Source organism: Brassica napus, chromosome C3 (assembly GCF_020379485.1).
Source record: "Brassica napus cultivar Da-Ae chromosome C3, Da-Ae, whole genome shotgun sequence".
Classification (NCBI taxonomy): domain Eukaryota; kingdom Viridiplantae; phylum Streptophyta; class Magnoliopsida; order Brassicales; family Brassicaceae; genus Brassica; species Brassica napus.
Genome location: NC_063446.1, coordinates 58,157,712 through 58,273,543, shown reverse-complemented (window position 1 = coordinate 58,273,543; position 115,832 = coordinate 58,157,712). Strand labels below are relative to the sequence as shown.

Below are 115,832 nucleotides of genomic sequence, written 5' to 3'. Positions count from 1 at the left end.
AAAATATGTCTTCGCGCGTGTCTAAGTTTCACTTAAATATTGGCGGTTTTAGTGATTTTCCCTTTCCGCTTACTGATTTTACACAACAGCATTAATTAACTGCTATTAATATAAATTCCTCAAAAAAAATAATTTTTCATAGCAGTTCGGAAAACAACGCTATCATAATGTGCTATCAATACCACTTTTTTTTTGTAGTGATTAAATGATTTTATTATAATTAGGATAAAAGTGATTCATAAACGTGTGTTGTTCCTTCTATCTTTTCTCCTCATCTTTTTGAGTAGTTCTCTCTCTATTTGTTTCTTCTCTTCTTGGCTTAAAAATCCAATCAATGTTGTGGAGCTGAATCTTTAATGTTGGAAATGAGATTAGCAAAATTTATTTGGTTTCGTCCAAATTAAAATAAGTGTTATAAATCATGAAGTGGATTTCTATTAACCAAGACAAGAGTAGAAAGCCCGTCGGCCACATCAAGCCCAGCCGCGGCCGCAAGGAGGAGAGAAAGACGGTCAATGACCTAGCCGACTTAGAACTTAGGATGTTTTCCTTTTCTATGTTTTAGTAGTTTTCATATTTCCTGTTGGATTATGATATGTACTCTTTCCATTTATCTTTTCTTGTAATTCTTATATAAAGGAACCCCCTTGATCATTAATAAGAACACAAAAATATTCAGTCTCTAAACTCTCTAATTACAACACGTTATCAGCACGATAGACTCCAAAACCCTGAGACAAAACCTAACCTAAAATCCGTCACACATAAACCCTAAATCAGGCGCAACTTAAAATCGATCTATCTCTCAAACCCTGAGGAACCAGACGACGAGCCACATATCAAATTGAAGCTCTTGACGAGAAAAATCCATCAGCGCAAACTGTTTGTCGATCCGATCTCAGACGCGCCCACACTCGCAGAAACAATACGCTGCGCCGTCTTGATCTTTTGGAACCCGAATCCCGAAGAATCCTAAATTGTTCTTGCTTGCGTTCCAGCAAGCTTTGCCGTCTCAGCCTGATACGATCTTAGCTCAGACGATCTATTACGTCCATCTCAGTCTCCGATCTCGATCCCGATCAGACGTTCAACCTCAGCCCGATTCGCGAGAGGCGCTCACCATCCGACGAACCCTAACCCTAGGTGTTCCCCGTTCGCGTCTGACGCTCTCAGGCTCAGCTCGTGTCCTCGTCTCAGCATCAGCTTGCGCTCAGCCCCAGTTCGCGTCCCGTCCTAGATTGCGACCCCGACTGCAAGCGTCCGTCTCGACTCGAGACCCGATAGGAACAAGACAGCTCGAGTCCGCGTCGCAGCTCACATCCGAGGTTCATCCGTTCATCTTGGAGGTCCGGTTCAACCCTACAAAATAAAGGTAATTCGAAATCTAAAAACAAGAATCAAATTTGGTTGTTTTGTAAAGATTGAAACCTTAAAAGATAATCTCTAAAACTAAAAGCCATAGGTTAAATAGATTAATCCCCTATGAGTAAATCGAAGCTCTATAAGTTCGATCTAAACCATAATTCGAGATTGATTCATTGATCAATTAAAATCAAAGTCTTAATGATTTTGAATCTCAAATCAAATTCTCTTGATCAAAGATCAAAGTTTCAAAAACCCTAAAACCCTAAATTGGAAAATCGGTTTTAATTGTTTGATTTGAAACTTGATTGTTTTATTTGATCACCTAGAAAGATTGCTAGGATTGTTTAAACTCGAACCTGAATTGCTTGAATGTTTAAATGTTTAAAAACACTTAATCTCGATTTATAAAGGCTTTGAAACCTTAATCTTAAAATCGAATCCTACTAATGTTTAAACCGAAACCCTAGAATTGATTTAGATTATTTGCATACATTTGAATCTGAATATGGATTGCATTCATACTGTTTAAAAGGAATCGACCAGCATGTAGTTTATAAAATCTTGAAACCGTTTGCATTAAGTAGAACTACATGGCCGTGTGGCTTGATGATTGTTTCGCACCATGGTCGATTAGATTGCTCGATTTTCATAAATGCGTAAGACATGTTTGTGGCCTAGCTTGTTGATTATCTTGCGGCCACATGATCACATTGTGAGACTTAATTTTGAATGATGATGTGATTCAGATGTCGAAAATCTCAAACAGAGACTATGCAGCCCTTAATCTCTCTGGAGATAACTACTTGCAGTAGGCGCTAGATACAAAGATCAGTCTAAGGTCAAAGGGACTTGGTGATACTATCATCAAGGGCAACAATGAGACCGATAAGAATCGGTACATGGCTATAAGTATTATATGCCATCACCTCATTGAAGGTCTAAAAGATCAGTACATCACGATGGAAAATCCACTAGAACTTTGGGATGCTTTATAGCATAGATATGATCACCAGAAAACGGTGTTACTTCCAAAGGCTAGAAACGACTGGAAGAATCTTAGATTCTTGGATTATAAGTTGGTGGATGAGTACAATTCAGTCTTATTTAAGACGGTCTCGATGCTGAAACTTTGTGGTGAAGTAGTAATCGAAGAAGAGTTACTTGAGAAGACTTACTCTACATTCCATTCATCGAATGTGATACTGCAACAACAGTACAGAATGAAAGGCTTCGCCACATATACCGATCTGATCTCGTGCCTGCTTCTGGCCGAGGCAAACAATGAGCTCCTGATGAAGAACAGTGAAGCTAGACCTGTTGGAACAGCACCATTACCGGAAGCTAATGAGATTGAAAAGAAAGAACCCAACGACTGCAATTACGTCCAAAACAATAAGAGATCACACGGCAATGGCCGTGGTGGTTACAAGGGGCGTGGCAGTGACAATTACTCGAACAGCCGAGACAACTACTCGACCGGCCGGAAAGGAAACCACAATAACCGTGGTCGTGGTTCCAATTATGGCCGTGGCCGAGGTAGTTATGGCCGTGGTCGAGGCGGAATATCCAAACCGTCTTACTCGACCAAATTCGTTTGTCACAGATGTGGAATGGGAAACCATTGGGCCAAGAACTGTAGAACTCCTAAGCACTTATGTGAGCTCTACCAAGAAAGTCTGAAGAACAAGAACCCAGAAGCTCACATGGTTCACGATTCCGGATATGACGCCGATAATGATTCCGACATTGCTAAAGATGACCAAATGGATTTTGAGACTTCTGATTGTCTCAAAGACTAAGTTTTCGATACGACTTGTTTGATTGCTTTATGATTTGCTTTGATGTTTCACGATTTTATATATATATAATAAGAATTGATTTTAAAATCATTATCTTGCCTGATCTTACTTGAACATATAAATGATTTTAAAGAGTTGCCTAAAGGGCATAATACCCAAGTAAGAAATCGTGAAAGAAGTATAGTAAGCCTAGTAAAGAAACTATGGCTAAAGGGATTATACACACCCAATAAAATGTGACCCATTGAGTTATGATAATATGGTTTCTAAATCGAAACAATGGGCAAACAGAAGGAAACAAGTTCCATCGGATTCAAAGAAAGAAAAATAAACGCTTAAGACCTTGAAAGAAAGTGGTGAAGACTATACCTATGATCTCTACTGATCAAAACTATGCTACAGATCAGTATGATAAAGAGACAAGAGATGTGGTAACCATATTGAGATAACACCACGAAATTTTACACTATATGGCATGATAGGATTAGCCATCCTAAAGTCTAAACTTGATACAAAGATTAGAAAGGCACAGAGCTATCCCGTAAAAGATCTCACGTTGTGAAACATGTACACAAAGGGAAACTCATTAGGCTTAATTGTCCCAAGCACCACGACCTTATAGTATGGTCATGAGGGGGAGAGAGGATAAACGCATGATCAATACTACAAGTTCGTTGTTGGGGTCAAAAACGGTTACGACGAAGTTAACGTCCAAATCCCCGAAGAAGAAAAACGTAGAAAACTTCTTCGACAAATACTTTTTTGAAAGAGATTCTTCTCTACGAAAAGCATTACGGAGGAAACGCGACTCATCGGACAAAAGCCCGAGAAGGATCGTTATGCAGCGACCGAACACGAGCTCCACTCGGTCGCTACATAGCGTCCGAGTTCGAGCCAAGGCTTAGTCGCTACATAGCGACCGAACGTCTATTCCGTTCGGTCGCTACGTAGCGACCAAGCGCTCGCTCGGTCGCTACGTAGCGACCGAGCTCGAGCCAAAGCTCAGTCGCTACGTAGCGACCGAGCAATCGTTCGGTCGCTACGTAGCGACCGGGATCGAGCCAAAGCTCCGTCGCTATGTAGCGACCGAGCTCGAGCGTTCGCTAGGTCGCTACGTAGCGAGCGAGCTCGAACCAAAGTTCGGTCACTACGTAGCGATCGAGCTCTTCCGAAACATCGATACGACATTAGTCCATGTGTTCTCGTCTACCCTTTGATGCTATCTCCTGAAGACCGTAGTGAACCCATTTCACGATTCCCCGCCATTCCAAGTTATCGATCAAACTTTACCGTAAAAACCACGAAAAGTTCGTTCTTTATCGAAAGAAGCCGTAACAAACGCTTCGAGTCATAAGACGGCCCAAAGGGACCTAAGACATGACTCAAAGTCCAACTTACGATTTCTTAACCAACATCCCGTAAGCCGCATGACGGTTTACGCCTGGTTTGCAAAGAAAGATAAATGTCAAGTTTCCGCGGATAAATACAAAATTTTGAAGATAATTACGAATATCGGAAAAAATGGAATATCTCCATTTTTATGCTATGGCGGCTTAAGGGCAGAAGGGGAAAAGCGTAAACCGACCTTGGAGCCAGTATATAAGGAGTCCTAGGCGAGAGGCATGAGGGGAGAACTTTTTCACAGAAAACTTAGCACTTAGAGCAATTAGGCATATTTCCGTTTTTGTTATTCGAGCTGCGACTCAACTAGGCTATTGTCGTCTTAGGGTTTTAGAACTAGGAATCTCGCCGACAGCTCTCGTAGCCCAGGCTCTTACCTTGTTGTAACGCTCAAACGCGAATACGGAATAAGATCCACTTTTCTCTCTTTTCGATTTCTTATACTTTATCGTTGTTATTCTTGTGTTCTGATTGCTTGGCGTGTGGTATTAGCAGATATCCGGGACTTCTAGAAAATTAGGGTTTTCCTAGTTTTCTTATTTAAACGGAAATCGACAGTGCGAATTTCGGTTCCCATAGTTTGGCGCTAGAAGGAGGGGGAGGGGGTACGGATCAGTCTAACTCTCAACCACATCACGCTCAACCAGACATGTCAACTGACGACACGGATAACGTGCAGACTCCTCTTAACGGAGGCAGCGGCACTGATCTCCACACTCCCGCAGCGGACGTATCCACGGCCAACGAACCAGCCAATGCCGCGGCGCTCGAGGAGTTTAAAAAGATGTTCGCAACCTACGAAAAAAGGTCGGAAGAACAGGATAAGCTCGTGAGCACCTTGACCAAACAAGTTGAAACTTTAACGGCAAGGACTCGAGCAATCCGCCCCCGCGGAACCACTAAAGTCCTCAGGAAAAGACTCGACTTTGCAACCCCACTCAACAGGCCTGGAGCTGCGCAGGAACGACTTTCGGGTCGAAACCCTAGCGAGAAATCTCCCGTCGAAAAGGAAAACACCGAAAGCCCTCCGCCTCCCGCGAAGGTTTCGGAGGACAACGGAGTCGAGCAAGTCGACCTGGACCCTAACGATGTCTCCAACAATACTGATGAGGACGTCGACAGACATCCAAGGAGGACTAGAAGCCGATTCACTCGGGAAAGCTCTCCGTTCGATAAATCAATGACAGAAGAGGAGGAAATCCTCTATTGGAACAAAGAAGAAGAGCTGGCTGAAAAACAAACCGAGCTCACTTGCAGTAAACACCGACAAGTGCGGAAATCTGCTGACGAGACGTCAGATATACGCGATCTTCGCGACTATATCACCAAGACTGCGGCAGAAATAAGAGCCGTAAAATTCCAAATCCATCACACTACTAGCACGGCCCCCGAGATCGACAGGCTGCTGGAAGGGGCTCGGAAGACCCCTTTCACCGCTCATATCTCATATACGAGGGTATCCAATCCAGGAAAAATCAAAGTACCAAAGTATGATGGTACGACCGATCCGGGAGCGCACCTTCAGGCTTTCCACATCACGATGGGAAAAGCGAGGCTGAAGGACGGCGTGAGAGACGCCGGCTACTGCCGCCTGTTCGTCGAGAATCTAGAAGGAGCAGCCCTCGAATGGCTTGCGCGCCTTAAGCGAAACTCTATCGGGAGTTTCCGACAGCTCGCATCGGAATTTCTCAAGCAATACTCTATGTTCATAGATAGAGAAACTTCGGATGTCAACCTCTGGAGTCTGTCCCAGAGGGAAGAGGAACCCCTCCGCGAGTTCATCAGCCGATCCAAGTTGGTAATGTCGGTGAGCGGGATAAGCGACAAAGTTGCCATCGATGCGCTCAGAAAAGGCGCTCTGGTACAAGTCAAAATTCAAAAAATGGATATCCCTCGAAAAACCGCGGATGATCCAAGACGCCCTCCACAAGGCGACGGACTACATCATGATCGAGGAAGAAACAAAAATCTTATCGCAAAAACATAAGTCGGCGAGATCGTCCTCAAAAGATGTAGCCCAAAAAGGAGGAAGAAGAACCCTCGTAACGACAAGCTCAGACCAGGGCCGAACCACGGGTAATACGTGGACTCGCAATCAAGGATATGATGAAAATACCCTCTGCGAGTTCCACCAGTCCCGAGGACACTTCACGACTAACTGCAAGGTCTTGGGAGCAAGGTTGGCCGCGAAGCTACTAGCCGGAGAATTATCGGAAGTCACCAGCGTGAAAGATCTCATCCTCGAGACCGATCGCCCCCCGAAGCCGGACAGAAATCTTCCCGCGGAGAGATCTCCCCAAAGAAACCAATCTGGGGATAAACGCGGCAGGAGGCCAGACGACAGGGGGAACGATAACAATTGTCGTAGAGTCAACATGATCATCGGAGGATCGCAATTCAGCAACGATACGGTTTCAGCCATCAAGGCTTACCAGCGGAAGGCGGAGTCAAGCGCAAACTGGCCTACATGGTCTCCTACCCAAGATGATCAGAACTGCTCAATCACCTTCACAAAGGAGGAAGCCAGCGGGATTTATCGGCCTCACTGCGATCCGCTCGTCGTAGACCTCATCATACGAGATCGGGAAGTCGGAAGAGTACTCATTGACACGGGAAGCATGGTCAATGTAATCTTCTGCGACACTCTCAATCGGATGAGCATAAAACTCGGAGAAGTAACTCCAACTCCGAAACCGCTCACAGGCTTTTCGGGCGAAGTATCGATGACCCTCGGATCGATTCAACTACCAGTCATGGCCAAGGAGATCACAAAAATCGCCGAGTTCGCGGTAGTCGATCATCCTGCCATCTACAACGTGATCATGGGAACCCCATGGCTCAACGCTATGCAAGCCGTTCCGTCGACGTACCACCTGGGCGTCAAATTCTCGACCCCAAACGGAGTCGCAGCTATCTGGGGATGTCAGAAACAGTCGCGACTGTGCTTCTTCACGGAACACAAGTTAAGGCAGATGACGACCTCTGCAACGGCAAATCGCAAACGCCCGAAGATTGATAAATCTTTGACTAAACGCGTTCCAAGAAAAAACAATTTAACATCGTCTGCCGACGCAGGCGCTTCGGGTGTCGAAACTCAACATGAATCCGAAGCCGACACTACAACTCAACCGGAACATCCGGAAGAGAACACTGACCCAGCCACGATCATCACGATCAAGGCGGTCAGCACGGCAACAACCGCCGAGTGAAAACACTCGCGGCATAAAACAGAACTAAAATGGCTTGATCCTTGAAAGGGGTACGTAGGCAGCTCGTCGAAGGACGAGTTCAGCTATCCCCCTCTCTACAAAGGGGGGGGGAGTGGGTGCGTATACTCGTATACTCCCACATAGGAAAAGATGTGTTATTGTAATCGAATTCTATAGAGATTTCGAAAATTTTTACGAAATATGCGTCGCTCTTTTTAAGACAAAATCGCAAAACAATCTCACTTCAGCACCAAAAATATACGTATAATCTTCGAAATAACTGTGAGATGTCGCCAAGTTAAAAATCGAGATGATACGACCAAATTGTCCGAACGCGACCACTACAAATCTTACATTTCGTTCGTCGATTGGCCCCGACGAACACATCAGCCATCTTAAACAAACGCAACTTGATCACTCTTTTGATCTTCAAACGTCCAACACAAGGACGAAAGCGCGCTACAAAAAAATCCAAAATTTTGGTCTAGCACTTCCAGTTGGCTTAAATATTGTCTCTGGAAAGATACTCGATTCATACCATACAAGTCGTATCAGCCGAGAACCTATTGCGGACTTTAAATCGGTACGAATCAGGTAGAAATCGGAACAGGAAAACCGATAGCCGGCTAGTCACCGCACAAACCTTAAAACCGAGAGTAAACCTAGGTCTTGCCCTAAACCATCGCATTGGTCTCAGACATGATATCTAAACGATACGAGATCCTAAAACATGTCTCTTCGTTCATATCTTAACGTTCCCGAAAAGATCGTAAATAATTTTTACGAAAACTCACGTCTCGAACAAACTAACAGATTGAACGCTTCAACGAAGATAAATATGAGACGACAACTCATGTTTACTTCAAAACCCACTCTAAAACAAAGTAACTCAAACAAACATCCATTATATAAACCGCATAGCGGTAGGGGTTTAAAGCCACCAACGGCCAGTCCCGATAAAAACGGCCAAAAAAAGGCCCATACAAAGTTCGAAAGCCACACTCGGCCGACATATATGAACAAAGGCCACACTCGGCCGCTAAATACTAGATAAAGAGAAAATCTCCTTCCCGTCAAAACGATCACAGATCAAAGTTAAAACTCCCGGACAAGGAAGCTCCGAATCCATCCGCGGAAAAGTTCACTTCCTCATCGTCACCGGCAAAATCAGTCCTAGTTTCTACGGTATCAGGGGAAACCGGGATGGGATCCCAGAATCCCTGGATCTTCCCATCGATCGGAGGAATGGTCGCCTCAGCGTGAGCATGATCCTTCATGCCACCATTCATTAACTCCATCTCCCCCTCGAAAACGTAGTCATCTTCCTGCGTCTTCCAAAGGCTCCCGACGGAGCCGCGACACTCACGGAAGTCGCCCAGCGAGTTGAAAGCGCCCTTAATATTCCCGTACTTAACCTGGAATTGAGAAGCGCGAGTCTTCATCACCTCGATGATTTTCCTCTTGCCCTTCCGTTCCGCCCAACGAACAGCCCTGGCATGATCACAAGCGAGTTGAGCGTCTCGCGCCAGCATCTCATCTCGCATGCGAGCAAGATCCTTTTCCGCCTTCTCCGCTTTAAAGTGATAGATCATGGCCTCTCTATGGCTCGCCTCAATGGCCGATCCAAGCAAGTTAAAACCCTATAAAACCGATTGACACGTTATAAGCAAAAAATAAAAATAACGATCGTCAGAATTCTTAAAGTTTATACCCCGTTAATGATACAAGATCCTTCCGCACCAAATTTTGGCCTCCCTGACTCGCTCGTGGCCTGAGGTGCGTCAAAGCCGAACGGAAGACCAGCGAAGAAATCATCGAAGTCCGGAATAGGGACCTCGCTCGTACGACTTCCATCGCCGAAAGCAAGGTTCGGATCCCATCCTGGAAGCATGCAATCGTTCACCAAAAACTCCAGGTCGCCGAGATCAATATCTTTCCCCTTCGAAGAATTCGACCCCATCACAATCGTGGTAGCGGCGTTGGGACCTTGGTCTTCAGGTTCGGAATCACTCTTTGTTTCTCCGCCCAAAGAAGGACCAGTATGCAGAAACCTCAGCGCCTTTTGAACTCTCTTCGGCGTAAAGGAAGTCCAGAAAAAAGGACCATTCCTGAGCAGATCCCTCATCGCAATAATGTCCTCAGGAAACGGAGCAAGAGGGTTGATAAGGGGATGATCGTTCGGCAACCTCCGAAACAGTGGGATACAACTCTCCTCAACGGACACTACGTCTACACGAACGAAGAAGAAAAACTTCCTCCACGAGTTGTAGTTAGAAGTGAACCCCATTACCACTGACATGAAGTTCCGAGGAACCAGCCTGTACGTGTCCGTTCCCCTGATGATCTGTAATCGAAGAAGCGCTTCGAAGTGATCAACGGTGAGAGAAATACCATCCTCGTAGCTCAGGACCAGGATCCCTATGAGGTGCTGGATGCCAAGAGGATTCAGTTGGCTTATCGCCACCCCGAAACGACCCAACACACGGACGATGATCTCGGGGATCGGGAACCATAAACGGCAACGCACTACGAATGCCTCGTAACAAGTAAAGAAGCCCTCCGGGGGATTACTAGCGCATTCTCCTTGACGAGGAACCCTGAATTCCACCGCGTCCGAAATATGGTAGAACGACTGCATGACCTCGAGGAATCCACTAGTACTCCTTCTCGGCGCACCTGCCTCCACCTGGCGATGGTCATGACCGGGAACGATTTTTCTATGGGAGGCGTGATCTAACCGTAACACGCCACCCACCATGCCTCGTTCTCGGCTGGGTCTACCGAATGAGGAACGAATTCCATCTTCGGCACTCGAATCTCTTCAGAAACGTACGCGGGCAAGGACCCTTTCTTCGAACTCCTCTTCTTACTCGACATCTCGTGTTTTTCTTTTTTAAATCAAGAAGGAAATGATAGAGAGAAAGAGAAAGAACTTTTCAAGAAAAACCTCTCTATGAGAATGAGTAAGTGTGAAGATTGTAAAGAAGTTACCTCCCTTCTTATAGGCATGAGAAATTACTATTTACTTGCGGATTTTTGGACACGAACTTCGCCCAAATACACCAATCTCGTCCAAACTTGCCATACCGCGCATTGGGACCTCGCTAGAAATCCACGCTCCCAACGAGCTGAGGGGCTAACTGTTGGGGTCAAAAACGGTTACGACGAAGTTAACGTCCAAATCTCCGAAGAAGAAAAACGTAGAAAACTTCTTTGACAAATACTTTTTTGAAATAGATTCTTCTCTACGAAAAGCTTTACGGAGGAAATGTGAGTCATCAGACAAAAGCCCGAGAAGGATCGTTACGCAGCGACCGAACACGAGCTCCACTCGGTCGCTACGTAGCGTCCGAGTTCGAGCCAAGGTTCAGTCGTTACATAGCGACCAAACGTCCATTCCGCTCGGTCGCTACATAGCGACCGGGCTCGAGCCAAAGCTTGGTCGCTACGTAGCGACCGAGCTCGAGCCGGAGCTTGGTCGCTACGTAGCGACCGAGCGTTTGTAGCGACCGAGCTCGAACCAAAGTTCGGTCGCTACGTAGCGATCGAGCTCTTCTGAAATATCGATACGACATTAGTCCATGCGTTCTCGTCTACCCTTCGATACTATCTCCCGAAGACCGTAGCGAACCCATTTCACGATTCCCCGCCATTCTAAGTTATCGATCAAACTTTACCGTAAAAACCGCGGAAAGTTCATTCTTTATCGAAAGAAGCCGTAACAAACGCTTCGAGTCGGAAGACGGCCCAAAGGGACCTAAGACATGACTCGAAGCCCAACTTACGATTTCTTAACCAACATCCCGTAAGCCGCATGACGGTTTACGCCTGATTCGCAAAGAAAGATAAATGTCAAGTTTCCGCGGATAAATACGAAATTTTGAAGATAATTATGAAGATCGGAAAAATGGAATATCTCCATTTTTATGCTATGGCGGCTTAAGGGCAGAAGGGGAAAAGCGTAAACCGACCTTGGAGCCAGTATATAAGGAGTCCTAGGCGAGAGGCATGAGGGGAGAACTTTTTCTCAGAAAACTTAGCACTTAGAGCAATTAGGCATATTTCCGTTTTTGTTATTCGAGCTGCGACTCAACTAGGTTATTGCCGTCTTTGGGTTTTAGAACTAGGAATCTCGCCGACAGCCCTGGTAGCTCAGGCTCTTACCTTGTTGTAACGCTCAAACGCGAATACGGAATAAGATCTACTTTGCTCTCTTTTCGATTTCTTATACTTTATCGTTGTTATTCTTGTGTTCTGATTGTTTGGCGTGTGGTATTAGCAGATATCCGGGACCTCTGGGAAATTAGGATTTTCCTAGTTTCCTTATTTAAACGGAAATCGACAGTGCGAATTTCGGTTCCCACATTCGTGTACCACTATGGTCTAAAGACCATGTTAAAAATGGCTCGGCCATAAAAGGCCATTCCTCGGCCGTAGAGGCCATGTTTTAAAACGGCCAAACCATAAGGCCATTACTCGGCCAAAGAGACCATGTTATGAACAGGTCGGCCGCAAGGGACATAACCGGCCAAAGTGGCCATTACCTATAAAAGGTTTGGTCATGTAAGCCATTATCTATAAGACTAAGATTCTAAAGTCTATAAGCTTGGGGACATTATGAATTTACATGTATAGAATGATAATATGCATCAGGCCATATAAGTGAGCATAGATATTCCCATCTCAGATTATATACGGGTCATAAAACCAGACATACACCATCTTAAGAGATTTTGAATAAACCACCACATACATATATTTGCCGTCTAAGATGGAACCTCAGAAGAGGATTGGGAATATATAAGAATAAGATCTTCTCCACGAAATAAAAAGGACCGAGAGCCAAAACATGGGTGATCAAATAGTGGCCAGGTACGGATTGCATGAAACAAATGAATCCGAATATTAAAGGAGAAAGATTATAAGCTGGATAAAGAATGTTAAAAGTACGAATGGTTTTAACCATCATTGTCTTGGCAAAGATCCTCGGACTAGAGATTATTATTTAAGACGTCCAAAGAAAGATTATATAAAGCTAGCTAATTGAGAAGCTAATCGAAATGCCAGACACTGACCCGAGAAATGACTAACGAGCTTAGCACCAAATGAATGTCCTAGAAGAGACATAATCAAGTTGCTATAGAGTCTATACAAGATAGACCAAGTGTTCCATAAGATAAAGGAATCTCGGATAGAAAAGAATGGTGCATAGAATACAGATCCGAGATAATAAGAGAAACCATACCAGACATTGAGAAAAGGCTGCGCAGCTACACATCTAAGGTACTAAACCATGTAGTCTTGGGACGCCAAGCTACTAGGTAATAAAGGTCCTGGATAATAAGATCTCAAATCTATAGATCATGTCTGGAACATAATGGAACCACATGAAAGTGTCGACACACACACACACATTTGTATAAAGATACATAAAATTATAGCACTTGAACATAAAGAGATAAACGCGGATCATGAACCCACAAATGAGTACTCATACAATCATAAATATCATAAAAGATTATATTGAAAGATAAACGTGGAGGTTCAAAGTATCTAAAGGAGAGATGAGCGTATTGGCCATATACATATATAGAAACGCCATCTGATCAACCAGTGAAATAGATGGATCTTGTGAGAAGTAAAGAAACCGTGAGAGATGTACATGATGCATGTAAAGGTGTTCTTGTTTTCCTACTAACAGCATTTGATTATAGCTTGTTATACAAGGTACTCACAGAGATCAAAGGAACAGATTATAAGGAGATAAACTCCTATGTGGTGGATGCTGGTACAGATTTTCGAAATTGAAAATGGCCTGGTCATAAGAAAGAAATTAGATACAATGATGTAGTAAGCAGCATATGGATCACTGGATAAGATGAAAGAACAACTTCGTTCCTAAGCTGATTCATGGACTGAAACATAAAGCAGCTGCATATAGTATGTAAAAGAAATTGATCACGCATGATCATTGATTTTGGAGTTGTATAAAAGACAATCCAATACAGTCCATATATTTGAAATTCCTTGTGATTATAATAAACCTTGAGATTTCTCACCATAATTTAAACTACATGATATATATTAATATTTAATAATAACAATTATCTAAAATTTTATTAATTCAATTTTTTTAACAAAACTGAAAAAAAAAACCGTGCATTTGCACGGATCCGAACTCCGAATCTAGTGTATACTAATATACATATATACTAAAGCTTTTGAAACATTTGAGTCGCATATTATATCACAGGGGTGGGCATTTACCCGAATCTGAATCCGAACCCGACCCAAAAAACCCGTACCCGATCCGAACCGAAGTAGTAAAATACTCGAACGGGTTTTGTATTGAACAAGTTTTGATATCCGAATCCGATTGGGTATATCCAAAACCCAAAATAATACCCGAAGTCATCCCGAACACATGCTTACTTAAACCCAAATCTACATCTTTCATCCAATATGCAATAACTGGTTTTTCTTAACCGATTTTGGTTTAATTAATATTATATAAAATCAATACTAAATCACTATTTTTCTTAACCTAAACGTGTGCACATGTATATATATATATATATAAATATATATGTATCTTCTTCTTAAACGTGAGAGATTAAGGCACCATCTGCATCTTTCGTCTCTTATCATCTCTCCATATAAGATCTTCTTTCTTAAAATATTGTTCTTCTCACGAGTCATGTTAAGTTTTACGGAGACATAGTAGTTGGCGTCATCAACAATAAACACCATAAACGTCACTGTAACAACCGAAGACATCTCAAACCATCTTGACATTCTTCATACGGAGGGGTAGTTTCCATCTACGGAGCTTTCTTTGTTACTATCGATCGTGTTACATAACGAAAGCAAGAGAATGAGCAGTTTTTTTTGCAAGAATTATGTGGTTTTAAATTTTTTTTATCAGTAGTTCAAAAAAAAAACTATCAAATGCTTTGGAATTTTCGGTTATATCCGAAATACCCGAACTAAAAATACCCGAAGCCGACCCAAAATGTAGGAATACCCTAACGAGTTTTATACTACTATACCGAAATACCCTGGCATCCGAAATATACGATCCGAACTCGAATGAGTATCCAAACGCCCACCCTATTACATCGTCTCATTTATTCGGACTTGAGAAAGACAATGTTTTAAAGGCTATTTTGTGACTTTTGACACTCTTCTACCGTTCTACGTTTTTGTTTCTTCTTCTTTGGGGAGCAAATAGTCTTGTACGATTATTACAATATTTTAAGAGAAATCGCTATTACTACATAGCAACACAACTAGTGGACTTATACTTTCATATATCTTGAGATTGAGATGATTACTTTCTGAGTCACCTCCTACATTTTTTGCTTTGAATGTTCATCAGGAAAACTCAACACTAACGAATAACGATGCTTTTCTGCATTATTTCGTTGTCCTACAAATACTTGGGCTCATCCTTTTTCTTTATCAAAATAGAAAGCCCAATACGGATACATACAATTTACAACGATGCCATGGTAAACAGCGTAAAAACGCAAATGGGCCAAAAACCCAAGACACCAGACATGATCTTTTTTTTTGTCGCCTGGCGCCACTATAACACTTAAAATAAAATAATTTAAAACATGGTGATGTTTTTATTTTAAATAACAGCCACTATTCACTATATTTTGATAAATTTTAATGACAATTTAAAAAAAAAATATTATTTTAAAACAATGTATTGCTTATTTTATAAAAAACTAACTAAGAATAAAGCAAAACCAAAATCTAAAAACTAAAAACCAAAACCAAAAGCTGAAAATCAAAAACCAAAATCTAAAAGTTAAAAACTAAAAATCAAAATCTAAAACCAAAATTTAAAAACCAAAAACTAAAACCAAAAACTAATGAAAACAATCATCACCGTAATATTTTGGTAGCTTACTTGGCAAGAGCGATGAATAGTAATATTGGCAAAAATAAATGTGTATATGTTATTATTCTTCATATCACATGTCCAAGTTGACAAGATTCTGGAAACTGTTTGGGCACTCAAAGTGTCTATAAACAAACAAAAATTGACATATACTGCTCTTTTTTATTAGAACTGACGACGGTAGTGACCACTGTAGCTTCATAAACCAAAAAACACCAAAGTGGAAACAAGAAAAAGAAGGTTGGTGGTCAAGCCTATTGGTAATAAAAAGAGAAATAGAATTGATGTTCTCAATAAATCTTATGATTTATTTCTTAGTTAAACTTCACATGTATTCTGCCAACAAAAGACGATTGCCATGATACCATGTGATGGGCAAGTAAATTACTTTATTTTATGAAGTGTAAAATAAAACCTGTTATCAAATGATTTCTATTAAATTTAAACTCCAAAGAGAGGAAGGAAATAATTACGAAAGTATTTTACCAATTAAAAAACTTTTAACAATGGTTTAGCCGTTTATCAAGGATGTTTTTCTTCAACCTATAACGGTTAAGTTTTTTTTTTTTTTTGGTCAATACGGTTAAGTTATGTATTCTTTATCGATGCCTTTCTGCTATTGTTTCGTGGTCCTACAGATACTTGGGTTCATCTTTTTCTTTATCAAAATGGAGAGCCCATTACGGAAAAATACAATTTACAATGATGCTAAGATAAACATTAAACATAGTGTAAAAAACGTAAATGGGCCAAACGTAAATGGGTCGAACAGATACTTGGATTTGTCCTCTGACGCCACTAAACATATTATAAATTTATAATGTTTTGGCAACTTACCTTGACAAGAGTGATGAATAATAATAGTATAGGTAAAAATAAATCATTGACCTGAAAGTGGAGTTGGGGTCGATAAAGTTTTGCTAGACAACACGAAGTGTGAGAACGCCTCATTGATATCGGTCTGGTTAGGGATGAGGCTTGGATCTTAACTGGTGATTTCAATGAACTCATGTCGAATGAGGAAAAGGTGGGAGGTGCTATCCGCTGTGACGCCAGCTTCTGGAACTTCAGGAACATGGCAGAGAACTGCAAGATAAAAGAACTCCGCTATACAGGAAACTGCCTCTCCTAGACTGGAGTTAGGGACCACGTTTGGGTCCAATGCAGATTGGATCGGAGCTTTGGGAATAGTGAGTGATTTTCTTTATTTCCACGATATAATATGGAATATATGGAGTTGTGGGCTTCTGATCATCGGCCGATCAGAATTTGTTTTGCTCTAGAAAAAGATGATCCAAGTCGCAACCAGTTTTTCTTTGATAAACGCTTGATTAATAAGCCATGTTTCGAAGAAGTGGTGAAAAAAAGTTGGGGATCTACAGAGCATGATACAAGCAGTACAATGGACCGCATTGGTCGTTGCAGAAGTAGTATCTTGAAGTGGAAGAGGAAAGCTGATACTAACACGAGGACCAAGATCATACGTTTGCAAGGAGAGTTTGAGAAAGAAGTATCAATACGCAACCCTTCTTTCTACTTCATGAAAAAGTTGAAGATCGAGTTAGCAGAGGCTATTCGTGAGGAGGAGCTTTACCGGAGACAGAAATGCCGTGAGGACTGTCTACGCTCGGGTGATCTCAACACAAAGTTTTTCCATAACTGCGTAAAAGGAAAACGCCTTCAGAATCGTATCCTTATGCTATTGGATGACTTGGGACAGGAACACTTCACGGAAGGCTCGAAAGGAAACATTGCCGTTGAGTACTACCGTGATCTCTTTAGAAGTTCCAACCCCTTTGACCTGGAATCTGTATTTCAGGGCCTTAATAATCGGGTGTCTGAGGAGATGAATGCTCGGCTTACAGCACCTATATCTCCCGAGGAAATCAGAAAAGCTGCTTTCAATGTCAAAGGAAGTAGCGCCTCTGGAGAAGATGGTCTTACTGGAGTTTTTTATCAGAAATTTTGGCATATTGTGGGTCCTCAACTTACTGCAGAGATCAGCCATGTCTCCAGTACTGCAGTCATGCCTGATGGTTGGAACCATACTCAACTGAGCCTTCTTCCGAAAATCACTAAGCCGACTAAGATGCAGGATCTCCGCCCCATCAGTTTGTGTTCAGTTCAGTATAAAATCATCTCAAAGATTTTATGCAATCGATTGAAACATATTTTGCCAAATATCATATCGGAAACACAGGGTGCCTTCGTGTCTGGTAGACTGATCTCCGACAACATCCTCATTGCCCATGAAATAGTCCATGGGTTGCGTACCAATCCTAAAGTTTCTGAGGAATGTATGGCCATCAAAACCGACAGGTCTAAGGCTTATGATTGTGTCGAATGGAATTTTCTAGAGGTTCTCATGGAGAAGCTGGGATTTGATAGAGTCTGGATAAGATGGATCATGGCCTGCGTCAGCTCAGTATCCTTCTCGGTACTACTCAATGGCACTTCTCATGGTTTCATCAGACCTGAAAGAGGTATCCGTCAAGGAGACCCTCTCTCGCCATTCTTATTTATAATCTGCGCCGAGGCACTTGTCTCGTGTCTTAACTCTGCAGAGGCAATCGATCGTATAAAAGGTATCAAGCTCTCTTCCTCAGGGCCATCAGGGCACCATCTTCTGTTCGCAGATGATAGTCTCCTTCTGTGCCATGCGAATAGAAGTGAGGCTTCAGAGATTATGGCTTGTCTGAAGGCGTATGAGGAAGCGTCGGGTCAGATCATCAATCTACAGAAATCTTCTATTATCTTTGGTTCCAGGGTTCCTGAGGAATCAAAAATTGAGATCAAAGAAGTTTTGGGTATTGATTAGGAAGGGGGAGAAGGTTCTTACCTTGGATTACCAGAGTGCTTTAGTGGTTCTAAGATCAAATTCCTAAGTTTTATTAAAGAAAAACTCCAGCGAAGGCTGCAGGGTTGGTTCGTGAAATCACTCTCCCAAGGCGGGAAAGAAGTCTTGTTGAAATCAGTGGCCTTAGCACTACCTATCTATGCGATGTCTTGTTTTAAACTTCCGAAGGAAGTGTGTGCGAAGTTAACAAGCGCAATGATGGAATTCTGGTGGAGTTCTTGAACCAACAAGAAGAAGATCCCGTGGGTGGCTTGGAAAAAGTTGTGTAAAGCCAAAGAACTTGGTGGTTTGGACTTTCGAGACATAGAAAAATTCAATGAGTCATTACTTGCCAAACAAGCATGGCGCATTTGGTCAAACCCTACCTCATTAGTTGCTCGGATTTTGGAGCAACGCTACTTTGCTCGCTCTTCCTTTATGGAATGTGGGGTTGGAACTCGTCCTTCTTATGTTTGGAGGAGTATACTCCATGGAAGATAGCTGCTGTCACAAGGATTGCTTCAAAAGATCGGTGATGGGACAAACTCCCGTGTCTGGATTGATAACTGGCTAATATGCGATACTCTGAGGCCTCCTCGCTACCGACAAGAGGCGATTGTTGAACTTACATTGACAGTCAATGACTTGTTTGATGGGTAAGGAGGTGGCTGGGACATACAGAGAATTAGAGACGTCATTCATGAGGAAGATGTGGAGTTGGTACTGAACACAAGTTTCAACTTATCGGAACAAGACCGTAGGATATGGGGTTTCTCCAGGAATGGGGTTTATAACTCGAAATCTGGTTACAAACTTGCGGAAACCTTGGAGCTTCAACAGAATCCGCCAGGCCCGTCTCTTCCTCCCATAGAAAAGAAGCTTTGGCAAGACCTCTGGAAAACGAAGACTACTCCTAAGATCCGTCGCTTCATGTGGAGAGCACTCTCGGGGGCTTTAGCTGTGAAACAAGGCCTTAGATCATGGGGTATCTTACTGGATACAACGTGCCCCCAATGTGGTCTACAGCCAGAAACAATTTGTCATGTTCTTTTCCACTGCGAAGCGGCAAAAGAAGCTTGGGAGATGGCTCAGATTCCTCTGCCTCCGGGTGGTTTCTCTCCTAACTCTGTTTGGTTAAACTTTTACCATCTGTTGTCTCTTAGTAAGAAACCCTCTGCGGAAAATGCTGCCTTCGTCTCACTCCCATGGATCTTATGGAAAATTTGGAAGGCTCGGAATTCTTGTGTCTTTGAACAGGTGCAGTCCTCTGGTTCCTCTATCTTATCTCTGGCATCTGAGGAAGCAGCGACCTGGTTGAACCTCCAGCTTATACCACCTGAATCTTCTCTGGTGATTACACTGATAGCGCCTCAAACCCGAAAATGGATGAAGCCACCAATGGGGACCGTAAAATGCAATGTAGCATCTTCATGGGTTGACTCTTTCCAAAATTCGGGTTCTACTTGGATACTACGAGACTCTTCTGGTGTACCTCTTGCACATAGCAGACGGGCTTTCGCTCCTATAACGTCTGCGCTGGAAGCTGAACTACAGACGCTTTGGTGGGCATTGGAAGCGCTCCATGACATTCATGTCAAGAGAGTAATCTTTGAGGTATCCTCTGATGCATTAATGGAAGCAATGTTCTCTCCTACGAGTCCCTCTCCACTATCATATGGCATTTCAAGAATTTTACGATCCTTGCATCTCTTTGACCACTGTCAAGTGGTATCAAGTCACAGAGAGACCAACTTCATTGCTTTGCAAGTTGCAGAGAGTGTTACTAGAGACCAAAGACTTCAACCTTACATGGCGACGGGTGGTCTTAGTTGGCTCTCGTCCTCCGTTACAACTGAAGCGCTGAATGATGGACCTTACTAGTTGGTTCCTACGGATGTTCAGGAGGTTGTGCCAGTTAAAGGCCTGATTATCCTTCTCTTCTACGTTCTGGAATTTTCATTTTTGGTGGCATCTATTGATGTTGTTGTTGCTTTTTTTTTTTTTTTATCATAATACTCTGTTGTCTATTTTTCTAGTCTTTTGGCTACAACTTTATTGAATGAATTAATCATTGACAAAAAAAAATAAAAAAAATAAATGTGTATGTGTAATTATTTTTAATCACTCATCACCTGTCCAAGACATCAAGTTGTAAAGATTCTGGAAACTTGTTGGGCACTTAAATTTCTCTATAAACAAGTAAATTGACATCTACTGTTCTCTCTATTAGAACTGACCACGGTAGCTTCATAAACCCCAAAAACACCAATGAGGAAACAAGGAAAAGAAGGTTGGTGCTCATGCCTATTGGTAATAAAAAGAGAAATATAATTGACATACGAAGTTACAAAAAAAATATATATAATTGATATTATCAATAAATCATAAGATTTATTTCTTGTAGTAAGTAGTCTGCCAACAAAAGACGATTGTAATGATACCACGTGATGGGTAAATAACTAGTCATTACTTTATTTTATAAAATGTGAAATAAAACCAGTTATCAAATGAGCTGTATTAAATTTGAACTCCAAAAAGAGGAAGGAAAGATTTACCAAAGCATTTTACAAAATAAAAACCCCTTTAACAATTGTTTAGCCGTTTATCAAGGATGTTTTTTTTTTTTTTTGAACAAAATCAAGGATGTTTTCTCCTACCTATAACTGTAAGTTGTGTATTCTTGATTGATACTATGAGCGAACTTTCTTATTCAAAATTACAAATTACAAGCGATCAATATATTTATTTTGTAAGGTGTTTTCTACGAGCAAATCTAACAACTACTATTTACTAAACCACTATCCATATATAGCTGATCACTTGATTGAGTTGTGTACAAAATTTTTTTGTTGAAGGCTCGTAAATGTTTTTTTATTATGTAAAAGACTTATCGTGTGTCAGTGTCATATATTATTTATCTGCAGTAATATGATTTCTTTCAATTTATATTTCATGCGTTATATAGTTAACCAAAAATGGAGTATGGTATACCGTGGGAGACAAGGTAAACAAATTACAAAATGTAACATAAATAATCTCATTACAAAAAATAAGATAATTATGAAATACAATAATATATCTCGATGCATGCAATAATATAATTATGTGTGCATGCATGCACATAACCACTATCCATATATATATATTTGATGAAGTTTTGTAATTACAAAGAAAGTCGCTTCTTGTTTATGATTTTAAGTCCCATATATTTTCTTTGTAGTAAATTAATTTCTTCAAAAAAAAAAAAAAAAAAATAATAATAATTTCTTTCAGTTTCTAGTCCGCATTTTAAGAGCACCATTATCCGTGGTATTTAAGGGGTGTCTTATCTAAATTGTGCATTAAAAATAAATCAAAAACACAAATAAAAATAAGAGGCGTCGCTTATTTTGGGTAAGGAAGAAACCGTATTTGAGGACACATGTAGGCAAAATGAGAGGAGAGAGGAAGAGCGTCTTCGGTTTGCTTTGGTTCTGTTCTCTCTTTCTCTCGAAACCTCTCCATCTTCCTTTCCGAGAAGGCGATTCTCTCTTCCTCCGTGGCTCCTCGACTTTCCGGCGATAATCCCTCTCTCCGTGGCTCGTCAGACGAAACGGAATCGTCTCTCTCCGTGGCTCGTAGACGAAAGGACGATTCTCTCTCTCTTCGTGGCTCCTCGAGGAAACGAAGCCAGACCTCTCTCTCTCTCTCTCTTTGGCTGACGGCGAGGAAGGAAATCGTCAATTATCTCCCTCTCTATGGGTCTCCTCGTCGGCGAAGGACCGCTCTCTCTCTCTGGGTGGATATACTGGAATCGGAAGGTAAATCTAAATCGTTTGTTGTGTTCTTCAAACATGCATGTCTTATTCTAGACTGATTCTTGTTCTGATTGCAATTTTTTTTGTTTGTATGTTCGATTCTTTCTCGCAGTGGCTCTCGTCGATGGCGATATATGGCTCTCTGTCGGTGGCTCTCCTCCACGGCGACGGAGCTCTCTGTCGATGCCTCTCCTCGATTCGTACAGGTAAAGCTTCTGTTTCATGTTATTCAATGATGCATGTCTCAGATTGTGCTTTGGTAAGTTGTGATTTGTTTGTTGGAAGTTAATATATTTTGATAATTTTTCTGTCCTTTGATTCTGTTCGGTTTAGCTGTAAAATGTTTTGTTTCAATCTCTTTTTGTTTGCTGCAAGTACATCAATTTTTATTTGGCTTTTTTCTGTTGATTAATTTTTTTTGTTTATGCCTTTGTGTGGTGAGATGAAGAGATCAACGTGAGATGAAGGGATCAGCTTGCGTTTCATATGTTCTGTGGAATGAGAGGTTAGGAAGGTTCATCAATACAGGTGAGTGTTACTCTCCAACTTCTGGTCCGAAATGAAATGAAGTGAATTGAATTAGAAGTGATGTGGTTAGCTTCTGTGATGAATCGAAGCTCTGGTAATTAAAATGTAGTTAAGTGTAAGATTTATGGTTGTGTATGGTAATAAATAGAACTGATGGGTAGATAGAAAAGCATTGTTTGTTGTTTGTTGTTAGATAAATGTCAATTCTTTACGCATTCAAATCTGGTTGTAGTTGAAACAAAAATTTAAAAAAGCTTCTGTGATGAATTGTTTGGTTGGGTCTTTTGAATGCTACTTCTCTTCCTTGAATTATTTATAACCACTGCCTTTCTCTTCAATCTCCAACATCTGAATGCGCTTGCTCGCTCTTCCTCCTCTTTCTCCTATGTCTCCTCTTTCTCCTCAGCCTCCTTTGTCTCCTCTTTCTCCTCCATCTTTGACGTCGCATATGGATTTCAATCCATTTGAGGATTCTGCCAATTTTGTTGAACTACTTAATAGTCAACAAAATGTTGTCTTTGGCAGTCAAGGAAGTGTTCCACTCTCTTCATCGCAAGTGCCCTCCTTAGGCAGTCAAGCTGCGGAGCTTCGAGCAGAGCGTAAGGAAAGAAGGACGTGGACAGTCACAGAGGATATAGTGCTTATTAGCTCGTGGTTGAACACGAGCAAAGACCCCGTTGTAGGGAATGAACATAAGTCAGTGGCTTTCTGGACAAGAGTTGCAGCATACTTCTCGGCTAGTCCTAAACATGCTGGCTGTGAAAGACGAGAGGGTAGTCAATGCAAGCAACGTTGGCACAAGCTGAATGAAGCAGTTTGCAAGTTCTCTGGAGCGTATGAAGCAGCCACAAGAGAGAAAACCAATGGCATGAATGACAATGACGTTCTAAAACTGGCCCACGAAATCTTTTTCAATAGCCAAAAAAAGAAGTTCAGCCTTGAACATGCGTGGAACGAGCTTCGCTACGACCAGAAGTGGTGTGAGCTCGCTACAGCTAAAACTGAAAGCAGCTCGAAGAGGAGGAAGTTCGCGGATGGTTCACATTCAGGAGTAAGCTCTCAAGTCAATGAAAGATGTGTCCGATTTCCAGCTTATGTGGAGCATCAAGAAGGATGACTTGGCAATGAAGCAACAGCTCTCCAAGATGAGGCTACTTGAGAGTCTTGTTGCAAAGGAAAAGCTAGCTGATTATGAAGATGATCCGAAGAGAAAAAACATAAATGAGTTAATGTAACTCGGTCATGTTCTTTGTTTGTTGTGACATTTTATGTTCTTTGTTTGTTGTTTCATTTTATGTCTACTCGTTATGTTTCATGTTCTCTGCTAATGTTTAATTAAAATTCTCCTTATGTATCAAGTTCTCTGCTAATGTTTAATTAAAATTATGGTTATGTTTCATGTTCTCTGCTTATGTTTGCAGGATCACAAACTTGTTGTGAGAAGGATCACAAACTTGTTGTAGAGTCACGGAGAGAGATGAGAAGGATCACGGTCACCATCAAAGTCGTAGAGTGAAGAGTGAAAGAATAGGCTGCATACTGGTATAAGGTAATGGGACCACTCATTACCATCAAAGCCACGTACCATGTTCCGTTTGAAACGAATATAAAACGTGGCATTGGTAGTAATGGGTGTTCCTGCTACCATATTGACTTGAAGATTCACGGGACTTTCTGGTGTTGGCTTGTCTTGTAGTCATGTCTTGTGTGGTGACGTCTTTTGTATCAGTGTGTCACGGACTAGATTCACGGGACTTGGCTTGTCTTTTGTATCAATGTATCAGTGTATCAGTGTGTCACGGGGCTTGTCTTGTATGTCTTGTGTTGTATCATTGTGTCACGGACTTGTAGTGTCATGTGCAATATGTTTTGTACTCTTATTATTTCAAGTAGTATAAAGTAATCGACCTTGTATCTCTCATTCTTTGTATCGAACTTTCCAATGAAACAAATCAAAAACTCATTTCCTCTCTTCTTACCAAAGCAATATCAAACGCCATATCACAAACTCATATTCTCTCATCTTACCATATCACAAAATCATTTCCAAACCAAACCAAGATCTCATGCCAAAAGAAAAACTCATTTCCACTCTTCTTACCAAATTCCCTCTTTTTACCAAACCAAGACTATAATTTGGAAGAAAAAAAAAATCTTCTTCTCTCTATTTTCACCATATATGGCTTCTTCTTCTCAAAACACTTTCGATGAATCTTTTGATGACACATTTGATGAGTTCTTTTATCAACATTTTGATCAAGCCTTTGAGAATTTGGCCATTCGCATTGATCAAGAAGAGAGAAGAAAAAAAAGAAAAAAACGAGCTTATATCGAAAGAAATCGTGAAGAATGGCATATTCGTTTATGGAATGATTATTTCAGTGAAACTCCAACGTATCCTGATAATATCTTCCGACAACGTTTTAGAATGAACAATTCATTGTTCATGCCAATTGTTGATCGACTCTCTAACGAAGTTCAGTATTTTTGGGAAAAGAAAGATGGTCTCGAAAGGAATAGTCTCTCTCCCCTTCAAAAGTGTACCGCAGCCATTCGTGTCTTGGCGTATGGTTCTGCAGCTGATACGGTCGACGAATACCTCTGGCTCGGTGAAATAACCACTCGGTTATGTGTGGAAAATTTTGTGGACAGAATAATATATTTGTTCGGCGATGAGTATTTAAGAAGACCAACACCGGCTGATCTTCAACGTTTACTTGATGTTGGAGAGCATCGTGGATTTCCCGGGATGATAGGAAGCATCGATTGTATGCATTGGGAGTGGAAGAATTGTCCCACCACTGGGAAATGGCAATATTCTCGTGGTTTGGGTAAACCAACAATCGTGTTAGAGGTTGTTGCTTTATACGATCTCTGGATATGACATGCATTTTTTGGACCTCCAGGTACATTAAATGATATCAATGTTCTTGATCGCTCACCTGTTTTTGATGACATAATAAAAGGTCATGCTCCGCAAGTCACTTACTATGTCAATGGAATAGAGTATAATTTGGCTTACTATCTCACCGACGGTATTTATCTGAAATGAACAACTTTTATCCATTCTATTCCACTACCACAAGGGCCGAAAACAGTTTTATTTGCTCAACTTCAAGAAGCTGTCCGAAAAGATGTCGAGCGTGCTTTTGGAGTCGTGTTAAAAATCCAGCGCTGTTTTGGGATAAAGTCAAAATTGGGAAGATTACTCCATAATATGATAGTAGAAGACGAACGAGATGGATACACTCAATATGATATTTCAGAGTTCCAACAAGGAGAAGACACCAGAACTTCACATGTGGATCTCACGTATTCTACAGATCTCCCTACAAATGTCGTCAATATGATGGGTGTTCGGACTAGAATTCGTGATAGGCAAATGCATCAACAACTCAAAGATGATTTGGTTGAATATATATGGCTTAAATTTGGACGTGATGAAAACAACAACTGATCTCAGATGTATCTTTCAATTTGTTATCGTTTTTTTTATTTATCTTTGTTTTGAAGTTTTATATTTCAATCTATGTTTAAAATGTTTTTTTTTTATAATGTTGCAATTTAATAAATAAAATCTTAAAGAAAAAAAAATCTTTTTTTAAAGAACCCATAAATAAGAAACTTGCAATGGAGGCGCTAATTGTACGGGTTTCGTAGTTAGGTCTCTAACCTCACTTTAACTAATTAAAAATATTAAAAAATTATTTAGAGACCCAAATAGGGGCTTTAGACCATGTTTAACGGCGCCTCTCGCGTGGACTCTAAATCCCAAACCCATTAAAAAAAATGAAAAGGGGTAAGAGGCGGGTGTCGTGAAACCCTACGGGAGATGCGCCTCTTCGATTCATCGATTTCGTCTCTCTCTCTCTCTCTTCCCACCCAAAATCTCTTCTTCTCAGACGAAATTCACCGGAAATCAAGTTCTACAGAGAGAGATCTTCTTCTTCTTCGCCTCTGTGGCCGTGTTTGCGCAGCCGGCGAAGCAAAGCTACCATCAGACCACATCGATGGAGGTATTTTCTTCTTCCATCGTCTTCTGTTCTTCATCGATCCTCTTCCTATATTGTCATCAAACCGTCGGATTGAAACCCTAATAAAAACCGATATGATGATTTTTTTGTTTCAGGTGAGCCAAATAGCTGAGAAAAAAAACAGAGGTTAGAGCTTTTCTGTTTTGGTGTATCTCTGAGTTGAAGAAGAGAAGGTAATTTGTGGTCTTTTCATAGATATGCATGTGTGCTGAGTTGGTTATAGATTCATGGTATAACACAATCATGATGTTTGGTACGTTTTTCAGATTCTCAAGTGTGTTATCGTAAATCATAGATGGAGCCACAGCAGGATTCATCATACAGAAGAAGATTCAGGTAAGCTTTTGGTCTATTTGAATTCATAGAGGTTGAATGAGGAACATGGTTAAAAGGATGTTTTTTGTGTATATTTTGAGGTTGCGGCGAGTGTTCTACTGGATCACAGACGGAGCGGCAGGAAGATTCATTGAACTCCAAAACATCTGGTAAGCTTTTTGGCCTTTTTGTAAAGATTAAGATGTTTGATGCTTGCGACAGGTAGATAGACATAGGAATAGACATGATTAATTTGCAGCCATTGAATTGCTTGATTGCTTCTTATAGTTTGTTTGGTTGCTTTCTTGTGAAACAAAACTTGTGAAACAAAAATGTTAGTATGGGTGTTGCTTGATCGCTTCATTCTTATTATTATCTATAATCGTTTCTGTACTATCCACTTGTGACATAGGAATAAACATGAATTGCTTGATCGGTTCTTATGGTGTTGTCTGTTTCTGTTTTGGTCATCAATTCAAAATTGAAAAGTCCTCATTTTTTATGTCTGTCATTTATGTCTACGTCCTTTGTTAGATAGAAACATTAAAAATCTTGGAATTAAAAAACTTAACTAAAACATTTCTACAACACACAACTACTTCCTAATCCAATTAAAAGCAATTAAAAGCAACCGTAAAACTTCATCTACTTTCCTCTATTAAAGCTTCAGTGTTATCTTTGTTCTCATCTACTTCATCTCCTTCATCTTTGTTTTCTACTTCTTCTCGGTTATGGATTCTCATCAAAGCCACTCCTCTAGCTTTGTACACTTACTAAACAGTCAACTTCCTAACATCGAATCCCCAACTCAGCTAATGAGTTTTTCACCAACTCCAGACCTTGGAGGTTCTGGTTCCCGTGCACAAGGTGGTGAGGACCGTAAGCAAAGGTCAAGTGGTCAACAGCTGAAGACCTGGTCCTCATCAATGCATGGTTGAACACCTCCAAGGATCCATTAGTTGGGAATGAGAAAAGAGCAGGAACATTTTGGAAGAGGATTGCCGCTTATTATAATGCAAGTCCGAAGGTGGTTGGGTTGCCTAAGAGAGAGCAAACCCACTGTAAGCAAAGGTGGGGGAAGATAAATGAAGGTGTCTGCAAGTTTGTGGGGTCATATGACGCTGCAACAAAACAGAGGACCAGTGGCCAGAGTGAAGATGATGTTTTGAAAGCAGCCCATGAAATATTCTTCAACGATTACAAGGTGAAGTTCTCGTTGGAGCATGGGTGGAGGGAGCTTAGGATTGATCAGAAATGGTGTGGGACTTATGGAAGTACTCAACAAAGCTCTGGTTCAAAAAGAAAGAGGGTGGGGGGGAGAACAATCTTTTCAGGCATCAGCATCTATGCCCAGTGTGAATGGAGAAGATGAAGCAATGGCTAGGCCTACGGGAGTTAAGGCAGCAAAGGCGCAGGCTAAAAGGCTAGTGGGAAAAGAAGCGAAGAAGGTGCAACAGTTTCAGCAAATGTGGGAGATCAGGGAGAGGGACTTAGCTTTTAAGGATAAGCTTACAAACAAAAAGCTCCTAGAGAGTTTGCTTACAAGAAGAGAGCCACTTACTGATTTAGAAGTGGCGCTTAAGAACAAGCTGATAAGTGAAATGCTATCAATGTAATCTTGCTTTGAATATTAATATAACTAGTCTTTCTGATCAATGTTGTCTTGCTTGATGTGTAATATAACTTGTTTTAGTCTTTCTCATCAATGTAATATTAATAGCCTCTCTTTGTGATCAATGTTATCAACTCTAATGCGTTTCTGTTTTCATATTTTGCTTTTCAGGGGAACAAGTCAGACACATCCACAAATGGCTTCAAGAAAACCGATTGTTTGTGGCCTCTCAGCAAGAGGAATCATGCCACCTCTCCAACCAGAAGTTACCGATGAGGATGTTGCGGATAACACACCAACTGAAGTAGAAGTGGTGGAGATATCAGATGAAGAAGAAGACAATATGGTGGAGTTATCATGCGAAGGATACAGGAGGAATATGGGCTATTTGATTAGGGTAGAGGAATCAGAAGGTGACACTGAACCTGAGTTCAGAAGGATGTTGTAAAGGATGCATGAAGAAGAGAAGAAGCTGAGACAGGGTATCAAGGTAGAAGAAGGACAATCCTCTAAGAAGAAGAGAAGAAGCTGAGAGTCACGGGTTTGTGTGTTGTCATCAAACTGTTGTCCATTTGTGTAGTCATGAGACTACTTTTGTATTGGAGTCTGTCATGAGTCACGAGACTCTTGTTTGTGTCTGTCATGTTGTGTCTGAATAGAGTCACGAGACTCATGTTTATTTGTGTCTGGGTGTGTAGTCATGAGACTACTCTTGTCTGTTTCTGTATTCACGAGACTTGGTTGTATTGTTAGTACTATTTTTATAAATTTAGGTGAAGCTCTCATTCTACAACATACAACGCTTTTTCTATGCTTCTCTCATTAGAGAAACTCAACGCTTTTCATCACACCACAACGCTTCTTCATCAGACCACAACGCTTCTCCTCTTATTCTAAAACACAACACTTCTCTCATTCTAAAACACAAAGCTTTTTCTTATCTTCTTTTACTCGATATGGGATCTTCTTCTCAAAATCCTTTTGAGGGATTGGATAGTCAATATGTTGAAGAAACATTTGATCAATATTTTGATCAAAATGTTGATGATCAATATGTTGAAGAAACCTTTGATCAACATTTTGATCAATATGTTGAAGAAACATTTGACCAGTCCTTTGAGAATTTTACCATTAATCAAGAAAAAGAAAAGAAAAAAAGAAAAAAACGAGTTTACATCGAAAGAAATCGTGAAGAAGGCGATCAACGTTTATGGAATGACTATTTCAGTGAAACTCCAACATATCCTCATAGTCTATTCCGACGACGTTTTAGGATGAACAAGTCTTTGTTCGTGCATATTGTTGATCGACTCTCCAATGAAGTTGAATTCTTTCGACAAAAGAAAGATTATCGGGGAAGGCTTAGTCTCTCTCCTCTTCAGAAGTGTACGGCAGCGATTCGTTGCTTGGCATATGGTACTGCGGCTGATACGGTTGACGAATACCTCCGACTCGGTTCAACTTCAACTCGGTCATGTTTGGAAAATTTTGTGGATGGAATAATATATTTATTCAGCGAGGAGTACCTAAGAAGATCTACACCGGCTGATCTTCAACGTCTACTTGATATTGGTGAATATCGTGGATTTCCCGGGATGATAGGAAGCATCGATTGTATGCATTGGGAGTGGAAGAATTGTCCCACCGCTTAGAAAGGTCAATATTCTCGTGGTTCGGGAAAACCCACAATCGTTTTAGAGGCGGTTGCATCGTATGATCTATGGATATGGCATGCATTTTTTGGACCTCCAGATACCTTAAATGATATCAATGTTCTTGATCGCTCACCTGTTTTTGATGACATAATAAAAGGTGAAGCTCCGCAAGTGACCTTCCATGTCAATGGAAGAGAGTATCATATGACTTACTATCTCACCGACGGTATTTACCCGAAATGGGCAAATTTTATCCAATCAATTTCAATGCCACAAGGGCCAAAAGCGGTTTTATTTTCTCAACAACAAGAAGCTGTCCGAAAAGATGTGGAACGTGCTTTTGGAGTCTTGCAAGCTCGTTTTGCCGTTGTTAAAAATCCGGCACTTTTTTGGGATAAAGTCAAAATTGGGAAGATTATGAGAGCATGTATCATACTCCATAACATGATAGTGGAAGACGAACAAGATGGCTACACTCTATATAATGTTACAGAGTTTCAACAAGGAGAAGACTCCGGAAGTTCACATGTGGATCTCGATTTTGATATGGGTATGCCTACAAATATCGCCAATATGATGGATGCTCGAACTAGAATTCGTGATAAACCAATGCATGAACAACTGAAAGCTGATTTGGTTGAACATCTATGGGGTAAATTCGGACGTGATGAAGACAACAATTGAGCTCGGATGTTTCTTTTAAATTATTCTCGTTTATTTTACTAATCTTTGTTTTATTGATTTTTTTAATTAATGTTTAAAATGTTTTCTTTTAATATGTTTAATTAAAAAAATATATTAAATCTTTATAAAATTTTAGTTTAATAAAAAATATTTCTTAAGAACCCAACATTAAGAACTTTACCATTGGAGCCAATAAATTCAGTGTCTCTTTAACTACAACCTCTTAACTATCATTAACTATTAAAAAATTGTTAAGACCCCAATAACAACTCTTAGGTTAATCATGCTCTTAGGAAAAAAAATGCTACAGCATTGCTTTTATTGCCTTTAAGCAAATGTTACGTAGATTAATATTCGTCCTACCAGTTTCTCTTCGTCTATATGTATGCGTCCTACAACAGTCACAAACCACTCTTATCATCTCCCTCTCTATTTATATTTCTCTATCACAAAATGTTTAATGCATCTCGGAAGTCGGTTATGGATAGGGTTAGACCCCAGTTCCTAACTCGATTCGAGAATATGGTGAGGGAGATGCTCTCACACCATCCTTTTTACAAAGGGGACTGCATCCCTACCATCATTGCTGAGAGGGTTTCTACTGAAATGAATGGTGGAGCGGTGGTGAAAGATATTATAAGAAATCATTGGACTCAAGTCTGCTTTGAGCACAAGATCTCCACACCCATTCCTTCAAAACCAAGATATGGCATGCCTAGAGATGAAGACGTCGTCACAACCACACGCTTCCAAGTCACTGTGAAAAAGCGCATTCATAGAGGCCTCATATGTCGAAGTTGATGAAGACGGTAGAAACATGGGGAGTAAGGTTAGGCTGTTCTCAGTGCAACGTCCGAAGCTCAGCAACGAAGATGATGATGATGATGAAGGCACCTCTTGATCTTGATCCCTTCCAAACGGCAAGAAATGCGGTGGCAAAGGTAAGAAATGGATACTCCTTTGTTTTTCTTTTCTTTAAAAAAAGTCTATTAAGATTTTATCTTAATGTGACGAATCTATCTATGTTTGTTGTTTCTTAATTGCAGTTCTTATGTTTTATGTATCCGTTCTTCCTTTGTTCTAAAAAAATGTATCCGTTCTTCCATTGCTATCTAGCTATATATATAATCCTTCATTTAGAAATGAACGACTAAACTAGTATCTCCGCTTAAAGTTGTAAATGACGAAGATTCTCCTATCATACTAGAATACTGTTATGTATCGTTTGATGATTCGTTTTTGTGCTGCGCGTTTGAAATTAATCATCCCAAGACTAAAATGACGACGCACGGTTTTGTATCATAAACTAGCTAGTAGTCTGATATGTATCGGTAGATGATTCGTTTTTGTGCTGCAAGTTTAAAATTATTTTTAGCAAAAAAAAAAAAAAAAAAAAAGTTTAAAATTATTTATCCCAAGACGAAAAGGTCACCCAAGATTTTGTAACATAAACCAGTAGTTTGTTATGTATCGTTCAATAATCTTTGTATATTCGCTCCTATCTGTGTTAAAGATGTTGGAATTTGTGTTGTTTGTACATACAAAGTCTCTCACAGTTCATATTGAGAAATTATAAGGCTGTTTTACCCATAATAAACCGAACATACGTACATTGATTAACAAAGATAAAAGAGATCAAAAAATTTCCAAGTAATGTATCTACACAAACTATAACAAGTAATGCATACCATCCGATTGTCAGTTTGTCACAGAAGGTTGCATTCAAGTAACTTTCTCCTGGTCTTTGCCACAATTTTCCAGCCTACCCATTCACTAATTAACATCATCACTGTCCTTTGCATCTTTCAAAGTACCAAGTTTTTTTTTTTTTTTTTTCAAAGTACCAAGTTAGTTAATTAATTTATTGAATATCAATGGATTTAGAAAGATACCATACTATCTTTTTTTTTTATCAACAAAAAAAGATACCATACTATCTTGCATGGAAAAATACCATATCAACTAAGATACGACGTAAGCATGCTGAATGGGCTTGCGAATAATAGTTTAATGAGCTCTAAGGCCCAATTTAAAAAATAACAGCAGTTTCCCAAAGAAAATTACTTTCCTCCATTTGGTTAATACGAATTTCCAGTGTGAAATGATTTGCTAAACATGTATGATGTATCAAAAGAGAATACAGAATTGAGAGATAGTGGTTTAATGGGATATCTTACCGATATAATAATTTTAATTTTCAGTACCGTACAAATATAAAATGGGTGAAATAGACGATGAAGACAATGAACCATTTTCAGTTCTGTAGAAATATGTGATGGGCTACATTAATGTATATCTTAAGAGCTCCATTGACCGATTTGGGTCAGGACTGGTTCAAACGCAAATGTTATAGTTGCGGTTACGGGAGTTTACGGATGTGGGTGGTTGCGATTTCTAGCGGTTTTAAGAGATTTGTACGACTGGATCTGCGATTAGAAATTAGTGCGTTTGCGGAATACTTATGACTGGTTAACTACCAGATGCAGTAGCGGTTAAATAATAAATAAACAATATTTATATTTTATATAATTATAAAAATATCAAAAATCATAATCTAATAATAAATATAAAAATTATATTTAAAAATGTATAGTTTTAATTTTTTTAAAAATTATAGAAAATATTTTTATTTTAAAATTTATAATATTAATTAAAATATAATAGATATATTTTAGTATTTTCATAATTCCAATTTAAAATTTTTATTGAATATTTTTATTTTTGTATTTATATTGTTTATAAAAAAATTATCTTCCCGCAACCGCAAACGCTAGCTGGAACCAGCTTTTTAATTTTTGAGGTTTAGAGCGGTTTGAAGTGGTTTAGAGCAGTTTGAGTGATTGTTGCAAAACACCAACAACCGCTACCAACCGCAAAAGCTACGTTTGCGGGTGGTAACGGGAAAACCAGTCATACCCTTAATATACAAGCTAGACGTTGAACCATTTTCAGTTCCGTAGAAATATACGACGGGGTTCCATTTAAATATCAGAATCATTTCATCAAGTCTGAATCATGAAGGGCTAGAGCAAATATTTGAAAAAAATAATTTAAATTTAATTGAAAAAAAATAATAGGTGAATAATAATATAATCATAAGAAACTAAGTTTTTACTTTTTCAGATTTTTATTGGTAAATGATTTTATATTTTATACTATTTTATTTATTTTTATAAAAAAAATTGGGTTGTTATAGAATAGGAGAGCATGATTATTGGGAGTTTTTAGGGTGAGGTTTTTATCGGAATATAAGAACACGTCTCTTAATTTTTAACTAAAAAAGCTAAGAACCGGTTTTTAAATATCTTATTTAAGAACCGGTTCTTAGCTTTTTTAGTTAAAAATTAAGAGACAGATTCTTATATTCCGATAGGAATCCCACCCTAAAGACCCCCGATAACCTAGGCTCCTCGCATAATCTTGCAAACAAATAAAGACATGTCAGTCACAGAGACGTTATATCAATTTATAATTTACTTTAGTAAGGATGAAGAAATGAATGTGGATATAACTATTCCAACTTGGAAACCAAAAACGTGTATAATATAATTGTGTATTAAAATTAAGAATATAGTTCAGAGAAAACTAATAACAATAATAAGATGGCAACCTGAAACACTACAAGAAAACACACCGAATTCCGACGGAGGTTCCGACGGACACCAAGGTCGTCGGACATTTGTGACGGAATACTGACAAATTTCCGACCAAATCCAAAAAAATTAAGTCGTCGGAATTCCGTCGGCTATTTCCGACGGAATTCTGACGAAATATGGTTCGTCGGAATTTTCCGACGACTTTTCGACGACATTCCGATAAAAAATGTAACCGTTGTAGTCGTCGGAAGTTCGTCGGTATATTCCGACGAATTTCCGACGACATTCCGATTAATAGCAAAGTCGTCGGAATTCCGTCGGTATTTTCCGACGGAATTTCGACGAACCATGTGACCGTTGCCGACAAATATATATGACCGTTGTATAGCCGTTTGAGATTGGACAATACCGACGGAATTCCGACGGACTGCTTTACATCCGTCGGAATTTCGTCGGAAAGTCGTCGGAGGTCCGTAAGCAATTTCCTATAAATACAACCCCTCCTCATTCAACTCATTCACACTTCATTCTCTCTTCATTCTCTTTAGTCATAACAATTCCGTGAAAATCATGTCTTCAGAAGTTTATTATCGTTCGTGGATGGATAAACCTCATTTGGATCCGAACACCAATTTGCTTACGGAAGAATACGTTCAAGGGATTGGAGAATTCATGAGGCTTGTTCAACAGCAACCGGATGCAAAAAGTGGTATGTTAAGATGTCCCTGCTCTTCTTGCAATAATAATAAGGTTATAAAAGAATTTGATGTTTGGACTCATTTGTATATGAAAGGGTTTTCACGTAATTATAAAGTTTGGTACCTTCATGGGGAAACTGGTTATGAATATGGTAGTACTAGCGAACCTCAGCCTGTTAGTGAACCTCAGCCTGATATTAGGTTAGAAGAATCTAGAACGGATATAGATTATGGTGTAGGTACTGAGCAGATGGTACATGATCATTATAGAGGGGAAGAACCAAACCCCGAATCTAGGAGATTTTTTGACATGTTGGATGCAGGAAAACAACCTTTGTATCAAAATTGTAGAGATGGTCATTCAGTCTTATCATCTGCAACTAGATTAATGGGTATTAAGACAGACTATAATTTGGCTGAAGAATGTATGGATGCGATTACTGATTTTGTCAAAGGTATTCTACCTGAGGATAACCTTGCACCGGGTTCATACTACGAGGTTCAGAAACTTGTTGCAGGTCTTCAACTACCGTATGAAGTGATAGATGTATGTATTGACAACTGCATGATCTACTGGAGAGCGGATGAGACACGGAATGTATGCAAATTTTGTGGGAAACCTCGTTATCAGGAGACGAGGGGAAGAGTTCCGATCCCATTCAAAAGAATGTGGTATTTGCCTTTGACGGAAAGATTGAAGAGGTTGTATCAGTGTGAGCGCACAGCAAAAGCAATGAGATGGCATGCAGAGCATTCCACAAATGGTGAGATTAGACATCCTTCAGATGCAAAGGCTTGGAAACATTTCCAGTCAACATATCCAGAATTTGCGGAAGAGAGAAGAAATGTTTATCTTGGATTATCTACTGATGGTTTCAGCCCATTTGGAAAGCATGGAAGGCAGTATTCTCTATGGCCAGTTATTGTGACACCGTACAACTTACGGCCGAGCTTGTGCATGCGACGAGAGTTTTTGTTTCTCTCAATTCTCGTCCCCGGGCCAGATCATCCTAAAAGATCACTAGATGTGTTTCTTCAACCACTAATATATAAGTTGCAACAACTATGGGCGCATGGTTTTGAGAAATATGATGTTTCGCGCAAAAAAAACTTTCAGATGCGGGCAGTACTTATGTGGACAATAAGTGACTTTCCAGCATATGGTATGTTATCTGGATGGACAACACATGGGAAACTATCATGTCCATATTGTCAAGATGACACAGATGCTTTCCAACTAAAGAACGGAAGGAAAACGTGTTGGTTTGACTGTCACAGACGATTTCTACCACCTGATCATCCATACCGCAGGAGTAAGACTTCGTTTACGAAGAAAAAGCAGGTGTTTGATGGTCCACCTGAGGAAGTTAGTGGGAAAGATTTGTTGAAGCAGTTTAGGTATTTTGATGCAGAAAGGACGCCAGATGTAGGTGGACATGAAAACATTCGAGTCAATGCGGTTGGAGAGCTACATAACTGGCACAAAAAGAGTATTTTCTGGGATCTGCCATATTGGGAGAGTCATCTATTGCGGCATAATTTAGATGTCATGCATATTGAGAAGAACTTCTTCGATAATCTGATGAACACAGTCCTTAACATCCAAGGTAAAACGAAGGATAATTTGAAGTCAAGGTTGGATTTAGTCGATATTTGTGATCGTTCTGAACTTCACGTTGATGAGAACGGTACGGCCCCTTTTCCCATTTATCGGCTAGATGGTGCTAGAAAAGAAGAGTTCTTTGATTGGATTACAGATAAAGTGAAATTTCCTGACGGATATGCATCAAATTTGGGGAACTGCGTTGATAGAAGCGAAGGAAAGTTTACTGGCTAGAAGAGTCATGATTGTCATGTAATTATGCAGCGCCTCCTTCCGTTTGCTTTTTCAGCATTATTGCCACGTAATGTTCATGAAGCAATTGCAGGTATATTATATTTTTACAATTTAATTTATTTTTATATTTAACAATTATGCTTATAAAAACTTAATACTTACGAAAATTATGTCTTTTATCTATATAGGGATTAGTGTTTTCTTCCGCGACTTATGCAGCAGAGTAGTGACTGAAGAGGGTATTAATAATTTGAAGACAAACGCACCAGTCAGCATGTGCAACCTTGAGAAGATATTTCCTCCATCATTCTTTGATGTAATGGAACATCTTGCTATTCATCTCGCAAGAGAATTGGAACTTGGTGGTCCTGTGCAGTACAGATGGATGTATATTTTTGAGCGTTATATGCATCATCTGAAGAAGATGGTCAAAAATCAAAGCAGGGTGGAAGGATCTATAGTGGCACAGGTGATCAATGAAGAAACTGCAATCTTTGCTGAAAATTATTTTCCACCAGAAGTGCATACAAAACACCGAAGACCTGCTCGGCATGATGATAGAGGGGAGAGAGCAACATATCATGTTACTGTCCCAAGCATGTTCAAGGAAATAGGACGACTTAGTGGAAAATTCACGAAGCGGAGACTTACGGACACTGAGCACGCTCATTTGCAAACATATTTGCTCACCAACTGTGAAGATGTTCTACAATATGAGAGGTAAAAATATTTATTCATTTATTGTTAGATTAATATTCAATAAATTTATTTCATATTGATAATATTTTTGTATATAGTGTATATATGGCGGAGTTGCGTATGACTCACAGGCATGCAACAGAAGATGAGCTTCGACAACTTAGAGATAACGGATTTGCTGCGTGGCTTCGTAGTTATGTGAGTCATATATCATATTACCCTATGCAAATGATTAGTTTAAATTTAATATATATAAACTAATTAATTTTGCAATCATATATGTTTTTTTTATAGGTGAATGATGGTTTGGCCAGAGGTCTTGTGTTCGATGATTGGATACGCGAATTTGTGCAGGGACCAAACTATGTGGTCAAATCATATCCTAAATTTTGTACGCGAGGATATGCATTCACAAGGAAAGGTCATTCTAAGACAACATATGATGCTGGTGTTTCATCTTCTTCTGGTGACGATGTCTACTACGGCAACATAAAAGAAATATTGGAAATCCAATTTCCTGGAATGGTTGGATTGCGTTGTGTAGTATTCTATTGTGATTGGTATGACACCACCCCAGATAGAGGAGTGAAGATTGATGCGTTTGGTGTTACATCAGTTCATTCGCGGCGGAAACTTCAATATTATGATCCCTTCATTCTTGGTTCGCAAGCTGATCAGGTATGTCAATCTATTCATAATTTTTTACCAATATAATTAATTAATGTTATATATTTTACTAATACTTGTATAATTGATATGTATAGGTGTGCTACATCAGTTACCCTCGGGTGACGTACAGAGACGATCCATGGGTTACTGTAACGCAAATCAACCCAAGAGGACGAGTGGATGGAACTTCTGATGATGATGAACCATTGCAACCAGAGTCTACCAGCAACGCCCAGGCAGTTGAAGATTTGGAAAATGTTCAACTCGTTGAGAATTTGACTGTGTTTGGACATGATGCTGTCGTACATTCAGAGCCGGAAGCCGAGGTTGGGGAGTTTGATGAAGATTCAGAAGATTCTGATTAGTTTTTTTTTTTTTTTTTTTTTTTTTTTAATGGTCCGTCGGAAATCCCTCGCAATATACCGATGACATAGCGACGACAATGGGTTTCATTGAAAATTGGAAAGGTCGTCGGTATTTCGTCGGAAAATACCGACGACATGTGTTTCTATAAAGTTTCAATCATAAAAATCTATAAATTTAGATGCCAAAACTATGAAAATAACACATAATAAGTGTTTAGTATAGTATTAGATCGCAACCGTTCAAATATAACAACTCATTAAAATATTTATGTATGCATATCATTGTTTTCATAACATCTCATCTTAACATTATATACTTATACAATCATATTTATATAAGCTTACACTACAAAAAATGTTATTGTGTAAAATCGTGTTATAAAACATTTTTATTGTTAAATCTTTATGCAAATACTATATATATTATCAAAGATTTGGATTTTGCATTTAGAAACTTGAAATCAACACCCTAAACACTAAGTCGTCGGAATTCCGTCGGAATATACCGACGGAATGTGTCCGTCGGAATATACTGACGGACACATTCCGTCGGAATTTGAATTTGCCCGGGAGAACCAAACCGCTTGAAAATTTTCGCGAATTGGCATTTGGTATATTTTAATTATACCGACGGAATACCGACGAACCCGTGTCCGTCGGAATCGTCTGATATAATAACCCTCCTCCTTCTTCTTTCTTCGTTATCTCCGCATCTCTCTCTCTAAATTCCTCTCTCCACCGGCGATTCACCGGCGATTCCTCTCTCTACACCGGCGATTCATCCCTCTACACCGGCGATTCCTCCCCCAAACCCTAAATCATGTAAGAATCATCCCAAACCTTCTTTAATCTCAATTGTTTAGGGTTTTGGATGTTAGATCTCGGATTTTAGGTTGTTTGATTGATAGTTTAGGATATATAAGTTAGGATTGTTGTTTGGATTGTTGTTTTAGTTTTTTTTGGAACATTTTTTGATTTTTAAAAACGTTTTTTGATTTTTTTAAAACGTTTTTTTTTTCATTTTTAAAAACGTTTTTCAAGTTTCCAGTAATGAAATATATATAATAAAACGTTTTTAAAATTTTTTAAAAATATTTAACAACATTTTTCTATATTTATAAATTTTTTATAATTTTTTATACATATATATATATGTAAATCATGTATAATAAAAATTTTAAAATTTTTTATAATTTTTTATAAGTTTCCACTAATAAACTATGTATAATAAAACGTTTTAAAAAAAAAATATATAAATATTTAACAACATTTTTCTTCATTTATAAATTTTTAACAACATTTTTCTATATTTATAAATTTTTTATAATTTTGTATACATATATATATATATAAAAGGTTTACTAGTTTTTTTTAAACGTTTATAAAACCTTTTGTAAATATATAAATGAAAACATTAAAAATAGAAATGATTTGAAAATATGTTTGATGTATTAATTTTTTTTTAGGGCCGAGGATGAAGCCCTCCCCGCAGCCCGTCTTCGACGTAGTTCGGTGAGCAGTTCCCGTGCATCGGGATCGTCTCATGACTCGGTTCCCGCATATATTCCCGCTCCAGCTCCCTCTGCCCCTCACGCTGCTGCTCAACAGGATCCGGGGGTCATGCCGGTTCATCTATTGGTTCAACAACCAGGTCGAGAGCATCTCCCGTTTCTCCAACCCAACCCACGACGAGGCCATAGCACTTGGTTAGTATTTTTTTTATTTGTACCGTTATATTTTTTCCTTTAATTAACTTGCTAACTTGTATTTTTTTTTACAGGTTCACCAAGTCGAAAAATGGCATTAGCCGGAGCATCAACCAGATGATGTACTCCATGCTCCGTTTTGGATATCCAAAGTGGAGTGTGATCCCTAACGACGAACGAGAGTTGTGGTTTCGTCAGTTTGCGGTATAGTAACTCTTCATTTTTTTAAAGTTTTTACATTTTTTTAAATATATTTACTTATTAAATTGTGTTTGTTTTGTAGCAAGAGTTCAACTGGCACTCCGATCTTACGGAAACAGTCCGTAAGAAATTCAACGAAAAGGCCATGGACTCTTACACAAAGCAGATAAACGCGTGGAAGACAGTTTGGCAGAAGAACAAGAAGCCACGGTTCATCAACGGGGCGGTGTGGGAGCAGTTGATAGCTCATTGGGAGAAGGACGAAACTGCAGAGACGTCTTCTAGGAACTCCAGGAACCGGAAGAGTGATCGTGGCGGGAAGGGTATGTATGTGCACAACCTCGGCGCTTGCTCTATGTCTACTAAGGAGGATGAACTTGTAAGTTTTTTATTATTATTTATCTTTATATTTTTTAAATAAATATTTTATATATTTCTTGGCTAATAATGGCGGTTTTTTTAGATCGAAGCAAATGACGGTAATCCCGTTGATCGTCTCCAACTCATTAAGGTGGCTCACACTAACAAGACGACGGGTCAAATTCAGGACCCCGTGATCAAAGGTGTAGTTAATTTGGTGGAAGCTGAAATAGTTTTTCAATCTCAGCCTCTCTCTGATGACGGCGACTCCACGGGAGCTTCAACCAACCTGTCTCTATTGCAAATAAATGAGATGGTTGAAAAGGTAATTTTTTTTATTAATATATTTTTTTTATAATGTCGATTACTTACTTGTCCCTATTTACTTACTTTAAATATTTTTGTAAGCGGTTCCTAAAAGGAAAGGAGGCCGTTTAGTTGGGTTGGCCCGTCGTGCTTCTTCGTATCCGGCATCTTCTTCGCAAGCTCCGTATGCCGATCCCATGATTCTCGAGGAGCTACATGACAAAGATGAACGGATTGGGGCATTGGAGGAGCAGAACACCACTATCTTTTCGGAGAATGCCACTATCCGTTCGGAGAATGCCACTATCCTTGCTGAGTTGGCATCCCAGAAGAAGTTCAACACCGAGATTATGCAGAAGCTAGATCGTTTGATGTCTTCGAGTTCATCTTAGTTTATTTCGGCTTTTTAAAACTTTCGGAATGTTTTTTTTTTCTATTTCGGTTTGTATGAATTTTAAACTTTATGAATGTTTTTTTCCTATTTCGGTTTTTATGAATTTAAATTTTATAATATTATTAGTTTTAAATTTCTGATTTTTTAAATTTATTAATATCAAAAAATATATTAAAATGCAAAATTAATTTGTAAAAAAAATGGGTATATACCGACGGACAATGGTCGTCGGAATATACCGACGGACAATGGTCGTCGGAATATACCGACGGACAATGGTCGTCGGAATATACCGACGGACATATATTCGTCGGAATTTACCGACAAACCACATTTCCGTCGGAATATACAGACGAACGAGGTTCGTCGGTATATTCCGACGACCGTTGTCCGTCGGTAAATTCCGATGCCCAAAGTTCGTCGGAATACACCGAGGAACACTCTACGTCGGAATTGTCCGACGAACGTTCTCCGTCGGTACGTAGTTTTTCCGATGAACTCTGGTCTCGTGTATCCGCATCGTAATATCGTCGGAAGTTCGTCAGAATGACGTTTCTCGGTATTCGTCAGAAAGTCGTCGGAAGTTCTGACGAAATTCCAACGAATTTTTTTTTTCCGACGAAATGATACTGACGGACGGGTTCGTCAGAAATTCGTCGGAATCGGTCTATTCCGACGAATTTCCGACGATTTCGGCCATCAGAATCCCCCTGTTTTCTTGTAGTGAAATGTGAAGAAACAGATTAATGTACACAGAACATTTTCATTGACTCAAAGTTTATAAGATATAGATTTAACAATAATTAGAGCATGATTATCGCTGCCGGTTTTTTAAAAACTTTTTTTTGTTTTATTGTTTTTTTTAGTCTGAAAAAAAAACTAACCAATCGTGGGCCACAGGTCAGTGAGGCCCACAAATAGTGCAAAAAACACTCCAAAATCGGTCTTTATTTCATATGTTTTGTGATCGATTCTTAACCTTTTTGCGGGGTCCAAACCAAAAAATATAGGCTTCTCTGCCGTCCACACTCTAAAAAACCCACTAGGAACCCGCGGTAAAGATGGTCTTATTGTATATATACTTGTTTACATCGTTATTTATTAATAGCTTCTGTAAGACCATCTTTATCCAGGTATCTTAGTGGGGTTTTTAGTGTCATGGACCCCACTAAAATGATAGAACCGTCCCTTGTGTTTGCCAAATAAGAACCGTTCTTTGTTTGATTCTTGCACTGTTCGCGGGTCCCACTGACACATGGCGGTCCGCGATTGGTTAGCTTTTTAAATTTTTTTTTCAGACAAAATAATAATAATAATAATAACCCCACTTTTGGGTTTGTGGGATAAAGATGCCCCGAGTGGACCATGATAGCAAAGACATCAACTTTAAAAAGCAAAAAAAAAAAATTGAAGATAAAAGTAGTTTACTAAAAAAAAAAAATTGAAGATAAAAGTTATGGACAGTCTTGGTTTGGAAAGATCCCAAACAGAAAAGAAAAAATCATAAAAACGGAAAAAGGAAAAAAACTTGGTAGCCAAGCTTATATAACTTTTTGTAACATTTTTTTTAGCCAAGCCTATATTCCTTTCTTAAAACGAAGAGGAGGCTCCATCTTAGTTTAGGGTTTCGTGGTGGTATCTTTCAATAATGCCTCGGCTTCTCTTCAAGCTCTCTCCCCTCGTAAGCTAAGCTCTTTCCTGCTTTCCTACTAATTAGATCTTTTTGTTAAAAGATGATGTCACTTTTCTATAGTTTTTTTTTTGTCCGGAAGAAAATGGATTTTCTCAGTTAGGGGGAGACTAATATAAAAAAACAAAGATAAGAATCGGATGGTTGAGATCCGATCTATGCTTAGAGAAGAGTATTTAATTTAAGGTGTGTTTTAATATTTGTGTGTGCTTAAACTTGGCAGATTTACAAGAGCGGGAGCGTCCGTACGTTTTCATCGTCCACGACCGGCCCGTATACTCCGATGTGCATGATTATGTCTCCCTCGCCTAACGGAAACGTTGGAGAAGCCCTGCTGTTCAACGTGGACAGTTGTGAGTTAGTTAGATCTCCAGAGAAAGCATTTCCCAAAGAGCTTTATAACGCTACATTGGTCGGAACCTCCCGTGGATGGGGCATGTTCTCCAATAGGCTATACCGCTCAGCAGTTATCAGCGACTTTCTGAACCCATATGCTTCCAAGTCAGAACCAAAGGTGATTCCTCTGCCTCCATTCACTACAATACCCACTTACCAAACCGAAGTGGTGTGCAACATGGCCATGTCCTCTTCTCCTGAGCCATACGACAAAGACAGGGTCGTTGGCATCAAGTTCTTGGGTAAACAGCTAAGTTTCTGCAGACCCCATCTTGATCTGCGATGGACTAACATCCCAACACCTTTTGAGTCATGGGATACCTCAAAACTAATGTATTCCAAGAAAGACCAACGGTTCAACTTGCTTGCTCCTGGAGGCAACTACTTATGCTCTTGGGATCACGACTTCAATAAAGACAAGAAGCCTAAGTTCCATGAGTTGGTGTTGCACAACCTTCCAAGCATGCCACGCGAACAACAGAAACGGCTGGATTCTAATTGCAGGGAGGATCACTGGGTGGAGTCACCTTCCGGCGAATCTTTCCTTGTCAAATGGTACCTATAATATAATATATCAGGAACTTGCTAATGTAACATCTCAAACACCTTTTGCAACGTGCAGGTTCTCAGAATACACTCCTGAAGGGTGCAAAGTACCGATGGTGATGGTGTTTAGAGAGGAGGATACAAAAGATGGGAGGAAAAACATGCACTACACTGACGACATTGGAGATATGTGCATTTTCATCTCGAAAAGTGAGGACTTCTGCGTTAAGGCGAGCTCTTTCCGTGGCCTCAACCCTAACTCCATCTTTTTAAATGGACGTTTGTTTGTGTCGCTCAATATGAGTAAGTTTAGCTGCCGTCTCTATGAATATCCAGAAGATACACCATACACGATTCCTTACTCCCCCTACTGGCTTCCTCCGTTTTCTAGCTATTAGGTGTGGTTGGTTGTGTCATGTTGACCGGTTTGGATTAGATCATCGAATATATCATGTTTACAAGAATATTACGTTGATCAAAATTCAAAACCCACATCTAGTTTTAAGAGCATGTTTATCGAATATATCATGACACGTATGACTAATTAACTCCCTAATTGATTGACAAATAAACAAAAAATCTTTTTTAATTATTACAAAATTGGGATTACGTCTTTTCAAATGTTCCTCAATTAATATATAGGGGATCTATTATTTTACAAATTTAACATTACATATATAGTTTACAAAAAATCAATTAATACACACGTTTAGAGAAATATCCTCTAACTAATCTACGTCCACAACTAATTAAAAGGATCTCCGCATGATACATTGCATCAACGCTGGTTTCGATTTCCTCAACTTAAGTTTATACTTTACTAGTGGTTTGCGCGCCGGGTGCGCGCCGGGTTCATATGTGTTATTCTGAAATAAATTTTCAATTTATTTTATGGTTTTAGTAAAGAGACTATGCTCAAAAAGTCGATATTGAAAGTATGTTAAAAGAGAATGATATCTTTTCTGATTATAAGTGGAGTAGCATAAGTGTTTGTCTTAATCGAATTACATAAAAATAGAGTAAAAAATCAATAGATGTGACAAAGTTAATTTAGTTGAAATTTAAACATTCAATAAAGTTAGTATTCCAGAAGGAAAAATGTAAATAGTTATGGTTTTTTGTGATTATCTTGTTTGAAGGAATATAATAAATAGTTTCGTCCTCTTAAAGTAGTAATAATTCTCGCATACTTTGTTTATGTCAAAGGTGTTAGGAAATAAGGAAAAACATTTATATATTTTGTTTTTATAATTAATACGACATATAATTTGATAACATAGATTTACACAGACATGAAACAATAAGGAAATGGAAGAGTCGAGTATGGTCGCGTCTTTAGGGTTTGGAGAGATAAGATTGATATAGGCCACTTTAATTTTTAGATCAGTCTATAGAAAAGCTCATGTAACTTAAAAACAACTTTTATGTTGGCTGATTTTCTGTGTCGACGTGAGCATCCTCTTCATTGAGGATGTCCAACTTTTACTATTAGAAGATATTTATTATTAAAGTGTGTTGTCTTTCATAAGCGTGTAACAATATTAATCCTTACATATAGAGATGGGCCTAATATTACCCATAACCAACCCGAAAACCGGGTATCCGACCTGATCGTATGTTGCCTAAATATCTGAACGGTTTTTTTTTTCAAAATCCGAAAACCGAATGAGTATCCAAACATATTCAAACATATATATGTAATATAATTTAATAATAGCATTAATACCTAAAGTTAAAATTATAAATCAAATATATTAATTTTTGGATATTTATAGATAAAATGGATGTTTTGGATAAAAAGTACTCAAATAACATTGTATCCATGGTTACTTTCCGAAAAAATAACCAATTCGAACTATATAAATTGAGTATTTTGGTTTTTAAGTTATTTTGATAAGTTTGAGTAGTTTGGATATAAAATACCCGAGTCGAATCGAATAATTTAATTATTTCGGTTAAACCCCGAACCCACCCAGATCCAGGAGGATCCGATTCGAACCCCACCCTTTTTTTAATATCCGAATGAGACCATTTTTCAAAATCCAAAAAACCAAGAATCGAAAAACCGATATTCGAATGGATAATATCCATACCTGAAAGGGTACCCAAATGCCCATGCATACTTACATACATGTCAATTCAGATTGTAGTGAATGATTTGGTTTTCACTGTTAAAGGTTTTGCTGCCACTAAAATCATCAAAAAACCGAGATTCAAATGGATAATATCCATACCTGAAAGGGTACCAAAATTTTCATGCATACTTACATACATGTCAATTCAGATTGTAGTGAATGATTTGGTTTCCACTGTTAAAGGTTTTGCTGCCACTAACTTCATCGGAATTGCTAAGCTCTTATAGAATTCTCCTTCTTTAATGAGGGGCTTGAAAGTGATGAAGTGCTTGAAAGTGTTTAGTCTATATACTGCGATGGATTCATTGATCAGGGTAGACTGCAAATCTAAAATGTGATTGGAGAGCCGTAAAGTTAGGGAGGTTTTGTGTAAATCTACAACATATTAAATGATAGAAGCTTGAGTATGATAACTTTCCCATCGAGCAAAACCATGTCTACATTTATAAGCTCACCTCCATTCTTCCTAAATGGGAGGGGAAGTGAAGTTGACAGCGGTTACGCATCATCATTGACAAAAGTGGTAACTTATGTGGCAACAAAGACAGTCTTAGGACTGTAAGTAATATTGTTATAAAAAATGTCTAGATAATATCATACGAACATAGACAGTTATATTTTATAGTCATTTAAATTTGAGTAATAGATTAGATATCCAAAGATAAAAATGGTTTAGTAGATTATATTTTTGCCGGCAAAAATAAAATAAAATGTTAACTAAAACAAATAAAATATTTGTTTACAACTTTTAAAAATCAAAGCTGTAAATCCAAACACAATGACAAAATTAGAGCACAAAAAAGCTCTAGACCTGAAGTTTTTAGTACATATAAGTAAAATAGGCAACAACTGCATAGGGGAGAGACCAAGGTAAGAAGCAAAATCAAAACTTCATACATATACTAAACAGAGCCATCTTTAGAAGAACTTATGGTTTGGCCTTAATCTTATCGTTGCCGTGAAACTTTCTTCGAGCATCTACAGCTTCTCTGTAGAAGAAAGAAAAGACACTTCAACTCTCTTGAGAGAATGATTTAAAAAAGACAAAACATCACTCAGGTTTCAACAAACCTGAAAGCATCAATGATCTCCTTGATTTACTCTCTCGTAAAAAGCATTGGCTGCCTTATCAAATCGCTGGAGATTCATTGATAACATAGTGAATTATAATGTTTCAGTGTTCAAAGGCAAAGGCTTTTTGTAATAGAATTGAGATGATTTTTACCTATAGCAAACGAAGAGCAGCACCTTCTCGGAAACATTCTTTAGGCCAATCAGGTTTCAGTTCTCTGCAGACTTTAGCATCTGATAAGGCATGTTCAACTTGTCCTAATTGCAACCAACAGAGGCTTAGTTTAAGAAGAAGGTATGATCTGTGGGGTCAAACCAATGGCCGTGGTTCAAAGAAAATGCCACAGAATCACAAAATGGACATAAGCTTTAGAAGTAGTTTTAATGTTGAATACTTGTGTGTAAGCGTCGATGGGAATATGGAATGCGTCTTGTCCTCTTGCTTTTGCTTCTGTGCCTTTCCCCTTTGCTTCTGGAGAGAGCTGTGGAATATATAACAGTGTGCTTTAAAAATTTCATGCAAAAGAGATGCATTTTGATCAAACTTCAAAGTATGAAGTACCTCAGGATTCAGAAAGGTCTTTCTAAATCACAGTCTCTCCAGATTTTGACTTGTTTGAGTTCCCCACGTGTTTTTTTATTTGATTCTATGTGAGCGGGAACTCCAACAAATGTCCAATATAAAACAGTTTCAGGTTTTGTTCACAACATGAAGAGAGTCTCAACAATCTTTATGTTCTCTCTTAGAGATGCAACTTCTAATGGCCTATTGCCATCCTGAAAATCACAGCCATGTGAGGATTTGTGTTTATTTTTAAAGAGCTGATTGTTACGTTGAGGTTACCTCGTCTTTCTTATTAGGATCAGCTCCAGCTTTAAGTAAACAGTTGCTTAACACAAATCTCTAACATTAGCAACTAAGTTGCACCACCAGCAAAAACATTAGCTTTGGCACCTGCCTGTAATTAACAAAATAAGAACCAAGCTTGATCTAAGATGTATAGCAACTGAAACAGCACAACAATCAAATTAGGAACATCTCAAACCTTGACCAACAGCTCTAAGCATGCCATAGAACCAGCCGCCACTGCTGATAACAACGGCGTGACATTATCTTCGGTCTCGGCGTTAGGCTGCAAGACCATGAAAAAATCAAAATTAAAAATACGGTTTAGATGGAAATTCAACTAAAGATATGCATTATACACAAAAGTTTACATCGACATTGTGATCTAATAAGTCATGGACAGCATCCCAAATCAATGGCGTGCCAGACTCACTTTGAGAATCAACAGGAACACCTTTGGACAGGAACTCCTTTAGGAACTCGATTTACCCTAATGATACACAAAACAAAACACTTTGTGATCTTAGAAAGCGAAATGAAATAAGCAACAAGCTTATTAAAAACAAACCTGTTACAGCTGCATAATGAAATGCATTCGCCCTGAACCCAACTCCTTTTAATCTCGAACTGAGTGACGATCTCACGGTCGCCGGCAACATCGAGCAGAGATCGTCTCTCGCGTTGAGACCCACCAACTGGGGTTGCTTTATCATCTTTTCCATTACGACTATCAGATTTTCGTAGCGAAGCGCCACGCCGGATCTGCCCAGAGTTGTCTCTGATAGTTTCAAAAGTCTCGAGCTTTCCATTCACAAAAAAAAAAGTCTCGAGCTTTCTTCAAGAAAAGCAGAAGACGTCGACGCCGTTTTGAGTCTCCCAAAACGCAAAACCTATTCTATAACTGGGCCATAAATGTTTTAGAAAGCTCAAATCAAAAAACATCCTTCAACGAATGAGAACGCGACAAGTGTCAAAAAACCCCCCAAAGAGATAAAAAACTCTACTTTATTAGTAAAGATACAAAAGAATAAAGTTTAGAATTGAAAGTGGTTAGTTCAGAAATTATTGCATCATTTGTAACCGTTGTGAGTGGACCATGGTACTAAATAAAATGGATGAAAAAAAAATTAAACAAAAAGTGGTAAGATTCCAAAAACAAAAATTTCACCAAAAACAAAAATTTCACCAAAAAGGAAAGAAAGAAAGAAAAACTTGGTAGTCACGCTTATTGCTTTCTTTAAAGGGTAGAGAATATCGGTTAAGTTTTTGGCTTTCTTTGGGTTGGTATCGTTCAATAATGTCTCTACTTCTCTCTAAGCTCTCTCCCATCGTAAGCTATAAACTCTTTCTTGCTTGCTTTAGTTATGTCTTGGATGGTTTACTTTGTAGAAGATAGTTGAATTTGTGTTGCTTGCTTAATTACTACTTGGCAGATGCACAGGAGGAGCATGAGCGTTCGTTCGTTTTCATCCTCCATGACAGGTCCGTATATGTCGCTTAGTCTCAAAGTAAATCCCTCGCCGGGAGGCGTCAACATAGGGAAAGTTCTTGTGTTCGACCTAGCCAAAGAAGAGTTACTAGAACTCACAGACAAAGCAATACCTGAAGAAATAATCATGACCAAAGCAACCGGAGCTTCCAAGGGATGGGGATTTTTCAGTGACCCGCAAGATAGCTGCATACTCATCACCGACGTCATGAACCCATGGTCTTGCAAATCAAACCCCAAGATCTTTACTCTGCCTCCACTTACTCCCCTGCCCTCTTGCCAAACTGATGTCATCTGGAGTGTGGCAATGTCTTCTTGTCCTGATGATGACCAAGACTGGGTGGTTGGCATCAAGTCCTTGGGTGACCAGCTGAGTTTCTGTAGGCCTCGTCGCGACTTGCGTTGGACTAAGATCACAACCCCTCCTGACTACTTTCCAACCTCAAATCTCATGTATTCCAAGAAAGACCGCAAGTTCTACTTGACCGGTCCTGGAGGCCATCACTTGTTATCCTATGATCTCCATTTCAAGAAATCCGACAAGCCTGAGTTCCATGAGTTGCAGTTTCGCAACTTTCCAGAGTCGTTCAAGTATGACTCGGAGCAATCAGAGCTGTTTCCTTCTTCTTGCAGGACAGAACGCCTTGTGGAGTCAGCTTCCGGAGATGAACGGTTCCTCGTCAAATGGTATTAATATTATTATTATTATTATAAAACACTCTACCTAGTCTCTATAATTAGCAGTAACCATTGACGTTTGGTTCTTGCATATAGGTACGCAAAAGGATGTTTGGATTCGAGAAAAATATCGTATGAAACGCAGCGGATCATGGTGTTTAGAGAGGAGGAGACAACTGATGGAAGATTCATGTGCTACACTGATGACATTGGAGATATGTGCATCTTTGTTTCAAAGGGAGAGGCTTTTTGTATCCCCGCAAGCTCTTTCCCTGGACTCAAACCAAACTCCATTTATTTTATAGGCTTTGGTGTAGGTGTTTACGATCTAACCACCAGAACCTCCTCTAGTTTTCAGGCTCCCACAGGTGCGCTGAATTATCCTTGGGCCCCTTACTGGTTTCCTCCATCTTCTAGCTAGTGCTGCTACGATTAAGGGTTGCTTCTGTTTCTATTCCCTGTCTACTTGCTAAGATCTAAACCCATTTGGACGAAATATAAAAATTCATTATCAATGGATACAGTTCTTCTTTTTAAGTATAATTCTTAAATACATAACTTGTTTTTTACACACTACGGCTAAAACATTTCTCACCAAATTAATTAATATTCTCTAACCTCACTCTATATCACAAAGAGAGAAAAAATTACATCTTTTTGACTAATGGTTTTCATAAAAATTACGTCTAACTTGACAAACCATGGATGTCAAATGTTTAACCATCCCCAGCAACAAACAAGACATGTCTAAATTATTATTATTATTTTAAAAGTATGTCAACTAAAATTTGAGAAACAAAATAAAAACACTATCGTCGTGAATGCTGATGGTAAGGTGAAGCTGCTTGAATTCGAATCCTCCGTTTCTGAAGAAAACTTTGGAGAGATCTTTTCATAGAAGCCTTTGGATTTGGAAGCTGATGATGATGTAATCGGGTCAACCTGTTCCGAGGATCCGACCCGTTTGAGGATGACCTCTCTTCCATCTCTCTACTCGCGATCGATATTATAGATTTAGCCTGCATTCATTCATAAAAAAACATTAATGGTTAATAAGATCCATTAATTGCTTATAAAATATAATCATATAAATGAATGTGTATATATGTACATACCTGAAGATGGGTAACATTCGAAGAAACACACATTTTTCCATTGTAGAAAATTGTTATCCTCTGAGATTCTTCCTCTTTTGGTAGTGAGTTTCCAGAGCTTCTTGATTCTACCACACTTCAAATCAATTAAATGTAAACTTTATTAGATTCATGTATTTAGATAAATTTCATAGATTTGATTCCAGAGAGAGAGAGACTTACGAGGTATCTGATTCATCATAAGAAGATGTTGGAAAGAGACGAAGTTCCAAGTCGCAGTTTTTCTCCATCTTCTGAGTTGTAAGGACAATAACTGATGATGCTGATGATGGTGGTGGTGGTGATATTGTGTCTGGATTGACGAATATAAGTTTATTTATATGTTTGGTTTATGAGGAGGGAGAGGACGCGAGAGAGCTAGTGGAGACAGAACACGGTATCCTAAGACAGAGACAGATAGATCACAGCTTCTTTTCAATTATCTCACGTGGAAAATGTTATTTCTATTTTTCTATTTGTGCAGTATATATAGGTTTTGGATTTTTTATTGATTGAACTAGAATAAAAAGACAAAAGTCACGAAACTTTATTTTCATTCTATTTTTTTCGTTGCATTTTAATACGTATACTACTAAATCTCTACCGGCGGTTTCGACGCATTTTGTACATTTCCGAAATAGTTCTCTCATATTTCATTCGTTTTGATATTTGTTAAAATTTTCTGTATCTTTGGTATTTTTTTTTATTATACTCCTATATTAGTTCACCGGTATACTAAAGTGTTTGATGCCTACCTGCTTTTTAGTTGTCAAAGTATCGATTGCTGAATAGTTTACCGGTTAATATTCACAGGCGGCGTATCTTCTTAAGTCAATTCTATAATCACTGCACACGCAAATGTTATCAATCTTGGCGGTGTTTGACGAAACTTTTCTGTTGTGCTAAGTGTTTTGACGAAATTTTTTTAAATGATTAAGCTAGAATTAGGATAACTAGTTAGTATTTGATGAAAGCACGTGTTTGCGTCTCTCATAAGTTGCTCCTTTTGATATTTTCTTGCTTTTATTAATTCTTCTACAAGATTCATTTGTATTCTATTTTGTTTGCGGCTATGTAACAAGTGGTAAGAATTGAATTCATGGAGAAAAAAACGTGGTAGGGACAACATTTTGATTAGTGATTGAATTTAGTTGTCAAGCCATCCACTATAATGTTATTTTAGTCAAGATAAAAACATATTTAAAATGAAATCGGTTAAGCAATTGTCATTTACATTCCGGTTTCGTTATTAATATTATAATGTTAAAACTGAGATATGTTGATCAATCTTGGTTAATTTATGCATACGCACCCTGTCTAAAATAATTCGTTTACCTTCAAAGTTTGGTTCAAATCATTATGAATCGGTGGCATGAAGACCTTTTGGCAAATGTAATGGAAACCAGGGGCTAATCCAAGTCTTAATTGAGTTCTCATTGCCAGCATAATTAGTTACTTTAATCATTGAGTCAATGGCATTTTTGTTTGTCATAGAGAAAGAAATTTAACAAACATCCCTTATAGATTAAAAAATAAGAATTACAACATTTTATCTATGATACAAATCATTACTATAATGATTATTAGAATAAGTAGAGAATTAAGTTGATCAATCTAAACATATACTATATTTTTATTAAAATAATCATAAACTAATTATTAAAGTACAAAAGAATATTTCTCTTCATTCATTAAATAATGTTATGAAATTATCTAATATAATTAAAATATATATTCAATTAATGGTTTTGAATTATTAAGATTTCATAACAAATTTTATATACGTCATCATTTTTGTTTAATTTTATATTATTAAAATAAATTAAACAATCATATTCACCATATCATAAAAATTTACATTTTCCTATATGTTATATTTTAAATTTTTAGAGACGATTTAAATTACTAAAATTGTTAAAAGTCTCACATTAAAAAAATTATGATCAATAGTTTAAATTTTTGTATAACAAGATACAAATGATCATAAAACTATATGAATAGAAATTTCCAATTAATAGAAATTCATATTGGAAGTATATATATTTTAATATCTTTTAAATTAAATTATATACCATATAAAATAAATATTTTAGTTCTTAAATTTGCATTGAACAACTATTGATAACTTAATATCATTAACTTTTTAATTTTCATTAATTCTTTTAATATGATTATAAATTATTAAAATTATTAAAAGTCCACATTAAAATTTTTGTTATAAAAATAAAAAATAATCATAAAATCATATGAGTACAAAGTCTTATTTAATAGTAACCATATTAAAAAGTGTATTATATATGTATGTTAATATCATTCAGATTTAACTATATGCCATATAAAATATGTATGTTTGTTTTGATTTATTTATCATAAAAATATTTTAAATAAGAAGATTGATTTTTTTATTTATGTGTTTAGTACCAATTTAATGATATAAACTTGATATTCTAATTTATTTAACATTATTATGTAACAATATTCTAATTTATTTAACATTATTATGTAACAATATTATTTATTTACATATTTTTTTGTATTTTGTAAAAGAAGTTATTTTATAAACATTATTATGTAACAATACTATTTTACATAATTTTATGTATCATTTCTAAAATTTAATAGATACTAGATCTTGACCCGCCCAACCGGGCGGGTGTTATTATAACTTTATAGATTTTTAAATTTATTGTTTTTATGTCTTTTAGTTATTTGTAAATTGTATTAGTGGTTGATATCGGTTTTTGGGTGAAAATTATATGAAATCAGAAAGTGGTATGTTAGATACGTTTGATTTAGCAAGACAAAAACTTAAATCAAAATAATAAAAATGTAATAAGACATATTTTTGTGAATAAAATAATAACTTAAATCAAAATAATAAAAATGTATAACAGTTATTGTCACTTAATTTTTCACTCCACATAATTATTTTACTAAATAAAAAAACTATTTCTATTTCACTTAATTTAGCCAAACTCATCGAAATAGTTCTTTTTATCAGTTTATAAAATCAGTTAAGTATGAACATTGACTATCCATTTAAGTACGGTTTGTTCATTTCGGCTATCGTTTTTTTTTGTTTTAAAATTAGGTCACACTTGAATATTATAAATTTATGTATGAGTTTTGAGTTTGGTTTTTACTGGGTCTGGATGAGTTCGGTTCTGATGTATAGGAACCAAAAAATATCTAATAACAAATGTATCTGAAACGATTTCGGATATTTAAACCAAAAATAACCATATTACCCGATTCGGTCCAGCTCTTTTGAATACAACTACTTATATTATGACACATCTAAAAATATATGAAACTAATTATAAAAACAATTATCAATGTATATAAATATTTGAACAGCTGTTAATGATAAAACCAGAGATAACCATTCATATGTTCAGCCATATATATATATCGTTCTGTATTAATAGTATATGAAACAAAATATACACAAACATTCAGATTGTCACGCTGGTCTCAAAATATCTGCACTTACATGTTTTTGAAACATGTTTTTAAAATGCATGGGTAATTTGAATATCACCTAGGTATTATTTTAGTAAAAATATACGGTTTGTATATCACGAACAACTTGCTTCTCAAGAATATACAACCTATTATTTTAGTAAAAAAAAAATACTTTATTTTGTAATCAATAAATGGGTGATATATATGGATATTTGAGCACGATTTGGGGAATACTTCAGTTTGAAGATATTGTTAACTATTTGGCAAGATTTTCTCTAAGGTTAACTGGATAGTTAACAAAAATGGTAACGAAAACCGAAAATTTTGTATATTAATTACTCGTTTTTTAATGTAGACCAAATTAATTTGGGTTATGTCAGAAGAATATACCCATATAATTGATGCAATAATTTCTGTTTTCTTATTGAATACTCCGTCGACTTCATCTTCTCCAAATGTATACTGTGATAAAGGTATAGGGATAATAGTACAGGAAAATAACAAAAAGTCAATTGCTTCTTATTCCAGTAACGTTACAAGTCAGACTTGTGCAGGCTAACAGAACCTGAACAAAAAGGACTAATATATATATGCACGAGCAATAACAGAAAACATTATTAGTAACAATTTAAGTCATGTTCGTTCATGGACACAGCATTGATACCATCATATATGCTAATGTTTAGAGTGGTTTCAGGGATCCGCTTAAAATGTCTATGAAACAAATTTGAGTAAACGATAGATATAGTAAACATGCAGAACAAACATGACTTGAAATCATATAGCGTTTGATCGAAAGGTTTATTATAGAAGTCACGATGTATATAATATATAAAGGTTTGATTTTTTATGACTGCATATATAAAGGTTTGATTCTGTTCTTAAAACATAGAAATTTTTTATTTATGTAATTGTTGTTGGCAATGTGGGACTCAATGTGATATTAATATGAAACTAAATGATAGAACAACTTAATGTAATGATTTTTCTAGTAGAGAGTCCAAAATAAAATATCACACATGAAAGAAGTCATGACTTCTATTTTAATATAGAAAAGATTTATTATTTGTTATTTTATAATACATAAAAATACAAAATAAATAATAGTGTACGTAAAATGATTTGTATACCGAATATTCATTAAGGCTGAGATTTTAAGCTAGTTTTATTTATTATTCTGTTTATTTAATTTAGATAAGAAACTAACATAGAAGTAAAACACGTGAGTCATGAGAAATACTAGTAACCCATGCACCATTCAATTGATTCATTATCTCATAAACATCGTTTTCGACTCAGAAAATAATTTTGATTACGTGCCTAGATGTGGTCGACTTATTAACGAGTTATCCCATTAACTAAATAAAATAAAACTAGATTAAGATAAACATTATATATATAAATTGTTTTATGTATTATATGTTTTTACATATTATAAAATAATAAATATATATTGAATAATTAAAAGTCAGTAACTATTAAATATATAATTAAATTGGTGCGAACGTAAAAATCAATTTTATTAATCCAAACAATTTTTTAAAATATTTGATAGGATATATAATTAAATTTAAATGATATTAACATACATAGTATATTTTTAATATTAATGTCTATTAAATGATGTTTTCTACTCATTTATTTTTTTTATCATGTGTATCTTTAATAGCAAAAACTTTAAATTACTGATAACAAAAATTTTATTGTGAGATTAATAATTTTAGTAATTTATAATTTAAAAAAATTTATCAATGTTAGTACAAAAATTTTATCAAAATAAATTATTCAAAGTAAATTTTGAAATTAAAATATTTATTTATTCAATATGGTTTATAGTTTAATTTAGAATGATATATATACATATATATTTTAAATCTTAATGATTAATTGAATTAGACTTTTATTTATATGATTTTGTAATCATTTGTATTTTGTCATAGCAAAAAATTTAAACCATGGATCGCAAAATTTGAATGTGAGACTTTTAACAGTTTTAGTAATTTATAGTCATTTTTTAAAATTCAAAATATAACATATACAAAAAAATCTAAATTTTTATAATATAGTTATTGTGATTTTTTAAAATTATTTTAATAGTTTAAAATTAAAAAAATTTGATAGAAGATACATTATTTTTTTATCATATTTTTATTATTCAAAATCTTTAATTGTCATATATATTTTAGCTACATTAGTCAATTCCGTAATCTTTATTTAAGGAAATAATAATGACACTAATAATGAATTTATTGTTAGTTTAAAAAAAAAAAAATTATATAATTAGATAGACCAACATATTTCTCTAATAATTTTAAGAATCATTTTATTGATGACACGTAACTACAAAAAAAATTGTAATGTTTCGCAAATAAACAAATAATATATAAGGGGATAAAAAGTAGTCGACGCATTCGACGGATCCCTTTTTCGTTTGTTTCTATGTCGACGACTCCTTAGATGTGCCCATATACCGACTATATAGAAAACAAAAGCACGTTGAAGATAAATAAAAGTCGTTCGATATTTCAAAAACAAATAAGTTAATTTTGGGACCGAGTTTAACATGTGGTTAGTGTTGTTTGCACAAATCAACAAACAATCAAAAGCTATCTAACAATCTAGCCACTGATATGAAGCTTGCAGTTGGTAAGTTTTGGCACCAACGAATGGACACTGATTATTGTATTTTGTTATAAATCATGGAGTGAATTGCCATTAACTAAGACAAGAAGAGAAAGCCCATCGGCCACATCAAGCCCATCGGCCACATCAAGCCCAACCGCGGCCGCAAGGAGGAGAAAGAGTCGGCCAAAGCCTTAGCCGACTTAGGATATAGATAGTTTCCCTTTCCTATGTTTTAGTAGTTTTTCTATTTCCTCTTGGATAAGGATATGTACACTTTTCTTTTATCTTTATCTTGTAATCCTTATATAAAGGAACCCCCTTGATCATTAATAAGAACACATAAATATTCAGTCTCTAAACACTCTATTTACAACACGTTATCAGCACGATAGACTCCAAAACCCTGAGACAAAACCTAACCTAAAAATCCGTCACACATAAACCCTAAATCAGGCGCAACTTAAAATCGATATATCTCTCAAACCCTGAGGAACCAGACAACGCGCCACATATCAAATTGAATCTCTTGACGAGACGAATCCATCAGCGCAACCCGTTCGTCGATCCGATCTCAGACGCGTCCACACTCGCAGAAACAATACGCGGCACCGTCTTGATCTTTTGGAATCCTAATCCCGAAGAACCCTAAATTGTTCTTGCTTGCGTTCCGGCTTGCAAACTCCGATCAAGCTCAGCTTCAGACGTTCCCTATCCGTGATCAACGTCCTCAGCCTCAGCTCAGCTTGCGTCCAGCTCAGACCAAATCCCCGACCAGACACAACCGTCCGCGAGAAGAAACAAGCTCGCAATAGCTCTCTGCAACGCGACCCGATAGGAGCCATCCCGCGTCCGCTCGTCTCAGCTCGTCTCTGATCTTTGGTGGTCCGGTTCAGACCTGCAAAAACAAAATGAATCGAACCTGGTTGTTTTGTAAAGATTGAAACCCTAAAAGATAATCTCTAAAACTAAAAGCCATAGGTTAAATAGATCAATTCCCTATGAGTAAATCGAAGCTCTATAAGTTCGATCTAAACCTAAAAACGAGATTGATCCATTGATCAATTAAAATCAGAACCTTAAAGGTTTTTGAATCTCAAATCAAATCCCCTTGATCAAAGATCAAATTTTTTCAAAATCCCCTAAAACCTTAATTTTGGAAAATCGGTTTTAATTTTGATTTGAAACTTGAGTGTTTGATTGATCGCCTAGAGCTATGATTAGGATTGTTTTTAAAACACGAATCTGAATTGCTTGAAATGTTTAAATGTTTAAAAACACTTAATCTCGATTTATATTCCTAAAGGCTTAAAAACCTTAATCTTAAAATCGAATCATACTAATGTTTAAACCGAAACCCTAGAATTGATTAAGATTATTTGCATACATATGAATCTGAATATGTATTGCATTCATACTGTTTAAAAGGAATCGACCAGCATGTAGTTTATAAAATCTTGAAACCGTTTGCATTAAGTAGAACTACACGGCCGTGTGGCTTGATGATTGTTTCGCACCATGGTCGATTGGATTGCTTGATTTTCATAAATGCGTAAGACATGTTTGTGGCCGAGCTTGTCGATTATCTTGCGGCCACATGATCACATTGTGAGACTTAATTTTGAATGATGATGTGATTCAGATGTCGAAAATCTCAAACAGAGACTATGCAGCCCTTAATCTCTCCGGAGATAACTACTTGCAGTGGGCGCTAGATACAAAGATCAGTCTAAGGTCAAAGGGACTTGGTGATACTATCATCAAGGGCAACAATGAGACCGATAAGAATCGGTACATGGCTATAAGTATTATACGCCATCACATCATTGAAGGTCTAAAAGATCAGTACATCACGATGGAAAATCCACTAGAACTTTGGGATGCTTTACAGCATAGATATGATCACCAGAAAACGGTGTTACTTCCAAATGCTATAAACGACTGGAAGAATCTTAGATTCTTAGATTATAATTCGGTGGATGAGTACAATTCAATCTTATTTAAAACGGTCTCGATGCTGAGACTTTGTGGTGAAGTAGTAACAGAAGAAGAGTTACTTGAGAAGACTTACTTTACATTCCATTCATCGAATGTGATACTGCAACAGCAGTACAAAATGAAAGGCTTCGCCACATATACTGATCTGATCTCGTGCCTGCTTCTGGCCGAGGCAAACAATGAGGTCCTGATGAAGAACAGTGAAGCTAGACCTGTTGGAACAGCACCATTACCGGAAGCTAATGAGGTTGAAAAGAAAGAACCCAACGAATGCAATTACGTCCAAAACAATAAGAGATCACACGGCAATGGCCGTGGTGGTTACAAGGGGTGTGGCAGTGACAATTACTTGAACAGCCGAGACAACTACTCGACCGGCCGGAAAGGAAACCACAATAACCGTGGTCGTGGTTCCAATTATGGCCGTGGCCGAGGTAGTTATGGCCGTGGTCGAGGCAGCATATCCAAACCGTCTTACTCGACCAAATCCGTTTGTCACAGATGTGGAATGGAAAACCATTGGGCCAAGAACTGTAGAACCCCTAAGCACTTATGTGAGCTCTACCAAGAAAGTCTGAAGAACAAGAACCCGGAGGCTCACATGGTTCACGATTCCGGATATGAGGCCGATAATGATTCCGACATTGCTAAAGATGACCAGATGGACTTTGAGACTGCTGATTGTCTCAAGGACTAAATTTCGATACGACTTGTCTTATTGCTTTATGTTTTGCTTTGATGTTTCACGATTTTATATATATATAATAAGAATTGATTTTGAATTCATTATCTTGCCTGATCTTACTTGAACATATAAATGATTTTAAAGAGTTGCTTAAAGGGCATAATAACCAAGTAAGAAATCATGAATGTGTATAATAAGCATAGTAAAGAAACTATGGCTAAGGCATTGCCTTAAAAGGCATTATACACACCCAAAAGAACATGTGACCCATTGAAGTTATAATGTATGGTTTCCAAGTAGAAACAATGGATAAGGAAGGAAACAAGTTCCTTTAGATTTTAACAAGAAAAACGCCTAAAGACCTTGAAAGAAAGTGGTCGAGACTATACCTATGACCTCTACTGATCAAAACTATGCTACAGATCAATATGATAAAGAGGCAAGAGATGTGGTAACCATATTGAGATAACACCACGAAATTTTACACTATATGACATGATAGGTTTAGCCATCCCAAAGTCTAAACTTGATGCAAAGATTGAAAAGGCACAGAGTTATCCCGTAAAAGATCTCACGTTGTGAAACATGTACACAAAGGGAAACTCATTAGGCTTAATTGTCCCAAGCACCACGACCTTATAGTATGGTCATGAGGGGGAGAGAGGATAAACCCATGATCAATATTACAAGTTCGTGTACTACTATAACGGCCAAACCATAAAGGCCATTACTTGGCCATGTTATAAATGGATCGGTCATTACTCAGGCCATAAAAGACCATTCCTTGGCCATAGAGGCCATGATACAAACGGCTAAACCAAAGAGGCCATTACCCGGCCGGAGAGACCATGTTATGGTCGGCCACAAAGACCATCACCTATAAACGGCTTGGCCACGACTTGGCCATGACTTGGCTGTATAGTGCAGGCTTGACCGCATTACCTATAAAGGTTCGGCCATGTAAGACTAAGACTCTAAAAGTCTATAAGCTTGGAGACATTATGTTTTACATGTATAGAATGATAATATGATCATATGCATCAGGCCATATAAGTGAGCATAGATATTCCCATCTCAGATTGAATACGGGTCATAAAACCAGACATACACCATCTTAGGAGATTTTGAATAAACCACCACATGCATACATGTGCCGTCTAAGATGGAACCTCAGAAGAGGATTGGGAATATATAAGAATAAGATCTTCTCCACGAAATCAAAAGGACCGAGAGCCAAAACATGGGTGATCAAATAGTGGCCAGGTACGGATTACATGAAACAAATGAATCCGAATATTAAAGGAGAAAGATTATAAGCTGGACAAAGAAATATTAAAAGAATGATAAGAATGGTTTTAACTATCATTGTCTTGGCAAAGATCCTCGGACTAGAGATTATAATTTAAGACGTCCAAAGAAAGATTATATAAAGCTAGCTAATTGAGAAGCTAATCGAAATGCCAGAGACTGACCCAAGAAATGACTAACCAGCTTAGCACCAAATGAATGTCCTAGAAGAGACATAATCAAGTTGCTATAGAGTCTATACAAGATAGACCAAGTGTTCCATAAGATAAAGGAATCTCGGATAGAAAAATGGTGCATAGAATACAGATCCGAGATTATACGAGAAACCATACCAGACATTGAGAAAAGGCTGCGCAGCTACACATCTAAGGTACCAAACCATGTAGTCTTGGGACGCCAAGCTACTAGGTAATAAAGGTCCTGGATAATAAGATCTCAAATCTATAGATCATGTCTGGAATATAATGGAACCACATGAAAGTGTCGACACACACACACATTTGTATAAAGATACATAAAGTTATAGCACTTGAACATAAAGAGATGAACGAGGATCATGAACCCACGAAAGAGTACTCATACAATCATAAAAGATCATAGAAATTAGAAAAGATAAAACGTGGAGGTTCAAAGTATCTAAAAGAGAGATGAGCGTATTGGCCATATACATATACATAAACACCATCTGATAAACCAGTGAAATATATGGATCTTGTGAGATAAAGAAACCCTGAGAGAAGGCACATGATCACGAGGTCTAAGAGTGTTCATGTCTTCCTACTTAACAACATTAGATTATAGCTTGTTACACAAGGTACTCATAGAGATCAAAGGAACATATTATAAGGAGATAAACTCCTATGTGGTGGATGCTGCTACAGATTTTCGAAATTGACAATGGTCTGGTCATAAGAAAGAAATTAGATACAAATGATATAGTAAGCATCATATGGATCACTGGATAAGATGGAAGAACAGCTTCGTTCCTAAGCTGATTCATGGACTGAAACATAAAGCAGCTGCATATAGTATGTAAAAGAAATTGATCACGCATGATCATTGATCTTGGAATTGTATAAAAGATAATCCAATACAGTCTATATATTTGAAATTCCTTGTGATTATACTAAACCTAAAAGAGGTTAGTAGGCATAGAATAAATCTATTTGGCTGTCCGACCAAAAGCGTCCGGCGCCGGCCCTTCAAACTAAAGATGTCCGACTCTGTCCGTCTAAGGGCGTCCGACTCTTCAGCAAAGAACGTCTGGCTCTTCTACTAGACGCGTCCAGCTTTTAAGATTAAAAGGCGTCTGGCCCTTCTTCTTGATCACGGGCTAGTAGAGACAAAAGATCAACCGGATACAAATGTATTGTAGTCCATAAGCTTGTGAGAACCGAGATCTATGACCTAATAATATATATTTCAGTGTGTGATATAATCCACAGCAACGGAGGTCATGAGACACCATCAAGAGATGGATAAAGGACTACAATGTCCGAGATAGATATGGTACTGCCTAAGGCAAAGAAATCGATGTCCACATCCATGAGAGTGTTCGACCGCAGAGCCATAATAAGAGATTATAAACTCACAGCAATGATCATTGATCTTGAACACTCATGAGACAAGTAGTGGACATGTATAGACGAGGTCTATGACCCAGACATGGATCGGCCAGATCGAGACATAGGTTCATGATAACCATGTTTAGTACATTGTCCATGAGTACTTGGTTTATCCGACCATAGTAAAGAGTTAAGAGTAGACGATCACGTCTAGACTATGGACATATGCAAACACGATTTGCAAAGACCCAATAGTGATCCCCGAGAACAATATGGTTCACATTGTTTAGCACACATGCTTTACCGGGACACTCAATGACAAAGGATATTTGAAACGACCTAAGAAGTCGAAGTGGTCTAATTACGGTTCAGTAATGATACCGGCCGATTACTCCCATCATATAAATACAGGAAATATCACAAACCAAGATGCGTAGAATGTAGAACCTACACCGAGGTTCACATCAGGGGGAGTAGTGCGTGTTGTACTCTTTTTCCTTCATCATGATTTTGTCCCACTAGGTTTTACTGATAAGGTTTTAATGAGGCAACATGAAGCGTACTACAAATCATGTATGGTTATGGCATCCAAGGGGAAGCGTTATAAATCATGGAGTGGATTGCCATTAACCAAGACAAGAGGAGAAAGCCCGTCAGCCACACCAAGCCCAACCGCGGCCGCAAGGAGGAGAGAGAGTCGGCCAAAGCTTTAGCCGACTTAGGATATAGATAGTTTCCCTTTCTTATGTTTTAGTAGTTTTCCTATTTTCTCTTGGATAAGGATATGTACACTTTCCTTTTATCTTTATCTTGTAATCCTTATATAAAGGAACCCCCTTGATCATTAATAAGAACACAGAAATATTCAGTCTCTAAACACTCTATTTACAACATATTTAATATTCATTTGCACGGATTATTTTTTCTCGATAAAATATTTAGAAGAGTAAAAATGACCTAAAATTGTGAAAGAATTAACACATACTCCTTTCGTTCTTTAATGATAAACTTTTTAGAAAAAAAATTTATTTCAGAAAGATGTATTTTTGTGTTTTCTATGAAAAAATTGTAAACTTCGAGAAAATTAATTGACTTTATTGAATTACTATTGGTTAAAAGTTATTGAAAACTGAAAATTACAGAAAACAATACATTTATTATGACAGTTTAATATGTTTTCTTAATATGTGTAAAAATAATAAAAAGTCTATCTTTGTGGAACGGAAGGAATATTAGTCGGACGGAAGGGTAAATAAATAAAAGATAATATCCCTCTAAACATATAAAATAATTTTTACTATAAACATGAAAATGAAAATATTAACCTGAAATATTTCACCAAAAACATGAATCCTGCTGCCTTCTTTTGTTCGGGCTGATATTATTTATAAGAAAATATTAAACGAACAAAACAAACATGAAAAGTGAAATACATTTTTTTGGTAAAATGAAAAGTGAAATACTTGTGAAAAAGTATCAAAGCAAAAGAACTGATTAAAAGGCAGATCCAGAGAACTGGGATCCGACCAAGCTACATTTTCCAATCAATATTCTGGATTTGAGTTCAAATACAAAAAAAAAAAAGAACTGCTGTATTAAAGGACTAGAGGGAAAAGTCGATAAATAAGAAAATGAATTGCTTAGACCAAAAAACAAAGAAGAATTGATTAGAGGTTCTGAGCCACAAAGTTGGAAAAGACTAGAATCATTTGTCTTCTCTTTTGGGTGAAAAGCATCTTTTATTTTTGTTCTATTACAGTATTTTCACAACTCATGTTGTTAATAAATGTTAAACGTTAAAAACTCAATTTAGAATAAAGATATTTTAGAGGACAAAAAAATTACATGAACTACCATCACAAATTGACAATGTAACAGTTGTTTAGAGCAAATGGTACGCTAACATTTCATATGGTATAGTACTTGAAAATGCAGGATTGTTCTCTAACTTGCAAGAAGTCAAGTTACATCGTCGGCTTATCATCAAACAACGTTCATCTTTGCTTATTAAGCCAAAATCTAAACAAGTAAACCACTCCTACCTCTCGATGAACGATTGCAAATTCTTAACTCATGACGATCTGCTATCTCAAGTGTGTGCATATTCATGACCAAGGCCAATTAGCATCTCGCCACGCAAAACGACATCCTCCAAAACCACCACTACAGTCATCAAAGCTAATGGTTTCACCAGAGTTTGATCCATCTAAACCAACACATCGAAGTTTTTGATCACGTTTCGCTGAGTCCTCTCTGTATGATGGGTTTGAGTATCTGGGGTGTTGGATGAAAGGTACATTCTTCCACCAGAGCTTAAGTGCCTATAAAAAAATAGCAGTTATGTAATCTAGCCTACAAGTTGATGATCCATATGTACTTACAAAGATATTGAGTATATATGATGTAACTTACATGCCAATAGATCCATATAGCAACCTTATGAGGCATCAACCAGAAGAAGACCGCAGGATCAGAAACCCGTGTTTGGTCTATTCTTTTCGCCCTCAAAGTGGCAGAGAAGTAGTTACCGTGATGAGGATGCCGTGATTCAATGGAGACAGATAGCTCATCTCCAGGTTCGTTTGCTCTGATCTTCCAATTCCCAAGCATATCCTGAAAAGACAGTTAAAAACACTTAATGAATTCCACAAGTTGAACAAGATCAATCCATAGATGATGTAATATCATCAGAGTAGTAACATACCATGAAAGGACTGACTTGTAATGATTTAGCAACCAAGTCAGATTCAGGGTCAAAAACAAATGTCACTCGTTCCCCCCATGGCGTATTTGTAACCTACCAAAAAAAATCCTCTAATCATCATCAACAGAAACACTTAATGAAGAAACAGAGTAGAGAAAAATATGTACCTGTGCAATGCATTTACTTAAGCGTTTGCTTGATCCTTCCAAGTTGTAGCAATAATACAAACTCAACGGGTTCTGCTCATATCCAACGCTTGGAGGTATTGTCAATAAGAAACTGCAACCAAAAATAACAGAGATCATATACATAATAACCTTGATAGGGAAAACAGTATCTTGATCATCACATAGCCATTAAACTTTCTGAAACTAAAAAGATTCGATCTACGCTGTTTCAGATCATATACACATCCTTTACACAAACAGAATCTTAACTCACTTCGGATGAAACATAACTTCTTGTAGTAACACTGACAGTTTCAGTCAATCATATTGTCTCTTCATTCAGTTTTGTAGGAAAACATATAAACGTTACGTATTACGAAGTTTCATTTGAGAATCTCTGATTTCGACGACGGTGAGAACAGAAAGCTTACATCGGACCGGTGGTACGAGCGAGAAGGCGAGCTTCGTCAGCGGAGAGATGATCCGGCGGAGTTTCAAGGGATTTATCGAGGTCGAAGAGCGCGTAACGGACGGTGTAACGGAACGAGTGACGGACGGGACGGAGACGGTCGTGCCAGACGGTGCCTTCGTAGTAAGAGACGTTGGAATCGACGGCGGAGCGTGAAGGTAGGAGACGGTGGAAAAGGAGGCGGAAGGGGAGCAGGAGAGAGAGGAAGAGCGTTGTGGTTGAAGTGTAGACGATTGAGCAGAGGAGATAGAGCAGTTCCATAATCTATGAACGAGAGATAGAGAACCTTCTTCAAGCTTCTCTTCTCTCTCCCTCTGATCCTTTCAAGATAGACATTGATGATGATGATAGACCCTTCAAATGCAGATGATTCTTTTATTACACTTTGGTCCTTACGTATTTTTGCAATTTATTAACAACCACTAGGATATATTTGCACTTTGACCCATTGTTGTTTGTTTGTTTGACAACCTATCATAGTGTATATAATATTTATTGCTGCGTGGACGTTACTGAACCACCTATTATATTGCATCTGAATAATTTTATTTTATTTATTTAATTTAGTTTGGAAAGGTATATCGCGGAAAGTTTTGGGCTGCATGTTTCATTATTATTTTTTTGTATGGTGAACCTGTCCGATGCGTTACCTCATAATACACATTGTTGCGTTACCTCATAAGACACATTGTTCTCTTTTTTGACAAGATAAGACACTTTGCACTCGAGGGACACATTATTCCCTTTCTTCCCACTGTTTTTTTACAGAGTTACCCCTCAACCTTGGTTAAGTAAAAGACACGGATGTTCACATATTTATAATATAAAATCTTGTCCATATTGTGAGGACCAAATATGTTTCCTTAGAGGAGTTATTAAGGTTGGTTTCTAGGAGATAAGAAGACATAATAGCCGTTGGATGGATCTCGATCTAATGGTGGGGGGTTGTTATGTATGTAAGGAGTAGGTTTTGTATTAAATGCTTGTGTGTCGTTGCTTTCGGCGTGAGGAACGCACTGCAGGAGAAAGGTGAGCTTAGCATTCATCTTGTGACTGATATAGATCTGGGGATTCCTCAATATTGCTAACGTGTTTCGTTAAATTATTAATCTTGAACGAAACAGGATTGGAGACATGGACGAGCAGTGTTTGGTTCTAAGCGGAGACTGGGTCTGTGGAGATGGAGGTAAATGGGATTTTGTCATTGAGAAGCGTCGAATGGGTCGTATGGTGGCGGTTTACGAGGGTATTGGTTTCCAGGAACTTAAAAGAAATGTTCTCCGTGAGTTTAAAATGGATGAAGCGCAGTTCAGTGTTACGTTGAGCTACTGGCCACCAACAAGTCTGGAGCTTGCGACTGGGATTAGGACCCCACCGGTGCTGGTTACTAGTGATGGAGGTGTGAAGTATTTCTGCCAACACTTGAAAGTGAAAGGTGCGATGAATCTGTTTGCTCGGTTTGAAGCGTTAAAGAAGGTTGTGGACACTGATATTGTGGATGATTCTGGTATGGGGTTTGTGTCACCCGATGCGGCCAAGTTTTTGTCACCAGATACTGCAAAGTTCCCTAACGGTTCCTCGAAGAAGGGATTCTGGCCATCTGCTGGTTCAAAGACGAAGGTCATAAACCTTGCTGATGATGTTGATTTTGTACGGGAGGTAGAGAAAGTAGAAGAAAAATTAATGGGTGAAAGCCATGAAGGAGAAAGCAACAAAGATGTGGGTGATAGTAGTTACAGTGCGGATACCGAGGCGAAAGGAACTTTGGAAGAAGATGTGGAGGAGATAGAAGTGAGGCCAAGGGGTTATGATAGGGAGTTTTGGGAACCGCTTTTATGTGGCGACTATGGTGGTTCCAATGCTGTTAATGTTGTGTTCAACGAGGATGAGATTGTTGAAAGGCTGAGGAAAAAGACAGGGCCAAGATCATACTTTTGTGATACCGGAAGTGCTTTTAACCACTATGTTGAGGTTGGTGGCCAAGGCGGAGGTGAAAGGGAAGCACACATGATGAAGCCAGGGGATTGTAATCCTTGGAATGGAGGCGGGAGTGAGGATGCTGTAGGTGGAAACATGAGCGCTAAACCAACACGTAAGCTTGCAGATATTGACGATGAGGAGTTTGACATCCCCCCAATATTTGATGATACAGAATACGACGCTGCAGAAATCCCCGACATGGATGTTGATGTAAATGACGGCCAAATAGCTGTGGGGAAAGTGTTTGGTAGTAAGCAAGATTGTTAGATCGCTCTCGCGATATATGCAATTAAGAAGCAGTTCAAGTTTACTCAGACAAGGACGAAAGTTGGTTCTTTTGTGGTGGAGTGTCCAGATAAAAGGTGTGACTGGCGTGTGACAGCACATGAAATAAGGGGTTGTGGTTTCTATGAGATAAGAAAGGCGCAGCTTGATCATATCTGCCCCATTGAATTCAGACAGGGCTACAAGTCGAGAGCAACATCTCGGGTTATTGCAGCAGTGTACAAGGCAAAGTTCGGAGACCCGGGTAAGGCACCAGTGGCTCTTGATTTGCAGAAACTTCTTTTGGAGGACCTCCGTGTAAATGCCTCCTACATGAAGTGCTATAGGGCGAAGAACAAAGCAATATTAGGTGTGCAAGGGTCCGATGAGGACGCCTATTTGAAGCTGCCAGAGTATTTTCACATGCTCAAGCTTGCCAATCCTGGTACAATTGCTGATTTGGAGACAGATGTAGATGAAGATGGTGATGAACGTTTCCTGTACTTGTTTCTCGCATTTGGTGCTTCGATCAGTGGGTTTAGGAAGCTAAGTCATGTTTTGGTGATAGATGGTACACATCTAAGTGGAAAGTATAAAGGAGTTTTGTTAACCGCCAACGGTCAGGATGCAAATTTTCAGATCTTTCTTGTAGCATTTGTTGTTGTGGACAGTGAGGATGAGGATGCATGGACATGGTTTTTGCAAAAAGTTGAGAGGATTTTGGGGGATTCTCCTACGCTTGCCATAATATCTGACAGGGCTGTTTGTATTTCCAATGCAGTGAGTAAGATTTATCCTCAAGCAAAGCATGGAGCTTGCATAGTTCATTTGGCTAGGAATGTGAACTCTAGGTTCTCTAGCAAACACTTAGCGCAAATGGTGACGGCTGCAGCGATGGCCCATATGCCTAGAGAGTACAAAGAACTCTATGCGAAGATCTGTGCCACTAACAGTGCTTGCGGGGTATATCTTGGTAAGATTGGTGTTGCTAAATGGTCCCGAGCTAATTTCATCGGTGAAAGGTATAACATCATGACTAGCAATATTGCTGAGCAGCTGAACAAAGCGCTTTTGGAAGGGAGGGGGGCGAACATTTATGAGTTGGTAAAGTTTATTCAGAGGATGATGACGAGGTGGTTTAGTGCGAGGAGGAAAAAATCAGAGAAACACAGAGGGGCTGTGAGTGTGGAAGTGGACAAAGAGATGGCAAAAAACATGGCAACTGTTAAAGGAAGCAGCATAAATGGTGTGAATAACTGGACGAGCCAGATAGTGGGAAAATTTGGCAGATCAGATAAGGTAATGCTTGCTGAGAAGAAGTGTAGTTGTAAGTATTTTGATAATATCAGAATTCCTTGCGGACATGCGATGCTGGCAGCGGACGGGCTTGGAGTGCCTTACGATACATTGTGCGGGCATTGGTACAAGACAACGGTGTGGCGGGAGACATATGCAGGGGTGATCAGTCCAGAGGAAGACCCAAGGGATGTTGACATACCTGAAGAGGTTAGCAGTATGGTTGTGTACCCTCCAATCACAAAAAGTCAAGCTGGACGTCGCCGCAAGACACGCATCCCATCGACTGGGGAGATACCGGTGTGGTTACGTTTTGTATATAAAGATATTTTGGTTTGAATTGATGTTTGGGTGATGGTGTTGTTGTGATCATGTAGGTTCCAAAGAAGAAACTTGTGCAGAACAGGTGTGGTAGGTGTGGAGGGTATGGGCACAATCGCACGAACTGCGCCAACCCCATCTAATAGTTTGTTTTGGAAGATTTTTTTGTTGGGGATCATTTGCTGGTTGGTTGGAAAGACATGTTTGGTGTTCTAAATGGCCCTTTTTCGGAGATTGAAAAACTATTGTGGCGCATCTCTGTATTTTGCAACTCATGTTAGTTGTTCTTGTACAAGTTTGATTGCATATCTTTTTAAGTTAAATTATCACACGAATTTTTACGAAGTTAAATTATCTGTGGACGTGGACAAATGTTTATGAAGATTCATATAGTGTGAGTAGGATGATACATGTGATAAGGCTAACGAGTTGATGAACTTAACGAAACTGCGAAATGGGCATGAGGATTCGAACGTTTAAAGCGTAGATAGAAAAGAACATTACATTACAAAACACTAGAGTTAATGGATGCAGAAAGAGTTGTCCATAAAACATAAGCAGGGTGATACATTTGTTGGAGATTAAATGTATCTCCAACAAATGACGTTAAATTATCTGTGGACGTGGACAAATGTTTATGAAGATTCATATAGTGTGAGTAGGATGATACATGTGATAAGGCTAACGAGTTAATGAACTTAACGAAACTGCGAAATGGGCATGAGGATTCGAACGTTTAAAGCGTAGATAGAAAAGAGCATTACATTACAAAACACTAGAGTTAATGGATGCAGAAAGAGTTGTCCATAAAACATAAGCAGGGTGATACATTTGTTGGAGATTAAATGTATCTCCAACAAATGACGTTAAATTATCTGTGGACGTGGACAAATGTTTATGAAGATTCATATAGTGTGAGTAAGATGATACATGTGATAAGACTAACGAGTTAATGAACTTAACGAAACTGCGAAATGGGCATGAGGATTCGAACGTTTAAAGCGTTGATAGAAAAGAGCATTACATTACAAAACACTAGAGTTAATGGATGCAGAAAGAGTTGTCCATAAAACATAAGCAGGGTGATACATTTGTTGGAGTTAACAAACTAAATAGATCTGGGACTAGTTAGTGATCTTGGCGTAAATCCATGCCATTGTTCAGACTGCAATGGCTGCAACAGCAATGTTGATAAGTTGTGCCCGAGAGTTATTTGCATCGGAGGGCTGATTGGGTGACTGTAGAGTATCTTCTGTGGCAATAGTTGAGTTGTCGTTTGTCCCTGAGCTAGTATCTTTGTCAGCAATCAGACTATTGAGCTGAATGGGGGCTTTGTCGAATTGTATTGCCTGTTTTTCGAGACGTTGTGTAGTGTAGATCTTGAATGAGTCCACATATTCCTTTAGCTGGTTATGTTTAGCATCTACCATGTTAACCTCGTCAACAATGGCCTCGTCAACCCATTTGAACAAGTGGTGCTCTGTTTTCCTCTGAAAGTTACAAGAAAAGACTAGTCCAGTACATAGGCGCAAGGAACTAGCAGCAGTGTGCTAAGAAAAGTTGTTGGAGCATACCTGTACGCCTAATTTGCATCGGTAAAACCTTCGGAAGAGATTCTCCTTCGTCTGAGCCCCGTATGTAGTCAGCTTCGATCCACACCAATAGGCAGTTGGGATGCCAACAGTTTGACTCCTTGTGTTGGATAGTGAGGAAGAGGAGGAAGAGCTCATATTTGCGTATTTGTTTGAGAATTTTCTAAAAACAAGAGGAAGACGTAAAAGGAGAATATGAAATCAGATCTGGCTAGGGATTTTGGTAGGTGAGATTATTAAATAGAAACGAACTTTTGTTTGAGTTCCGGCTGTATTTTGGAGGAGGTTAACCAAAAAAAGTTTCATTATATCTGTTGGTCCTGCAAAATCAATTTGAGGAAATCAAATATTCTACATTAACCGGTTGGTCTGTTTGTCGACGTGAAAGTATGTTTATGTGGATGTGGATCTAATATGTAAGAATGCATCATCCACAAATGACGTGACCGTATTCTAAGCTATAGAAACACAATAAAAGGTAAGTAGTAAGCATAAGAAAGTTTAGATAGAGTTTGAAAGTGATAGAGAACGTTCAGTTTTTGACAGAAACATGACGAAGAGCACTGCGTTACAACAGAAGCAGAATCCAAAAACTCGCAAATAGTAAACAAAAAAGGGGAGGGAAATAGGTGATATCGTCTAAGCATCAGTGAAGCGTGCAGCATAATAAGAAGGCAAGACAATGGTCTTGTAGATGTCCATCGCATACTGCTTGCGTATGTTGTCCACAATGCGGTCTGTGATGCTGCTCATCTGAGGGGGTGGGTCACCATGGGCGTGCATCTCTAGGAACTTCATACTGACAGGTCCGCAGTCACCAGAGCGAGTGTTTGTGTACAGGTCTGGAATGCGTTTCCACATAAACGGCTTCAGTCCACGGAATTGGGTCTGCTCACACATAGCGACTTTCTTGACAACGTAAGGAAGAGAATCGACCAAAGGCTTCATGAACTTCACGACTCGCCTGACGCCGTATAAAGAAGGAAGATGATCAAGTATTTCAACCAACCCCAAGTCTAGGTTGATTGCTAGGCCCACCCAGTGAGAGTCATTCCAGAGCATAGGAGTGTAGATTGTGTGGACATCTTCCATCCATTTCTAACTGGGAAGGAGAACAATGTCGACCAAATTAGCATCCCAGACGAAAGTGTTTTTCTTTCTAGTCTTGCTGAAATCGACATGGTTGTCCTGAATAATTTTTGCTAGAGCAGGTGGGGCGAAGGCTGCATGTTCCCTCTGTAGTATGTCTGAGTGTCGCGCGGAAAGCATGTGAACAAGCAATTCCATTTGCTGTGGGGAAATTGACCGTGAGTATTTAAACAGCATTGAGACCAGGAAAAAAGAATCAGAGATCGGGACTTACATTGGTTGTTGTCCATTGCTTTGGTTCTGCTAATTGGAGAAGAGATTTGTTGGAAAATTCAAATTCAAAGCGGGTAGTATGGTATCTGCGATGCAAGAAGGATTGATAGGATATGAGGAACAGTGTCAACATGTAATAAGAGTGGTTCAGTGTTAGCAAAACTTACACGTTAATGTTTGCTTTAAGAATTTTCTCAAACAGGTCCCATTCCATCTGTGGGAGTGGGCTGATGAGGGCTATAGCAGGAACAAGTGGACAACTGAATAATTCTTTGGCCAGATGGTTCTCTTCCATAGATGGAATGTGCCTCGGGGGGTCTTTTGTCTGTGTGAGGTCGATAACTGCCTCATCATCACCCTGAGACTGTAATATTTACATAGCAACATGTAATTAACCGGATGAACACAGAGGAATTGTGAGTGTGGAAGTGGACAAAGAGATGGAAAAAACGATACCTCATCAGCTGGTGAAGGTACGATTGTTGGATGTCCTATCACTGGTGGAGAGGTTGAAGCTGAGGCTGCAAAAGCATTGGGTGTGGATGTGTGAGAGAGGAAACCTAAACCACTATCATTACTCTTAGCCGGTGAGGTAAGTGATGTAAAAGGCAGTGGTGACAATCGTAACGGAATATCTGGCGCAGAAGATGGACCAATTGTAGAGTCGAATATTGGTGGGTTGGAAAGAGGTGGGTCTGGGGAGATGGGATCATATATCCTGAGACCATGACATAGAATGTGATGAATCTCGGGGCTGTTGGGGTGATCACTTTTATCATATATAACAGATTTTGGCTCTGGTCGGTTTGATAGGTGTCTGTGAGGATGAGGTTGAACGATGGGCTGGTTAGGTTCCTCCGGAGCAGGAGTTGTCTGGATGTCGTCCTCAGGAATCGTGTTGGTGGTATTCTCGTCAGGAGGGATCATCTCAGAGTCTGGGTTGTGGTCAGAGGATGTGTGGACGGTGGTGTGGTTGTGGTCAGAAAGGCCGTGGACAGTTGGTGTGTGGATGGTTTCCACACGACCAGGGGAGCTGAAAGGAGTAGGGGTGCGTGGGGGCGACTCGTTTGGAGTCGTTTGAAGAGGAGTGTTCAGGCTTGCAGAAGCCTGACGTTGTAGATGAACTGCATACTGACTTATGATAGGTGACTGGCTGGATGGTTGCTCATCTGTCTCCATTGCATCCACGTCCTACAACCGTAACAAAACAGATTGTGTAAGCAATAATAAGAGAAAGTGTTTGCAATGTATGAGAAACAGAGTTTGATTGAACAAAACCTGATCAGTTGGATGATCATCATAGAGTGGTGGTGCCTGATCAGGCTGATGTTGATGGTGAGATGTGACGGGAGCATCCTAAAATAATAATTTTAAAGGTGAACTCATTAAAGAACTCTTTGGTTTTTAAGGTATGGGTCGATATGAAGAACAAAAACTATAAAAAAAATACCTGATGGATTGGTGCTTCATGTCTAGCCTGATGAGATGTCGCGGGTTTCTTGCTACGGGATATAAGTGTATGGAATGATCTTTGCATTAGATGAGATATCTTCTTCTTTTTTTGCAAGAGTTTGTGCAGCTGCTTCATCTGCTTTTGAAGTTTCAACACCATTTCCGAGAGCTGTTCGTTGGTGAAACTGGCGACACTTGAACGTGTAAAGTACGAACTGATGCGCCTTTGCTTCCTTGAGGACGTCTCCTTCTTGATGACCTTCTTTGGTTTGAGAGATTGCTTAACCCGATTCGGAAACATGCCCTTTCGATGACCATGAGCTTTAGGCTTATTTAGCAAAGGCTCGGTTGTGACACCAACAGGCCACATCCCTTTGTTGAAAGTGAACTGATCAGCTATCAATTATTCCATGTATATTACACAGTCATCCTTGGGGTCGTTGGGCCACTCTCCCCAGCCAGACTGCGGTTGGCTTTCAATAGGTATAATCGGTGAGACAGCAAGCTGAGACAGTGGAGCGTGCATAAGTTAATTAAACATTTTATGTTCAATGTAAAGGCAGTAAGATATAATAACATGATGACTTACATCCGAGGAGAATTCAACACGGCGGATACTGATAGAATCGATGGATTTGTGTTGTGGTAGATAACCATCTTCTAAGTCCATGAGTGTGCGCTGGTCGGGTTGAGCAGGAATGAAAGATAACAGCTGGGGGATGGCGCGAAATGCCACCAATTGAAGTGTCAAAGGGAAGCCTTGAAGTCTGAAAGAGTCTTGTTTGAGCTTTCGAACAAGCCAAGAAACAGGATCGTTGCCGTTTTTGAAAGATGGTTTGGGTGGTTTCATGCATGAGATGGTCTTCATGAATGATTCTCTGCCCCAAGGAAAGGCAAAGAAAGTTTTGAGGTTTTTAAGCATCTTGACATATCGAGGAGTGGCACGTGCTTGTTGTTTGTGAGCAATGAGAACACCGTCGACAATGATGATTAAAGCTATACGTATCTTCTTCCAATGATCCATCTTCTTATCCTCTTCAAGCATCAGACAAAGTTCGGCAATCGTTACCATCGTCTTCTTCCCAAACAGTCTCTTCCAGACTTCGTCTTTCCCCGCAACAACTGGCTTTACGGTGTCGGGGTGATATCCTTCAGGGAAAGAGGCGCAATTCAGACCAGTCACAGTCCCAAACTCTTGAAGACCATAGCGGAGAGGGTTCCCACCAAAAACAGACCAAAGCGTATTTTTGGGTAGACAGATAAGCTGGCGAGTGAGAAACGAGTGAATTAGCTTAGCAGATACTGGACATTGACGGGCTGGTATGTCGAAAAGCTTTCCGAAACAAGACTCTCGAATTATTTGGAACTCCTTGGTGTCTCTAAGAACATGACGAAGGAAGGGGAGGATCTCCGGTGAGGAGTAGATGTTAAGACGCTTTGTTGGGAATCGATCTGTCGCAAATAATCGTGGCGGAAGACGTAGATCTGGTTGAAAAGACCCTGAAATTTGGAGCAGGGCGAGTAATTAGTCTCCTAATTTGGACAATCAAAATTATAAAACACGGTTTCGCCGGCGTAGATCTGGTGGCAAAGACCCTCTCATAATTTTGAAAAATTATTGGATGTAGAAATGAAAAAGAGGAGGAACAAATGCTGACCTGAAGCGTCTTGCGGTGAATCCGGTTCCGGTGTCGCCGTGGGTTTCTTCTTGGCCTTCCTTTTCGTCATTGTGTTTTCTTGAATCCGGTGTGAACGACGGAAACGATACAGAGAGATATAAGAAATAGAAAGCTTTTCGAGAAATTAGGGTTGGGGATTTCTGCAAGTGAAAAGTGGCTTTTGTGTGTTTTCTAATTTCCGACAAAACCCTGAAGAGTTAAAAAATATTATAAAAATATAATCATGGTTAGGTGTCTTTGGTTAGCTTTACCTTAGTGTGGTCATTATTGAGAGTATGCAAGACAATAACCACACATAAAGTGCTCCTCAACTGGGAAGTGCCTAATACATAAGCCATAAAGTGTCTTAGAAAGTAAAAATTTCAGTATTAAATAGTCTAAGCTTGTAGTGGATCCAGAGAAACTCTATTATAGATCCTTCAAATCTCATAAATATATTCAGAAATCAGGATTGACAAGAACAACAAAAGCATATAATTGTTGGGTAATATAAATTCATACCTATTAAAACCAACCAAAAAGTAAGGTTCGGAATAAAGAAATAAGGTCTAGCCGACGTAAAGTTCGAATGAAGAAAACGACATCTAGCTATCTTAAAGAAATAGAGTCAAGAAATGAAAAGGTTCAACCAGCATAAGATCCAAAAAGAAAAAAATGTCCAACTAGCTTAGCGTAAGCCGTAAGGTCCGAAAAGAAAAATATTCAATCAGTTTAAGGCCTCAAATTCAAAAACAAAATCGACTTACGGTAGTGCTAGGTTTCCATGCTAGCAGAGGATGCTTCTTTCACTGTTACACACGTCCATCCTATGCGGACACTAGACGGTATCACCTTACCCCACGGTAACAGCCATAGCCGGACCTAACGTTATGGAGCTCTATACAAAATTAAAATTTTATCTAATTTTTAGTAAAAAAAAATATTTTATATTTTGTAAAAGCTTATTTTTAAAATAAATAATCATAAATTTTATCTCATAATCTAACTTTACTTAATATCTTTAACATTTTTATGTTTTATATAGTATATATTTATATGTATATAGTTTTTTTTTTTAAATTGGGGGCCCCATGAAGTGGAGGCCCCATTCCAATGTTTCATCTCAGTAGGTTCAAGTCCGGCTCTGGTAACAGCTCAACGCAACATCATGGAAGTATAATGGGAAAAACATGTGCAAAAAGAACACCTATCCAGAAGAATTTCCCACTTGGTCAAGCAGTAAGACATTGACATATCATTGGGCCGGTACATTTGAGGCCCATCCCCGCATCCAAAACCAATGAAAGGTCATAAAGTATTGTTAAATGTAATTGGGTTGGTCCGGGGTGGTTAAGCGAACCCGTCCTAACTCCTCTACAAGCTTGTTCATGGAGTTATATAAACTCCACAATTTAGATACAAACACGTGTCTACTATAATCGTAAATGAACACGTGGCATACTTATACTGGTTTCACACAAAATAGGGGCCACAGGAGATTAGAAGTGGTGCATGGCGAAGAAAACAATGTACAACAAACTTGTGGATTTGATCGCACAATAGACACACAAATATTTATTTATTTTTACAGAAGAAATCAATTTCACAGCTATTCTCACTAGTCCTTCGATTTCTCCGCTTCGTCACTCTCCCTGGGAAAAAAAAAATGGCTGCGAGAATCCATGGAGGAGCTGGAGCTGGAGCTGCTACGGCCTTGTCGACCTTTAATCCCAAGAAACTCGTTGCTCCTTCCCGCACCAATCTCCCAGGTCCTGATTTCGAAATTGAAATCTGTATTCTCATTTGCGAGATCTTAGGAGTTTCGTTGTTTTGATATTTTTTTTTTTTGGTTTGATGCAACAGCAGCGAGGAGCAGCAAGAGATGCATTGTGGCTGCTGCTGGATCTGATGCGAGTAAGAGCCTCAGAGTTGGTCACTCTCAGAAATTGATTGCGAATGCTGCTGTTGCGGTATGTATGCTTTTCTCTATGATTAATTGTTCATATGTTTGAATCTGCAATGATTCACGGTTCGTTTTTGTTTTGTAGACGAAGGCGGAGACATCTGCCACCACTGGCACTGGGTATGTGTTTTTTGTGTACAGTTTATGCTTTGCAAATTGTTTTTTATTTATTTCACTATTAGGCTCCTGAAGATAAGCTGGTGATAGACATACTCTCCGATTAGATCTTGCATGTTATTTCTTGTTATACAAATAATGCCTTTGTTTGAAAATATAGATTGGGATTCAAAGTAGGTAGCTTTTTCACTCTTGCTACGTTGGTTTTTGAAGTAAATAATAGATAATGATTGCAAAAGCTGAATGTGTTGCATCTCGTTGATGTCTCTGTTTGTGGTTATCATGCTAGAAGATGATTATGTTGATTGAAGATCTTTACATCAAACCATTTAGTTACTTGCTAATGTGTCATACATCCCATGAAAGTTTTAGCTCTTCTGTCATGGAATATCAAATGAACAAGTTTTGAAGAGAACATCTTTGGTGACTTCTTGCATATATACTGCAATTGATTGTATGCAAAATACAATTCATGTGGCTTTCCATTTAATTATTCATCAATTATGCTACCCTTACTGTTTCCGTTATTTGTTTCCATTTTCACTATAAGCCATTGGTTTTCGCCTATGCATTTTTTTTGACATCTATTGTTACTATTAATACATTTACTCCTGTACCTCTTAAGTTGATTGTTTCAGTGCTCATATTCTAACCATGTAATGTTGATTCATTTTCATTCACGACACATCAGAGTATAACCAATTCTTATATCTTATGAACCTTCAGACATGAACTACTGCTTTTCGAGGCTCTTCAGGAAGGTCTGGAAGAAGAGATGGACAGAGATCCACGTGTATGTGTTATGGGTGAAGACGTTGGCCATTACGGTGGCTCCTACAAAGTAACCAAAGGCCTTGCTGATAAATTTGGCGACCTCAGGGTTCTCGACACTCCTATTTGTGAAAATGCATTCACCGGTATGGGAATTGGAGCTGCCATGACTGGTCTAAGACCTGTCATCGAAGGTATGAACATGGGTTTCCTCCTCCTGGCCTTCAACCAAATCTCCAACAACTGTGGAATGCTTCACTACACATCTGGTGGCCAGTTCACAATCCCGGTTGTCATCCGTGGTCCCGGTGGAGTGGGACGCCAGCTCGGCGCTGAGCATTCGCAGCGGCTAGAATCTTACTTCCAGTCCATTCCTGGGATCCAGATGGTTGCTTGCTCGACTCCTTACAACGCCAAAGGGCTGATGAAAGCCGCGATCAGAAGCGAGAACCCTGTGATTCTGTTTGAGCACGTTCTGCTTTACAATCTCAAGGAGAAGATACCGGACGAAGAGTACATTTGTAATCTTGAAGAAGCTGAGATGGTCAGACCTGGAGAGCACATCACCATCCTCACTTACTCGCGGATGAGGTACCATGTGATGCAGGCAGCTAAAACTTTGGTGAACAAAGGGTATGACCCTGAGGTTATCGACATCAGGTCGCTGAAACCGTTTGATCTTTACACGATTGGGAACTCGGTTAAGAAAACGCACAGGGTTTTGATAGTGGAGGAATGCATGAGAACCGGTGGGATTGGGGCTAGTCTTACTGCTGCCATTAATGAGAACTTTCATGACTATTTAGATGCTCCGGTGATGTGTTTGTCTTCTCAGGACGTTCCTACACCGTACGCTGGTACACTGGAGGAGTGGACCGTTGTTCAACCGGCTCAGATCGTGACCGCTGTTGAGCAGCTTTGCCAGTGAAATTCATAGTTTTATCCGGTGAGCCATTATTTACCATTTACCTCTTTATTTACCTTCTCTTGAGCTTAATTAGTTCGTAAGAATTTGTCTAAGTTGTTTGGGTTTTGTTAACGTTTGTTGCCCCTTTTGTTGTGTGTTTGGAATATGGCTTTGAAACTCATAATGTTTCCTTTGTTAATCTATCTCACACATTTTTATTTTTATCCTTTGAATTTTCATTACCTTTTGCTATGAACACACACACAACGCATTCTGTTATAAATGTTCTTTTCTTGACACTTACGTTAATAAACACATACAACTCATTCATGTTTGAATCCAAACAAAGACTTTATTACAATATAACCCCACATTTAAACCAAGACCTTCTAGTACTAAACTACCAATGACCAATTTACAAAAATGAGCACAAAAAGAAAAGGAAAAGATAAACATTGATTTGAAGTTTTCACCACTTAGATGATTTACACTTAGCAGCTCTTCCTGTATCGTTCAAGTAAGAACCAAAAGACTTGATGACTTGTTCGTATGTTGGCCTTTTGTAATCAACTGCTTGCTCTCTCACTTCTTCCGGTTTCGCCCATTTCCACTCTGAAAACTCTGAATCTGCTTCATTGTTCGCTAGATTGATCTCTCTTTCGTCCTCATCGTTCATCAGTCTCACTAGAAACCTGTGTGGATTCATTAGCGTTTTCAGAAACACTGAGCCATTCATTCTCCCTTCTTTGTAAACACACTGGCCATAACTAGATGGTATTGAAGACTCACCATTTCTGCGCCTGACCATACCATTCACCGCCCCACAGACGGTTAACCTTTGCTTTTACTGTCGGTGGGAAATCATATGTCAACCAATTTGGAACCTGACATTGAAGAACGCATCAAGAATCATATGGTAAATGCTCTGATTCATAAATATATGTATTCTCTTTAGTAAAATGAGTAGAGAGACCTCAGCGATGGTTGCAGCTGAAACTACCCCAGTTTCTTCTTGTAACTCTCTCATGGCTGCTGACTGTGGATCCTCTCCATCCTCAATGCCCCCCTGTAACATTCCCAGTTTAGTTAACTTTATAAACTTGTATCATTGAAGGTTTCAAGATCATTGTTAATACAAAGAGAAAACAGTTCGAAACTGGTGTTAAGTTGATATAGAAACATCTTCTCGAGATTTATTCAGCAATTTTTCTTGACCATCTATTTCCACTAGAGTGGTGTTGAACAATGAACATCAGTAATATGCGTAAACACACCTGTGGCATCTGCCATGCTCCAGGAACATTCAATCTTGAAGCCACAAATACCTGTGAATCAGTAATCATTGGTCATAAGAGCAACTCCATTTAAGAGTTCTTAGAAATTATCTTACCAATAAAAAAATAAAAAGATTGAAAAAATAAGAGAGTATGAGATGGAGTTCTTAAAAAGAACTTTGGAGGAAACCAATTTCGACAATCGCCATTCATTAATCATTATTAAGTGCTTGCTTTTATTTTTTCTAATTATAGTTTAATTACATAATTAATTTATAATATAATATTCATATTTTTTTCGTTTGAGAACTCTTGTGATGAAGTGATAAACTCAGTACCTACTAGTATTTACAAGTGGTAAAACAGTATTTCAACTAGAGAGCTGAATTAGATGGTTGAAATGTTACCAGATTATCAGAATTGATTAGACAAACACCAACATTGGGACGATAACCAGGAGGTAGATTCTCCATTTCTGCTGAAAGCAAAAATTACCACTTAAACCGTTATTTAGCATTAAATTATATGATATTATGCACCAATTTCTTCAGCTTTTATAATAGTTGGTGACTTGGTTCTACTGTTTTACTTTTTAGTCTTTTCTTTTCTAGTATTTTGCATATTCATAAACGTTTTTGTGTCACCGCAAATAACGAAGGCGTGAAATATTTTGTTTTTCTATTAGCAAGATCATATAATTTCGACAGATTCTCCTAACACAAAACCTAATTACTCTATTGCTCTAACATTCGGATCGAACAAAACAAACTAGAAGCAATCATGTTCAATTTCTTTTTAACTTATCAAAGGCCAAAAATGAAAAGATCTTTGCAACTCCACACTTTTAATCGATTTTCAAATCCATACTATAAAAAATTATAGAATATCATAATCAGAGTAAGTCAATTTTCAGGAATAGAACACTTCTGAACGCATAGAACAAATCTAAAACGTACAGATCTGGAAAACAAAAAAAAAGAGATAATCAAGCATCGAACGAAGGACTGACCTCGGTTACTTTTTTCTTTTTTTGGAGCTTTGACTTCTAAAGCAGGAGAAAAGTTTTAACCCAAGGAAGCTACAACGAAGAGCATGTGTTTGTGTTTATGTGCTTTTTCTTTCAAACAAAAGCATACGTATATCTTTGTACATTATATAGATTAGGGCGGGGCAAAAAAACCTGACGAACCGAACCGAACCCGATCCAAAAAATAGTAGTGAATCCAAATCGAAATTGATTAAATATCCGAATGGGTTCAAAATTTTGGTATCCAGAGAACCGAAACTGAATCCGACCAGAACCGAAGTATTTCAGGTACCCGAATGTATCCGAAATAGATTTATATATCTAAATATATTAATTATTTTTAGATTTAATGTATATTAAAACATTCAAAATATATAAGATATTTTTAAGTTGTCTAAAATACTTGAAAATATATACAAATATCCAAAAATAAATGTCTAAAATAACTAAAATATATTCAAAACACCAAAAATAGTTGAAATATCTATTGATTCTCTATCAAAATATTCAAACCAAACCAATTTATATGTTAAATTTAGGTATTCTGACATATGTTATTCAAATTTATATGTGATGTAGTATTTTATTTACAGATTTTGAGAAATTTAAACAATATATTGAATTTTAAAATTTTAAAAATCATTTAAATAGGTTATCCGAACCCGAACCGAACCCGCAAATATTCGAACCGAACCCGAACCGAAATTTAGAAATACCTGAATGGAACTGAAATCTTTAACCCCGAAAATCCGAAACCCGAAACCCGAATAAACCCGTACCGAACCCGAATGGGTACCCGAACACCCACCCCTAATATAGATAATTGGATTCGGTCTTAAACGATGGCGGTTTAATGCACCAGCTTCTTCCTTTTCTGTGTTCCGACTGTTGAGCCAGGCCCACCGACGACTTATTTTAACATAAATTCAGTTGCCATGTGTATTATGCAAAGACAACAAAATAAACCGTATTTTTGTTTTCGTCTGATAAATTGATAAACGTTTAATTACTTTTTTTTTTTTTGTTGTTGTCAACGTTTCTCTTTCACGATTTTGTTTGTGATTTATATAGACAACCTGGTTGTAATTTCTAAATTTGGTTGACAAAATAAATATACTTCAAATTTGTTAAATTCTAATGTAAAATTAGTTGACTTTGCTGGAAGAAAGAACTTTGAAATTAATATGTGTATTTACATAAATAAACTGAAAGTTATGTTTTACGGAGGAAAAAGTGTGATGTCATTGGCATTTTGTGATAGGGACAACCAAAAAAATACATTAGCAAGTTGGCATGAGAAATACACCATCCGTTTCATAATAGATAATGTTTTAGAAGATTTTTGTTGTTTCATAATAGATGATGTTTTGATATTTTTATGTTATTTTTAATTTTATTGGAAATTGTGTAGCCAATTAGATATTATAGTCATTTATGTAATTAGTTGAATGACTTTAAAATTATATTTTTACAACTACTTTTTAGAGAAAAAATAAATTTATCAATCTTTGTGCATTGAAGTAATAACTACGCCTTTGAAATGATTTGGAAAATAATAAGGTAATGATAATAAAGGCGTAGGTTAACAAAGAGATGATGTTGAAAGTAAGTTAGCACTAGGGCTGGGTATTTTATCCGTTAAATTTGATTCGATTCGTTATTCGTTTCGATTCGATTCAAAAATTCTGGATATCCGTAAATCTTTGAAGCAAAGCAAATACTAAAAATCAATATCCGTTAAAATCGAAGCAAATCACAAATATTAAAATTTTGGGAAGCGGATATCTGATCCGATCCGGTAATATATAAATACATGTATATCTTGATTATATTTAAAGTTTTAAATGTATAAAATTATATAATTGTTATTCTAATATATGATTTGAAAAATTCTATTCACATTATTACTTATATAAAAATATTACATAAAAGGAAATGAATAAATTTATGACAATTATAATTTTGTTCTTAAGTTTTGTCTTATTATAATTGTTAACTAAGTTTAAAAGTTTTATAAAATATGTAGATTCACTATTTCTTTTAATTTTTATCTTATATATCTGCAAAAAATATTTTACAAAACAAATTTGTATCAAAATTTTAAGATTATTTGCATTAATCAAAACATATGAGATATCTATAAGTATTCATAAATAACCGAAAATATCTATTTATTTTCCGGATATCCGTTTTTCCGAATATCCGCATTTTTCCGAAGCCAAGCAAATAAAAAAATTAGATATCTGTGGCGTACGAAGTAAATCACAAATACCTTCAAAAACTCGGATATACGATCTGTGCCCAAGCCTAGTTAGCACAAAGGAATGTGACAGATTAAGGCATAAGATAGCAGAGAGAAAAAGGTTGAGTGGTCAATGAGTGGACAGACACGAACGTGCGGTACTAGAGATGAGAATCATGGATCTGGACCACGGGCCTGGTCCGTAAAGGACTGTCGCGGTACGGTATTGGGACGAGGTTTTCTAGGCCCGTAAATTTGCGGACCTCGCGGGACGGGTCTTTGCGGGACTGGATCTTTTGCGGGATGGGACGAAGCAGATCATGTGGGATTACATGGATCTGCATTTTTTTTCTTCATTTCTTATTTTACCTAGAAAAAACGAGAAAGAGAGTGAGAAGAAAACGATTCTTGTGACTTTTCCTCCAGAAAACATAAGAAGTTCTGGCGATGATGGTTCGAACTCCGGTGATAATAATTCGAGCTCCGGCGATGACGGCTCCGGCGAGGACGACTCCAGCTCCAGCGATGACGATTCGAGCCCTGGTGGTGTTTGGATTTGGTTTTCTCTTTTTATTACACACAACTATGAATTGCTTTATTACAATGTGATATTTCTTGTTTAAATTGATATTTCTTTTGAATTAGACTCGAAGACATTGGTGGCGGAAATTATCGAGGGTTCAGACTTCTCCAATTTGCATGGAATCCTCTCAGATATTAGGACATTAGCAGAGGCCTTTACCTCGGTTTCTTTTCATTGGGTTCCTAGGAACTCTGTTTTTTCTCTTGATCTTTTAGCCAAGCAGGCTTTAAACGCTTATGTACCAAACATGGTGATTTGATTAAAAAAAGTTGGTGCACAAAAAAAAAAGTTGATTGGTTTTGTTTTCAGTACCTGTGAAGTGGTGTTTTTTTTTAAATTAAATTTGGTTACAATGGTGTTGTTTAGGAGAAAAGTTAGTTGTATATCACGTCACTTGTATAATTTGGCAAAGTGATTCACGAATTTTTTTTCAATCCAAATAATTAAACAGAGAGATGGTTTGATGAAGACATACAACACTTGAGCCAAATTATTACAAAGACAACAACTCAATCAGATTCAAACTCAACAAAAGTTTATGCTGATAACAAAAGAAGACTTTTAACTCAAGAACGCAAGCACAAATGGAACTTTGTGGCATTTATTTTGATAAGGCTTTAGTGAAGCTTAATGAGCTCTCTTCAACTCTCTTACACAACTTTTCTACTTGAACATTCATGAAAGAAGCTGTAACAGGTGGTTTGATAAGGATGCGTCCCGCGGGACGGCCTATATATTATGCGGTACGGGTTTGAGCCGGCATTTTGAAGACTGCAGCCCGCGCGGGACAGACCCGCTGTAACCCGCTCGACGACTAACCCACCGCGGTACGGGACGGAACGGGATGGGTAAACCTGTTTGACGTCTCTATGCGGTACTGGGGAGGCTAGGGAGTTGACTTAGTCAATTCATGATTATTGTTAAGTTGTATTTTTGTCATTATTAATTACGACAAATAGTATAATTTGTCTCTGCACTCAGTCACGGATCATAAATACAGTTACTTTTTTTTTTTGCCAACTATTATTTTATTTAAAAGTTTATAAAAGTACAAGCCCAAACCAAAGAGGCATTCAAGACATACATAAAACCCAAACGATATTTACTACCGGACTAAAGCCCAACAATAGGCCCACATCCATCCACAAAACCACGCGTAGCCTACGCGACGCTCGAGAACGTCTCGACACGTGTTGAAGACGTGTGCACTGCACAAAGAAACAGATCGACGCGTGTTTGAGGCACCACCATCCTTCTCGCCGACCAGAGTCGACACCGGAGCTAAACGACCATCACCGGGCTCCACCAGGAACAAGATCACTAACACCGCACCCCCATCTTCAAGTCTTACTCCTTCCACGCATGAGTTTCATCCCATGGAGAGCATCAATCGATTGAATCGAGATCTCATCCATCAACCAACTCCTTCACCACTAAGAACAAATCACACCACCTTGCGGAGAGCGTCAATCGACCTATCGAGATCTCATCCGCAAGCTTCAAACACCAACTAAGAGTAACATAACCTTCCCACATCAGGAAATCAAAAGTAAAGATGACAACACCCTGAAGAAAGGTCGAAGTTGGAGTCAAAACCGGCCGCCTTCACCAGAGGAGAAGGTGATGATTCCATAGTCAAAGCCGGCCATGGATGCAGATCGTCGGATACGAACGCCGGATAGTTCCTGATACGTCCTAGATTGAAGGATCACTTTAGCTGGGTGTTGGATATGATCCGAGAAGGCAAATGACACTTCTGGAACTGAGATGGATTGAAAGGATCGTCAAGAGATGCGGAATGGCTCTTGATATATCCACGATCTAAGGCTAACCACCAAAGAAAGAATGAATGTGTTGGCTAACCACCAAACAACACACAAAAATGAATTGGCTGACCACCAAATCAACAAGCTGGTTCAAACCAATGAACCAGCTAAAGAACTCTCTCTCTCTCTCACTCAGAGAAAAGAAGAAACAAAATAAACTCAAACTTAGACTGATTTTATTCATAAAAAAATTTACATATGTATACTAGATGTGGTCAAAGAAATACATAATTATTTGTGAGAATCACACATCTAGGAAATGAGAAATTTGACTAGAAAATAATAAATGAGTCAAAGTTGCTGAGTTTGAGGTGGACTGGTCAAGGAGACCCTTCGACTACTGTCCAGGTTCATTCTGGTCGTTCTGGTCCATGGTGGTTAGGATCAAGACGTGGGCTGGACGATCCGTACGGCACAAATTCGCGAGAACTGAATATCACATGATTTGCAAATTGCATAACTCCCACATCTGAACTCCGTTTGATCTGATTCTTCTTCGAGGAGCTCCATAATTGAGTTGAGCACATTCTCCAAGTGATTTCATGCGTAGAGGAGTCGTGGTTTAGAATATATGAGTCAAACAATGAACATATATCATTACTGCTTTACATGATCAAGCCATGCATGTCTGTTTTGCCCGGTGCGCTACTCAAGGGCGCATCATTCTCTCCCTCTTCAAAAATCTTTGTCCTCAAATCTGGAACATTGAAAAGAAAAGGGTTATAAGCAAAGGAATCATAATCAGAACATTGCTCACCTTGAGTTTGGTCCGGTTTTTGAATGGAAGAAGAGCTTTCTTGGTTTGCTTGATTACCACAGTTTTGTTCTTCATCTGGCCCTTCCTGCATTGACACAAATCTTCCAAGACCAAGGTCATATGCACCAATATCAAGAGCATTCAAAGGACCAGAAAATTCACCCTTATTCAAAACGTTTTCAGAATCCTTTTCAAACTGAGAAATTAATTCAAAACTACTTGGATTCTCTGGTTGTAAAACGGTTAATTGCAAGCAAGATTCATCAGGAATTCATTCAGATTGAGAAGTAAATACGTTCTTATGTTCTCAAGATTTCAGACCTGCCATTGGCTCATGTGTGTAGTCATCGAAAATTGGCAATGGGTCTGAAAATTCTTCCTTTTCTGGCTCGGTTTCAACGTTCTCATTCCCCAAAGTCACCAACGGTTTCTGGTTTTGGCACTTGTTAGCATAATGACCGACCTTATGACATTTGAAGCATCTGGTAGAATGAGCTTTGCTTGTGGGTTTCACAGATTTGCTTTTATCAAAAGAAAACACATTAGTTTTCAAATCGGAATTTGAAAGAGAAGAAAACTTATATTGCTGTTTTGGTGCAGAAGAAGTGTTGGTGTTTCCCTTCTTCTTGAGTTGCTGAATAGCAAAAATTGCCTTATGCAACATCTTCTCCAAACTGGCATAAGTCTGAAGCTCGTTCTGATCAAGCACATCACAGTTGCTTCTCTTGGCTTAGGTGAAGGGACGATCACCACTTCTGACCCACTTCTCATCATCATCGAACTTGTTTTGTCTCTTCCTTTGGTTTCTTTGTTTCTACACAAAATCAAACCCATTAGAAGCAAACTGTTTCTTATTTCCAAAAATCATTTGCTCTTTTTCTAACACGGTTTTAAAAGGAAAGTAAACGTCTTGTTGTGGTTTTGATTTCTTGAGAAGTCCAAACATCCTGAAAACACTTAACAAAAGAGTTAGCAAATAAAAATCCTCACACTCTCAAAGTGTTTAGCTCACGATTTTTAGGTGATCACTCATAGTTCTTTCCACTGGTTCAAAAGATGATAGACAGTCAAAATTCAGCAACCAAAACCCAAAACAAACTTTTGTGGCAAAAAGAAAAGAGAAAGAAAGATGAAGAGATTTTTGATATGGATCCGCCTTAACTGTCCTAAGGCTGGGTTTCTCTTCAGCCAGCAGGGTTTCTCTTCCACCACTCCCCCTGGATTTCTCTTCAGAAGTGATTCAAGCCAAAACTTTTTTTTTATTGATTTTTTTTTATAATAGGCGATCACAAGGGAGTAAAGGAACAGCCCGGATCCAAGAAATAAGAAAAGAAAAACGTGGAGAGATGAGAAGATGAAAGATGAAAGAAAACAAACCAGCCAAAGTGGCTCTGATACCACTTGATACGTCCTAGATTGAAGGATCACTTTAGCTGGGTGTTGGATATGATCTGAGAAGGCAAACGGCACTTCTGGAACTGAGATGGATTGAAAAGATCGTCAAGAGATGCGGAATGGATCTTGATATACCCACGATCTAAGGCTAACCACCAAAGAAAGAATGAATGTGTTGGCTAACCACCAAACAACACACAAAGATGAATTGGCTGACCACCAAATCAACAAGCTGGTTCAAACCAATGAACTAGCTAAAAAACTCTCTCTCTCTCTCTCTCTCTCTCTCTCTCTCTCTCTCTCTCTCTCTCTCTCTCTCACTCAGAGAAAAGAAGAAACAAAATAAACTCAAACTTAGACTGATTTTATTCATAAAAGAGTTTACATATTAATACTAGATGTGGTCAAAGAAATACATAATTATTTGTGGGAATCACACATCTAGGAAATGAGAAATTTGACTAGAAAATAATAAATGAGTCAAAGTTGCTGAGTTTGAGGTGAACAGGTCAAGGAGACCGTTCGACTACTGTCCAGGTTCATTCTGGTCGTTCTGGTCCATGGTGGTAAGGATCAAGACGTGAGCTGGACGATCCGTACGGCACAAATTCGCGAGAACTGAAGATCACCTGAGTTGCAAATTTCATAACTCCCACATCTGAACTCCGTTTGATCTGATTCTTCTTCGAGGAGCTCCATAATTGAGTTGAGCACATTCTCCAAGTGATTTTATGCGTATAGGAGTCGTGGTTTAGAAGATATGAGTCAAACAATAAACATATATCATTACTGCTTTCCATGATCAAGCCATGCATGTCTGTTTTGTCCGGTGCGCTACTAAAGGGCGCATCAGTTCCGCCAAAGGGAGCGCGAACCACCAGAAGCAAAGCCGGCTACACACCGTCAAGGGAACCACCGTGTACCAGAGTCGATATTCACTACTCGAGAATGGAACCACCGCGACTCTCTAACTCTCAAAACTTCTCAGAGGGAGAAGCGAGAGAGAGTCTACCATTCCCTCCATAAATACAGTTACCACCATTTACTTTTCATTTTTCCGATAATTAAATCATATACAAAAAAAACAGGTTGCCACCATCTAATTTTACAGTCAAATATTTTTAAAGAGTAAAAAGTATAAAAATGGACAAACTTGACCAAGTGTTCAAAATTGTTTCTTACTATGTTTTATGATGATTACGTATTTATCAATCTGATTTTCTGAATCAAGGTTTAGTTCGAATAAGTATAACTAGTATTGAAAAAAACGTATACGAATGAATCTATATTATAATAGTTGAGTTTTTTCTCACTTTTCAGCGCGCCACGTCAGCGTTTTGTGGACCCCACTTATAAAAAGTGTGAAAAAGTGTCAAGCTCATGGTTTGAATCCGGGTTATTGAGATATAAACACCAACATTTATACCACTAAGCTAAATGATACTTTGTACATTGATGGATGAACCTAATATATATTTATGAAGATCGGAAGCCCTCGCTTTTTCTGCTTCATCTGAAGGTCGGTCCTACAAGTGTATTATGAGTTTCATTTTTAAATGGGATTCATCATGTTATATGAAAAGAAGCTCAAGTTTGAAACAATTATAGTTTTCCCATATTGTAAAATGTTGTCGTATAACATGAGTTTGAGTTTTTTTTCATCATTGTCTCAAACAAGTCTGAGTTACAGAGTTGCGTCGTGTGTCTGTTCGTAATCTATTTTTTTCACCGGTGAACTCTTCATGTCCCCATCTTAAATCGCTTGATCATAAATGTTCCTGATTTGTAGCCCCTCTGTAAACCATATATATATGATTCTCATCTTTGATGAACCCAATATGCATCTCCACAAAGCTCATTGATTCCTCTTAGCTTTAACCATCTTCGAGAAAATGTTTCTCTCTGCCTCTCCAGTTCCTCAAACCGGCGTCCGTCACTCAACCTTCGAGTCTCTCCGTCTTGGTCGTAGTAGTCAGAGCATAGCCTCTGGCTTCCTCCGCTTCTGGGATTCCCTGAACTCCAAGAAAGACAGGGAGTTTGTGGGAATCACGGTTCTCTTCCTTGATGAAAAGGTAAGTTAATATTCGATCTATCACACTTATTTAACATAATTGATTTAATTGATTTCATGATTCTTTGTTGAATAATATTATTTGCAGATTCTGTGACTCATGGGTTTACTCCCGTTGGACGTGCTAATCATTACATGCCATCTTTGAAAGCATATTCTATTGTGAAAGTTGATCGTTTTGAGGTTGCTAGGTGCTCAAGCATGTACAAGATAAATGATCATCCATTCCTCATTTGTTTCATCTCACTAACCATTATTGATGAAGTCATCACGGGTGCTCTTGAGATCAATTTCCAGTCAAGATTAGACTGTTCGAGAATCTCCAAGTGATTGCGAACACAAACCTAGAACTCCAGGTATATTATCATATTGCATCTGGGTTTATATTATGTTTCGGTATCATAACTGATATTTAAACTCGCAGATGTGGTTGGGCAAATCCGTTCTGTCCAGGGCTCTGACCTCACCAAAGAAACAACTCGAGTCGTTATTTGTCTCCTCATTGATCCGTAAGAAACAATCAACACATAATTCCCTTTATATTACTGTATATATTGTGCTAACATTAATAATCAAAAATATTTAATTTATCTATTTATCTCTCTTACTTATCAATCTAATTTAACACAAATCTTTACTTTACAACTTAAAAAAACCACAATAACCCAAACAATCAAAACACCAAAAACTAGAATACCAAAAAGACAATCATTAATGAACACATCTCTTTTTGTCTAATCTTACAAATAAACTTCAAAACAAATATACCAAACCAATCAACTCAACTAAAACTCAACGACACATACATTGAACCAGCTAAACAAATATAAAATACACGGCCAACTATTTAACAATTTATAAACTTACTTTCGCAGTTGCTTACAAAAAAACGAAGACGACAACCAAGATCAACGAAAATACCTAAACAAAAAAAGCAGAGTAAGTTACAAACTCTGATAAATACAACTAACAATGATTTTTGTTTACATATTACCCATGAAATAAAAGAGAAACAAACACAGCCACACCAGGAGATACAAGAGACAATCCCAACATACACAAAGGCGGCAACAACATCTTCATCTACTCACTCCTCTTGTCTTATGAAAATAACTTACATGCTCAATGTCAACAGACCAATACTATTGTCTTATTATGCGAAATACATATATTCGTTTAGAACCCATTAAGGCTCAAATACTAATTGTCACTCATTTTGTACTTATTTCTACAAGTCTTCATGTATTTGTTTTAAAGGTCCGGTAAAAACAACAAGTTTAAAAATAAAATAAAAACATATAACCAACATAATAAGAACAAAAAATATTATTACTTAATACACACAATTTACACAATTAAATTGGAGAAAAATATCCAGAAACAAAATGTACTCTCAATAACCTTAATATAATTTATGTAATCTCAACAGTACAACGAACAAATTAAAAAGACAAACAAACAATAAGTCTCAGTGACACAGTAAGCAACACCACGAACTATATCAATCACATTACTAACACAGTTTAGTCTTTTGTGAGTGGAAAACAGTGCATACACAGTTCCTCATCACAACTCTAATTCTTTAATAATAAAAAACTTGAAAAACAATGATCAACCCAAAACGCAAAATTTACAGCTACAATAACCCTAACAAATATTCAGATGAAACAAGAACTTTTTCCACAACCCCACGCTTGCACGGAGGCAATACCCCTAGTGATAGTAGTGAACTAGATGATTAGCAATGGAGTCATTTATTTATTAATATAATCTCATCTTTATGGATTCTAGCGTAGCCGCGTAGGGTTCTATAGCCTTTTATAATTACTAGGGGTTGCGGGCGGATCAATTTACAACAAAATCAATTTATATTAAACATATTTTAGTTTTATAAAACATTTGAAAAACCATTAAATTTAATATATAAATATTTGTTTTCTAAGGTTAACTTTTCTTTGAAGATTATATTTATGTTGTTAACATCTGAACTTTCTTATAATTCTTATGTGTTTGAATTTTTATTTGTTATCAACTATATTTTATGATATTGTACTATTTTATTTTTATTATTCATTTCACTTATATTTTTAAATGGAACTACGTCATCTTCTTGCATTTGCATGAGATTATGTGTAATATTTTAATATATTTTCTTAATTGTGTAATTAAAATTTTATGTTTGTATTGTGGTATATCTGAATGTATTCTATCAGTGATTATGAGTGTGTTTCTAACAATGTTTTTATTCAAAACTTTCATTAACTAAATACTAAATCACATTTTCTAGCTAATCTAAGATGTTTTATCTTCTCGGATTTTTTAAGTGTTAATCGGATAAAGCTATTAACATATTTTACTAAAAATTCTTATAATAATTTTAATCTTTTTTAAGATTTTAATTAGGACTAAAGTCCAAACCAAAATCCACTTAACCCTAAAACACACCGGGACCAATCTATATAAACAAAATAGTAATATATGCTTTTTGAGCTAAATATTTTAAGACTATTAGAGCTTAAGTCGGTACAAATTAACCTAAATGATTCTAAAATTAAATGATCATGTTTATTTATTATCCTAAAATCGTTATCTATAAACTTTTATTAATATTTTTGCATGAATATTTTCTTAACTTTGACTTAGATTTTCTATAAGATATCCTAATATACATTTTTACTACATTGATTTAATGTTTATTATTTATTAATTTATATATGTGGTGGATATATTTTTAAATTTTTGCTTCTAAACTAATTTGATTAATTAAAACATATTAACAAATTTAAATTTTGATTTAATTTGATCAATATTTTGTTTGGCTGTAGAATATTAAATGTTTGGTTTTCTATTGAAATGGTCAAGCTTAGCTTGATATTTACAGCCTCATTATTACACATTTGACCATCAATATTGTATTTTGATATACGTTCATTTTTCAATAGATCTCCTGAAGGCCAAACAATTTAAAATATTTTGAAATCTTGTCGACCTATTATTCATAAATAAATTTAAATTATACTGAATATATTTTTAATTAAGTTTTATACTAAACCTAAGTGTATTACTCATGAATGAGATGAAACATAATTTTTATATATAATTGGATTAGTTTTTCTAATTTCAAAAGCAATTATATATTTTCTCTTTTGATAAGATTTTATTCTTTTTGTAGGGTTCATATTGTGAATGGATTTTTTTTGTTTCATTCAGAAAATGTTAAATGTCGAATCTGCGCTCATCTCAAGACATGAACTTCCTGGATATAGAAGTGCTTCGTAATGATTTAGTGAAGGAAATAGCTCTCAAAGCTTTCATCATTTTGAAAAATTACCTTTGTTTTTTGTTACTTAAATTCCTCAAAGCATTCCTCGATTTATATTTAATAGGTTTCTTCCTTATTTTATAGCTTCTTAGTAGAATGGAATCTGTGTTTATATTGGACACTTCTCCGGAGCCATTAAAGTTGTCTCTGTTTTATTTCTAATTAAATGGTTTGATGCTTATAAATAGCTTCCATGAAGGACTGAGTAGATGACCTTTTAGTTCATTTCAGTTCGAATAAAGAGGTTTTTGGTAAATAAATAATTAAAGGATTTAATATCACCAAAAGAGTAAAGATCTCTACATAGCTAATTAAATATCATCGATATGTGAAGTGCTCATGCATATAAGGTGATGGTCAAAAACAAACACAAACAAAAAGGCAGCAGATAAAACTTTGTGATGTTTTAATAAAATGACATGGTATGATATTTTCCAGGGTAGATCACCTTGTAAAATCACAACCTGAATATCGCTTTGGTGCCGGTCCCTCCAGGCACCAACCACAACCAAGAAAAACATTCGGCATTCTCAGGGCTGGAGAAGCTTCATGAAGAAATCAACAGTATTGTACTCCATGTCCTGTGCAATTTGCAACGACTCCATCGCCATGTTTTGTCACCTCCACTTTCAGACTTAGATAGTGATCTCATGCGCATGTTCAATATGTCTATATCAATGAACAAAATTAAATTAGACCTTGGAGCTAGTATATATATTACTAACATAGAGGGAAGAACATACCATCGTATCAATCACAAACTCGTTCATATCATTCATGAAGATCGCATGAGCCTAGAAATATTAGAACCACACTCGAAAAAGGGGAGATGATTATTCCATGTTTTTGTAAGGGTACTGATTCATTTGTGAGATGTTAGAGATGGCACAATGTCAACAGATGCACCTTGATCAGAAGCAATCAAGTGATGATGATAACCGTTAGCTCGGTGATCAGCTAGGGGGTGTTAAGATAAATTTGAATTACATAAGATATTTAACAGTAATGGATTATATATATGAAGACAATCTATATATTTTAAAAATTGATTGCTTTACAAAACTATAAATGAAATTTTAATCCAATAAGGCGAGAAACCTTTTTTATCAGTACCTCACTTGGTCAATCAAATCTGGATTTGTAACACCCCAACGTTTCTTTCTATATGCGTGACAAACATCCTCACATTAATTGCAGCAGTCGTGCTCTTCCTGCAAAGAAAAAAAAACAAAGGTCACATGAAAGCTAGGAAAGCAAAATTGAAAAATACACCATCAAATATTTTGAAATGATTAGTTACGTTTTCTACGCATGAAGAAAAAAATCATACTGAAAGAAAAGTTACGTTTATGCTAAGCAAGGAAGACTAACTATATTGATGCAGTTATCTATAGAATCTGTTCAACGTCAGGTCTGCATCACACAATGTAAGATTAAGGATATTCCATAGGAAATTACATGGCTTAAGGAATGGAATAAGTAAAGACGCACCCATGGTGACGCACCCATGGTTCAAGAGAAGAGTCTGTCCAATATGCTGAACTGCGATGGAAACCTGCTTTGGAGTAAGGTACCTTAAACAGTTGTTTTACAATGTAAACTGGCGCAAAGATGTTTACCTTATTCTTGTAGACCACTAACCCGAGACAGAATGTACTTCACTTTTCTTGTTAAGGTTCATAGCAATAACATTAGCCTCCTCAGATATATCTGCCAGGTCAAAAAAACACCATGCCATAAGAAAAATAGAAATAAAACACTATTAATATTTGATCCCTCAAAAAAAACTATTAATATAAATAGTTCATTCTCTATTCAGTATTCATAGTGTTCATCAAATGGTAAGAAAAACTGAAAACAGGGAGAGAACATTTTACCCAAAAAAACAGACCTCCGGTGATCAGTGGCGAAGGCTAAAACTTCTGGGAAATCAGTCAAAAACAGATACCGATTATGATCTGTCTCTGATGGAATCATCTGGTAATATCTCGGAGCACTGAATCTGAAACAAAAAAAAACAAAGCTTCAGCTTAAATGAAAACCGAATACATTTTTAATGAAAAAGTGGGAGAGGCAACGATTGGCAAAGAACACATTTATAGTCAGAGCTTCAGTCGGTTACCTTAGATTTATGGGAGAGAGTGAGGGGAGTGGTTCAAACATAGTTAATGGTAAGATTAATGTATCAGATGAAGGATAAATAAAGCTGTTACAGATTCGTAGATTCGGAGATGGATATATCTGAAAAGACACGAGATTCTTCTATGGAGCTTAGACATCGAAAAAGAGGAGAAACCTAACTACGTTTGGGCCTCATTACACAACAGTAGAAGAGCTCATAGTATAGAACAATTACAAGAACACAAAAATCTTCTTACTCCGACACACCTGTGACGTGGCAAAAAGAAAGTTTTTCATTGGTTGATTTTCCAAAGGTGGATAGGTTCAATGGAGCTCATATTCTTATTTTATTAATTGTTTGATTATTTCATCATCAATTATGGATTATTAAATTAATGATTTTTACATTTTATCATAATACTTAAATTTTTATATTAACAAATATTTAATTTATAATCTTAATTTATTATTAACATTAGTATATTTAATAATGAACCAGCCATAAATATATTTTGTAACATAACATTTATATTATAAAAATTCTAATTTTTGGATTATAACCATCTGCTTCGGCAAACTTCTATATTTGTAGTTGCTCCCATTATTTTTAAATGAATCAGGCCTATTATGTATACTACACTTCTATTTATTATTTACGATGTTTCGAAAAATTTCTCATTCTATCTTTTTCTTGGTGTCAGAGGTTCCTGATTGATTTGTAAACTATAATTAGAATCATTACGGGATTTATCTTTTAAACAAAATGACTAATTTATCTTAATTTTAAACTCTACACTATAGATTTACCTTTGTCAAACCAATTGTAACAAAACCCATTAAATTGTACAGGCCCATCAAGAAACCCGTTTCATTGAATTGCACGCACTTTACTATCAACCGTATACCCTACCCTATTAAGTATGGTCGTTCTTCTTCATTGGCTTTATTGGTGATTGATTTCTAGAATACTACTGTGCTCCTCCTCAGGTGCAGCTACTCACTAATTATGTTCCAAAACTCGTCTGTATGATTTCCACGACCGATGGCATTCTAGTCCGACAATTACTTCGAATTATATTGTGTATTTTAACATATTACTGTATAATAAAGGTTAAAAATACGTAGATCATGACTAGATAAATCATTTGGATTTCTTATATACTGTATATATGTCATCAAGTTGGACCAATCCTGTTCTTGAAATGGATAACAGCCTAAAAGAAACTTAAAATAATTCTAAAGCGTCGAATGTGGTAGACACTTTTTTGTTTTCTTTATCATATGAAATCTTATCGAGCATCTAATCAGACCAATAAGCATTCTTGCTTTTCATTCCTCTCATTAGCTTATCATATCATTTCATAGCCTCGATCACAATAAAAGTTCTCATGAATTTGACCAGTTTTATCGGTTTATCTCAAATCCGGTTTTTGGCTAGACTCAGCCAGAACTCAGAATCAATTAGAAAAACCGAATTAAGGCTGCAACTAAGAAGATACTTTATTATATATAAAATAGTGAAAACTAGAAACAAATACCTTATATGCTTGTAGTTAAAGCCGGCTCTGTATATAGATCACCTAGCCGATATGACCTTTATCGTTCAACTGTATTGGAGTGGATGCAAATTACATTACATAAGGTTTAAAACTCAATTCAACGGAAGAGAAAACTTTTTTCAAAAAAAAAACGGAAGACAAAACTAAAACTTACCACATAGCAATTTTTGTCGTCAAATAACCAAAGGGAGTCTTAAGTTATAAACTACGTTAGCAAAAAAAAGGTTATAAACTAAACTACTCATATTGTTTAAAAATATTTTTGTTTTTGTTTCAAACAAACAAAAACTTTCAGACTTCGGCTATTGAATCTGATGATGATGTGACAAATTATCACACGAATCATTGAGATTTATATTGTTTTAAATTTTGTATAAGTAGTTTCTTCTTTCTAGTTTTATATTTTTTTTGTTGATAATCTCATAATCATCTTCTAAATACTTTAATGGCTAACTAGATTTTCAAATTCATTATACAAATGCACGATTATTTTTCTACAAAAGGTAATTTAATAAAAAATAAAATATTTAATTTTCATTATTATTTATATTTGCATTCTGTTTGGATTTTTTGGGTGATAAAAATATTCATTTTGGTTAAATTAAAATTGTTAGATTTTAAAAATATAATACACTTAATTTGTTGGATTTTCTAATTTATTATAATACTTAGCTGTTAAATTTTAAATAAAAAAGATTGTTGAAAATGGTATTTTACCTATTTGATATTGTAATTATTACATAATTCTTTAAAATAAAACTAAATAAATATTTTTGATAGTTGTTTTACTAAACATATGAATTTAATTAGTTTTCTAAACAATAAGAATGAAAAATATATTAGATTTTGTTATCGTAAAATATGAAATATATATATAAGTTAAAAATATCAATTAGCGGTAGAATAATTTCATGTGTAATGGTGCATTATATTAAAATAGTTTAATTTGTAAGTTATGATCAAACATTTATTAATAAAAGCTATAGTCATAATTGAAGAATCAATAACATTTCCATAAGATAATATGTAAATGTAATGTTTTCTCATATAATGATATTCTGTTTAAATAAGATAGAAATTTAGTTGGAGATTAATTCGTAAATAACTACAGTATATAGTTTGCTATCTTTAGCAAATTAGTTAAGTATGGTACAAATGTAATAATGATGAAAGAATATATAATACATTCAATTTTTGTTTGATACAGTATTTTTATTTTATTTTTAAAATATTTCTATTCAGAACTAAAAATGATTTCAATACCCACCACTATATATATGTATAGGGCTGAGCATTTTATCCGTTAGATTTGATTCGATTCGTTATTCATTTCGATTCGATCCGAAAATTCTGGATATCCGTAAACTTTCGAAGCAAAGCAAATACTAAAAATCAATATCCGTTAAAATCGAAGCAAATCACAAATATTAAAATTTTGGGAAGCGGATATCCGATCTGATCCGTCAATATATAAATACATTTATATCTTGATTATATTTAAAGTTTTTAATGTATACAATTATATAATTATTATTCTAATATATGATTTGATAAATTATATTCACATTATTACTTATATAAAAGTATTACATAAAAAGAAGAGAACACATTTATGACAATTATAATTTTTTTCTTAAGTTTTGTGTTATTATAATTGTTAACTAAGTTCAAAAAATTTACAAAATATGTAGATTCACTACTTCTTTTAATTTTTATCATATATATGATGCAAAAAATTATATTACAAAATAAATTTGTATCAAATTTTTAAGATTATTTGTAGTAATGAAAACATATGAGATATCCGTAAGTATTCGTAAATATCCGCAAATATCTATTTATTTTTCGGATATCCGTTTTTCCGAATATCCGTATTTTTCCGAAGTAAAGCAAATAAAAAAATTAGATATCCGTGACATACGAAGCAAATCACAAATATCTTCAAATACCCGAATATCCGATCCGTGTCCAGACCTATATATGTATTATAGTTCGTAAGGTGTATACTTGGAACGTTCAAATGTTTAGCACACTAGAATACAATTTTTGCTGTAACGGGTAAACCAATAAGAAATTGATAAAATAAAAATAAATAGAATGATAGAAATGAAATACAGAAGAAAAAAAATGGAATGGAATTTCTTCCATTCATTCATAACCAAATTTATTTTGGAATCATTCATCTTTGTATTTATCGATTTTTGTGTGTGGAATTGATAGGATTAATGGAATAAAGCATTCCACATCATTCTATTCCAAAGATCAAGATAAACAATCCAGTAGCAGTTTGTTTGTTTCACCTTCTTGTGTTAAGTTTTTAAAAGTTGCTAAAGAAGCGAATGAGCGAATGTAGGTGACCTTAACTTCAGAGGCACTTCTTTTACATGGTGGAACAAACAGAAGAACTCACCTATTGCCAAAAAGCTGGACAGATGTCTTGTGAACGATGACTGGTACTTTCAATTTCCGTCCTCGGTTGCATTTTTCGGTAGCCCTGCATTCTCTGATCATGCTGTCATCTCTATCTCCTTGGACCCGAGCCGAGTTAGAGCTAAGAAGCCATTCAGATTCTTCAACTTCCTTATCAACTCTCCAGGGTTTAAAGAAATGATTTGTATGAACTGGTACTCATTCAATGTCAACGGCTCAGCTATGTTTAGACTCTCCAGGAAGCTTAAACTGCTAAAGAAATGCATTAAAGACTTCAGCCGGCTCAACTACTCGGGTATTGAGAAGAAAACGGTAGAAGCCCATGAGAAGCTTACCCAGGCACAAGCAGCTATGCTTTCTGCCCCCTCAACGTCAAACGCATCTGCTGAGTTCCAAGCACTAAAGGAATGGGAAGAACTGTCCGCTGCTGAAGCGGGGTTCTTTTTTCAGAGATCACGGATTAATTGGCTAGCTTTTAGTGATGGAAACTCCAGGCTGTTTCACAGATACGCGGCGACCAGGCAAGCCATTAACCATATCCACTTTTTGTATACTGATACTGGCCAGCGTACTGAGTCTCAGGAGGGTATTCAGCAGCTTTGCGTTGATTACTTCTCCAGCCTTTTGGGGAGTGAAACATCTCAGCCAATGTTTGTTCAAAGCGACCTCGACCTCCTCTTCAATTTCAAATGCTCTGAGGAGCAGACCGCAGAATTCGAAAAAAAGTTTACTCCAGCAGATATAAAAGATGCTTTCTTTTCCCTGCCTAGTAACAAAACTGGCGGGCCAGACGGATACTCCTCAGAATTCTTCATATCTACGTGGGAGATAATTGGACCGGAGGTGACTGAAGCCATCTTAGAATTCTTCGAATCTGGCTGCCTACTCAAGCAGTGGAACTCGGCCTCTCTTGCCCTCATCCCCAAGATCCCAAACGCGTCTCACCCCTCAGAATTCAGGCCTATCTCATGCTTAAATACAGTCTACAAGGTAATCTCGAAGCTGCTTGCCTCACGTCTCAAAGAAATATTGCCCCTAATGGTTTCCAAGTCGCAATCAGCTTTTCTTCCTGGCGGCTTTTGGCGGAAAATGTGTTGCTTGCCACTGATCTGGTTCATGGCTATAATACTCAGAACATCTCCTCGCGTGGAATGCTAAAAGTTGATCTGAGGAAAGCGTTCGATTGTGTGAGATGGGACTTCATTCTGGCGTCTCTGCGGGCACTGGCGATCCCTGAAAGTTACATCAGATTGGTCTCGGAATATCTCTCCACTGCATCGTTCTCTGTCTCTATAAACGGTGCCTTAGGTGGTTTCTTCAATAGCTCTAAAGGAATTAGGCAGGGAGATCCTATGTCACCTTATCTCTTCGTCCTCGCTATGGAATGCCTCTCAAGGCTTCTTGCTTCTATATTTGAGACAGGCATTATAGGTTACCACCCGAGAACAGAGAATGTGGCGATCTCCCACCTCTTGTTTGCGGATGATGTTATGATCTTCTTTGACGGCAGTAGTAATAGTCTTCATGGCATAGCTGAATGTTTGGATGACTTTGCCTCCTGGTCGGGATTGTCTATGAACGCCACCAAGACGGAACTCTTCACTGCGGGTCTGGACCAAACTGAATCCTCAGTTCTAATGGGGTATGGATTCCCATCTGGCTCCTTTCCCATTCGATATCTTGGACTCCCGCTGATGTCCCGCAAACTTAAAATTTCTGAATATGCTCCGCTGATGACCAAGATCACTAAGTGTTTCCAAGCGTGGTCCGTTAAACTCCTCTCTTTTGCGGGTAGATTGCAGCTCTTGAAGACTGTTATATTTGGTATCATCAACTTCTGGTTTTCGGCGTTTATGCTTCCTAAGGGATGTATTAAGAACATTGAATCACTTTGTTGTCGATTCTTGTGGTCTGGTAACGTTGATAAGAGAGGCATCGCCAAGGTAGCATGGACCACTGTCTGTTTACCTAAGCAAGAAGGTGGATTGGGGCTTCGAAATCTCGCGGTCTGGAACCAAACCCTATGCCTAAAATTCATTTGGATACTGCTCTCTAAGTCCCCTTCGCTCTGGGCGGATTGGCACCGCAGCATCCACCTATCTACTCAGTCTTTTTGGGCCATCGAACCTGTTCAAGCCGGCTCCTGGGCATGGAAGAGATTGCTTAAGCTCAGAACCCTAGCTATTAGATTCTGCAAATCTGTACTTGGAAATGGTCGAACAACCAGTTTCTGGTTTGATGATTGGACGCCATTGGGTCAACTGATCACTTACTTGGGGCCTCTCGGTCCAAGGGCTCTAAGAGTCAGAAAGGAGGCGGTGGTAGCGGATGTTGCTAGAGACTCAACATGGTTTCTACCTCACCCCCGATCTCAACAGGAAGTTGATCTACACTCTCATCTCACTACTATAATTCTTCCTCTATCTCATGATATTGATGACGAATATGAATGGATTGTTGGTGACTCTCCTTCTAATGTTTTCAGCGCCTCTACCACATGGGAAACCCTGAGGCCAAAGCAGGAGATTCAAGACTGGCATGACGTGGTCTGGTTCAAAGGATCAATACCGAAGCATGCCTTTACAATGTGGACAGCTAACTATGACAGGTTACCAACAAAGGCCCGGCTTACTTCGTGGGGTCTCCCGTTATCACCCCTCTGCTCCTTCTGTTCAAGAGAACCAGAAACGAGGGAGCACTTGTTTCTGTCTTGCGAATACAGTCTCGACGTCTGGAGCTACGTCTTCAGCAGATGCCATCCTCCTACCTCTCCACTCACGGACTGGGCAGAGCTACTCTCTTGGATCCGAGTCCCTAGCTCTAAGAGACTATCTCTGCTTAGGAAATTAGCAACTCAAACAGTGGTGTTTCAGCTGTGGAAGCAGCGGAATAACTTAATCCATAACCAGATCTCTCTCCCGGCGATCGCGGTCTTCAGGAGCATTGACAAAGAGCTGAGAAACGTTATCTCCGCTAGAAGGAAGTATAAGAAATTCAGAGATCTTATGGCTATGTGGCTTCGATAAGTCCTTAGTCTCTAGTTTAAAATGTTGACCCATCTTGTTTTTCTCTTTTTTGCCAAGATGGTTCAGAACCAAAATAATATTTTTTTTGTAGAATCTATCTTCATTTATGATATTTACAGTTTAGCAAAAAAAAAAAAAAAAAAAAAAGAAGCGAATGAGATTGAAAAGAGCCGAATGAAAAAAAATAACACGTCTTTACGAAAACACTACACACGTAGGCACATGCTATCCTCTATCTTCTCTCCCCAACTTAGCCTTTCATCTATTGTATTTAGACGTTTCCATTTTAAAAATTCCTTATCTTTGCTATCTCCTTTTTGCTATAGTTTTGTACTTTCACTAAAGTATGATCTCAATGGTAAACTTCCGCACTAAGTTATTATTATTATTATTTAATGAATGTGCAATTCATTCAATAAAAAGCATACATTACATCAAGTGTTCTTTTTAGAATAGTTTTAAAGAATAGAACAAACGAAAATAACAAAATATAAATGATATATCTCTTTTGTTGCTTTAGGCTTTAGATCTTGTTCTAACTTGAAGGTCTTCATCGAGTGTGTAGTCGCTAATTGCTCTAATAAAAAAATACCCCATATAAGTTGAACAAGTATATATATGTGTAAAAAAAGAAGTATAATGTGGATGTATATCCATCAAGTCGAATGGTTGTGATCTTTATCAACATGCAAACGTGATTCGAACATGGGAAAGAGAGAATATGGTGGATTGACCAATTGATCTTCAGTCTTTACATTTTGTAGATTCATTGCTGGAAATGAATAAAGCAATGGAAGATACACAGGCATATGCTTTCTTCTCCTTCTTTTCGTACAAAAGCATATGCATAATTTTTTTTTTTTTAAACTATCATATGCATATATTGGTTTCATACATTAGCATTTAGCATACATATGCATATATTGGTTTCATACATTGGCACTGCATGACTTCGATCGGCATTGTTATTTTTTTGACGTCGCTATGATAGCGGTAGAGACTAATTAAAAATTCCTGAATATAAGATGTTTTAAAAAATTTTGATGTTCCAATATATAAAATGTTTTCATTTTTCTAGGCAATTTTTTACTTTATTAAAAACTGTGCAACCAATCATATTTGATAATCTATTTTGTAATTGGTTGAATAATATTAATTTATAGTTTTAATAATACTTTCTAAACAAAACAATGATTTTCTTAATTTGATTCCGTCTAAGTCAGGATGGATAATAAGAGATGAGCGAAGCATTTATCAAGGGGCTGGACAAGGAAGAGGATTTACTACAACACCGTTGGAAGCAGAATTCCAGGCTCTCATTATGGCAATGCAGCAATGTTGGTGTCGCGGCTTTACAAAAGTTATATTTGAAGGAGACAACAAGAAAATGTTGGATATTCTCAATGGAAACGCTTTACATTTGGAGTGTATAACTGGACTCGAGAAGTAAGATGGTGGAGCACAAAGTTTGAGGAGGTTACATTTACATGGACCAAGCGTACGGGAAATGAAGTGGCTGATGAATTGGCAAAAGCTAATATACCCAATGATGTTCCGTATGAATACTATTTTTATATTCCTCGTTTCATAACAGATGCTTTACATAAAGACTTTGTAAACTCGATTCATTAATATAAATTGATGTTATAAAAAAATAAAAAAGAATTCGATACCAAATTAATGTTAGACGTAAACGTATATGATCTACACTTACTTCTAGTTAATATATATATATATATATATATATATATATATATATAATTTTTTGGATTATATATCTTATATGCCATATGGTCAATTTACGTAATTGATTTATGTATTTTATTAGGTTTAAGCACTTGCGCATATAAGCATGGTTTGGCTGGCTCAATTAAACAAAGAACTTTTATACGTCTTGGTTTCCAGAGAGATCTGATGTTACAGTTTCTTATATGAAAGATCAGATAAATGGAAAAGGGCCGCCAGAGATTGATTCCTAACCATATTACTTAACTCGAAAGATTGAATAAGTGGACTGTTAGTGACATTATTATCAATTATTTTGTTTAGTAATCACGCATGTGCCCTATCTTTGCTTTCTCATTGAAGGACCAATCCTTTTTGCATGCCATTCTATCTCTTTACCATGAATTTTCCGTTAGGCTGATTTTATAATTGTCCTAAGTCATAACCACCAACTTCACTAATTCATTAGTCATCCATCACATCTATCCCTCATAAATAGTAATGTTCTTGATTTTTCCCCCAATAAAATAGTAATGTCTAGCTAACTTTACTTTCTCACCAAAGTATTGGATAAAGTTTGGAAGATAATGGTAAGAAAACCTTTTTGCCAAAATTAAGAAAACCCTATGCGTATAAAATTTGCAAGAGAAATTAATGATTTTCCTTCTCAACTTAGAGAAACACACCAATATAAGATATCAACAAAACCCAGAATATAATAATGATCTAATTTTGTTATGTAAATAATGAAGGAATAGGTAGTTTCATAATACGTAATAATCTTTCAATCATTCCTGTCTTATAAATTATTAAATGGATTATCCGTAGCTCTTTATTGGTGTAAATGTTAAGAAATTTTCCGTAGCTCTCCTCGGATGATGATGGTTAATTAATTAACCTCACTCATTTTTTAACAAAGCGTATATTTATACTGTTCATGGAAAATACAAAATAAAGTATAAGCATCGTGACTCAAAAGTACCTACCAGATTTTTCTGAATTCATGTATAAATATTCAACTAACTACAAGATCTAACTATCTATGTTACTTATATTTTAAGAACCAGGAAAACCAATATTGGTGGTAAAACCTGATCGTTGGAATCAAAGATGTCATAAAGCGCACCACTTCATCAGCTTATTTGTCCTATTACAAAACAAGTATATAGAAATATTCACATCTTGTATATAGATAAAGTTAATGTATATTTTTGTGTATATATGTAAGGTGAAACAAATAAACAAGTAAGGTTAGTGGAATTCATCTTCCAAAAGTTACTAGATTCCTGGGGTTACATAAAGATAAAAATTGGGTCACTTTGTTGCATCATTCCATAAAGCTACTTTAGAGTACATGTTTTTCAGATCTCTAGTCCATTTAATAAATATTTAAATTTCAGTAGTTGATCAAAATCGTGTATAGTAAGTCGTTCCAAAAGAAAAGCAACAACCCAAACTTTAAAAAAGAAATCGTCAAATGTTACTTTCAACCAATAATTATATGAACAGGAAGAAGTTGGATTACCAAATTTACAATCGTGAACTGATCTGATGCATAGTTGAAGTTATAGTTGTCAACGTTTTAATATCAAACTGATAGAAATATTGCAATATCCCACACAGCTAAATCAATATTAGAAGATAATTTATTTTTTCTAATTCTATCATTCAAGTAAGAGTCTGAAGACTGAAAACATGGTGAATATATAGTTTTATATATGACTTGACAACAAATAATTTTAACACTTTAACATTTCCCGGTAAACAGTTTTACTTGCACTATATATTCATGATTAGTATTTCAATACTGTACTAAAACATTAAAACAATCTTATATTAATTAGATTCAATATTTTTAGTTGAACTCCAAGTATTTTTAGTCTTTGGATAAAAGGGACCTGCCACATTTTTGAAATATGTATTTTTATTTGAAAATTGATATGAGAGTCTGATAGATTCCCATGTTTTGGTGATAGAGAAGACATGGGCTCTGTGACTAGATGGTCCCCAGCAATAAGAATCTGCACTGTCTTCATTGGTAGGTGGATCAATCTCCAGCAAAGTTGTTCTCAAAAAAGCAAGGGATGGTGTTCTACAACGGGGCGATGGAGTGATCCAAACCCCGCGTCTAACACCTTCGCTTACAATGGCTGTGATAGGAATTCCAAGCCGACAGGGACCAGCCTCACCAACAGAATCAATAAGAGGCCCAGAGGGTAACCAATCATCAAACCAGTAGCTAGCGTTTCTCCCATTCCCAATGTTGCAGCCAATCAAATGACGAGCTAGAGGGCGGAGGGAGATCAGAGCTTTCCAAATCCAAGAGTGACTTGGTTGAGGTTCTGCGTTCCAGTAGTTGCACCTTTTCAGACGGTGCTCTTTATTCCAAGCAACCCAAAGCGAGTTGGAACCTGAGAATTGAAGCCAGACCAATCTAAGAGTGAGAGCCTTGTTCCAAAGGGAAAGGTTCCTCAGTCCAATTCCACCTTCACTTTTCGGTAGGAATAAGTCGTACCACGCGACCTTTGCATTTCCCCGTGTGTCCGGGCTAGAGGACCACAAGTAGTCTCTGCAGAGTTTTTCAATCTCCTTAATGCACCCTTTCGGAAGGACAAAAGCTGAGAGCCAGAAATTGATCAAGCTGTTGATAACTGACTTGATGAGTTCCAACCTTCCCGCATAGCTCAACAATCTAACTTTCCAGCTTTGTATTCTCTTCTTTATGTTATCCACAAGAGGAGAGTATTCAGACTTTTTAAGCCGCCGATGATGGAGGGGAAGACCCAAGTACCTTATTGGGAGAGATCTCATAAGGAAGCCGCTCGCGTTCAGGTTTGCCGTTTCAGTATCATCCATCCCCGCGTGAAACAAAGCAGTCTTCTCCTTGTTAAGACCCAAGCCAGATAATGTACGGAACTCATCCAACACCGCTGCGATGCCATCCAAGGAGGGGCATGAGCCATCAAAGAAGATCATCAAGTCGTCAGCGAAGCAGAGATGAGATATTTCCGAGTTTTTCCCAAGAGGATGATAGCCAATAAGGCCCGCTTCGAATCTCTCTGCAAGCAAAGACGAGAAGACCTCCATAGCAATGTTGAATAGAGCTGGGCTAATAGGATCCCCCTGACGCAACCCACACCCACCATTGAAGTACCCACAGAGCTCTCCATTGACGTTTATAGAGAAGGAGGTTGTTGTGATACAGTTTCTGATCCAGTTGATGAAGACAACAGGGAAGTCAGCAGCATGGAGGACCTGCAGGATGAAAGGCCAGCTAACAGAGTCAAACGCCTTCCGTATATCGACCTTCAGCAGGCCTCTAGGAGAAGAGTTCTTTGATCCAAACCCCTGGACTAGTTCGGTAGCCAGAAGTACATTTTCTACCAGTAGACGCCCTTTGACAAAGGCAGACTGAGAAGGAGAGATCATTTCAGGTAACAGCTTTTCAAGACGTCTGGCCAACAACTTAGACACGACCTTGTATACTGCACTCATCCTCTCAACCTCAGTAGTTTTAGGGACCAGGGTAATAGCAGTGGCGTTCCATTGTTTTAGGATGTGGCCCGAGGAGAAGAACTATTGCACAGCCCTTGTGAAATCCTGTCCTATAATAGGCCAGGCTCGACGGTAGAACTCACCCGTGTAGCCATCCGGGCCAGGAGCTTTATTGGCAGGAAGATCGAAGACCTCCTTCTTTATCTCTTCTGCAGAAATAGGGGCCATTAACATACCTTTACAGGCTTCATCACATCGGAAGGATGTCAGACGACTAATCTCCTCCATATCTTCCGGTGAGAGCGATGGAGAAGGAGCACCAAGGAGGCTCGTATAGTACTCAACGCAGTGGCTCTTGATATCATTGATGTTCTCAAGCCTGAGGTTCTGGTCGTCAATAAGGTAGTGTATCTGGTTCCCTGATCTTCTAGCCTGCATAGATCTATGGAAGAGAGATGAGTTGCAGTCGCCAAACTTCGCCCATGTCATCCTTGAACGCTGATAGATAAATTTTTCTTCAGCCTTTGCAAGCTTGGTCCAATTCCTATGCGCTTCTCTTTCTCTTGCAGCCGCGGAGATCGATGGAGAGGATAGTAAGTCTGCCTGAGCAGAAAGCATATGAGCATGAGACTCCTGCACCCTTTGTTCCAGACCAGAGAAGTGTTCTCTGTTGATGTCCTTTATCACAGGTTTTAGCAGCTTTAGCTTCTTAGAGAACTGCGTATGTCAAAATTTGAAATCCAGCCTAAACTAAGGTGGTGTTATTGGATAGGGGATTTAGAATTAATTCTATAGGTTTTCTAATCTAATGTTATTCAATGATGGATTTTAAATTTTGTTTCCAAATCTAGTGTTATTGGTTATTGTATTTAAAATATCTTTACTAAATGATTTTAAAATCTTGTGTTATTAGTTTATGTATTTTAATATTTTTTTTAACAAATAAATTTTAATTCATGTGTTATTCAATCAAAGATTTAAATTCAACATTTTAAATCTAGTGTTATTCATGTTTGATATATTTTTACCATTCATTTGATTTGAAATATTTTGAAGGGATTTAAATTTACTTTTCTGTGTAAACTCTTTCAATCAAAATCTTCCATTTTACCTTGAGATTTGTGAAACCAAAACACATCTAACATTTTGAAAAAAAAACACATCTAACATAAATTCTAACGTCAAGCTAACTTACAGACAAAAGAAAACAAAATATAAAATAGAAGAAACGTTATCTACTTTATCTCTGTAAGAACTAGGGAGACTGAGAGAGCATACATCAAACCTATTTTCCAATAGAAAAATAGCTTTCATTCGGGGACCAAACCCAGATTTTCCTTCTATCAAATTGATTAACTTGTTGAAACATAATCTCTTCGTTTGATAATTCATATGTGCTCTTTATTTTGTTAACTTGCTGATTTACATGGATTAACATCATTTCGTTTTTACTGTTATAATAATTAAAATGCTATTGTCATCATTTATAGTAATCTTAGAGCATCATTATCCATGATTTCTTAGGGTGGAGTTTTTAGGGGAATATAAAAAACTAAAAAGTTAAGAAACTGTTTTTTAAAGTAGTATAATTTCGCTGTGTTTGAAGTATTTTTGTTTCAGTTTATATTCTTATTAAAATTTTCTTCACATAAATTTCAAATTAGAATCCTCTTAAAATGTAGTTCAATTCTGTTATAAAAATAAAATGATATCTTGTTGATTTATAAATAAATTGATAAAGATTTTAAAATTATAGATAAATCGTATATATTAAATTTTAAACTGAATCCAAATTTTTAAAAATCTTATCTATTTTAAGTCTGATGGAGTTGATTTAGACTTATATAACCAATAACGACCCCTAAAACTAATGAGGATGATATTCATTTCATGCGAAATACAATTGGACCAATAGAATAAAATAATTTTTATTGTATTACACTAAATTTAAAAAGTACAATATAACAGTTTACAAAAAAAAGTAAAATATAAACTGATGTTATCAGTATCCTTCTTCTCAGTTATCATCGTGATTGTGTGAATTCTACTCTTTTATTTCCATTTTCTCGTTCAACCAACTCCCAGATATATATGGGATCCTCCCATTTATATTGCCAAAGGCAAAAGCATTTGTTAAGATTAAATACCCATTATAGTGGGCAATTCAATCTTTCCCACATTTGCTTTTGTCTGAAGAAAGTGTCTAATTTAGGCCACTTTTTCAAATTTATTTTTATTTTGGACTGACATAGTTGGCAATGTGTTGGAAAGAGACAATCTAAGATGTCATTTTCTTGCCTAGGTCCAACAAATTTTGATGAAACCCATGTTGCCTAACGAAAAATGTTTTTGACAAAAAAACTCTATTTTTACAGTTGACTTCCACAGAGTAAACATATTGTCAAGCAGGTGTTAAAAAAACATATTGTCAAGACTACTCCCGTCACTACAATATCTAATAAAAAAAATGAGTAGGTTATTGTTACAATGAATTAGTATAGTCACTTTTTATTTGAGAAGACCCTATGTCTAACAAATATATAAAATTAGGCAGGCAAAGTAAAGTATACTTATCTCTACATTATAACATGTTATTATTTTCCTTACTTGGCCCCATCTCAGTTCTTCACCTCTATATCTATCCCCACATTTCATTGCATTGATTCTCTTACAAAACACCCTCCCCACCCCCTCCATGTCTAAAATGTTTAGCAGAATTGCAATGACCAACTATGTTGTTGTGCTTCTTCTTTCCTTAACATCCTTAGGTATCTTCTTTTGTGTATATATAGCTTATTTCTGTCTAACAAATAAAAAACCATTATCTTAATTTTAACTTGACATTACATTTATTCTAATTCCTGTTCCAATTTTTTCACAGAACATGGATTATTGTTTCAAAGGGTGTCCTCTCTTGGCATAAACTACGGTCAAGTCGGCGACAATCTTCCTCCACCAGACAAAGTTATACAACTCTTGGGCTCACTCCATATCAACAAGACAAGAATATACGACACAAACCCTAAAGTCTTAAGCTCATTCGCCAATTCTAACATCGAGCTCTTCGTCACTGTCGAAAACCAGATGCTTCCCAGCTTAGTCGACCCTCAACAAGCTCTCCAATGGGTCACGTCCCGTATCAAACCCTTCTTTCCGGCCACTAAGATCGGCGGTATTGCTGTTGGAAACGAACTATACACCGACGACGACTCGAGCCTCATAGGGTTTGTTACATGCATGACCACATTCCTTAAACGTAAAAACTTTTCATATCTTCACTTATACACATTGTTATTGCTATGCAGGTATCTTGTACCCGCAATGATGAGTATTCATGCAGCTCTCGTCCAAACTGGTCTAGACAAGTACATTCAAGTATCTACTCCGAATTCACTATCAGTCCTTCAAGAATCTTACCCACCCTCCGCCGGATGTTTCAGACCGCAAGTCACTGGCGTAATGACGCAGCTTCTAAGCTTCTTGCATAGCACGAAATCCCCTTTTTGGATCAATGCTTACCCTTACTTCGCTTACAAGGATTCCCCAACAAAGATCCCATTAGATTACGTTCTCTTCAACCCTAACCCTGGAATGGTTGACCCCTACACCAAGTATCACTACGACAACATGCTCTATGCTCAAGTAGACTCTGTGATCTTCGCCATGGCAAGGCTTGGCTTCAAAGATATCGAGGTTGGGGTCTCAGAGACTGGTTGGCCGTCTAAAGGTGACGGAGATGAGGTTGGAGCCACCGTGGCCAATGCGGCAGTTTATAACAAGAATCTTCTAAAGAGACAACTTCAGAGTGAAGGAACGCCACTGAGAAAAAACATGGGACTTGATGTTTATCTTTTTGCTCTCTTTAATGAAGACCTTAAACCAGGACCAACCTCTGAGAGAAACTATGGATTGTATCAGCCTGATGAGACCATGGCTTACAATGTAGGTTTATTATCATCATCACAATCATCTACTTCTTCAACTAATTCTATTGTTTCCCTCACTTCCTCTGCCTCTACGGTATGTAACAACACTTGACTTTAGTTACTCTGTCTCTACTAACTAGCTCCCTATTAATATTTATTGTTTATTTGGTCTTTTACGTATCACATTAAATCCCCTAAAAAGTTCTTGATCGAGAAAGACTACAAATACCAATTTTGAATATGACGTTTTTCTCTTATAATTGTGACGTTATGCTTGGAAAGTTAGGCTTTTCTAGAATTTATTTTGAAAAACAAAATTTAAGAAATTAATAATGATAAAGTTTCATTTATAGCGATATGATTGGTACTTACTAGTGTTTTAAATCATGTGATATCTATGATTATATTCACCATTTGGCTTCTTCCTCACATTGATTAAATGAATAATTTGTGGTCATCATTATTACTCATTCATTGTTATTTATTTAAACAGGATATAACGAGGGGAAAGCAACGGTTGATATATTTTATGTGCATTTACTTGCTGGCCATTCATATGCTAATTAGAAGACGGTACTAGAGGCAGAAACAAAACCGAGAGAAACTGTACGTGTATATAGAGAGTCCACTAATGCTGTTCATTTTTCAACTAGAAGAATTATACTATTTCTAAAGTGTCTCAGATGATTCTTTAAAGAAACAAAACAATCAAAGAATTGGCCCGAGTGATAAAATTGAGAAGGGAATGCAGTACTGCAAAGAAATCCAGTGTATAAAAGAAAGTGTAACATGACAATCAAATACTCCATCTGTTTCACGAAGATAAACTTTTTAATATTTTCACACATATTAAGAAAACACATTAAACTACCATAATAAATGTATCGTTTTTTGTAATTTTTAATTTTCAATAACTTTTAACCAATAATAATTCAATAAAGTCAATTAATTTTCTTGAAGTTTACATTTTTTTCATAGAAAACACAAAAAATACATCTTCTAAAAAAAACTTTTTAAAAAAAAAGTCTATCATTAAGGAGGGAGTATATTGTTTTATAGACCCGAACAAAGAAAAAAAAAGATACCATGTATTATAATTCACTTACTTCTGAAAACTGGAAAAGGTAAAATATAGAATTAGTAAGGATATTAAAGTGTTAATAATTTAATAGTTGAACGATTTACTGTGAATATTATTTTTCTTTTTGCAAAATTCAAGTCCTTTCATCGCGATTTCAATCATGCTTGACTACTTATAGACACTTTGAATCTTTAATATAAACCTATGACTTATATATGAGGGTTGTTCAAAAAATAAAACGAAACTAATGTGAGTTTGAAATTAATTTTCAAGGTGAAAAAACATTTTTAAACAAAAAATTTCCGGAATAAGTCCAAAAGACTCTACACACAGATATATGAAAAACTCTAATGTCATTGTGGTTATGTGAAGCAATAATTATAAATCTGATTATTATCACTAAACTACTCAGTATACATTACCATTTATTGTAAGACACTACAAATATTACTTTTATTATATCATACGTTTTTCATCATATATATTTTATTGGTTGGTTATAATGAAGGAGTGAATGCTCTTTAGTCTTTATCTTTTGGACGTGGAATCCATCACCCGTAGACTTTACGATTCCTTCCTTTTTCATCTCGGATCTTACCTGATATTGCATCCAAAGGACACATGCATGCATTATATATATGTATATATATGTATATACGTTTTCATGACATTATATGAGACATGTAAGACACTAAGACGTAACATGAAATATGTGAAAAGTGTACATTTGTGTTTGGAATATTCATTGGTGGTAAAAGAGGAATGCTTGCTATTCCTAACGAGATGAACCAAAACTTATTTTATTTAAGAAACATATAAACAGACATGGACGGCCCCAACTTTATTCCATGGCCATGTTTTTATTTGTCAGCATTTTGACAATAGTCATTAGCCGTCCCTTTTCTAAGAAGCTTTCTCTCTTTTTGTAACTCTTTACCTCCAGACTCAGTTGTCTTATTTTTTTCGCCAACATGTTTATTATATTAGAATATCTTTATCGATTTTCCTATTCCTTTCTGTGTTTGTATATTCCATCACGGTCGTTTCAATTGACCGGTTATATTGAAATAACAAAAACAAATTATCTAAAGAGGTCCACTAAGTTTAGTGAAATTTTGTGTAAAACAATCATTTGGTGTACATATTTTAATGGTTATAAATATAGCCAGGGTCATTTTAGTTGGCACCATATAACTCAGGTTCTCTACTTTTTTTTTTTTTCATCAGGTTTATATTATTAAAAGCAAATGGACCAAGCCCAGATACAACAGAAACACCAAAGGCCCAAACATAAACGGGCTACAACATACGGCCGAAGCCCCAAACAATTTAGACGGCTCCTC

The 115,832-nt window shown here is 37.3% G+C and overlaps 9 protein-coding genes, 1 long non-coding RNA gene and 1 pseudogene across 12 annotated transcripts in view; 6 read left to right on the top strand and 5 right to left on the bottom strand.

Moving 5' to 3' along the window:
• The first annotated feature begins 21,898 nt into the window (after positions 1–21,898).
• Positions 21,899–24,761, top strand: LOC111203804. The gene is made up of 4 exons (XR_007320402.1): positions 21,899–22,322; positions 22,432–22,525; positions 22,768–22,847; positions 24,269–24,761. It is a non-coding gene; the product is annotated as an uncharacterized LOC111203804 (long non-coding RNA).
• A 1,826-nt stretch (positions 24,762–26,587) lies between these two features.
• On the top strand, positions 26,588–30,430 carry LOC111204088. Its single transcript, XM_022698291.2, has 5 exons — positions 26,588–26,863; positions 26,977–27,054; positions 27,148–27,217; positions 27,298–27,366; positions 28,980–30,430. Exons 3-5 carry the CDS (start codon positions 27,177–27,179, stop codon positions 29,254–29,256), a joined length of 387 nt encoding a protein of 128 aa, XP_022554012.1. The 5' UTR covers positions 26,588–26,863; positions 26,977–27,054; positions 27,148–27,176; the 3' UTR covers positions 29,257–30,430.
• A 13,005-nt stretch (positions 30,431–43,435) lies between these two features.
• LOC106375937 lies at positions 43,436–45,120 on the top strand. Its single transcript, XM_013815962.3, has 3 exons — positions 43,436–43,659; positions 43,892–44,619; positions 44,687–45,120. Exons 1-3 carry the CDS (start codon positions 43,627–43,629, stop codon positions 45,006–45,008), a joined length of 1,083 nt encoding a protein of 360 aa, XP_013671416.1. The 5' UTR covers positions 43,436–43,626; the 3' UTR covers positions 45,009–45,120.
• A 2,377-nt stretch (positions 45,121–47,497) lies between these two features.
• LOC106373120 lies at positions 47,498–49,385 on the bottom strand (annotated as a pseudogene).
• A 488-nt stretch (positions 49,386–49,873) lies between these two features.
• On the top strand, positions 49,874–51,367 carry LOC106375938. Its single transcript, XM_048750286.1, has 3 exons — positions 49,874–49,993; positions 50,097–50,839; positions 50,927–51,367. Exons 1-3 carry the CDS (start codon positions 49,961–49,963, stop codon positions 51,249–51,251), a joined length of 1,101 nt encoding a protein of 366 aa, XP_048606243.1. The 5' UTR covers positions 49,874–49,960; the 3' UTR covers positions 51,252–51,367.
• A 50-nt stretch (positions 51,368–51,417) lies between these two features.
• LOC106375939 (protein TIFY 5A) lies at positions 51,418–52,316 on the bottom strand. The gene is made up of 3 exons (XM_013815964.3): positions 52,147–52,316; positions 51,946–52,060; positions 51,418–51,849 (listed from the first exon to the last, which is right to left on the bottom strand). Exons 1-3 carry the CDS (start codon positions 52,212–52,214, stop codon positions 51,640–51,642), a joined length of 393 nt encoding a protein of 130 aa, XP_013671418.1. The 5' UTR covers positions 52,215–52,316; the 3' UTR covers positions 51,418–51,639.
• A 13,079-nt stretch (positions 52,317–65,395) lies between these two features.
• On the bottom strand, positions 65,396–67,398 carry LOC106375941. Its single transcript, XM_013815965.3, has 5 exons — positions 66,909–67,398; positions 66,478–66,589; positions 66,311–66,403; positions 66,019–66,219; positions 65,396–65,927 (listed from the first exon to the last, which is right to left on the bottom strand). The coding sequence occupies exons 1-5, from the start codon at positions 67,205–67,207 to the stop codon at positions 65,712–65,714; spliced, it is 921 nt and encodes a 306-aa protein (XP_013671419.2). The 5' UTR covers positions 67,208–67,398; the 3' UTR covers positions 65,396–65,711.
• Positions 67,399–75,616: 8,218 nt separating this feature from the next.
• Positions 75,617–76,941, bottom strand: LOC106373121. Its single transcript, XM_013813339.1, has 3 exons — positions 76,872–76,941; positions 75,803–76,713; positions 75,617–75,718 (listed from the first exon to the last, which is right to left on the bottom strand). The coding sequence occupies exons 1-3, from the start codon at positions 76,939–76,941 to the stop codon at positions 75,617–75,619; spliced, it is 1,083 nt and encodes a 360-aa protein (XP_013668793.1).
• A 1,454-nt stretch (positions 76,942–78,395) lies between these two features.
• On the top strand, positions 78,396–80,853 carry LOC106375942 (pyruvate dehydrogenase E1 component subunit beta-2, chloroplastic). 2 transcript variants are annotated; one of them, XM_013815966.3, is made up of 4 exons: positions 78,396–78,640; positions 78,735–78,841; positions 78,920–78,954; positions 79,678–80,853. In XM_013815966.3, exons 1-4 carry the CDS (start codon positions 78,538–78,540, stop codon positions 80,648–80,650), a joined length of 1,218 nt encoding a protein of 405 aa, XP_013671420.1. In that variant the 5' UTR covers positions 78,396–78,537; the 3' UTR covers positions 80,651–80,853. The 2 variants fall into 2 exon arrangements, with proteins under 2 accessions (XP_013671420.1, XP_013671421.1); XM_013815967.3 differs by having other exon boundaries at positions 78,398–78,640; positions 78,738–78,841.
• On the bottom strand, positions 80,686–83,043 carry LOC106375943 (nudix hydrolase 25-like). Of its 2 annotated transcripts, none has more exons than XM_013815968.3 (6): positions 82,913–83,043; positions 82,311–82,378; positions 81,904–81,954; positions 81,603–81,695; positions 81,419–81,513; positions 80,686–81,321 (listed from the first exon to the last, which is right to left on the bottom strand). In XM_013815968.3, the coding sequence occupies exons 2-6, from the start codon at positions 82,374–82,376 to the stop codon at positions 81,099–81,101; spliced, it is 528 nt and encodes a 175-aa protein (XP_013671422.1). In that variant the 5' UTR covers positions 82,377–82,378; positions 82,913–83,043; the 3' UTR covers positions 80,686–81,098. The 2 variants fall into 2 exon arrangements, with proteins under 2 accessions (XP_013671422.1, XP_013671424.1); XM_013815970.3 differs by having other exon boundaries at positions 82,311–82,381; positions 82,913–83,023.
• Positions 83,044–110,937: 27,894 nt separating this feature from the next.
• The window catches only part of LOC111204640 (glucan endo-1,3-beta-glucosidase 11), a 5,387-nt gene continuing 492 nt past the window's right edge, over positions 110,938–115,832 (top strand). The window contains exons 1-5 of the mRNA XM_022699817.2: positions 110,938–112,250; positions 112,364–112,706; positions 112,788–113,502; positions 113,902–114,014; positions 115,717–115,832. The exon at positions 115,717–115,832 is cut by the window's right edge and continues 492 nt beyond it. Coding sequence (XP_022555538.1) covers positions 112,178–112,250; positions 112,364–112,706; positions 112,788–113,502; positions 113,902–113,988 — 1,218 coding nt within the window. The 5' untranslated portion in view covers positions 110,938–112,177 and the 3' untranslated portion in view covers positions 113,989–114,014; positions 115,717–115,832. The remainder of the gene's footprint in view (positions 112,251–112,363; positions 112,707–112,787; positions 113,503–113,901; positions 114,015–115,716) is intronic.

Excerpts from the sequence above, each read along its gene's own strand:
- LOC106373121 (XM_013813339.1), bottom strand. The coding sequence starts at position 76,941 with ATGACGAAAAGGAAGGCCAAGAAGAAACCCACGGCGACACCGGAACCG. Across the intron at positions 76,714-76,871 it reads TTCACCGCAAGACGCTTCAG|GGTCTTTTCAACCAGATCTA; the intron begins GTCAGCATTTGT and ends TCCAAATTTCAG. Across the intron at positions 75,719-75,802 it reads GTGTTGAATTCTCCTCGGAT|CTTGCTGTCTCACCGATTAT; the intron begins GTAAGTCATCAT and ends CCACTGTCTCAG.
- LOC106375943 (XM_013815968.3), bottom strand. The coding sequence starts at position 82,376 with ATGGAGAATCTACCTCCTGGTTATCGTCCCAATGTTGGTGTTTGTCTA. Across the intron at positions 81,696-81,903 it reads GAGCATGGCAGATGCCACAG|GGGGGCATTGAGGATGGAGA; the intron begins GTGTGTTTACGC and ends GGAATGTTACAG. Across the intron at positions 81,322-81,418 it reads TATGGTCAGGCGCAGAAATG|GTTTCTAGTGAGACTGATGA; the intron begins GTGAGTCTTCAA and ends GAATCCACACAG.
- LOC106375939 (XM_013815964.3), bottom strand. The coding sequence starts at position 52,214 with ATGGAGAAAAACTGCGACTTGGAACTTCGTCTCTTTCCAACATCTTCT. Across the intron at positions 52,061-52,146 it reads TATGATGAATCAGATACCTC|TGTGGTAGAATCAAGAAGCT; the intron begins GTAAGTCTCTCT and ends ATTGATTTGAAG. Across the intron at positions 51,850-51,945 it reads CGAATGTTACCCATCTTCAG|GCTAAATCTATAATATCGAT; the intron begins GTATGTACATAT and ends GAATGAATGCAG.
- LOC111204088 (XM_022698291.2), top strand. The coding sequence starts at position 27,177 with ATGGAGCCACAGCAGGATTCATCATACAGAAGAAGATTCAG. Across the intron at positions 27,218-27,297 it reads TCATACAGAAGAAGATTCAG|GTTGCGGCGAGTGTTCTACT; the intron begins GTAAGCTTTTGG and ends GTATATTTTGAG. Across the intron at positions 27,367-28,979 it reads ATTGAACTCCAAAACATCTG|GGGAACAAGTCAGACACATC; the intron begins GTAAGCTTTTTG and ends TTTGCTTTTCAG.
- LOC106375938 (XM_048750286.1), top strand. The coding sequence starts at position 49,961 with ATGTCTCTACTTCTCTCTAAGCTCTCTCCCATC. Across the intron at positions 49,994-50,096 it reads TCTCTAAGCTCTCTCCCATC|ATGCACAGGAGGAGCATGAG; the intron begins GTAAGCTATAAA and ends ACTACTTGGCAG. Across the intron at positions 50,840-50,926 it reads GAACGGTTCCTCGTCAAATG|GTACGCAAAAGGATGTTTGG; the intron begins GTATTAATATTA and ends TCTTGCATATAG.
- LOC106375942 (XM_013815966.3), top strand. The coding sequence starts at position 78,538 with ATGGCTGCGAGAATCCATGGAGGAGCTGGAGCTGGAGCTGCTACGGCC. Across the intron at positions 78,641-78,734 it reads TTCCCGCACCAATCTCCCAG|CAGCGAGGAGCAGCAAGAGA; the intron begins GTCCTGATTTCG and ends TTGATGCAACAG. Across the intron at positions 78,842-78,919 it reads TTGCGAATGCTGCTGTTGCG|ACGAAGGCGGAGACATCTGC; the intron begins GTATGTATGCTT and ends TTTGTTTTGTAG.
- LOC106375937 (XM_013815962.3), top strand. The coding sequence starts at position 43,627 with ATGCCTCGGCTTCTCTTCAAGCTCTCTCCCCTC. Across the intron at positions 43,660-43,891 it reads TCTTCAAGCTCTCTCCCCTC|ATTTACAAGAGCGGGAGCGT; the intron begins GTAAGCTAAGCT and ends TAAACTTGGCAG. Across the intron at positions 44,620-44,686 it reads GAATCTTTCCTTGTCAAATG|GTTCTCAGAATACACTCCTG; the intron begins GTACCTATAATA and ends TGCAACGTGCAG.
- LOC106375941 (XM_013815965.3), bottom strand. The coding sequence starts at position 67,207 with ATGGAACTGCTCTATCTCCTCTGCTCAATCGTCTACACTTCAACCACA. Across the intron at positions 66,220-66,310 it reads TACAAGTCAGTCCTTTCATG|GATATGCTTGGGAATTGGAA; the intron begins GTATGTTACTAC and ends CTGTCTTTTCAG. Across the intron at positions 65,928-66,018 it reads CTATATGGATCTATTGGCAT|GCACTTAAGCTCTGGTGGAA; the intron begins GTAAGTTACATC and ends ATTTTTTTATAG.